Source organism: Corvus cornix, chromosome 24 (genome assembly GCF_000738735.6).
Source record: "Corvus cornix cornix isolate S_Up_H32 chromosome 24, ASM73873v5, whole genome shotgun sequence".
Taxonomy (NCBI): domain Eukaryota; kingdom Metazoa; phylum Chordata; class Aves; order Passeriformes; family Corvidae; genus Corvus; species Corvus cornix.
Window position 1 is genome coordinate 1264460 of NC_046353.1, and position 141950 is coordinate 1406409.

The 141950-nt window shown below is 48.5% G+C and overlaps 2 protein-coding genes and 2 long non-coding RNA genes across 30 annotated transcripts; 2 read left to right on the forward strand and 2 right to left on the reverse strand.

Annotated features, from left to right (window-relative positions):
* Positions 1–1987: 1987 nt before the first annotated feature.
* On the reverse strand, positions 1988–16701 carry TTC12 (tetratricopeptide repeat domain 12). Of its 12 annotated transcripts, none has more exons than XM_039565005.1 (22): positions 15304–16699; positions 14272–14724; positions 13669–13746; positions 13168–13289; positions 12618–12677; positions 12231–12302; positions 11825–11885; positions 11540–11728; positions 10938–11004; positions 10292–10380; positions 9523–9688; positions 8810–8902; positions 8583–8637; positions 7664–7789; positions 7188–7289; positions 6696–7013; positions 5792–5893; positions 5213–5312; positions 4058–4283; positions 3459–3515; positions 2657–2762; positions 1988–2538 (listed from the first exon to the last, which is right to left on the reverse strand). In XM_039565005.1, exons 1-22 carry the CDS (start codon positions 15365–15367, stop codon positions 2533–2535), a joined length of 2712 nt encoding a protein of 903 aa, XP_039420939.1. In that variant the 5' UTR covers positions 15368–16699; the 3' UTR covers positions 1988–2532. The 12 variants fall into 12 exon arrangements, with proteins under 12 accessions (XP_039420939.1, XP_039420947.1, XP_039420944.1 ...); XM_039565013.1 differs by having other exon boundaries at positions 1988–2762; positions 14272–14302; positions 14570–14724; positions 15304–16698; XM_039565010.1 differs by lacking the exon at positions 5213–5312 and having other exon boundaries at positions 1988–2762; positions 6696–6764; positions 6875–7013; positions 15304–16700.
* A 2358-nt stretch (positions 16702–19059) lies between these two features.
* Positions 19060–105138, reverse strand: NCAM1 (neural cell adhesion molecule 1). 16 transcript variants are annotated; one of them, XM_039564988.1, is made up of 23 exons: positions 105014–105138; positions 62814–62888; positions 62433–62651; positions 61625–61768; positions 60790–60927; positions 60269–60386; positions 59415–59584; positions 58461–58603; positions 54367–54396; positions 50416–50566; positions 49190–49374; positions 48774–48870; positions 47968–48138; positions 47191–47322; positions 46184–46198; positions 44840–44890; positions 39666–39668; positions 34785–34909; positions 33504–33684; positions 25138–25345; positions 24656–24772; positions 22909–23676; positions 19060–21807 (listed from the first exon to the last, which is right to left on the reverse strand). In XM_039564988.1, exons 1-23 carry the CDS (start codon positions 105066–105068, stop codon positions 21693–21695), a joined length of 3411 nt encoding a protein of 1136 aa, XP_039420922.1. In that variant the 5' UTR covers positions 105069–105138; the 3' UTR covers positions 19060–21692. The 16 variants fall into 16 exon arrangements, with proteins under 16 accessions (XP_039420922.1, XP_039420923.1, XP_039420924.1 ...); XM_039564989.1 differs by lacking the exon at positions 54367–54396; XM_039564990.1 differs by lacking the exon at positions 44840–44890 and having other exon boundaries at positions 105014–105137.
* Positions 105139–114902: 9764 nt separating this feature from the next.
* LOC109145218 lies at positions 114903–123891 on the forward strand. Its single transcript, XR_002046498.2, has 2 exons — positions 114903–115117; positions 123256–123891. It is a non-coding gene; the product is annotated as an uncharacterized LOC109145218 (long non-coding RNA).
* A 7130-nt stretch (positions 123892–131021) lies between these two features.
* Positions 131022–131792, forward strand: LOC109145217. The gene is made up of 2 exons (XR_002046497.1): positions 131022–131218; positions 131393–131792. It is a non-coding gene; the product is annotated as an uncharacterized LOC109145217 (long non-coding RNA).
* The last annotated feature ends 10158 nt before the right edge of the window (positions 131793–141950 follow it).

Consider the following 141950-nt stretch of genomic DNA (forward strand, 5'->3'; position numbering starts at 1 on the left):
CAGCTCCCTGAGGAGCCTCTGCTGCCTCCCAGCAATGGGCATTTGCTGCTTGCTCTGAGAGGCAGAGGATTGGGTTACTTTATAAGAGCTTAGGCCAGACACCAACCAATAACCTGACCCAGGAAAAAATCCCTGTGCCAATTGGAATCAATCGGTTTTTAACAAAAGAGCAGAGTGTGTTCAGGTGGATTTCCCATCCAAAAGGTGGAAAATGTGACTATGAAAACGAGAGGGTGCTTGTGCAGCCCTGGGGGAAGAGTTAAAAGAGTCCCTGGAGGGCTGGGTGAGGATGTGGAGGGGCTTGGGTGCACCCAGAGGAGGGGAACAGAGCTGGGGCAGGGCTGGAAGCGCCTCCTGCGAGGCTCAGGGCTCTGGGATTGTCCAGTTTGGAGAAAAGGAGGCTCAGGGACGACCTCCTGGCTCTCTGCAGCTTCCCCAGGAGGGCATGGAGATGTGGAAGAGATGGAAAAGGAGGTGCTGAGCTCTGCTCCTTGGGATCCAGGGACAGGACTGGCGGGAATGGCTCGCAGCTGCATCAGGGGAGGCTCACACTGGATGTTAGGAAGCATTTCTTCACCAAGAAGGGGGTAAAATCCTGGAAAGGCTTCTTGGAGAGGGGATTTTGTACAATGCCTTGAACAGCACACTTCGACTTCTGTTCAGCCCTGGACTGGGTGATGTTGTAGGTTCTTTTTAACTGAACTATTCTAGAATTCTGATTTTTTTTGCCAGTTTGTGCCAATAAAAACATCCACAGGGATCAGCCTGGATCCCAGGGAGGAATGAAAACCACAGTGAAACAAGCACAGAACTCAGACCTTCCTAAGAGCCCAAGAAGAGCCCTGAGGCTTCTTGGGCACAATCACAGCTACACCCCTTTTTTTTCAGCCATGAAGCCCCCAAATCCCTGTAAATATTCCCCTGAAGGCAGCGAGCAGCACCCAGCAGGGATCTCTCAGTGCCAGGCACACAAACACTGAGCCAAACCTGCAGACAGGCAGAGGGGACAGGAGAGAACATCCTGACACAGCCCTGGCTGTCCGAGGGCAGTACAAACCTGAGCAAAAGGCAGATAAGGCCCATAATGACAGCTGGGAACAGCAGGGACAGCCAGGGAGAGGCGATGGCTCCCGAGGGAAACAACAATAACCCATTCTCCAGGCTGAGAAAGGGGAGTCCAGCAGGGAACTCAGCAGTGAGGGGCTGGCAGATCCCATTTCCAGCACCAGCCGTGCCCCTCACCTCCCTGTGGGAGCCAAGGTCAGGGCACTGCAGCTTTTCCCACTCCCTGGGAAGGAAAATCCCTGGCACTTGTGCAGCTCCTGAACCCTCCACACAGGATTTGGTACAGGCAAATCTGGGCAGGCTGGAGCTCAGTGGCAGGATCTCAAAACCCCCCCAGATTATTAAATTGAGATTATCCACCTCATGCTTTGCACTGAGAGGGGAGAAAAACCCCGTCCCAAGTGCAAGAGAATCTCCTTCTTCCCCAGTGGGAAGCTGATGCAGCTGCTTTTGAAAAAGCGATGATGGAGAATTTGTCAGCCCCTGTTCTGAGGGGACAAAGATTCCCCACAGCACTGACACCCCCAGGTGCCAAGGAGGGCAGCTCAAGAGCCATTTTAAAGCCAAACATGACTGGCCTGTGCTTATTCTTCACAGAAATGTAACAAATTCTTCTGTTTCCCGTGTTCAAAACCAAGACAAGCAAAGAGCTACATTGTATTAGGCTGTCTGTGCTTTAATAAATGACATCAATTTGGTAAATGGCCATAAATGCAAGGTGTTATTTTAGCTGGTAGCTGAGATAATAAATGAACTTCTTCCTCTTGGTATTGTTTCACTGGCTTCTGTGGGGGACCAAAACCACTGCAAAAACCCACTGGAAAGTCAATGTGCTTTGAATTAATTTTATTAAAGAAAAGAAAACTCAAGAAGAAAGTCATATGAAGTGTAGCAATGGGGAACAAAGACACACAGACCTCCCTATAGCTCCGAAGAAGGTAATTTTATTGTAGCAAACCAAGGTTTTTATACTCTAAACTCAACAGAATTGAACCAAACCTTAACAGAACTTAACTGAAACCTAACTGAGAAAGGCACTCATTGGCTGCTGTCTCGGTTTGAGACAAGTTTAGGAGGAAACCTCCTCAAAGGAAGGTCTCCTCTAGGTGTCGGCACTCCCTCCCCCACCGAGACGGAAGGAATTTTCTTGGAGGAGAGTTCGAAAAGCTATTTATTTACCGAAACGCTATTTGTTTAACAAGCAGGGTGCCCGCAGGGCCCGGGGAAAAGATGAGTAACTGTTAAGGTGTGAAAGCTCCTCGCCGTGGCGAAAGCTGGCGCGTTCGGAGCGCTTTGCTGTAGCTGGGTCCGGGCCGGGGTCCGCGGGGTCCGAGATTGGTTCTCGGATCACAGCCAGGCCGAAGAGCTCCGAAAAGAACCACAGGTGCCAGAGGATTGCTGTGTGCAGTCCGGCAAACACCTCTTGCCTCAGCCAAAAGCAGGAAATGTGACTCTCCCTCTGCGCTGCTAAAGCTGAGCAATGCGGGGAGGTGAGCTCACACCGTGCCCAGGAATTCCCAGCTAAAGCTGCAGGACCCATTTCTGGGCATCAAGCAGACGATAGGGGAATACAGAACTGTCATAAAATCACCCCAGCACAGCTGCTGCCACTGCGGTGTCGTCGCTCACGAGTCCCTCTGCCCCACAGCCTCCTGCTCATGTGGTCCTCGCATCTCCCCGTGATGCCTTTTCCTGGTCTTAAAATCAAGAGGCATACACGGTTAGAAGGGGAAAAGGGGTTTTACCTTGGTATTTATTTTTAAGGATCCTTAGGTGTACACGTCCAGGTCATATGCACCGAAATGCATCCCACCGAGTCTATCTCTCTCTTTCCCTGTGTCTCTGTGTCTCTCCTTCCTCCCGCCCCAACATTGGGTATAACATTATAGGTGTTACTAATTAGCAGATCTATCAAAGATTCCCCAATGAGAGGCTCGAGTGAGCCCCCCTCCCCAAGGAACCTTCCCCTGGATGGTTCTATCTTGGTTTACAGAATGTGTTCTGGAGAGGACCTTGGGCTCTGGGGCACACTGATCCCTGGCTATGAAGCTTCTAAAATGTTGAGTCTCTTAGCTTGACAAGTCCAAGAATGTAGGCAAAAAGCACCGGGAATACAGAAGTTGTAAAAAAGGTATAACAGGGGTATAAAAGAAAAGGCAAAAATCTTCATGGCATCACCCAAGCACTCACTGCCTCACGCTCCCAACCAACTCCCAACCAGCTCTCAACCCACCACCCGATCTGCAGCTGAGCCCTTCCCAGAGTACCTTTTGGTGAACAGGATTGAACAATTTTAACACACTTAACAAAGGTAAAAAAGATTCTCATTCTTATCTCCTGCAATGAAGGGCACTTGTGGAAGGTTTCGGAGAGTTCAGCTGCTGTGCACGTACTTCATGGAGGAGTTCAGGATGGAGAAGCCATTGAGCTTCCTCAGCTGAGGAATGTGCCTGGAAAGACAACAGAGGGAACAGATGGTGAGTAAAAAGTAAAATTTTAAAGCTTTCACTGCTCTGCCCAAACTTCCAGGGGTGTTTAATGCTATGTTCAATAAATTCCTCTTCAAATAAAGTTTCTAGATAATACTACTACAGAGTTAATACAGATAATCTTAATATAGAATTTCTAGATTATTATTGCCCTCAGAAAGGCACATAGATAATATTCTTCAAATAGATGGCATTTCAGATTGATAAATCTAAGCAAAAAAGGTGTTTCCCTTTTATATTTCTGCTGCTATATGAATCTCAGGGCTGATACTTTCTCTACTGCTCATTTGGGATCTACAGACTTCTAACATCACTTCTGTTCTTCCAGCACAGGTAAATGCACTCCTTGAAAGGTGTGAGACAGATAATTGACACCCCAGGAGCCCTAAAGCAGGATCTGGGGACAGGATCACAAGAGGGAAGACTTACACTGCTTGGTTTTTCAGGGATTATCACCTAGTAACAAAAAAGGGAAGGAAAAAAAAGTGAGTTTTTGGCCCTACCTTGGCTCAGCCTTACAGAGCCTGCCCAGGGCAATGGCTGAGTTCTCCTGCACCGAGGTTCTCTGGGCATCACCCCCTGCCTGCCTCAGCAGCAGCAGCACCACGTTGGAATCCAGCAGGGAAGTCGCTGCCCCGGGAATGAGCAGGCACTGGCTGAGGCAGAAAGCTGCATTCCCCACAATCAGCTCATTCTCTGACTCCAGCAGCTTCAGCAGCACTTGGAACCCTGGCAGGAGGGGGAATCACTGTTAGATGCACTCAGAGCTGCTCCAGGTGTTCCCTGCTGTCTGCAGGGAGTGAGTTTGGTGCTGTTTTCCTAGAAAAGCTCAGGGAGCAAGGGAATTTCATGGCAATTGCAGCATTCAGGAGGCTGCCTCAGCTGCACTTGCCCAGATGTGTCTCTCACAAAGAACTGAACGTGCCACGTTGAATGCCTTAAACCAGAAATGCTGTTGTGGAAAGGACAGCTGGAAAAAGAAACATAAAAAAGGCTTTCTGTACATCCTGAGCTGCCAAAGCAGCTCAGCTCATCTGAGACCTGCCCCAAAGTACAGCAGAGTGCTTTGGCTCTGACACCTGAAAGCAGCAGCAACATCTCAGGCCAGAGATCCTGAAACACTTAGAGATCACTGAACACTGTCTAGAAAAAGCACAGCCATGGCTTTCTCATCTGTGAGGCTTCCTCTGGCAAACAGAGCTGACAAAATAAGAATCAGTGACTGCTCACAGGTTAATACCCAGAGTTTTGGTGGAGAGAATGAGAGTGAAGTGTTGCTGCTGATTTGAGGGAATGAAAGCTCAGTCTGCAGCTGACAGTGAGAGGAATCTGGGCTGCACAAAAGGGAGATGATGCTCTGAAAGGCTTTTAATGAGAGGAAATCCTTGGGGTTCAGGTTGAACTGCAGGCACTGACAGCTTCTTGACAGGTTCAGCCATTTAAATAAAATCTAAGCATTCTCTGTAGTTCTGTTAGCATTAATTGGGGCTGGGTTTTAAAGCAATCCAAGCAGTGTTGTACCACAGGAGCAGAGCAAACAGATCAGAAAAGCCCATCCCTCTGCCTCCAGCTCCACCTGGTTTTAATACCAGGCCAAATATCTCCATGGAGGAAACCATGAATAACCCCAAACCCTGGAAATCAGAAGTTTCACTTACTTTTATCCCATTTCACCAGCTCTTCCTGAGCTTGCCTGCTGCTCTTGGTGCAGATGGAAAGGGTCTTTATGGCATAGCTGGATGTGAGCTGCCCTGCAACCTGATGGGATTAAAGCCCAGAACAGTTTGGGTACCCTGGGGAGACTCAGGTATTCCTCATGCCTGAGCCCAAATATCAGATGAAAACCTTTACAAGGCATTTATCTCAAGGTGAACACAGGCTGAGAATCACATAAAACTCATTTAATTCCTGCCAGCAATGAACACACAAAATTCCCTGGATCTCTGCAGCCAAATCCCTTTCAAACCATCAACTCCCCTTGACAAGAGCCCAGTGCCACAGATTTTTTCTAGATTAACTTGATCTGCATAATCCACATCTGCTGGACACAGATATACAGCAAAAATTAAAATAAGAATTAAAAAATTTGTTTAAAAGGCTTAAAATGAACCCTGGGAGCGCTGTTACAAGGACAACACTGATGCACACACATCCTTCAGGGAAAGGAGAATAAACACAGGGGAATTTAGGTTTGCTCAAGGGACAATGCAGGCAGAAATAAAGAGAGTTTCATTTACTTTCAAGAATTTGAGCATTTTCTTCACCACTCCTCCTTTCACCACTTCTTCCACTGCTGAGGGAGACGCTGGCAGGGCACGGCTCAGCACTCCAGTGGCTCTCTAAATGAGGGAAAAAGGAGAGAGAACAAAAGGAAATGTTTATTGGTTCAGGCAGCTTAGTTGTTTTGTTTCTTGCAGAGTAAGACTGAAGTAATTAAAGTGCTAAAAGGAGAAATTCACAGAAATTAAGGGAATCCCAGAATTACAGAATCTAACAAAGAACATCTTTAGGATGTGGCTTTTTTATTGTTTCCTGGGGACTGAGCACAGCAGAGCTTCTGGAGACTCAGCACGGGGAGAGATGAGCCCAAACTGGCACCAGCACAACTCCCTGGGGGTTTATTCATTAAAAAATAAAATTACAAATTCCTGGTAGAGACCAGCCCAGCACTGCTGGCACGGAGTGAAGTGAAACACCTCAGAACAGCTCCTGAGAGCTCAGGGAAAGCACTCAGAGCCCACATCTGCTCCTGCCTGGAGAGAGCAGCTCTCCCTGCAGTCCCACCCTATTCCCAGGAGCACAGTTGTAATTCCCATACAAGAACTGCAAAGCTGCTGAACACCCCAATTGTTCTTGCTTTGCTTCTCCATTGATTTTTAGAGGGTTTTATGTTGAAAACCTGGCTAAGGATGAAACGGTTTGTAAGAGTTTCTATCAGCAGATTTCAAGAGAACAGTGAAAACCTCTTGCATCAAGCCATATAATGATGAATATAAAGCCATAAAATGATGACTATAAAAGCAGACTATTATTTCTTTATTGCTATTAGGAATGTTTCAGGCTTCAAAGCCTCCTGCACAGGGCAGAGGTTTGCTCTGAAGAGCTCAGGAAAGCCTAAACCAGCTTCTGTTGGTGACTTACTGTGACAATCCTTCCGTCCTGATGGCTGAGCAGAGCCAGGCACCTGCCACTGATGGGCACAGCAAAGTCCTGGAAAACACAGGGAGAACTCAGGTCCAGCTGGGGCTGGGAGGGTTGGAGCAGAAATGGGATCATGGACAAAAGAGTCCCCTGGAGATCAGGGGACACCAGTGAGTTACCAGCTCTGCACCGCCCCAGGGAACTTAGGGAATTCTTCCTTCTTGATGGAATGCTGAGTTTTGGATAATTTTGGAATGTGCCCAGCATCTCAGAACATGGCACAATTGGAGAGTGATTCCAAACAAAACTTTTATACCACTGTGGAAAGATAATTTACGTGGGTTTTTTCCCTTTAACTGTGTATATAGAGAAGGTGGTGGTAGAGGAGAAAGTTGTCATTTTTTTCACTTTTCAGCCTACTTAAATTGTGAACTACCCTTAAAAATAACCTGCAACACCATCATTTGTGTTTAACTCACAGAAGCTGCATACCTGGATGGTGTCATTGGATTCAAGCAGCAGGTTCATCATCAGGCCCAGCACTGCCAACACACACTGACTGTTCTCAGGGCTGCTGCCATCAGAGCACTCATCCTGTGTGCAGAGCAGGGCAGGGAAATCAGCTCCCAGGGCCAGCACTTCCTCAGCCTTCTCGGGGGAGAGAAGTCCTGGGAGAAGCAGAGCTAAGGACACCTTTGTGACACAAATTCCTGTGTCTGGTACCCAAAGCTGCCCACTCCAAACTTGTGATGTCTGGGCTGTTCCAAAGATCCCTTCCCACCCTCTGGACCCTTCAGTTTTTGAGGACTGGGTTCACACCACAGCCTCACCCTTTTAAGGGGCACAACTGAGGATGGGCTGCTCTGAGAGCTTCACCCAAAATCCCAAATGGAGTGAAAGGTCTCAGGGCTGTGAGGGGAGCAGACAAATGGGAGAGAGGGCTGGGAACACTCCCCAGGTTGCTTTACCAGGCAGGCCTGCCAGCACTCCCTGCTCCGAGCCAGCTGTGCCCGCACCTCAGCATCTGCACACAGGCTGCCCACCATGCCCACAGTGAGGGCTGTGCCCGCTGGGTTCACCTGCCTGAAGCGCCCCTGAAACACAGGGAGGGAAGGGAAAATTCACACCAAACCAGGAGGAAACAGCACATGTGTGTGCCAGCCCCTCTGGCAATGGGAAATGGGATTCCAGGGTCTCGCTGCTAAATCCCAGCTGCCCAAGGTTTGCAGGTTTCCCTCACTTCCAAAACGGATCTCCTGCTTTAAGAGCCCTGGGGAAAAGGGATGGATTTTGTGTTCCCTAGCCCCAGGCTGTGAACATTTCCTACAGTCACTCACTCAGGGCACAGAAGAGCTGCTGCAGCTGTAATTCCAGCAAGGAATGTTCAGAAAGAAGAGCAACAAACAGTGGAAGTTGTGTCATTATTGTCTTGCTGCTCATTTGGAGAAGTGGGAGTGTTTTACTTCCCAGCTCTGCCACTCTGCAGCAGAACCAACCTTCCTCCTTCCTCAGCACAGGTTTCTGTACCAACACATTTTAAATTTGCTGCTGGAATAAAGGATACCCAGGAAAGGGATTATTTACCTTGGGACCCAATGTCATCTCCTCACCCTGAGCCCTCAGATTAGAAGGAAAAAGTCACAGAAGCAGTTGCTGACAGGGGATTAAAGTCGCACCAAGAAGAGCACAACACAAAACTGAAGGTGAAACTATCAGTGGGGCTCTGCAACCAAGGCCAGAGTTTTTACTGAATATTAAATTAGGGATGTGTAGGACAAAATGTTGGAGAAAAAGAACATTGTCCTGACCATTTCTTGCACCTATAGAGCAGACACAGGATATGTTACACCAAAATAAACTGGAAACACAAAATCACATTATTCCTACCATCAACTCAGTGAGTAAAGCCCTGGAAAGCAGGACCTGATGCTCGGTTTGGAACCTGTGGAGGGATAAAAACCCAAAGTTTTAGGCAAAAAACACAGCTAAAGGCAAGACAAGAGCAACAAAAACATCAGTAACCTCACAGCAGAGGTGACCAACAGCCTGTCCCTGTTCCATTCAGTACAACTCAAAGCACAACTTTACAGAAATGAATGAGGAATTTAAATTACCTGTCGGCCACAATTAAGTCAGACAGGATGCTCATGGCACCATCAGCCTCTTCATCAGTGTTCCTGACAAATGCCATCAAAACCTGCAGCCATCTGCTGCACCAAAAATTGGTGTCAGCTTTGGTTTCATTACTAAAGATCAAAATTCTGTTTTTTCAGGTTGTTGGTATTTCAAGCCACAGTTAAATCTGCCTTTTTTAAGCACCCTCTGACATGTGGCTCATTCCTTTAACCTTTCCTCCCCAGGAAAAATGAACAATCTCTCCTGTTCATCCACGACTCCTCCAAAGCAGTAAATGGACATTTCTCCTCTGGTTAACTCTGGGAGGAAGCAGCAGGACAGTGGGATAAAGGTAAGGGAATGGTGTTTCTTCTCCCACTCAGTGAGTCATGGCAACACTAAATAACCACAAATCCCAATTATTAAATGAGGAGAGACCCTCAGCTGCAAACCAGGAGATTTTAAAGGCAGCAGGGTGAGCTCTGCCTGAGTGCTACACGTGTTTAAAGGAGGGCACTGAGCACCCTCCTACTTTGTTTCAGACATCAGAACTTCCTGCAGTTCTACCCCACACAGCCAACTCTCAGTTTTGCCAGGCCAGGCCTGTCCCAGGAAGGGGCAGAAGCCTCAGTGAAGTCTCCCCCTGGAGCTGGGGCAGGGAGTTCTGAGCACTGAGCTCAGCCTTCCAGGGCATTTTCCTGGCGTTGGTCACCTGCTCAGCTCCTGCCTGGCCAGCAGCCTCCTGCTGCTCTCGTTCTCTGAGCAGAGACAAATCAGTGCCAAGGTCTCCCTCTGGATCTCGTGTGTCCCAGAGGAAAGCAGCTCTGGCAGCTGGGCATTCACTTCAGGCTGGGCCAACAGGAGACGCTGATTTTCTTCTGGAAAAAGGAGAGAAAATCTCAGAGCAATGTCACACACTGGCATCCTCATTTTTAAATTTTTTTTTTTTTTCAGCAGTAATATTTTATTTGGCATCAGCTGAACCCCACAAGTCAACACAGGCACCAATATTCTGTATTTCCCCTTGTGGCACCTGCACCACTTTACCACCCACCCCAGCCCATTTCTCACCCACGTGGGTATTCCCTAAAAACAGAGGCAGGTATCTGCCCAAGCACTACTGATGGCTTAATTCTAAAAGAATTCAGCCTTCTCTTCTATGAAGCTCTGCTTTTTGCAGCTATAACTGCTTAAACCAGAAAATTGTACAAGTGGTATTATCCTAGGAGCAGCAATGATCACAGGGCATTTACTCTGCACCCCTTGGGTGGATTTGAAATGCTCACAGAGTGGAAATTTCATCCTGCCAAAGCTATGGCTGCATCCAACACCTCCTCTGACCTGTAAAACTCGGTTACAATCAGGTCTGGGTGGATCCAGGTGCTCTGGGAGAGGGGTGGCCATGCCAGCCCAGTCCCAGCCCCAGCAATGCCACATTAATTACACGTTAACAGGGATGAGTGGGCATTCCAGAGCTTTACCATTCCCAGCACAGGCAGCTTGCCACAGGAGGAGAAGGGAAACACACAGCTCCACCTCAGCAGGGCTCTTCCTCTCTGCACAGAAGGCCCTGAACGAGAACAGTCAGCTTGTGAACAGAGCAGAGGATGGACCAAACCAGTGAGAAACAGCCAAGGAATAAAAATTTCTGACTGCTTCATCCCTCAGGTGTGTTTGCAGGCACCACCCAAAATATGGATGAACCCTGAAGAGTCTCAGTGCTGCAGGTCCCAGGGATGCTCCTCTTCAGGCTGCGGTACAGAGCTGAACACCCAAATATTCACTGATGGCCAGAGCACCAGGGGGTGTAGCTGGAGCAACCAACTGCCTTCAGATGTTCTTTTATATTCAGGTTTTTTCTACCAACCTGTTCTCACCACAGAGATAGGATAACTGCCCAGAAAGAGCAGACACAACAGCAATTAATGAATTCTCCTCCCTGCATCTAAGGGAGCACTGTTTGTGTCAGAGTGAGGTACAAGTCCCTCCATTCAGACACTAAAATCTGGTATTACATTCTCCTCTGATCAGTTCATCTGCATTTCAAGAGGTGATTCTGTTTCTTGAAAACAATATTCCCATTTCCTCAGGCTGGAGCCCCCACTGTCCCCTCTGGAGAGCTCTTACCCTCTGACAGGCTCGTTCCCGAGGATACTGAAGCCATTGTTTGTCCTAAATAACGTCTGCCCGGTGCCTGGAAGAGGCAGAGATAAACAGCTCAGGTGTGTGATCCACACAGCCAGGCAGGCTCCTGCTCTTCCTGCACAGTGCTAAAAGAAAAGGTCACTGCACCAGCAACTTTGGGGAAAAACATCATTGAAAGAGGGGGCAAACTCCAGGAATGAAGAAGTAGCAGCAGCTTGGAAGCTGAAAATTGCTCTGATTCATGCCTGGCTTGAATGCCTGTTGGCTTCAAGTGTTTAGGAAGGCTGAAACACAAAAGTCGCTTTGTAACTCAATGGGCTTTAACAGAGAATTACAGATACTTCTGAACAAACGAGACCCAAATCCCCAAGAAGTCTCAACAGCTCAGCTACATCATCAGTGTAATTCTACAAAATGCTGTAAACACCTGAAATACCTACTGGCCACACTGAAACATCAAACATTGCCAGTTTGATGTTTTAAATACAGGAACAGTTCCTCTGCTCCTTTAAAAACTGCTCCCTTGCCCTCCTCTGCCTGGGTTACAACTCCCCAAATGAACAACTTCTGCATCAAATACTCACAATTGTTCAGAGCTTCTGCCAGAAGCCTGATGCCTGCTGTGTAGTAGAGGATATCCTGGCCAGGGGTGTTGATCCTCTGCAGCAATTCCTGGATGGATAAAGCAGCAGCATTCCCAGCCTGGACTTCCCTCGCTGCTCTCTCTTCATCTCTCACCCTCTTCTCCTCCAAGTTGGCCTCATTCACACAATCTGGGAAATCAGAAGGAAACCAAGCATGGCAGGGAAATGGTTTCTGTTCTGTTCCATCTTCATCAGTAAACAAGTGAAGAAATATCCACTGCTTACCTTTAAACAGGTTTTCCTTTTGGGGATCAATTTGCAGCATCTTCTCATAGCAGTGCCTGGACTTAAAGGGGAGAAGAAAAGGGCTCTCAATTTCAGATAAAAATAGGATGATGATATCCCAATCAGACCCCAAAAGTTTTTGGGGCCACAGTCCTTAATAAATGTGAAAAATAAAATGTATGGAGACACAGATGTCAAAGCTCTCCAAAAAGTCCAGTATTCTCAGTCCCTACACCTGCCTGCTGCTGCAAATTAAAAGGGAATTTTCCAGTAAAACCCAAGGAGCAAAAAATCAGAGTTCCAGTGAGAAAACAAAAAATGAGGCATAGCCTGAAACTTTCTTTCTCTCACCCACCAGAAGCAGAACAAAACATGGTCCTGTGGCCACAAAATTCAGCCAACTTACCTCACTGAAGTGCTGCAGTGCCAGGTGAGCTTTCCCCATTAGAAAATACGCTTTGAGACAGTTTTTATTGCACTGGGTTAAATAAGAAATTATTATTAGTTATGTGTTTAGAAAATGAATATTTTAATATTTTTTCCAGCCTTCTGACTAATAATTAGAGCTGCCCAAAGCAAAGATTAGGGTATTTATACCCTTTATTAGAGGTGTCTAAAGTTTTCATGCTGAATTATTGCCCCAGGGACCCAAGGAACACAGGCTTGGGGTGAGGGTGGAAAGCAGGGCTTCCAAAAGGTGATTATTTCCTGCTCATTTGTGTGTCAAAATTATGGATTTCTGTAAACAATGCTAATCTTAGAGGTCTTTCCCATTGGACAGTTTCGGAATTACCTTCAATGCCCACTCACAGTCACTGATGGCTTTTTCATACTCGTGGAGCTTCAGGTAGGCCTGAAATAAACCCCAAAATAGTCCAGGCAGGAGAATTAGAATCCTTCAAACAACTTCTGCCCACTGTTGTACAAACACTGGCTAATTAAGAAGAATAAAATTAGGCTGCTGATTGGCCATTGATTTTGCAGGGTAATTCCCATTCTGAACTTGTCTGCCATGTCCCTGGATTTTCTAATTTAGAACAAATTTAATAGAACTCCACACACACACAGGGCAAACAGAGAATGCAAAGCAAATATTTCGTTCTACAGTTTTAGAGGTGATCCCTGAAAAAGAATCACTAAAAAAAAAATACCAGTGTATTAAAATAGAACTGTGAATTGGAATGGTTGTTCTGGAGAAGCAGGGGTTCACCACATCCAGGAGGGAGGAGATGTGAGCTCAGGATGGAATAATCACTCTCACATAACAGAACAATGGGTCTGGGTTTTATCCTGGCACAGCACCACCAAAACCAGCCAGAAGTGGCTCCTTTGCTCCCACTGACCTGTGCCCTGTTTGTGTACAGCTCCTGCTTGTCCTTCAGCTTCTGCAGCCCCTCCGTGTACCTCCGGATGGCCAGGGCAAAGTCTCCTTCCCTGAAGGCTTCGTTGCCCTTCTCCTTCAGGGCTGCAGAGCAGCAGAATGCATTGAGAACAACAATTCCCCTTTAATTCCCCCAAACGGCGGCTGAGGGAACAGAGGCTGTGCTCTCCTGCTGGAAGAGCCACCAGAATTCCAGGCTGCCCATTATTTGCAAGGCTTTCAATGCAGCCATTCCTCTTTCAGAGGGAAAACCGAGCACTTCTCTCTGCCCAGCCCAGACTCCCTCCCTCCATCCCAAACCAGCACCACAGTGAGGAGAACACGGAGAAATGCAGGATGCAACAGCTCTGTCAAATCCCTAACCCTGCTCCAGTGCTGGGCTCACACAAGCAAAGGAGTGCCTCCCCCAGTCCCTGCCAGGTCCTTTTTGAAGGCACCAGCCTGAAGTGCTTTCAGCACTCACCATTTGCCAACTGCTCATTCTTCTTCCTTCGCTGGGCTCGTTCTTTTGCATCCTTTTCCAAAGCTGCCAGGAAGGCGCCTTCCAGCCGGGAGAGTCGGTGGCGTTTTAGGGAATCAAAAAAACCAAAAAAACCCCAAAAAACCAAACAACAACAACAAACAAACTTCATTTAAAAAGAGGAAAAAAACCAATTTCTAGGGCATTTCTGAGTCATTTCTTAATTAAAAAAAAAAAATACTAAGGGGCCATTACAGCAATCAAAGTGGAATGTGGTGACAAGCTGTCAGAGATAATGATGATGCCACCACTGAGGATCTGCACACCTGCCTTGCTGCAGCTCCTCTCCAGGGGCAAACAAACATGTTTGCTTTTAAATTCAGAATAAAAAGTGTTCAGGTGAGGAGCCAGAATAGAATAAGGCTCCTACCTGTGAAAAATACAACCGTGCTGGTAAGACCTTGAAAAACCTGATTGAATTTTGGTTAAAGCCACTGCAAAAGTCAGCTTGGACTTTGACAGGGGTGACATCAGGTCTTGCATGAACTCCATCCCTTCTAAAACTGGTTTTAGAGCTGTGGCAGACTAAGAGGAGCTCTGTCCTACCTGCATCCACTGCCTCTGCCCTCGCCATGTCCTGGAAAAAAGAAACAGCACAAATATTTTGGGAAAAGCCACAACAGCAAAGGAACCCTTGCACAAAGCTACAGGGAGCACCCAGGAATATCTGGGTACATCTGAAATATCCAGATTGACACACAGAAGGATCATCCATTTGACATTTAAACAAAGGATGGCAAGGATTTGATACATTTTGACATTCCTGGAAAGCTTCCATTTGTGCCTTTAACGAGGCAAGACCTGAACTGTGTCCAGCTTTAATTTCAGAGGGAAAAGCCCTTACAGAAGTGTTGATGACTGTTCTGTTCACTGTGGTCCTGCTCTCCTCCTCCTCCTCCTCCCTGCTGGCTCCTTCCTCTCGGAGCCTTTTCTCTGTCTCAGCAATGGCTTCTTCCTTGACAGCCGAGTCTGAGGAGTTCAGGCCTTGCAGCAAATTGGCTAAAAAGACACAGAAAAAAAAATTAGATATATATACACACACAGGACTTCAAGCATGAAAGGACCAGGAGTTCAGGTGGCACCCGCTTTGAAGGCACTGCTGACCAGGATGGCTTTTACCATAAAATTATAGAACCAAGGAATGGTTGGGGCTGGAAAAGACTTTAAAATGCACCCATTGCCATGGGCAGGGACACCTTCCACAGAGCAGGATGCTCCGAGCCCCGTCCAGCGTGGCCTTGGACACATTAAATGAACAGAAACATTTACAGAGTCCATTTCCTGTGACTTCCAGGAGCCACCTGCAGTTTCTGTCACCATAATCGAGATTTACAAAAGAAAGCGGCTCAGCATCCCCAATAAAACAAGAGACCTTCAGCACCCACAAAGCCTCCCCTCACCCGAGCTCACAGGGAAACCCTGAACAAACCGAACCAGAGCGGGGAGCAGCGGGAATTTTCCCCTTTCCCACGGATTTTCTGCCTTCCTTTCTCCCGCTCCTCCCTCTCCCTTCGCTCCCTCCCTGCGCTGTTCCCCCGCCGGAGCCGCCGCGGCCGCCGGGCCTCTCCGGACACTCACCGACTGCGTCCACGCGGCGCAAGAACCGCTGGAAATCCGCCTCGGTGTCCTCGTCGCGCAGCATGGCCGGGGGACAGCGGAGGGAACGAGGGGACACCGGGGGACACCGGGGGACACCGGGGGACACCGGGGGACAGTAGCGGACAGCGGGACCCGCCGCAGCCGGGCCTCGAACCCGTGGCGCCGTTGCCGGGGAGACGCGGCTGCCGCCGCAGCCGCGGGTGGGCGGGGAGATGTAAATGAGGGGGCGGGGTCACGCGGAGGGGGGCGGGTTATGCAAATGAGGGGGTTTATGCAAACGAGCCGGCAATTTGGCGGGAAACCGGCAGGCACCGCCCGCGCGCTCCCGGCACAAAATCCCGGGATTATCCCGGCTGGAAAAGAGCTCCGACACCACCGAGCCCACTCTGTGACCCACCCCCACCCTGTCCCCAGCCCAGAGCACTGAGCGCCACGTCCAGGCCTTCCCTGGACGCCTCCAGGGATGGGCACTGCAAACCTCCCTGGGCAGCCCCTGCCGAGGCCTGAGCGCCCTTTCCATGGGGAAATTCCTGCTGATGTCCGGCCTGAAGCTTGCCCTGATTTTTATACCAGACTCGGCTTATTTTTCTTTTAAGGCCTCCCTGAAACGCTGTGGCTTTCCCGATCTTTGGGAGGCGGCGGCGATGGAAGCTGTCGGCCGCTGCACGGAGCTGCGCTGCCAAGGGATTGCCATTCCCGGCACATCCTCATCCCGGGAACGGCACATTCCACACGGAGCGCACCCGGCAGCACGAGGGCAGCTCACCCTGGGGCTGCTGCCGGTGAGATGGGAACTCACACCGCAGCCACATCCATCTGCCTCCGCTTCCACATCCCGCCTCGTCACACGGGAGATGAAATCCTGAGTGCCAGAGAGGTGCTGAGCTCCACAGGCAGCCAGAACCCCCGTCCCTTCCACCCCCTTGGCTGCAGGAACAGCCAGGATATCCCTTTTCCCCCCTCATGCACCAAGCCCCAACGATTCCCTTCCCTCCTCTCACTGCCGTCAGCTCTGCCCACACCACCCTCCATCCCCAAGAGGGTTTTTCCCCTCTAATGAAGCTGTTCCCAGCCCAGTGCCCAGTTAAAAACACCCACGAGGCCACAGCTGGGGCACTGGGATGCTCAGGAATTTGGGTTTTATTTGTTATCCCACAAAACCTGGGGGATAAAGCCACACCGTGCAGCAAATGTGCAGAGGGCAGAGACACCTTTAGTCTCTGAATACTTCAAAAAGCACTTAAAATGATGCTCTGAAGCACGTGCACAATGTTCACGTGCTTATATCTGATTAAAAGGCCAGCTAATTTTAATTTCTAGAAGGGATGAGAGAAAGAAGCAGCACAAAAATGTCCCTCCGCCTCCCTCCAGCCCCCCAGCCCCGCTCAGACTTACCCCAAATTCAGCCCAGCCTGGGGTAAAGGAGCCACACTCAGCCAAGGTGATGCTGCCAGTCAGGTGCCATGGCCTTAACAGAGGGAGAAATGAGGGAAAATGAAAATTAAATGGAAATTAAAAGGTCTGAGGGTTGAGGAAACGGCTGCAGAAATATAAAGATCTAATAAAGGATTTGTCAGTGGTTTTGCCACCGAGCACAACCCCAGCTCCAGGGGCAGCAAAATCCCTTTCCACTTCTGTGGGAGGAGAAGGAAGAAGCCCTGAGCTCCTCCAGGTTAAAAGGGTGCAGCAGGAAACCGGGCAAAGGCAGGGCACGGGTTCCATCCAGCTGGCACGGTGGACAGTGACCGGGGCATTCAGGGAACCCTGACCCAGAAAGGGCAACCCCAGAGCCTCTCCTTCAACCCCAGCCAGGGACTTCGGGTCAATTGATGCCTCCCAGTTGAAAGCAGTTGGTGTTTTTTATATCAAATGGTCGGGTAGTGACTAAAAAAGCTCTTTTTCAGTGAAGTGGAATCTTCTGTGTGAAAATCAACTCTGTTTTGCCTGAATTTGTGAAGATAAGACAACCCTCCCCTCCCTGTAATCCCCAGAGTAAAAAAATTAAAGTTGCCCATTTGGACAATTTTTAGCTGAAATTTAGAAAAAAATATCAAGACTTTTAAATGAATTAATTGAATAAATTAATTACATTCAAACCTCAGTTATCAAGTTCAGGCACCCAATTCAGGCTGAGCAGAGGACACCTGTTAACCCAACGCTCCACTCACGCTTTCCACAGCCAGGCAACAGAAAAGTGCCTTTTTTGTGGGGAAAAAGCTCCTCAGTAGCTGTGAAACTGCATTTTTGTGTTTGTTATCTCCAGGAAATCAGCAAATAAGTATAGAGGGACAAAGAAATCAACTCTGAAGTGCTGTTAGTGACACTCAGTTGGGATGAGGCAGCAGGACCAGGTGCTGGCCCTGGCAGAGCAGCTAAAGAAGGGCAGACTGCAGGCATCAGCTTTTTTTTTTTTTTTTTTTTTTTTTTTTTTTTTTTTTTTGTAATTTTTATTTGAACACAGTATTCTGACAGAATGCAAAGTCAAAATCCTCAGTTAGTATCAGTATTTACACCAGTGAGAATGGGGATAAAGGTGGAGTCGATGTTTCACTCGGTAAAAAGATTTTTTGTTTTTTTCTTTTTTTAACAAGATAGAAGGCCCCCAAAAGTAGGGAATGCTGGGGAAGGATGGCCATGGAGGGGCTGAGAACAACTACCAAAACAGCCTGGTGGTGAAAAATGTGGGGTTTGAAGGCTCCATAGAAAAGTGTGAAAAGAAAACTCCACTCTGGAAGCTGACGGGCGGGATGCACTATTGTCACCTGTACGAATGGTGCAGCACGAGATGGCAGCGCTCCTGGTGACACTGGGGAGGGACACGGAGCAGCCAGGGCAGTGCCACGGGCCCCAGCAGTGCCACCAGCCCCGGGGATGGACACACGGAGCAGCCAGGGCAGTGCCACCAACGTGGGGCTGGTCCCTGCCCGTGGGGACCCATCAAAGCTGTGAGGCCACTGCTGGCTGGGAACGGGCTACTTGGACATGAAATTGAATTAAATTGAATGATTCCCCCTCGAGGGCGATGTAAACCCACCACAGGTGTGGGGAGGGGTCATGGGAGCACTGAAAGGAGCTGCTGGACACTGCTCAGGGTTCCCTCCTGGCTCGGAGTGGGGCTCACTCCATCGGCCCCAAACCAGAGCTTTGGGATGGAAGGGACCTTAAAGCCCAGCCAGTGCCACTCCCAAAGTGCCACTGGGTGCTAGGCTGGGCTCTGAGCTGGTCACCTTTTGGGACAAAAACGCCAATCCAGGTGGGGCAGCTCCACCAGTTCCCACCCGGCAGGTGCTGGTGGAGGTCCTGGGGCAGGTTTTTGGGAGGGGTGCTGTGTTTCCTTCCAAGCTGCCCAGCTCTGTGTGTTCCAGCACACACAGGTGACAAAAGCAGCCAGAACTCGGCACAGAAGGGACAAACTGTGCTCACCCACGGGGATGAAGGCACCAGCGCTGCCCCCGCACTGCCCAGCTGTGGCAGGGCCACGGCTGCTCTTCATGGATTCATTTCTTTGGGGAAAAAGAAAGGAATCCTTGGGACCATGAGCCCAACTTGCCCAGGGCTCCATGGACACTGCTGTGATGGTCATGCAAGGGCTGGACTTGACACCAGGCTTGGCAACGAGGCCCCATCCTGCCCCAAAAGCCGCCCAGGACGGGCGGGGAGCCTCTGCCTGCACCTCCATCGCCCTCCCCGTGCACCCCAGGAGCTGAGGAAAACAAAATGCAAGAAACCCCACACTTAGCAAATGACAAGACCATTGTTTTTCACAGCTGGAAATGGTGTGATGCCACTGGAACAGACTGCATATTCCCAAGGAATACATGGATACAGCCTCCACACCCCCCTCATCCTTCTGGGAACGCCAGAGTCAGCTCGGGTTGCTTTTCTCATTTAAAGGCTTCTGCTCTTTGTAAGAGTTGTTCTCTTTCTGTTTTTTTTTTAAATGATTTTAATTCCTGAATATTTATTTTTTTTGTTTCTCAAATCTGAACTAGCGCTACACCTTCCACATCCAAACTATGTTGAAGCTTTTATTATTTCAATACTATGACAAAAAACACGGTTCACACTAAAATAGTCACGCACCCACAGTGCACAAGCTTGCAGATCTAAAGTAGAATTTAAAAAAAAAAAAGAAAACAAAAGGGAAAATAAAAATAAAAATAAAATTTAAAAAAAAAGGGAAATAAAACCCAAAACCCCAACAGGAGGAACATCTCTATACAATGGGCTGGTCTCTCCCTACATTCCTCTGCCTTCCTTCTGCTCAAAGCTCCTTTTCACCCCCAAATCTCAGTGTTGCTCCACGATTCCTGATAATAAATCCAATTAATCAGCTCTCCCACCCCTAAATCTGTGTTTCTCCATGATTCCTGATGATAAATCCCATTGATCAGCTCCCCCCATCCATCATTTAACCCAGGGGCTGCCTCACCCCCTTCCCCAGCTCTGCAGGGTGCCAGGGGACATCCCTGGCACCGAGTTCCAGCCCCTGCTCCCGACTGCAGGAGTTGGGTCCTGCAGGGCACAGACCCAGCACACAGGAGGGGATGGGATGCACCAGGAGGGTCCCTTGGGAGGGACCTCCAAGGATCACCTGGTGGAGCTGCACCTGCAGGAAGGGAAGGGGCTGGAATCTGCCCAGCGCCTTTGGGCAAAAACATCTTTGCTTTTATTTTGGCTTTTTTTTTTTAGGGTCAGAGGGCATGGTATTTACTGAAAGTGGTATTTTCTGAAAACTGGTATTTACTGAAACTTGAATTTACTGAAATTGGAGTAGTTTTCTGAAATGGGGATTTTCTGAAATCGGTGTTAACTGAAATTGGGATTCTCTGAAACTTATGTTTTCTGCAACTGGAATTTTCTGCCACTGGAATTTTCTGCCATGATCAGGAGGGATTGATTTGGTCACACACCTGAGCCCAGACCAGCCCAAACTGTACAACCTCCCTTGTGCTCCTCAGAGCTCCGGGAGGGTTCCGTGAAGGAAAGGGGAGAATGTCCTAAAAAAGCAGAGATGGTATTTCTCTTATGCAGTCAGGCCCAGGTCCAGCAAGGGACTTCAAACTAAATTTAAGCACAGAAGGATTTTCTCCAGCAATTCCCTCACCCCAAGCAGAGCCTGGGGATTGCTGGCTAAAGCCCTTGACTGGTGGCAAGTGGTTTGAACACCCCCACCCCCCAAAAAAACCCCAAACCAAACCCCAGCATTGCTTTTCTTCTTACTCCAGTAAGAAATAATAATAATAATAATAACAATAATAATAATAATAACAATAATTAAGAAAAGAGAAAAGGGGAAACGACTACTGTAAACATCCACGGTTGAAAATGTCTCCCTTTGCAAAGCAAGCATGCTGCTACCCTAGTGTCTACAGGACTGGATTTACTGAAAAACCAAAAAAAAAAAAACCAAAAAAAACAAAAAGAAGAAAAAAAGGCAGCTATTTTACACATCCATTTCAACACAACAAAAGTTAAAAAAATATCTGTCAATTGTAAACACTGGAAAGAACCCAAGTTGGCAAAACAAAACAAAACCAAAAATTGAACGTAAAATTTAAAAAGAAATGTAGAGTCTGAATACTGCAAATTGAAATACATCCCCCGAAGCTGCAATTTTGGCATTCTTCCTAAAAAATAGATAATAATAAACCCCAAATAAAGGTCTAACGTGGCGAGCAGGATTCAGTCACAAAGAGCTCGAGACACTTTGCATACTGACCAGATACAAGGTGAACAGAAATTATAACTTATTTATGAGGCTTTACATATTTCAAACTCGACTGAAAAGTATAAAAATAAATTGTGGACTTTGTTCTTTAAGCACCAGCTGTGCCCAGCAGCACAGTGGTTCTCTCTGCTATACTAACAAAGGAAACAACAGGGTCTCTTTTCATTTTTTTTTTTGTCTTTTTTTGTGGTTTTTTTTTGTGTCTAGGACTACTTGATTTTGAGCTTCCCAGCCACACTGCAACCAGCATTGCAATTTTTGCTTGTTTGAATATACACAGGGCCAGCTGAGCCCTGATTTGGTGACGGGTTTAACCCTGTTTTTAACATGTTTTACTTTTTCAAAGCAAGTGCACAACAAATAGAACCTTTCTAGAAATCTCAAAAAAACCAAGAAACAAAAATCAAAAAAACCCAAAAAAAAAAAAAAAAAACCAAACCAAAAACAGAAGAAGAGAGAAAAAAAAAAAGGAAAAAAGAGACATTCCCTCCCTCCCCCCATTTATGCATTTTCTGGTTGGTTGGTTGTTTTTCTCTTTTAAAAAAAGGCAACAGACACTAGAGGAATGAGATGGGTGTGTGGGTTGTGATTTCAATGCTCGGGTGAAGGTTTCTGCCGTCCCCTCTGCCGGTGCTGATCATGCTTTGCTCTCGTTCTCATTTGTTTGTGTGGCTTCGTTGGGCACCGTCTTCACTTCTGCGGGAGGGCTCTTCCTGTCCTGCACGGCGCCTTTGTCCTCTGCGGGCATTTTCCTGGGGAGAGGCAGCAAAGGGCACAGTTTAGAGGCACGGAAACACCGCCTGGGCCGAGCTAGCCACAGCGAGAGAGCGTCTGTCTGGAAACAAATCGCCCTGAGAGAGCAAAACCAGCATTTCCTGAGGCAGGACTAAGGAACACCAAGCTCAGCTCCCCCACCCTGGGTCATTTAGTTCTAGATTAACCTTTCTTTTGGCTTCTCCTGCCCTGGGTTGGCTCAGGGCTGAGCTGCAGGAGTGCAAAAAGGAGCAGCAGGACAAACTCACACAGCTGCAGAAGGATTTGGCTTTGGCACCCGAACTCCCTGCTCACACAGCCTGACACCTGAGCAGCAATCCCCTTTTTTGTGCTCCTACAGGAAGCCAGTCCTGAATTCCCCAGGATGCTGCAGGAAGGGGAACATGGAAGATGGGAATTCTGCCACAGCCATTTTCACAAGTGGGAGGGAGGTGACCACCCTGAGAGGTGACAACTGCCAGCCCAGGCAGTCCAACATCTGCAGCACAGCTGGGACCCTCCCCCAGCCCCCAGGTGCTGTTTTCACTCTCCTGCCCAACTCAGGGTGCTCCCTGTCTCAGCCAGGCTCACACTGCCCCAGCCTCCTCCTGCCAGCTTGGGGACAACTCCAGAGGCTCCAACGCTGTCACCTTTCCACAGGGCACTGGTTGCTGCCCAGCCTGACACTGAGTGAGTCCTGAAGCTGCTCTGACCTGCCAGGACATGGGATTTGGGGGGTTGTGCTCATTGACCTGCAGGACCTCAGCACTCTGAGGAAAGCTCTTCCTTTTACACCAAACTGGACTACTTCTGATCTCTTCCATGAAAGAGTAACCCAGGACAGAAAAAGCTGCACCAGAGCCTAAAGAGCAACACGTTTCTGATAAATCCCCAGCTCCCCTTCCTCTGCCTCCCTGGCACAGCCTACTCCTGCTCTCCTCCTGGCACCTTCCAAGCCAAGCCCTGTGGGCTCTCGGGTGAGTTAGTTGGCTCAGGAAACAGTGAGATTAGTCAAGAGAACACCCAACAGAGGACACAGCACAGCACCAGGGCACGAGGGACACAGCACACAACCAACACAAGAGTAAAGGCGGCCGTACTCGGTGCTTGCGGGCGCGGCGGGGGCAGAGCTGTCTGCAGCGGCAGCAGCAGGCTCGGGGGCTTGCCCACCAGCCCCGCTGGCAGCAGGAGGAGTAGCAGTGCCAAGAGCTGCAAAAACATCCTTTGCAAGATCAATGTCTGGTGGCTTGAAGGTCCCTTCGTCCATTTTAAAGTCCTCGTTCTGCGAGGGGTTGGCGGCGCTGCCCGAGGCAGCCTCGCTCTTCACGTTGCTCGGGTTCTTGGGGGTCTCTGCTGGACTCTTCACTGTGCTGGGCTGCACAGGCTCCTTCTCGGGGCTCTTGGCCACCTCCTGCTTGGGCTCTGAGGGAGCTGGAGGGCTCGTGAGGTTGGCAGGGCTGGGGGCGGCCGGCTTGTTCCCGGCTTTGGCGGCGTCGGCCACCGCGGTGCTGGGGCTGAGCACGGCCTGCCCCGGCAGGACACTTGAAGACAAATTACTGGTGGCCGGAGCAGAGCTGGGGGTATCGCTGAGATCAACAAGAGGGGCCACTTTGGGGGTGGAGGAGGGCGGCGATGCCGCCGAGGCGGCGGCCGCGCCTTTGGCCGGGGTGGCCTGGCCGGGGGCCGTGGCGTTGGCGTCGGGAGTGGCCGTGGCCGGCGGGGCAATGCTGGAGGTCAGCGTGGTGGTCTCGCTGGTGGGGCTGTTCTGGGCAGTGGCAAAGGTTTCAGTGATAGTGTCAGAGTTAGTGGTGCCCGTGGTGACAGAAGGCAGCATGTCCTCCACGGTGGCCGCAGTGTCGGCGGGGTGCCTGCGAGGGGGACACGGGGACGAGAGAGAGAGAGAGAAAGAGAGAGAGAGAGAGACAATGAAGCCCCGAAACGACAGCAGGGAGAGGGGGCAGAGAGGGAGAGTGAGGACAGCACACACACGGGACATGGAGAGGGACTCAGGAGCAGAGACTTGCAGAGGTCAGACATGCAAAGGGAGCGAGGCTGGGATGGCTGAGGATAATCAGGAAGAGAGAAAAAGCCAAGAGGACATGACCTGCAGGAATGGCTTGCTCGTGTGCAGCGTATGGGCTGAGGCAAATGGGATCCTGTCAGCTTGCAGAGACTCTTCTCTCCTCACCTAAAACTTTCCTCTCAGCCTCTGCCCCTGACCTCCCCAGGCAGCTCTCCGCCAACTCCCTGAGCCTGCAGCCCTGTGCCACCTGTCACCAACACCACACGGCCCCAGCGTGGGCCCCTGAACCCAACCCCTCACCTTGTCCCGTCCTGCTGCTGCAGGTTTGTCTGAAGGCCTGCACAGCCCTCATCAAACCTCAACTCCTTTTCTCCCACGCACATTAATGCAGACTCAGGCCCCAGTTCAGCTCTCAATTCTCTCTCAGAATGCTCGGCCTTGCCGTGACTCCACATCCAGGGCCCAGCTCCTGGGGAGGATCTCTCCCCATGGGTTCAGGCTCTCACCCAGCACTGCTGGGACAGGGTTCACGCAGGGCTCGCTGCCAGCTGGGGCTGATTTTGCTCTGGATCCTTTGCAGTGACCCTGGACAGCGCTGGACCTCCACACTGGACAGGCTGGCAGAGGAAACACTGCTTCCTTCCCCTTTCCCTTCCAGTGCTGGAAACAGGAGTCACTGAAGCTTGAGAGGAGGCACTTCCTCACTGGCATGTGGAGATTTTACCTTTCTTCCTCTCTTCCTGCCCTAACTCGTGTTCCTGAGGGATTAGGGCAGCTGAGGGCAATGCAGTGACCCTGTGCTAGGGCTGGCTAAGGCCACATACTCTGGCTCTGTCAGCGGGGTGGTCTCGTTGGGCTCCGTGTGCTTCCCCCCATCGTGGTTGGGGGTCCTCTCCTCCTCCGTCCGCACCTCCACGATGGGCTCCTTGGACTCATCCTTCCTGTAATGAGGGAATGGCATGGGGAGGGATGGGCTCCTCCTGCAAAGACAGGCTGCAAACGTCCACAGTGAGAGACACACGCGGGGCTGAGCGGGGAGCGCTCCTTGGGGTCACTCCTCCTTCCCCAGCACACAACTCCGGGGTGATGTCCAGCACTGGGCTGTCCAGCACTGAGGCCACCTATTTGATGGCTACCAACAGGAATGAGACAAAAAACCAGAGGAACAACTCCAGAAACACCTTCCTGGAAGCACAAAGCAAAACCCCAGCACCCTCCCCACAGAGATGAGGGCCCACAGCTTCCTGAGGCAGCTCCTTGTCCGTGAGCTGAGCACAGAGGGAGGGATGTGAGGGGCAGTACTCACGAGAAGGCCGCTTTCCCCTCCTCCATGTCCTTGCCCTTGGCCCCCGGGCCGGATTTGCCGCACAGGTTGACGGCGATGCACATGAGCAGCCCACACTTGTTCAGGAAGTAGCAGGTGACATCCACGGCCACCAGCAGCGCCACGAAGACCACCACGAGGATGCCAATGATGGCAGCAGTGCCCAGGCCTGAGGCAGGGCTAGTGCTGGCTTCAGAGACCAAGGGAGAGAAGAGAGAAGGCGCTCGGGTTAAACGCTGGGGGTATCAGGGCTCAGATTTGGCTGCACTTTAGTTGCTTTTAGGAAGGCCACCCTCTCTCTAGCAGCCCTGTGCAGTAACCAGTGCTTTTTCCTACAGACCATTTCCCTGAAAGGATGGGCCTGATGGGGCTTTTCCCACCCCTGTTGGAATAAAGCCTGAAGAGCAAACTGCAGAATCCTCTCCTGCTGTGCACACCCCCAGCAGGGCTCCTGCTTCCCACCTCCTCCTCCTCCTCCTCAAGAGGAAGGGCCAGAGTGGCTCTGGCACTGCCAGTCTGGCCCAAGAACCAGTGGAAGCAAAGCCCAGACTCTGCAGCAGGATTTTTCCTGGTGGGATACAAAACACTGGGCGATGCTCAGTGCTGGTGAGCCCCTGAGGTGGTGAAACTGAGATAAAGCCCTCCCTGGAGCTCAGGTGAGACCCAGCTCTCCAGAACGTGTTCACAGCTCCCCAGCCTCTCACTACCACAGCCCCTGGAGCCCCAAACCCTTGGAATCTTTGCTTTGCAGAACCCCCCAGCAAAGCCCCTTTATCACCTCAGCCCCATTTATGCCGACTGTGACAGGTGAAAAGCCCTTCCCAGGGCTCCAGACAGAGCCACACCCTCTGCCACGCATCTTTTTGTTTAAAAACAGGAGGCAGAGCACCCTTACCCTGGGGCAGAGAGGTGGTGTTTCATTTTGTGACCCCGAGATGGATCAAGGAATGCAGATTCCAGCAGGGTAAGTAGGGAAAAGCCACTCTGAGGCACCTGACTGTCACTGGGATCACGAGTCCAGCCCCTGGCCAGCAGAACACTGTCCCACAGCCCGGTCCCTGCCAGCAAACTGCACAATTACATGAATTAATCACCCTCCAATGCCTGCAGGGAGTGAGGAGGGCACGGATCTTCCCTCTTTGAATGTGTTCAGGATCCTTGCGTGGATCATTCCATAACTGACGTGCTGGGTCACACTCCCCATCCGCATCCCCTCTCTGGGCAGGGGCTCCTTGGCAGGCTCCGAAAGGAGAGCCAAGGGCAGCATCCCAGGCAGGATCACAGGATCAGAATTCCCTGGGTGCCTCCAGAGCTGGAGGGAACTGGAATTTTCCCATTCTGGAAAATTCCACTCACACCAGAGCCCTGCTCTTTGCTTCCTCTCCCCTCCCAGCTTTTCCAGGAGCTGTCAGCCCTGTCAGCCCCCAGACTCCTGCTGGGACAGCCACAGACCCCTCTGTTGCCCCAAACACCCAAGGAGAGCCCTGAGCAGGTACCACCCTCCCCTCCAGACCCTGCCCTGCTCCTCTGCCCCAGGAGGAGGAGGATGGAGGTGGTGAGAACCAGGGCAAGCCTGCAGAGGAATGTCCCTGTTTTTGTGCTATTCTGGGATTTTACACCTCAGGCAACGGAACTGGGCCAAGGTAATTGTCTGCAATTTGGGTTTCTAGGCTGGTAAGGGAGCCCTGTAATTTGCAGGAACTTTCAAACCTTCCAAGGACTGGCAATAAAGAGAAATAATACAAAAATCCTCCACGACCCCATGAACTCGGGAGGCTCTTGGTGCTGCCTTTCTTTTTCCTTGTAAAGGAATTTTGCTGTTGCTATAAAATGCAGGAATCATAGTGGGGATTATTCTTTTCACAGACTGTCCCATCTGATTAAATGAAATTGATCTACAAATACTTTGAAGAACCATTCCCTCCATCCTGTAGCTGGATTTATGTTGTATTTAATGAAACTAATATTTAGACATCCCTTAAGGGTTTGCTGGGGCCTAAAACAATTCTGTGTACAAAGGAAATGGATAAATAAATGGGCTGTGGAACAGCAGCTGCTCACACTGTGTGTATGAAATAATGTAATAAAAAGATGTTGGACATTTCTGACCTGATCCAGAGCACATCCAACCCTTCCATTAATCCCCTTCTGCCACTCTCAGGACTAAGAGGAATAACATTTCCACCGGTTAAATAAGGAAACACAAACCATTAAAGAACTTCTGGAGTCCTTAATTCTAAAGAAGTGAAGAATTTATTAATTACAAATGATATTTTCCAATGGAAAATGAGCTTCCTGCAAGACTGGCTTTTCTAATCACCCTCATTTACAGCGCGCAGTAAAATCACCCATCAGTTTTACTCTTGGTACAGAAACTGCCCTGTCAGAGAGAGCTCAGCTGTGGCTTCCTAGTGGGGTCTCAGCTAGAGAATGTTCAGGCACAGAGACAAAAAGGGATGGAGAGAAGCAGGGGGGACTCCAGGCATTTCAAAGGTCCTACAGGATTTGGCAAAAGAAAGAAGAAGGAACAAAACAAATAAAAATCCATTTGGTGCACCCAGAAACAAAACCCAGGGGAGAAGCTCTTTGTTCTCAGTGGATGCCAGCAGCTTTCATTTGCACACATTTAAGTTTCCTTTGCACGAGGTTTTACAGAGCTGTTCCCTCACACACTCCCCAGCTCACGGTGGGGAAAAGGACCCTTCTGTCCCAGTGCCACCCGCTCTGCCAGCGACACAAACCCAGGTTTCACCATCTGGGCTTGTTCCCAGGAGCACACAGCAGCCTGGGGAGCTTTCCCTCAGGACAGGGCAATGGGGATTTCCCAAACTCCTGCTGGACTCTGACCTCAGAGCTCCTCCAAGCTCTGTTGTTTTCCCACGACTGACTCCCTTCCCAGGGATGAAAAAGGGAATATCAGGGTATCATGGAATGGTTTGGGGTGGAAGGGACCTTACAGCCCATCCAGTGCCACCCCTGCCAGGGCAGGGACACCTCCCACTGTCCCAGGCTGCTCCAAGCCCCAATGTCCAGCCTGGCCTTGGACACTGCCAGGGATCCAGGGGCAGCCACAGCTGCTCTGGGAATTCCATCCCAGCCCCTCCCCACCTTCACAGGGAAGAATTCCTTCCCAAGATCCCATCTAACCCTGCCCTCTGGCAGTTTGAAGCCATTCCCCCTGCCCTGTCCCTCCATCCTTTGTAAATAATCCCTCTCTGTTTTTCCTGTCAGCTCCTTCAGGTCCTGGAAGGGGCATTTAGGTCACCCCAAAGCTTCTCTTCTTCTTCTGAACACAAAGAGTGACAACAAAATCCTCTTTTCTGGAGTAAACCAACTCTGCCCCAGCTGCACCCCCCCTCCAGCAGCTCCAAGACGCAGGAGAACTTGTATTTAAAACCTTTTAGGTAAAACCTTCTGCTTATCCCCCAGAACCTTGGACGTGCAGACACCTGCAGCTGCTCCTGGTGGAGCAGGACATTCCCAAACATTCCTGTCCATGAAAGCAGCCAAACAATGCTCTGACCAACAACTCAGAGAACATGGAGGGACTTCAACAAACTGTGGGAATCCTGCAGACCCTGCAAGGCTCTGCAGCCCCTCACCCACACGTGGGAACTGCCCGTGCCCGTGGCATGAAAACCCCAGGGTTTGAGCATCTTCTGCTTCCAGGCCTGAATCTCTGCCTCCTCTCTGAGCTAACTTTTCTAAAAACTCTTTTTAAATTTTATTTTACTCACATCAAAGCCTGGGACCTTGAACATGGGATCCCCAAGGGTCTGACAGATCTCTGGTATCTGTGGTGTTACAAATCTGCACAAATTTGTGGTTAAAAAAACCCAGTTCTGCTCCTTATTTTCACAAACAGAAGGAAGCACTTCTTGAGTGTATTCCACGCTGCTGGGCTCCTGTTTGCTGGTGGGTATGGCATTAATGTCAGCCACATAAATGATGTCTCAGCTGCTTGTCAGGGCTCTGCCACAGAGAATCCTCCCCTGCCCTAAACCCCTCTCCTGGGGCAGAAGCACCTCCACAGGTGCTGCTCTCTCTCCACACCACGCTGTGCAAAGTTATAAAGGTAATTTTAATAACTGTGATTTTGGTGAGAAACATCTCAGCCTCAGGCACTGACCTCCCACTGTGGATAAGGGGAAATCCACAAAAAGCTGATCCCAGATCTACAGATGAACTCAATGAGTCCAGTTAGAGGGGAAATCACACCATTTTTTAGTGTTAGGATTATCTTGCTGCACTTCAGTAAACTGCAAAGCTCTAACAAAGTGTCTACACTCTACAACACTGGAAATGAAGGGTTCTTGTAAAAAAAAAAAAAGAAATCCACAGGTTTTTGTGTGTGACACCTGCACCAAGTTTTCATTTACAATTCAGACAGAAAAGTTCACAACTCATAAGGAACAAGATCTGAACAAACACAGCAGAGCATAAAAGGCAGAGTCAGACACGAGTGAGGGCAGGATTTGGTTTGTCCCTGGGAGAATTTTGTCAGGAAGATGAACCCCACCCAGCTGAGAGGGTTTGAGACCGTCTGGACAGACACTTCAACAAGGGAGAGACCCCAGATTTTAGGAGAGCATCAGAGGGGATGGATTTCCTATCACAAAGAATTCAGTGGGGTTGTTGTTGCTGGGTTGTTTTTTGTGGTTTTTTGGTGTGGGGTTTTTTTTTTGGGGGGGTGGGGAGTTCTGGTTGGTTTTTTTTAAGAACCAAAGAAAAAAAAATCATCTGAAGTTTGCTCAAGGAAATTCCCAGAATTTGCTAACAAAGATGGTTCTACTGCAGTTTAGACCATGGGTTAATCCTGTCACACGCACAGTTCACCAGAAATATTATTAAGGATCAGTAATAATAATTTTGCTGGTCAGGTAACTCGATCCAAGCTAAGATTTTCTGTTAGAACAGCAAGGAAAGGGATCTCTCTGTGATAACACAGCAGTGGAAAACCAGGGAATGTTAGAAAAGCATTGGAAATTTGTGTGTCCATGGGCTGTGTCTGCCCAGCTCCACTGTGGGCCAGGAGGAATCTGCACACGAGGGAGTGACAAGGACTCGACCACGAGAAGAAGGAAAAGCAGCAATGCCCCCAGTGTGATTCCCAGCAGATGTTTATAGTCAGAGCAGCACAGCAGGAAAACCTTCCAGACATTTGAATCCACATGCAAAAGCCCCCAGAGACATCTGGGCAATCAGCAGGATGGTCTCTGACAAATCTTCTCTTTCTTTTTACAGTCTGTGGGTTTGGGTTTGTGGATGGGGCCTCCTTTTGCACAAGATCAGCACCAGATGTGCAGAGAAATCAGTAAAAAGCAGGATCTTAAAGGCTTTCAGCATTGCACCTTCCTTTGATGAAAACAGCAAGCAAACAACACCAAAAAAAAAAAAAAATCTTTCTTTCCATCCGTTTAAAAGGGCAAATTCATTACAAGTAACAAAAAAAATGTTAAAGAGAAAAAACTTGGCTTAAACCTTTTTTCCTTGTTACAAAATACTGACTCTTTCAAATTAAACATTTTTTTTAAAGTGTTCTGTGTTTGTTTCTCTTTTTTTTTTTTTTTGTCTGAACTGACACGATCCTCTGAAGCAAAATTATCTCCTTTCACACCTTGCTGGGACCCAGGCCTTCCCAAGCAAATATTGCTTTATTTGACTTTTTTTTAAGTTTCTAACAGAGCAAAAGCAGAGTCACTGCAGAAAGAAGCAATGAGACAAAGGAGGACGATGCTGATGGACTTCCCAAGGTCGCTGCAGGTGCCAGACAGTGGTTCCCAGGAGGGGGGGATATGGTTGTTTTAAAAACAAATTTGGTGCATGTGGCAAGCGTGGATGTTTCCCGTGAGATCCAAGGTGACCATGGATGACAGACATAGGAAAGGAGTCAGGGGGAAAAGGGAGAGGGGAGGGAAAGAAAGGAAGAGAGGAAGAAAAAAAAGAAAGAAAGAGAGAGAGAGAGAGAGAGAAAGAGAGAGAAAAATAGATAAAAAAAATTAGGTCATAAATACAGAAAACATAAGAATCAAAGGTTTATTTAATCTCGTAAATTAAAATGGCTCAGGGTTCCAGGAGCAGCACGTTCACCACAAAAGGGTCAGAAGCTCAGCAAAGCCCAAAGCTGCAGAGCAGGGTCCAAGGCAGGGCAGGTGGGGTTTGCAAGCAAATGAGATTAAAAATGATGGCACAGAAGGGGCTCAGCGAGAAACACAGGGAAATGGGGGGCTGTGTGTGAGGGGACAACGCTGCCTTCACACAGGGAGAACAGGGAAACAAGAACAGCTTTGGTGCAGCAGAGAATGCACCTGCCTGTCCAAGCCCTTCCCCAAAGCTTGGATAACAGATCCACATCATCCTGAGGGAGCACCACGGTCTCAGGAACGCTCTGACTTTGCCATTCAGCCTCCCAGCTGCTTGGGAACTACTCCAATGCCAGGATGATTATTATTATTTCTGAAAATAACACCCTTATCCTTCCAGCCACCCTGAGGCCTCTGCACAGGTGAGGGGAACCAAGGACTCTACACAATAAATGCACATTTTACTGCAGGGAATCCCTGGTTATTGCTGTCAGGCACAGCACTGGCTCCAACCCCTGCACAGCTCATTTTGAGACAAAACCACAGAAATGCCACAAAACAACAAGGAAAGGAACACACAGAGCCTCTTCCTGCCACAGTTTGGCAGGAAAAAAAAAAACCTGTGGGGCTGCACAGCAGAGAAAAAACCAACCTGTCCCTGGAAATATTTTCCTCAGTGTTATCAGTGTGGGGATCAGGGAACACCTTGGAAGGCCAAAATGACAAAAACCCTGGAGAAAGAGTCACAAACCCAGCAGTGACCATGTCACTGCACACGGACACAGCACTTTCTGAGGAGCAGCTGAATTCCAGCTGCTGGGGCAACCCTGCATTCCCCAAAACTGCTTTTCCAAGGGCAACACTGGAGCAGCAGCCTCAGATCCCGGCTCCTCCTGTGCCTCACACCAAGCTAAGCAAGGAATAACTTCAGAGAGGCCAGGGAAGTTTCACCTGTGATAACCAACTGGGGTTTGCCCCATTTTTAGAGGGTTCCTGCACATGTTACAACTGGATTTAAAGGGCTCAGAGGGGGAGCAAGGATCAGAGCTGTTGGAAATGAGAATCACAGAGTGAGTTGCTTAATGAGTTACTGAGGGTGCTTCCACCCGGAACTACGCCCTGTTCAAGCACCCCTCAGTCTCTCCTTTGCCCCATCTCCCTCCTCCTCACTGCCAGTCCCACTTCTCCAGCCCAAAGTCACCCATTTCTGTGCTCAACAATGTGCTCTGCCTCGGCCAAGGGGGATTTCAGCATTGCCATGAGGTCTGAGCTGTTTCCTTCAGCCAGGGAACGGGCACAGGGGAGCAGGGCAGGGACTGAATTCTCAGGGAAAAACTGAAGGAAACTCTCTGGTTTCAAGGAAAAACATGAGACAGAATGAAATCAAGTAAACCCCCTCAGTATGGGCTGTCAGCACCAACCCTGGGGGTGCAGGGAGGACTTGACTCAGCATCCCTCTGTCTTTAACCACCACAACTTTAATTTATAGCTACTTCAGCAATCCCCTCCTCAGGTTCTGGTTGCTTTGTGTGGGTTCCCCCCTTCCCTTTTTTAAATGCCCACATGTAGAAAAGAAATCCTAACTGTCCTTTCAACAGGTTGTCACAAACTGCTCGATTCCAGTTTCTCAGCCAAGAATTCTGCTCGCTTTTCAAGCACACTAATAAGTACAGTCTGTCTTAAGAGCTTCCAGCAGCACCCTAAAGCTTTTGAGTTCTTTTTCCCTAATGCCCTCCCCAACATGAAAGTGTCGCTGTTTGAAAATTACTGTCATTTGGTAATTTGAATCGAAAAACGCTCCGAGAAAGATTTTCACTGCCTCCTCTTCCAACTGCCAGCAAACTCCTGGTGCCTTTATTCCACCAAAGATGGACAAACAAGCAGGAAGGGAGATCTGGGAGGGAAATCTGCCTTGTGAAAAGCACCACCCTGCAGAGCTGAAAGGTCTATTTGAGTTTAAAGCGGGAATTTCGCTTTCTGCTCTCAGGAAGCTTCTCCTACCTGCTGCTCTTCCCACCTGACACAACGAGCCAGCACCCCCTGGGAACAGCAAGGCAGGGATTTGCCAGGGAGCGCTCCCACCAACGCCGTACATGCCTGCCACAGGTATGTACACAGCCAGACCCCTCAGCTTTGGATGGGGGAACCAACCATGAGAGAATGGGCTTCAAGCAAGCGAGCTGTCAGGGTTACTGGGGCACATTAGGGGCGGCTCTGTGGCATTAATGGGCAGCAGAGTCCACGGGAGAGGCGGAGCAGCAGTACCTGGGATGACGGTGGGCTGGGCCGAGGTGCGGAAGGCGTAGTGGGCTGGCTTGGACTTGCCCTGCTGGTTCTCAGCGATCACGTACACCTCGTAGTCAGCGTTCCAGTCCAGAGACTTCAGCATCACGTGGTCGCTGCCCGACGGCAGCCGGATCTCCGGCTTCCACTCCGAGGAGTGCTTCTGCAGGGAGGGCACAGGGACGGCGTCAGGAGCAGCCCAGGGCTCGGCAGCAGCGTCACCCCACACAGACACCCCGAGGGTGGCACCCGAGGGGTGCCAGCGACGGGCCAGGCTCTGCCCAGCGTCACGGGCCAGGCTCTGCCCAGCGTCACGGGCCGTGAAGTAAAACACAGCAAGTTCTGCCTCAACAGGAGGCAGGGTTTCTTTCCATGGAACAGGCACCCAGGGAATGTTGCCCTCTCTGGAGACATCCCAAACCCACCTGCACGTGTCCAGCTTTGGCACGGGGCTGGGCTGGGTGACCTCCAGAGCTCCCTCCAACCCCAACTATTCTGGGATTCAGTGAAACCATCACAGGCTGCTGGCTCTGAGTGGAGAATGAGATGCCAAAGCAGCCTCTCTCCTGCTCAGAATCCTGTTTTCTTCCTCACTTCCTCCTCTCATCTTTGCCCCATCAGTAAACTTTTTTCAGAGGGCAAAAGCTGCAACTTCTGTTCCTCTCCCCCCTGCAGAAGTGCTCTTTCACATCTCAGCACGTCAAATTTAAACCATCTGAGTGACAGAGATTTCTTTCTTCAATTCACCCCCTCCAAGAGCCCAGTGAGCCCGGAGCAGCCTGGGCTGTGCCACTGATGCCTTTTCCTGGTCTTAAAATCAAGAGTCACACACGGTTAGAAGGGGAAAAGGGATTTTACCTTGGTATTTATTTTAAGGATCCTCAGGTGCACACATCCAGGTCATATGCACCGAGATGCATCCCGCCAAATGCCCACCCCAAAAGATTGGGTAGAACATTAGAGGTGTTACTAATTAGCAGATCTATCAAAGATTCCCCAATGAGAGGCTTGAGTGAGCCCCCCTCCCCAAGGAACCTTCCCCTGGATGGCTCTATCTTGGTTTACAGAATGTGTTCTGGAGAGGACCTTGGGCTCTGGGGCACACTGATCCCTGGCTACGAAGCTTCTAAAATGTTGAGTCTCTCAGCTTGACAAACAAGTCCAAGAATGTAGGGAAAAAGCACTGAGAATACAGAAGTTGTAAAAGGTATAACAGGGGTATAAAAGAAAAGGCAAAAATCTTCATGGCATCACCGCACTTACAGCTTTGTACTTGATCAGGTAGTGCCTGATGGGGGAGCCACCATCGTCCTGCTTGATGACGTTCACTTTGATGGAGTTTCCATCCTCTCCTATGTGCCCTTCCAGCTTGGGGGCGCTGGGTTCCCCTGCAACAACGGGGATTCAGCGTTATTTGTGTAAAAACAAAGTATTATCAAGGAAAAAGTACGCAGCAAAATCAGAAAAATGCTTCATTATCCTCGGTTCAGGGTACCAGCTGACCCACAGAGGACACCGTGTGTTTGGGGTACAAATATTTGCCACGCCCAAGGATTTCTTGCATTTGCACAACACCGAATCTCCGTTTTTGTGTGTGCTGGAATGGAGTCAAAGAGATCTCACCCTCCCCCAAGAACATCCCCAAGCAGTGACCAATTCCTCGCTGCCTCTGTTGCAAGAACTGCTGTGAAACACCTGGCAAACATCAAGAAGGGCTCTGTGGCTGCTCCTGTGGGCTGGGGATGTAAAGAGCATCACTGAAAAGGACCTTGTGCCTCTCACACAGACCCAGGTCTGCACTCTGAATTTGTTTAGGGGTTCTGGAGTTGCTGCACCAGAGACTCACTTAAATGAGGGTGAAAACACTGAGCAGAACCCCAGAGCACATCCTGTCACTCAGCCTGCACTGGTGGAACTCCAGTGGGTACTGGAGAGAGCTGGACCCCTTCACTCTTCTGGAATAACCATTTTTAGGAGAAAAAAAGCTATCATTTCCCAAACTGCACCCCTGCCATCAGCAGGAAATGGAAATGTCCCTTCCTTCTGTAGGGCACACTGATTTACAGCCCCATCCCTGCAACCCACAGCTCCCAAACTGCTTCTCCTACTCAATTCCTCCACACCACGGGAGGATCCCAATCCCACCTTGCACCTCTGCTAAAAATGCCAAGTACAGAAGGTCTGATTCCGTATTTACACCCCCTGGATTTGTGTCCAGCTACTCATGGGCAGCACAGGCATTCCTGAGTGGCCAGAGGAAGATGCATCCTCCAACATCCCTCAGAAGTTCATCTTCAGAAGGAATTTGAAGCCCTTTCCCCGCCCTCCTCCCTTTCAAAGGAGTATGAGCACAATTTTTTGGTGAAATACCAATGGGAAAACTGCGAGACCTGGGCTGAAAGTGTGATTTAAGATGCATTCCCTTTCCTTGCACTGTTCCAAGAAGGGAATCAATCACACTCCAGGAGAGTGGGACACACACATTTGTGTTTCACAACACAGCAGCTCCTCTGACGGATGTAGAGAGGCAACACTCCTTTTTTCCAGGTTATATTTTTGCTTTTCCAAATCCTTTCCTTGCCTTTATCCCCATCACAAGGCTCCCACACACCCCCTGGACATTCCAGATGTGGATTCCACCCTGGGACAGCTTTCTTAGTGTACACTGAACATAAAAAGGTGACACAGGGCTGGTTTAAGGCACAAATAAACAGGAAAGCTTCATCCTCAGCTGGCCATACTGAACATATCAGTTAAACAAGCAATTACATTTTTACCCTCAATCCCAAAAGACAAACAGCACCACAAGTCCCTGCTTTTGACTGTGGAGTTGACTGGAAGGAGCTATTCTGCACTAACTGTGTTGTGGTTAGGCACTGATAATTCACAGATCCCAGCAGCAAATGCCTGGTTCTGTCACTTTGTGCCCCACAGCAGCTCCCAGAACAGGCAGGGGCACTCCTGGCTGCTGCCCTGGGTGAACCCTGAGCCACCCGAGACCCCCTGAGCAGCAGTGCTGAATTCCTGCCATATTTGTGGCAGATGGACAGAACAAGACCAGCATCTCCTTGGTCCCCTCTAGCTCCGAGATAATTAGTAATGAGTACAGAGATTTTGAAGTGCTAAGGGAACACTGCACTTGCAGAATCTGACCTTTTATCCAACACAGGCTGGATTTTTTTTCCCAGTGATTGAGCACCAAGACTAATAGGAACACCCTTTGGAAAGATGCTTATTTTTGATTTTAAATGTCAGAGATGCTGCTGTACTTTAGACACAGCCATTCCCGTGATTAATTACTTGCTTTGCCGAAACTTTTCTTACCTTTTCTTCACTCTGAATTACCTAATTTCTAGCTCCTGATTCACTCCTTCCTCCCCCAATACTTTAAATTCATTTCTGCTTTGAGAAACACTTCTCTTCAAATAAAAGAATACTCCTAAGGGCTGAAAACCAACAGGTGGAGCAGTGCAAGCCCTGGTAAAGAACAGCTTTCTCTCCGTAAATACACGTTTATTTAATTTATCTCAAGCAGGTGGATGCAATCCAGACACAGGGCTGTAAAATTAAAACTGGGTTAGTGTGTCAAACAGAGGAGGAAGAAGTTTAGTGGGAAAAGTTTAGTCCAGCAGAATCAGCAACCCTATAATGAGTGAAAATGTGAGTAGCTGAAGAGAGAAGGTGGTCAGCAGCAGGTTAGAGAAGGGACTCATGCTCAGCCATGCATCCTCCCTGCAGCACGGGGCTGCAAAGCAAACCAGCATTACAGGGGTGCTTCATGCCAGGGCAGCTCCCGTTCACACACGGCAGAAATCAGCCTGTCCCACCCTCCTCAGAGCCTTTAAAACAGGGCAATCCTTTAAGGACCCCACATGATGCTGCTGCTGCTTGGCTGGCTGAGAGCCAGCAGCTCCACAGAGTCCAGATTTCCCCTGTATAATCCTCAAATATCTGATTAAAATCCTCTCTGCGCAGGAGGGGTGCAGGACCTTGTGCTCCCAGTGACAACGCCGAGGGACTCGGGCTGAGCCACGCTCAAACTTCACCCCCAGGACACTCAGCAAAGGACAAAAGGCCCCCAGCAGGTGCTTTACCTGTGGAGAAGCTCTGCCTTCCTTCCCAGCAGCCAGGTTTAACTCACAGGAAGGCAGCAGCCTTTGCTGGGAATCCAGGACAGCCCATCCCTGCAGTGTCCCTGCCAGGGCTCACAATCCAGGGGGAGCTCAGCCATCCCCTCCCTGGGCTCCAAATGAACTCAGGGTGAGTCTGATCAGTGAAATAAGGACTTTTCTCCAGGCTCCCAAAGCCTGAATGGCTTCCCAAACCTGCTGGTGAGAGGGGAGCTGAGGGCAGTGCTCTGAGCCACTACATTTCCAATTTATTTTTCATCCACTCCCTGCTAAGCCATTAGCACCAATCCTCTCCTGCTGCAGGGAAGCAGGAAATGTTTCCTGGTATCATCTCAACCCTTTGGTTTCTCTTCAGTGCTTCCTTGCCCTAACACTGGTCTGTTGGATTTCACAAGTTCTTGTTTTTATTACGTTTTTCAGAGGGTGCCACAAGCACCGGGCGTGGGTACAACCTGAGGTGGGGAGAGAAGAGAATATGAAAAATCTGCACTTTAAACTGAGCTTAAACCCTTGCCCAGCTGGCAGCAAGGAAAGGTCCTGCATCCTCCCTGCGCTCAGAGAGGAGAATTGGCAATTTTGGCAGCAGAGGAATGAGGAAAGGGCTGATTTCTGCAATCTTTGAGCACCACGTAAACAGGACTGGGAACAGACACCAGGGAGAGCCTCCACAAGGGGCAAAACCACCGAGAAAGAACAGGCTGGGGGTCGGGGGGCACACGAGGGAAGCAAACAGCAGCAGCAGAAATAAGAACAAAACCAGAACGTGCAGAAACGAGACAGCCACGTCTCCCATCCTCCTGGAATTCCACCAGAGGGAAGAGACCGGGGACAGGGTCCTTCTGTGCATGCAGTCATGTGGGAAGGTTACTGGTGTTAGTTTTGTTTTCCTGGCAAACCCCAGCCTAAATCCTTTCCTGGGGGTGGTTCCAGACAAAAAGGTGATTCCAGAACTCCTGGATTGTAAAAATCCAATTGCTGCCTGATTCTCACAGTTCCTTGTTTGGCTGGGGCAGCAGAAAAGCAGGAGCTTCCCTCCCTCCCTCCGCCGAGATTGTGCACAGAGTGAAGCTGTAAAAATCACAACGCTGCAGGAATTGTTCTTCACCACCCCACACTTTGCTGGAGACTGATCCCATCTCCAGGAAGTGCCAGGGTCAATCATTTGCTTCTTGATTTGATGAGGATCAGCAGCTCCTGCGAGCTGAGCTCAGGTTCAACTCTTGCCAGGCTCCCAGAGACTCCGTGGGAGGAACGAGGGGCTCTGGCAGGAAAAGTGCAGCAGCACCTCTGATGTGAACTGCGTGAGCTCTGGCTCCCAGCAGGAACTCTGTGTGTGCTATTCTACAGTATTTGTATGTAGCATTTTATATAGGGTATTTTATAATAGCATGTTATATAGAGTATTTTATAATACAGCTCTCATCCTAGCTATGCTTAAGTTTCACTCACAATAAAAAGAAGATTATTTCTTAAATCAAATTGTGACACGCTTCCCAATAACCAGATTTCATAAGGAATTCAGGATTATTTTGGAAGGCTATTAAACATGTACAGTGTGGATGTGTGCACATATCCCTCTGTAAATGTGTGTTTTATAGGGTCAAAATGCTGCTAAAGCAACAGGAGAGAGGGTGCTCCCAGGATCTGAGCCCTAACCTCCCGTCAAATTCGAGTCTGCGGTTGGTACCCTGAGAGGCAAAAGGATTTTGGCCTTTGGTGTTCATTCCAGAGGTTTTTTAGCACCATCCTAGGACAGTTCCTTGCAGGACTCTGAGAATGCAGAAGCAAATGACTGAGCCAAGTGATTTTTTGGGGTTTTTCTTCTGTTTTCCCTGCAAGTTTTTTCCAGCTCAGTGCAGCAGCCTGAAGTCGAGTTCTTCCCATGCAGACAGTGACGAGCAACTCCTCCAAAAAGGCTCGGTGGGAAAGGAATTTTTTTTTTGGAATTTGGAGATCCCGGAGGGGAATCCTCACCCCAAAAATCTAGGCAACCAATCAGAACAAAGTATTTTACCTTCTGTTCACCAGCGAGGACGACATCATCAGCACCATGCAAGCCACATGACAAATTCACATGATACGCACGCACATGAGTTTGGTTGAAAGGAAAGTGGAGGAGGTCACATGGAAAATACAAAAAAATTAAAAAACTGATGTAAACAATGGGCAAGGGAAAAAAATCCACAACAGAATTACAGAGTAAATAAAAATAGGAGCAAAATTAAATTAGCCAGCATATATCAGAAACACCGGGGGGGACAGTAAAACCGCCTGGAAAATAAGAATATTAAACCACAGCAAGCACTGAGTTATAGCCTTGTGTTAGGCACAGCTGCGTCACTGCTTAGTCATACAAAGAACAAAAGGAACTAAAATCACTGTAGTGTGTGCCAGGACTGCTGGAGGAATCCACAAAACTGCTGGGAAGAAAAAGGGAATATTGTTATTCTGGGGCAGCGGAGGCAAAAGGGTCAAAATCAGCCCAAAACGAGGACAAACCTTGGCACCCCACACTGGTGTGCCCTCCCTCTGCAGCACAAATGTGCTCCTAAACAACAACAACAACAACAACAACAACTGCAAAGGAGAAAATCCTGCTGAGGGTGACCATTGCCAAGGACAGATTTCCATCCAGGAGCTGCGGCTGGACTGGGGTCAGTGGGGGCCACCCAGCAGTGACACCGAGGGGTTGGGGTGTGCAGGGGGGCTCTGCCAGCCAGGACAGGGCAATCCATCACCAACAGGGCCCAAGGAAGGCAGCAGCTGCTGGGAGAGATGGAGGAGTGCAGGGAGAGTGGCAGGGAATGAGGAAAAATCAGCTGCCAGCTCGGAGCAGAGCACTGAGCCCAAGCTCTGCTCCCCTTCCCAAATCACTTCATAACTCGCATTTCTCATGCTCGTGCCTCTGTCTCATCCTAATGAGGCTACTCCACAGTGCTCTGGTAGTTCCCTGTTAATTTGATGTATAGAGAATTAAACCCTTAATCTTTTGGGTGCTTGTCTCTGACAAGATTAAGGACAGACCATTAGCGGGGAAAAAACTGATGGCACAGAATGTAAAATCCATTTGTTACAGCCAAGCTCTCAATCCATTCTCTTTGAACACAGGCTCACAGAACTCTGGGCACTGTGAAGGAGGGAGGTTTAAGAGTTACTGTGAGATTGCCTGCAAGGAAAATCAGTGTCTTCTGGTCTGGAAGAAACATCTCCCAAACCCCAGTAAGCTCAGCGTAACCTGAGATTTCAAAACAGACAAGAGAGGCTGCCTGAACTCATGAGAGGAAGCTTTAGGTAAAGACCAAGGGCAGAATTTGCAGCATAAATAGAATAAAATGGCTTGGATTGGAAAGAACCTTAAAGATTATCCAGTCCTGGGCAGGGGCACTTTCCACTATCCCAGGTTGCTCCAAGCCCCGTCCAACCTGAAAAAAAATCCCCGTTTTCAAGTGAGCTCAACCATTGCAAGGCAAAACAGATCCCAGAGTGGAGAGAGCTGCAAGGAAAACATCAAAACTGGTACAGAACTATTTACTGGAGCAACCTCAGAGGGTTAAATCCAAGCAGCCACATTCCCAAACCTCCTCCGTGCCTACAGACATCTCCCACACGCCACTGATCCCACCAAGCCCGAGCCCCAATAATGCAGTGAAGAAAACTCTGCAGCCTCATTAGGTTTCTGTCCCTGCCTCTGGTGCCACAGAGCAGCTCTCATTTCCTAATTGCTCCTGGTTTCATTCACTGAACTCCCGAGGTGAGGCAAGGGGAGAGCACAGATCACTCACAGCAGCAGCAGTAATTAAATGATGCAGAGCCAGAGGAGCAGCTGCCCCATGCCAGTGCCCTTCCTCTGCTGTTGAATTTCACATTTTCACAGGCTGCAGCACAACCCAGCATACCAATGTGGGCACTGTCTGCATAAATGCAGTGAATACACAAATAACAGCCCTGCTCCTGCTCAGAGCAGAGCCTGAACTTCAGTGCAGGTGAAAAGAGAAACTTTCACCCTCAAAAAGCCAACACCCCTCCTCCTCCTCCCCACACAGCCCCCACAGCAAAAAACTGTGGAAAATGTTTATCAGTAATTAGCTCTTAGGATCTTTTCTGGGCAAAGATTTTTTTTTTTTTTTTAAGGAACAAAATGTTCTGTAAAACATGAACCCAACGTTTTCCCTCCAAGGGAAGCTGTCTCCAGCCCACACATAAACAGCCAGGAGGAGTCTCTGCCTTCTAAGGAGTAAAGAATGATTAGCAGCCCCTGCCCTTTGTCCTCTCCAGCCCATCCTCCAAGTCCGACAGGAATTAAAAGGTCTCTTCAGCACCTGAGTGTGTCAGGGATTGGGGTTTGGCACTTTATAAATAAAAATTGCTGCACAAGGAACACGCTGGCTGTGGGCACTAGCAGACACAGGACATGTAAAGCCACATGTAAGACCATGAAACGTGCCAGTCATAAATGCAGCATTAATTATAATTAATTATAAATTCCTGTGACTGGCCATACTCTCCTCTCCCTCCATCCCAACCCCCAGAATCATCCCACACTTCATGCTTTTAGTGTTTTCCATTCAGAAGCAATGAACCATTTCTAACCCCCTTAGGTAAATACCTCAGTGACCTCTGATTCCCACAAACACACTCTTTATTATTGCAAATTCCAAACACACACATGCACCAGGTAAACTCAGATCTTCCTTAGATGTTTTTCTTCTTCTTCCTTGACCACCCAACCAACGAGTGAGTCTGAATCCAGTTCCCACCTCAGCCTGGGATTCCTTGGGAGGTCTGAGACCTCTTTTAAGGCAAGCAGGGCACTGGGGCTAAGCTGGGATCTCTCCTGCAGGATATTCTACCTCCTCATTTGCATCTTCTTCCAGCCTCCAATATCCCTAATTTTAATACCAACTGTATCTCCCTATATTCAAAGCAAACAGAGCGAGGCAGGGCAGCAAGGAAATTATTTCATCCACATCCCTTTTGCAAAGGCAGCTTTATCACTAAAATGGGAAACAGGAAAGGAAAACATTCGTTTTGGAAATGATAATCTGTGGGGGTTTTTTTCCCCTCTTTCTCTCCCTCTCTGTGCTTCTTCTCAATCTCTTATTCCCATTTTTCAGCCCGTGCTCGGCGGAATGAGGGGCGGAGGGGCAAGAGTGGCACCATGCTGGGCTCTCAACATGCTCACACAGCAAACTGCTGCTAACAGACACCAAACAATGCCACAGAGCCCTGGAATTCCCTGGATCCGGGGCTCCAGCAGCACAGGCAGCACTCCAGAGCAAGGGGAGCAGTCCCCAGCTACTCACTCGGTGCCGCTGAGCTCTGGGATGCGGCGGGAGGCTGGGTTGCTATGGAAACAGGAAGGATGGACAGGACACAGTCAAGGTGAGGCACTCCACGGGAATCAGGGGGAGAGGCAGGGCCAGGGGTGACAGGAGGGGAAGAGAGGAGGTTTAATGAGGAGGGAGGTGAGGGTGACACCGAGGCCGCGTGGCGGGCGGGTGTCACCCACAGAGGCTGCAGAAATCCTGCCCTGCTGCTGTTTGCCAAGTCAGGGACGGGGGTGCTGGCAGCCCCAGGGCCCTCCAGGGGACAGGGAAGGCAGCCTGCCCTGAGGCTTTCCTCATCCTGAAGCGTTCTGAAGCTCCAAATCCCCAGTTTTACCCCCCCTTTTGGCCCCAACCAGCCCATTAATGGACTATTTGGGATGCCTCCAGGAGCAATTCCTGAGGACCCCCCTCCTCCCTGCAGGACACCCAGGGAACAAAGAGAGAGGAGGAAAATTGGTCAAAGAACCCTTAAGGTGTGAGCACCTCAGGAAATAAATGAGTTTGGAGAGAAGCCTGCACTCCCCAGAGCACAGACTGTGCAAGCACTGACACCAGGATCTCCAGGGCACAAGGACAAGGAATGTCTTTGGTTCCACACGTCCTGGGAAGAACCCAGCAGGAGGGACAGGAGCTGGGAGGGATTTCTCTGTTAGTGCCCACAAAACCTTTAAAACCAAAAGAATCCTCACTGCTGTGCCTCCAACAGGCAGAGAACTGTGGGGACACGAGGAGGGTAAACCAGACCATGGGAAGCTGCAGAGCAGCCCCAGGGAGAGAGATCTGGGAGGAAAAACCTCCAGGGAAGCAGGAAAACAGCCAGGGGTGTTAGAAGTGCACCACACTCAGTGAAGAAATCATGCAGAGCACACAGGAGCAAACCCCTCCTGCCATACTCACTCTCTGCTGCACGGGAGGTGGGGGCAGCAGCACTGGCTAAAGAAAGAGAAATAAGGTGAGCAAAGGGAGGGGAATCCTGCAAAATGCTGCCAAAACCCAGGAAATGAGAAGATGTGGAATGTGGAGGTGATTTTAGTGTTGGTTTGCAGGCTTGGGGGTTTGTACACGAAGATGTTTCTGTACCAGCCCCACACACAGCACACACATGCTCAGGGCCAAAAACTCCCCCTGCTCCCCAGGCCTTTGTTTGGCTTCAGAGTCGTAAGGAAGACGAAACTAAGAAAAGCAGCAAATTGTTAAAATGAAAATAGAAAGCCAGGTCAACTCAGATGTTCTCTCAACCCCCAGAATTTTCATCTGTGCCAGGCTAATACATAATTATCACTAATTACCTCATGGAGAGGCCCTCTAAGATAGACAGAAACTGCTTTTACTTATTGAGGGAAATTAAATAAATCAAAATGACTTCAGACTTATCCCAGCAGGCATTAAAAACTGTGTCAGGTTTTACATTCAGACTGAAAGTTGAAATAATAGGGCAAGGAAAACGAGTGGCTTTGGTTAATCTGAGCTGTAAAATTCCTGAAACATCTTTGTGACCTTCAAATCACACTTGGGGGGGACACAAATTCTTCCTGCTTTTGACTCTGCCCACAAACAGGCGACTGGAATTCCAGCAGAGATGGAAAAAAAAGGGCATTTCCTCAGTCAGGATCCGAGATGGGCTCTGGGAAGGAGCAGAGAGAGAACTGGAGGACACAGTGCCCAGGATGATCCCAGCTGCAAAGCTTGGAAGAGCAGGATGGATTTGTAAATGAAAAATGGGTTAAAGGAGGAAGAACTGGAACTTACCCTGCAGCTGGGGAGCACAGAGTGCTTGACAGCCCATTGCCACATGAAAATTAAAAAAAAAAGCGAAAGACTCCAGTACAAAAGTGATGGAATGTTCTGCAAAACCACCTACCTGTCCCCAGGTGAGGGCCATGAGGCTGGGCAGACAGGTCTGGCGGTGGGGCTGAAACAGAGCTTTTCATGTTCTTTTTCCTCTCTTCTCAACTGGATTTTTCCCCTCTTCCTGCAGCACTGATGTGGATCCCCAGCCCTGCCCTCCCTGGGGGGCTGTTGGTTATCTCCAATTCAGAAGGGCCCCAACCCTCAGCCTCTAACCCTGACCACGATCAGCCTCAAGGAATTATTTCTCCTGGAATTAACAGGCTCCAAACAATTTCAGGCTGCACAAATATTCTGGAAATGCCTCCCAGGTGCCTCCCTAACTGCTGCAATTTGCAATCCTGCCTGTCCATCTGTCCATCCATCCTTCCCCTTCCTGCTCCACTAAATCCAAGCTTTTGTCCAGTGCAATCTTTTAAGGGGGAATGGCACAGGCATGATTCAAAATTGGGGTTAAAAATAAAAATACAAAGAAACCTCTCCTGTTTTTTACTTCAGGAATCTCAAAGAATGTGACAGCAGCTCCTTCGAGCTTGTCCTTGTAATCCTGGGAATAGCAGTAGCTCCCCACAAGGATGCATTGATAAATGGAATAATGCTCAGTGGGATGAAGAGGTTTCTTTAGCTCCACTGATCAGCTCTGATTGGAAAGGCACAAGGCTCTGGAGCCATCCCAGTGTTTCACTCCCAGTTACACAGATCCATCACATTTCTGACTCATTCTGCACTGGGGAGGGGGGAACATGTGGGGTTTTTTTAAATGTAGTATGAGATTTATTTATTTAATTACTCAATCTACACAAGTGCTGGAAGACTGGCCAGTGGTAAAAATTATTAGTGAGAAGAGGAAAAAAATTTGAATTTTTTTCTTCCATTTTGTGCATTCAAAATTGTGGAGATATTCAAAATTTTGAAGTTTTTGTCTGGCTCTGGTCTAAACCAGATCTGCAATTTAGCTGAATTGATTTCCCTGAATTATCTCAATATCATTAAAATTGAACAATTTTTAATGGACTCATAAATATGAAGCCTTCCACTACTCCACTCTGTAGTCAACAAGCTAACTATAATTATTTTTATTATTATTATTATTATTATTATTAGATAATCACTACATTAAATATTTCAGTTGCATGCTTTAGAGCACAGACAAAGAGTTAACCCTAATTCTGTTCTAAAACACAGCACAGTGACTACTCCAGAGTCAGTGTTGTTAGGAAATGGACACTACCAGTTACTGCAATCCTAAAGCCCCTGAGGGGAAAAAGGCACTAAATTAAAAGCTAAAAGTTCTGGGTGTTAGAGGAACACTCTAAAAACACAAAGAGAGAGTGAAAGAAATGCAGAGAGCACTTACGTGGGTGAGGGATGCCTGCAGTTTATCCACGGATGGGACACAGACCAAAAACAAAATAAAAAGAGATAGACACACACACAAAAAATAAACGTAGAGGATGTGAGGAGACAGAGAATATGGAGCTGGAAAATCCCAATCCCAGTGTGTCCTGCTCAGCAGTGATGGGCAGAAGGTGGCAAAGAGGAGCTCAGGGGGCTCCAGACATGCTCGGGGTGGGCTGGGAAGTGCCAGCCCCAGGTCCAGCGGGGGGGTCTGGAGAGAGAATTCTGGCAGAGCTACAGAGCAGCTACACAGGGCTGGGAAGGACAGGTGCAGGGCTGAATGCAGGGGCAATGGGAAAGAAGAGCCACGGGAGAACCACCTCTCCCTGCCTGCTTTGCTCACATCTCCCCTGCCCACTCCACTCTTTCGGTTTTTTCCTCTTTTCCGCCTTCCCACCTTGAAGAACTCCCTGGTTTTAGTTCCTTCCCCAACAGGAGGACAGTGCTGGGCACAGCAGAACATGGAAGAGGGCCGAGGCAGAGCAGAGAAGAGCCTGAGGAATCCATGGAATCCCCTCAAGTGCTGCATGGGCATCTCAAAGTAGGATGTGCAGAACAGAGAAACCCTCCCTCCCTTCTCTTTCCACAACCCAAGGCCAGTCCTGTGCTCAACACCTTAATCTGCAAAACAAACCAGCCTTGTGACAGTGCCATCACATTCTCTGTGACCAAAACCCTTCTCAGCTGCTTTTTCTCATTGAAATTCTCCTTTCCACAGTCCCTTCTCTTTGGCAACACCAAGGTTGAACTGGAAACACCAACCAGTGCAAAGAGAACAATTCCTCTGCCTCCTCCCTTCACAGAAGATTTTTTAATTATCAACAAAATCCACTACAACCCAAAACCACAGAGAAAACAGAGGGTGCAGCCAGGTCTGTGAGAGAGAAAAGGTGTGATCCATGCACGGCAGAGATTCCCTGGGGAGGTCCAGGAGAGAGAAGCAGAGGGGGGCTGGGCTGTACTTACGAACTGGTTGTGTCTTGAACTCGGCGGGCAGGCTGAGCTCCCCCACGCCCTTGCCATTGACTGCTGACAGCCTCACAGCATAGGTGGTCTCAGGCTTCAGCCCCGTGATGGTCACCATCCCCTCCACGTTGGCTGGGGCAGAAACAGGGGGGGGAAAAGGCAAAGAAAAGCTCAGGACTCAAAGAAGGAAAGAAACAAACTCTGTTTTCCCCATGCAGGGAGAAAAGAGACAAATAAACCTGACTCTAGCTGGGATCTCATCACTCCAGCGGGGACCTAAACCAAAAATTTCAGCTCTGCACAGGGTTGGTGGTGAAAAATCCAGCTGTGGAGTAGAACTCTCCTTTCCACAGTCCTCCTCAAATCAAAACTCTTTTGATTTATTTGACTCCAAGATGGATTTTATGCTGTGAGCACTGCTATAGATCGCTTCAACAAGACAAGTTTGCTGCTGGAATAGCAGGGTTTATTTTCCAAGAGGGACTAAAGGGTGACAGATGGGGGTTGAAAAGCCTCCTGTGGGAAGCAGCAAGTGAAAACTTTTATTCCAAGCACAGGGTTCGTCACCTTGCTCAGAGAGATCTGTGACAGAGCTCTCAGCACAGCCCAACTCTCATTTCCACTTGAAAATTCCAGGTGTCACTCCCAGCAAATGTTTAAAAACCTGTCTGGGGCCTCCAACCCGAACCCTCCACCCTCCCTGGCTTTTCCCTAAAGGAAAGTCACTTTTTTTTCAGTGCAGCTGGGTAAGGAACCAGCTTTTTCCGTCGTTCCTACCTTCCTTGGCATCGTAGAACCTGGAGTGCCACTCGACCTCGCCCAGGGCCCTCCACTCTGCCTTGTACCTGAGGATGGGCACCCCGCCCGTGGCCTCGGGCTCGTCGAACTCCACCTGGGCACTGCTGGAATAGGGCTCCACTCTGCCGATGGACGGGGACGAGGGGGTGTCTGGGGACAAGGGACAACAGCCAGTGAGACACAGGGAACTGGGAAGGGAGCTTCAGTGGCAGCTGGGAACACCAAACAGCCCCTGGCAGCACACAGCAGAGGAGAAGGGCAGGGCCGAGGCTCGGAGAGTGTTTAGGCAGCTTTTGACAATGTTAATTAGTGCACAGCTCTTCATTTTGTCTCGTCTCTAAGGGGCTGGAGACTCCCAGTCCCTTCTCCAAAACAAAACAAGCAGGGCAGTGCAGCAAAGGCATCCTGGGTGCCACTCTGTGCCCACAGCCCCCTTCCACAGGGCACTGCAAGGCAGAGCTCGACCACTCCCAATCGGCCTCTGTGGCAGCCCTGGAGCCCCTCCCAGGGGCTGGCACAGCTCTGAGGCTCAGGTCCTGCATTACAGCTGCCAGGAGGGCATTTTGCTGATTTGGGGTGCACAAATCAAAGATCACAGCTCTGACAAAGCGCTCTGGGAGCACAGAGAAGAACGAGCCCCTGAGATACAAGGGAACAGAGATGCTGAGCAGCTCCAACCCAACACGAGATCCATGAACAGCCTCTCCTGCTACCCCAGCAGCACAAACTAGCAAAGCAGGGCCACTCTGCCACCTGCTGACACATCCCCTGCCCTCCAGGCTCACCTGCCTGCACCAGGATGAACTCGGAGGACTCCTGCCCGATGCGGTTCACAGCAGTGCAGTTGTAGTTCCCAAAGTCATTCTCCGAGTCTGGGGTCACCTGTGCGGGGAAGGAAGGCTCAAGCTCTGATCACAAAACCCTTTTCCACTCTGCCAAGGCACCCTGCATTTAGCTGGGGAGAAGCTACAATAAAATCCAGGTGTTTGTGCTCCCAGGGCTGTCCATGGGGGAGAGAACTGCTGTGGGCAAAGATCAGAGGTGAGGAGGGGCTGTGTCTTCTTGTTACCTGATTTTCTTTATCTTCTATGACCTGATATTTCTCAGCGTTTATATGCTAGAAACTTCCACCAACAGGACAACATTTAATTCCTTCAGCATCAGTTATTGGATGGCACTGAGCCCTCCTGGCTTTCCTCACCTCCAGGTAACTTGCTGAGGGGGTGTTGTAGATCTTGATGTTGCTGTAGTTGGAGCTGGGAAGGAGCTGCCCGTCCCGGAACCAGGAGATGACAGCGCTGGGGTAGGCAAACACCTCACAGGTGATGTTCACTTGGTTTCCTTCCCAGGTGTACACGGCCACAGGGCCCTGGAGCTTGGGGGCATCTGAAAGACACATTTGGGAAAGCAATTGGAGCCAGCCAAGCTCCCAAAGCAGCCCAGGCAGCCTCACTGTGAGGAGGATCCCTTGGCTGGAGTCCACCTTAATGCGGGAAAGGGAACCTAATATAGGAATGGGAACTGTCCTCTCTTCCAGGGGGATGGGGAGTGTCTTTTGCTGAAGGGCAAAACCTGCTCAGCCCCAGAGCTGCTCCTGCGCAGCGTGGGAGGAGCGGGCAGCAGGATGGATCTGGGAAATTGTGCCAGGAAAGTTGTTCTAGGGGAGAATTTTGATTCCCACCAAATGGGACTGCAGCAGATCCATGGTGAGGTGCAAAGAGCATCCCAGCTGCAGACAGCTGGAGCAAACACCCTGCAACATCTCAGACAGCCTTTTACCAGACTGAGTTGCTTCCACGCCCTCACCCCCAGCACCACGCATATGCTGGGACACAGGGAAGGGACAGGGAATAAACCAGCTCCCTGTAAACCTCCTGTCCTGGGTTGCAGTGTATTCTATTCCCATCCTCATGAGCTGGTGAAATCAGGTGGGGCAGTGTTTCCTTGCCTCCTGCCCCCAGACTATCTTTCTGTTCATGGCCCATCATTGTCCTGCCTCATGACTCCCAGATAACTCCCTCCGGACTATCTTCTGTTAATGAGCCTAATCAACACTTGGCCTCATGACTCATTACCCCAGTGTGAGATGCTCCACCCAGAGGGAGGAACCAAGCATCCCATCGTGGATATAAGCTGAGACTCTGAACACCAGAGACAACCCTTCCACTGGATTTCCAGAGGACAGGAGCTACACAGCCACCACTGGACCTTCTGAGGAAGAGCAGCCCCTTTTTTCTACAGGATCACCGCTTCAGGAGGACTGCGGCCACCATTCTACCACACTGCTGACTAACAGGGTGTCAGGCTGTATCTTGACTCTGTCAATCTGAACCAGCGTTTTCTTTTAGTTTTTCTTTTTTCTTTATTTTCCCCATTAAATTGTTATTCTGACTTGGTGCACCTCCCCAGCCCGCCGTGCCTGCTTACACTGCACTTCCAGGTACATGGCCTGCGAGTCCTGGCCGATGGTGTTGCTGGCGGTGCACACGTACTCGCCCGCGTCCGTGTACTGGATCTCCTTGAGGGTCAGCGAGGACACGCGCGCGTGGCTGCGCACGATGATCCGCCCGTCCAGCGTCTGCACGAGAGGGGAACGCCGTCAGAGGCCGAGCCCCGAGCCCCCAAAGGGACAGCACGAACTCTACCTCACGCCAACCCTGCAGAACTGGGGGGATCGCCTCACCTGAGGCCAGGTGAGACCACGAGAGGCAATTCCAAGAGTTCCCTGTCACACAGGGCCCACTGCAGTGGCTCAAAGCACTCAGGAGAAGGGGAAAACATGAAAAGAAGGACCAAAGTATCAGCTGCTACTGCACATCTGAGGACAAAGTCGAGCTTCTCCCCAGAATGGGAACTGCAGAGATCCAGCTCTGGTTAAAAAGTTTTGCCAGCATGCAAAGAAAAAAACAAGGAAACCTCCCCAAGAGCTTCCAGTCAGAGAATCCAGCCCTTCCTGCTCTCTCAGCAATACTGGTTTTATCTCAGTGGCCCTGAAATGGGGTAAGGAAGAACAGATCCAGAGCTCAGAGCTGAATCAGGCAAAAAGGAAGCTCAGAACTTCCACCTGAACGTGGCACACGAAGAGAGGAAAGTGCAGTGAAAAGGGCGAGAAAACCCTGCCTCAAGAAAATTCCAGAACCATTTCCCACATGCAAGAGAGTGTGGGGATGCCACTGGCAGGGAGACAAGGAATGTAAAATCCAGGGGCATTGCCAGGGGACTGCAGCCACCCCACCCGCCCCAGGCTGGGTGTTTTCCTCTCCAGTTTGTCACCAAAGCCCCCCTGCTCCCTTAATCCATGAAAACACAAAGCCATGGACTCCTCTCTCCCTCCTGGTGCTTCTGCCTCAGCCTGGAAGCTCTGAAGCACCAACTCTCTCCTCTCATTTCTGATTCTGCAGCACAAGCACAAGGGAGTAAATTTGGCACCCTCGTGGCTGTGCCTGCTGCTGCATCCTGCCACTCTCCAGGAGCATCTGTTTTCTTGGAAGGTACAGGACAAGCGCTGATGAATGAGTAAAACCCTGAGCATTTCCAACAGCCAAGTGCATAGAAAACATCTCTGGTATCTCAGGTGTCAGACCTCTGGGCCTGAAACTTCTCTCTGTGCTGAGCTAAAGGTCTCAGGCCCTGAGACTGACAAAGTTTCTACAAATAAATGTCACTTGTCACCTCTGTTAGTTCCAGTATCAGTTCATGTGCACCAGGCCAATTTCAAATGCACAAAAATAGAATCTTTGATGACACATAAACAACCACAGGTATTTTTCTCCTCTCTTTTTCCCTGCTGCAATCCCTGGCCAATGCCATGAGCTACAAAATCCATCCCTTTCCTGCTGGGAACAGTTATTCCATGGACACATGGTGCTGTGGGCATCATCTCCTAGAGCCTTACATGAAAGCACTGTGGTATCACACAACCCAAACCTGCTTTCATCTCACTCCCCTGGCTGACTGCACTGCTCTCCTTTTGTCTGACTTGTGATTTCCCTCCAAACCCCAGCTCACTTCCAGCCGGATCCACGGATGCCAGGACTCCAGACCTGGGGGAGTATTCTCAATACTTGTCTCTGTCACCTCACCAGAAGAGTATAAGGGACAAAACACTGGTGTAGGATCACCACAGGTAATTCTAGAAAAGGCAATTTTACACCCAAATTCTCCTGCCTTTCTCCCTGCTCCCTCAAGATCCAACACAAAGGAGTGCCAGGAAATCATGGTCAATGCTGATTTCATGAGCAATGCAACTGATTCTGAAGATGAAGCTCTGTTTTTTAATGCAAAAAGGGACAAGGAAGGAAAAAGAGAGATCAGGAGAAAAACATCTACCCAAGAAAGCACACTACAAGTTTCCTCTATCCCCACTGCAGCCCATCAGATGCTCTGGCTGTTGGAGACAGGACAGGCAGGAACCTGTGAGCCAGATGCTGACATCTGTAACCCCTTTACTTAAATCTCCCTGATTCCAAGGATCTGGGCCAACAAAACGCTTCCTGTGCCGGGGAGACAAGCTCGGGGACACGGGCAGTAACCCATGGCACAGAACAGAGCAGGATGCTCTCTGTATTGCCAATTATTGCAATTCATCCTGAGGCACTGCAGGTATTTTTCCCCAAACTCTGGCCATGCCCTGGGGTGCAGCCACTGCGGGCACACCTGGCCCAGAGCTCAACAGCTCAGGGCTGAAGGGGCAGAGGACAGACCTTCACCTTCTGGAGCTTTCAGCCCTTTCCCAAACAAACATCCACGAATAATTCCACACACTCCTGTCTCCTCACGCCCTTCCCACATCCTCACAAACCCCCTGAAAATCCTGACCACAGGCAGGAATTCCACCGAAGGAAGATGAGGGGTCTGTCCTTGCTCTGTGCTTGCAGGGCAGTGTTTGATATTTGTATTTAACCTGCAGCCATTCCTCAGGCTGCACCAACTCCCAGTTACCAGAGGGGCATCACCGGTTTGGGCTGTGACTGAGGGAGCACAGAGATGCTGCCAGGACTGACTTCACCTCCTCACCCTAAATTCCTTTAGTGAAAGTGAAATACTTAATGCCAAACATTCCCTGACCTCCATGCTGCTGCTGGAATCCACTGCTAAAAGCCTCCAGGCAACTTTAAAGCAATTTTAGAGAGATATCCTGCACCCCTCACTGGGGTATTTTAAGATACAGAGGCAGTAAGAAATTTAGAGACAGCAAACTTAATAGTATTAGTGCTCAGATTAATCAAAAGCTGCAGAGAGAGAGCACAGAGAAAACACTGGGGGCAGGAAGGGGACAGCTATGACAGGAATTCATGTGAGTCCTGGAGAGATGCAACTACTCAAATTCCAAATTCTTCAATGCAAACTGCTCTGAATATCTGATGCCTCCACCTGCCACAATCCAACAGATTATTCTGAAGGAAGAATGGGCAGGATCTTCTGAGCCCCACATGAAACGCAGCTGGGTGGTGCTTAAGTTACAGCTTCACTTTGTTCAGTCTCTGGGATTTAAGACGGCTTAAAAATAATTTTAAAAATCAGAGCCTCCACAAAGTTCACCCTAAAAATACAAATCCAAGTCACCCAGGTCTGACAGCTCATTTTGTTCTCCACCTGACCCCTGTAATTTGCTTGGGAACTCTCCTTTTGGTCCACTTTGAAGCAAGAGTGCTACAAATCAGGTGCATTATTATTATTATTATTATTATTATTGTTATTATTATTATTAAAGCACAGCACTGAATGTGAAATAAAATCAACCCCCATTTGCAACCCCAGTCACTGCATTATCCCACCTCCCCCCTCGCTGACCCTTGCAGATCAAAGACAAATAAAAATAATTGAGCAATCCAGAGCATTTTCTGGAGAAATGCTCCTCGTGAAAGGTTTCTCTGCATTGACTTGGAAATGGAACATGATGCAGTTGTCCTTTAAAGAGAAGGTCAAACTGAAGGAGTGCCATGAGCAAATAGGTGAGTTGGCTGGAGCAGAGGAGGCTTTCTTGGGGAAAAATTACTTTCCCAAAATACAGGTTGGTGCTAATTCTTCCCTCTCTGAAAGAGAGGATGATTCACACTGGTAGCATAGAAGAAAATGGTGAAAGCAGCATTTTACATTTGCTTTTAATTTTAATCTCATTTTCTTTAATTTTTAAGTGACAAGCAGAGTTCCTCACTCCCAACACAGCTACTTTGCTCATCCAAAAAATGCATCACCACATGCCAAGCATTTTCTACCTCTAGAAGCTGTTTCTTTTACGTATTGGTATTTAACTGGATCAGATTAATGCTCATTTAGTTGGTTACTGCACTAGAGATTTGTTAATCCGTAATGCTTAGAAGAGAAACCAAAAACCAACAACCTAAGAAGTTTGCTAAAGGTCTGGTAATCTTATACCTCTTGTTTCTCGGGCCGGGTCCACGAAGCCTGGAGAGAACAGATATAGAACACAACAACAACAACAACAGAAAAAAAGCAATAAAAGTTTATCAAAGGTTGCTTTCAGGTACCAGTGTTTGCAGCACATTGAGCTGTGTGCACATGCAGGCTCCGAGCTGTGCATCTCCTGTGCGTGGGGGGGTCACACCTTCCCTCTCCCATCAATTTAGGTTGGCATTCACCATTTCACAGCCTCTGAATTGGTCTTTAAATGTCTAAACAAAGGCTGATGGCACCTAAAGACTGATTTATTACATATCAGTGACTGTTTCCTTTGTCACATCTCACCTTTTCTACACACCTGCTGCTGAGGAAGTAGCTCTGGCCACTGAACTGCAGACTACAGACCTGGTTTTCTCCAGGTCTGTTTGCCACCCCACACCGATTAATTAACACTGATTAATGTGCTCATCATGCATTTGGAGCCCTGTTTCCATGCAGGCTGTGCCAGGAGGAGCAGCAGCCCTGGAGCTGCAGAGCCCTGGCACAGTGGGACAGGACCCCCCCAGCTCCAGCTGCCCATGGTCAGGGATGGCAGCACTGGCCCTGGCTGGGCTGGGGACAGCCCCACAGCAGTGAAACATGCACAAACCTTGCATTAAAGCAAATATTTCCCACTCACAGAAAGCCACCAGCAGTGTGGACCGTGTTCACTGCACTTCACAAAGAGCCAAGCTGCTGCGCTCCATCTTCCCCCTCCAGAATTTCTATTTCAGGTATCTCCTGGTCTCTATTATTTCAATTGATCCCCTCCAGTTCAGGAGTCAAAAATCACCTGCTATCCTGAGAGCCAGCATGGCATCACTGGCTGTGAGGCACGGTGACATTGTGTGGATGTCACAAGCACACACGAGTGACAGGGATGGAGATGGAGGCTCAGGGAATGAGAATCAAAACCAGAGCATTGCTGCCACGGGGCTTCTAGTGAGCACTGTGAGACTGAAATACCAACAGATGGGACACACAGCCTCGTGTGGCAATGGCTCTGATGAAAGCAAATGGTTTGGTCGTGATGAGAAGCCTGAGGTGGAGCTACCAACCTCTGCAGGGGTTGGGGCACTCCCAAGACCTGGTCATTTCTAGGTGTGTATATCCTGCTGTGCACAAGGTGCTTGAAAGCTGAACAGGCAGCCCAATAACCCAGAATAATCCCTTTTTCAGTCCCAGTTATGTTCAGGGACCCGCCTTGTGAGTCCCCTTCCACTCCTGCTCACTGCTCTCTGTAGTGTCAGCACAGGGGGACACTTCTTATCCCTTGGTGTCAACCCAAAGGAAGACAAAGAAGGAAAAAAGCCCATTCCCAAATCCTCAGAGTTTGCTGTTTCTTTGCAATGGCCCCCAGGGGTGTGGGGAAAGAGGCAGAGCCACACTCCCCATCCCAGAGAATTCCACACTAACTCTTCCTCACCAAGACAGACCAGCTCTACCCAGCACCACGCAGGGAATGAGGGGGGAATCCAAAGCCTCGTGCACCTTCAGATTCCTAAATTATTAAAAACTCATCCATTTGCTTTAGCTGCCAACGACACAGAGCTGAGAGAGGCTGCTGGGCAGCAACAGCAACCCAGAAAATGAGAGGAAGGGTGGACTGGGCTGTTTCTAGGACAGCACAATGCAGTGATGGGATTCTCCTGTCAGAGGGGAGACAGACACCTGTAATTCATCCAAGCAATTCAGATCCATCCAGAAATCTGCATTCTCCTGCTTGAGGAACAGGGAGCCTTGTGGGGCAGCCCTGGGGGAAAGGCCCAGGGACAGCACACAGGTTAAACTGTGTTTGGGATGCAGGAGGGAGAAATCAGAGCTGAACCCTTCCTCTGTTCTTTGACTCCTTTGGTGAGAAGATGTTCCCTTTATTTTCTGCCCTCCAGAGAATGGTGACGAGGCTGGGAGAGCAGCTCCCAGCGAGATCCAGCTCTGGATAAAGGACCAAGGACCTGCAGAGCGTTTCCCTCCCATCCCCACAGGCTGAGCTCCACTGCTGGGTGACAAACCCAGGAATGTCCCCACAACTGCTCCATGGAAGGGTGGCAGAGCACTCAGAGACTGGGACATCCCAAACTCTGCTGGGAGACATGGCTGAACTAAACCTTGCTTTTGTGGGGGGGTTTGGGTAGGTTTTCCAGAACGTTCATGGGAGTTAAGGCATCTCTACCCCTCTAAAAATCTACACTGAAGGATGACTACAAGAGCAAACATGAGGCAAGAGAGAAGCATCCAAGTACCTGGATAACAGAAATATGCAAAAATAGGGCTTGGTAATTCTTAAAATAGCATTGTTTATCCTGCATCAAAGACCATTCATTTCCTTGTGCTGTCCCAGAGAAAGAAAGTGGAGAATAAACTGAATATATGCCTTTGTAACAGACTATTTAATGGAATTAAATATTCTAATAGAATTTTCTATAGAATATTTATATAGCTATTCTGACCTAAGGATTTGCTGGACATCTGAAACATTCACCTCAACTTAGAGCACAAGATAGAGAATGGGAAAAGTACAAGACAAACCAAAATAAAGTGCACACACACACACACACAGAGAATAATCCAGCCTAGAAAGTGCATGGGACGTGATAAAATAATGTTTGCCCTGAAGGTTTGAACCAGCACATGGACACATGGCAGTACCTCAAACCTTGCCCTCTCCCCCATCTGAAAGTTTCAGAGTATGAACATTTCCCTTACTATTGATCACCACCCTGAGAGCATCGAGCAGGATGTATGAGTCTCAAAAATCAGCAAAAATTAGTTAGCAGTTTTGCCACTGAGATCTCCATGGTTTAACTGGGCTGCAGAGGGGGGGCTCTTCTACCACTTGGTTTTGTTTTTACATTCTCCTCCCTGACCAAGCTCTGTCTGTGGCTGTGATCCAAACTCCAGAGCCAGCAGCACTGGAGCCCTTGGCACCTCCCAGGGCTCTCCTAACAGACACAAACCCACGAATAAATAACCTCAAATCCTGCCCAAACAGCCCCCAGTCAGGCTGCAGCTTCTGCAGGCACTGGAAACCTCTCCCTGAACATTGCAGGGATTCACAGCAGCCCTGGGATCCAAAAGATGCTAAGAAAGAACTGAAGCTGGAAAACTTTGGCACCCTGATTAATAAAGTTACACATGATCAACGTGGGGAGGGGCTGACGTCATGGGGGCAATTAAAAAAGCTCATTTAGGAGCTGCAGTGCAGGACAGCAGCTGTGGGGACAAGTGACAGTGGACACCTCTGTTGCTCCAAGACTTTCAGAGTGTCACCTGCTGCCTCCACACTGAGCCAGAACCTCTGGCATGGCCAAGGCAGCTGAGCCCTGAAGCATCCTGTTATTAGGAGATTATTAATTAGCACCAACTCCTCATTCCCACTTCTGTCTAGGCATTCTCTGGCTCCAAATTCTGCCTCCTGGTCACTTATGAAACGTCTCCAGTACAGCAGCACGTCCTAACCTCATCTAATCAAAGGAGCTGTCACCATCAACAACACGAGCACTCTTTTTTATGAAGAAAAAACTGCTAATTATTTTTGCCTTTTAAGAACAAAATGGTATTGATGGGATCAACAGAACAGGTGAGCACAAAAGGCAGCCAGGCTTTTGTGCTTCAGGGATGTGCAGTGTCAGAGGACAGCAGGGAGGAGGAACGAACAGGCTCATTTCGGTCCTCTGCATCCTGCAGAGGGAGCAGCCCTCACCTGCCACCTGCACAGCGCGGGCAGCTCTGGCATCAGGGTGCTCATTCCCACCTCCCAGAAGCCTCCTGCAACTGTAGGAACTCCTCTGAAGAGGGTTTAGGGTCTCCTCAATTTAATCCACCCCTGAGTGATACAGCAGGCATTACAAAGCATCTCCCCAGCTGCTGTAAGCCGAGGTGGCTCCTCACGGGAGGCCACGCGTGGCACTGCTCCGGGCGTGCTGTGACCCTTGGCCCTGCACCTGCTCCCCGGGCAGGGGGAGCAGCAGCATCTCCACGTGCATCCGCATGCAATTCCAGGCCAGGGACAGGCAGGGACGAGCTGTGCTGAGCCCACCAACCCCACAGGGCTTTGGGAAGGGTTGTACCTTCTCCTCGTTGCTGATGTTCCGCGTGGAGGTTCTCCAGGTGATGGAGGGGATGGGGTCCCCTGACGCCTCGCAGGTCAGCGTGATCTGATCCTCCAGCTCCATGGCTGTCTTGTTCTCCACGTAGGTGATTTTGGGTTTGGCTGAGGAGGAGAAGAAAAAGGAACCTTCGCTCAGGTGGGGCTCAGGATGAAGCTGGTCTGTCACCAGCAGAGTTTGAAACAAGCAGCACTGGGGAGAACTGGGACAAGTTCACTGCAGCTGGGGAAGGAGCAGAGTGACATTAAAGAGGGCACCTCCTTGCAGAAGTAAAACACCTAACAAACCTCTTCTGCTCATTCTCACAGCTGAGGCTCCTAAGAGAGGACCCATTTAAGAGTGTACAAATGCTCAGCCCTCAGGATTACCAGCTCACTCTTCCACCTCCCTGCCCACTTTCCCTGCCCCAAATTAGCCTCTTGCTAAGCAGCTTTGTCCGGTGGCTGCACGCAAGGCAGGGAGAATTCCATATTCCTTAACACTTCCAGATTCCTGGGATGCAGGAAAGCTGCTGATTCAGTGCTACAAGCCTGAGGTCACTCACACAGTGGTGGGGTGAACCTCACCTCCCTGTCCAGGTTGTAGCAAGCCCCACTCAAGTGCTAAAGCCCTTTTAACAGCAGCTTTGGTGGATCAGGATTCAGCCTGGAAGGTATTTCCAGCAGCCTGGGAGTCTGATCCCAGCAGCCCTGCCCGTGTTTGAGCAGAGGGAAGCAGAGAGGAGCTGGGCTGAGTTTCCCACGCACACACACACGGTGGCAGAGGTGCACAGGCAGAGCAGCAGCTCGGGATCAGCCCCAGCAGGCGTTAACTGGGATCAGCCCCAGCAGGCGTTAACTGGGATCAGCAGGTTACTCCCAGCTCACACTGGTGTGACCAGCGCTGGGCTGCTGGGGGTGCTCAGGGCCTGTTTACCAAAGACTTTGAGGTGGATGGTGGCGTCGGCCTCGCCAGCCTTGTTCTCAGCGATGCAGATGTACTCGGCCTCGTCGCTCTTGTCCACCTTCTGGATGACCAGCTCGGAGCCATCGTAGTTGAAGCTGTATTTGTCCTCATCCTCCACCTCCTCCACGGGCTCTCCATCCCTGGGGGGCACAGAAGCAGTCCAAGGCTGGCTTAGGCTCGTTCACACAATTATTGCACTGCAGCTCCTCGTGCTGAGAGGGACCAGCACCTTCTCCCTTCCCCACGGGCTCCAGAGCTCAGCTTGTGGCCTGTTCCCAACTCCTCCTGCCTCAGGGCTCCTGGCAGCTGAACCCCTCAGCCCCTGACACACCACAGAGCTGTAACCCCACCGAGGGTGGCTTCTTGCATACCGAGGCACCATTCCAAGCTGCCATCAGCTTTTCCACATCAATTTGTGCTCATAACCTGCACCAAAGGCTATGGAACTCCAAGAACAGTGTCCCTGCAGTGTGAGTCACTGCCTGACAGGGAAACGCAGGAAGCTGGGAGGGGACACAGCTGACCTGGCTGAAGGATGGGGAGCACTGAAGGAATTCCTTGTTTTGCTCTGCTTTATTAAACTGTTTTTACCTCAACCACCAGGATTTCTACCCTCTGATTCTCCTCCCCACCCCACCCCCCTGGGTGGGCTCTGTGCTCCCTGCCTAACCCACAGCAGAAGGTGACTTCAGCCCATCATGAGGCCATTCTTGTGAGAAAAATCAACTCATATCCCAGTTAGAACATTCCCTGCCCTCCAGCCCAGCTTTCCAGGCCTGGGGAATCATCCACACCCCAGCAGGACACTGCACACAGCTTCTTACTTTGTCCACGTCACGGTGGGCTCAGGAAAGCCGTCGGCATCACAGGCCAGGGTGACAGACTGGCTGAGGTTGGCAGTGGCATTCATGGTGCTCTGCCTGGCACGCACGGAGGGAGGGACTGCAAGAGAGGAAAGCCAGGGCTGAGTTGGAAGGGACAGAAGGTGTGAGCGAGAGGGAGGCTCCCTGTCCATCTCTGAAGCCACCAGTCACCCAAACCCTGTCACCACCACCTGCAGGCTTTGATCCATGGGTTTGAGGCACGAGCTCTCCAAAACCATCAGCACAGGGGAGAAAGGTCAAAAAACCTCAGTGTGGTGGCCAAAACCCCTCGTGAGTGCCACCAAGCTCAGTTCCTCACTCTTAAGCTTCAGGTTTCTTGACATGTTTTTTTCCTGTAAACACCTGAATTTTCCTGGTAAACACTCACTGGATTCCATGGACATTTTTATTGGACACAGCAGAGGAGGAGGATGCTGTGAATCTGAGGCTGCAGCCCCTGCTCTGAGCCCTGAGCCCCTCACCATTCACGATGACCTGGATGTCTTTGAAGTTGATCTCCCCACGGGCCAGGATCCTCCCCTCACACCTGTAGGTGCCCTCATCTGTCTTCTTGATGCCCCGGATCTGCAGGTAGTTGTTGGACAGGACGATGAACCGCACTGCAAAAGACAAAAGGAAAGGAAGCTCACTCCAGGTTCTCCTCTCTTCGCCCCTTCTGGGCTTGGTGGAATAAAATCTCTCTCCCCACCATTAACTGGAGATGCTGCTGTAGCTGGAGCTGCTTCTGCCAAGGAAGAAACATCTGTGCAGAGCAGCCAACTGCTCTGGTGCTGTGCAGTGGGAGTGCTCTGAGAGATGAACAGATAAATGTTCACACAGACACGTTTACATCTGGCAATGAGCAGTTTGGGACTTAGCCCTCCTGCCCAAGAGCTCCAACCTCACTACCTGTGTGCCAGGGGTGGGGAACCTGCTCAGCTGCAGTCAGGGCCTCCCTTGGGAAGAGAGGGAAAAGTTCTTGCAAGGAGCTTTCAGCCCCTTTTCCTCAGGAAAGCTGAAGGGTGTCACAACATTCAGCTTTTCTGTCTGATGGCACTTCTTTGATCTATTTTGGTTCTTTTCCAGCATTCCCTGGCTGATTCCAGTGCCAAAGCCTGATGGCCATTTCTGTGGGAACATGACTGCCCTGCCATTGCCAAACCACAGCACCTGGAAGAATTAAATTCACATCCCATGGCCTCGTGTCAGGCACAAACTGCTTCTCCTGTCCCTTGTGACCACCAGCATTTTGCGTGTGAGCCCTGATGGGAGATGGGAGACGTTTGACCCTGGAACGGACAAGAACCAAGACCTTACCATCCTTTTTTAGGATGACATCCCTGCCTTTGTGCTTCCAGATGATGGTGGGGGGCAGTGAGCTGACCACGTCACACACAATCACAGCATCGTCCCCTTCCTTGAATTCCTGAGGGGTGGGAGCGTTCTTGAACATCAGCTTTTCTGGAAGCAAGGGAAGGAGAGGGTCACTGCAGCTTTCTCAGCACACCTGGAGCTGTGCTCCTGCCTCCAGCCTGAGGGAAGCACAGAAACCCCCAAACCCCCAGAAATCTCCTTGTTCCCAGGGGAGGATAAAGGTCTGAGTGAGTGCACTGCCCACAGCACCCCCATTTCCAGGCCTGTGCCCACAGATCACCACTCTGAATAACCCCCACTGCAAAATGTGAGCTTGGCACTGCTCGGCCTCCCTGCAGGGAGGGAGGAGCTGCTCCCAGGGCTCTGCTGGACAAGCTGAGGGCTCATTACAAACCCTCTGAATGCGTGGGCGACTCTACTCCACACTAGAGGTGTCTGTCACCCACAACAGCTCCTCTCTCTGTTTCTCCTGCCAGAAGCACCAGAACCCTCTCCTTCCAGCCCTTGCTCTGCTGTCTTTCAGAAGGATTTAAGCCGTGGAGGTGCTGGAGAAGCCCTGACCATCCCACTCATCCTGACTCCCACTTACCCCTCCACACCAAGAAAGGAGAAGGCTGCATCTTCTTAACACCCCTTTCCCTCCACCCTCCCTCCTTCCCCTTCAAACCTTTTCCTAGGAAGGTGAAACAGTTTCCTCCCTAATGCTGCTTCATAAACGTGCAAGAAAAAAGCCTGGGAGGCGCTGCCTTACGGAAAATCTTGACGTTGACGGTGGCCTCGGAGTCGCCCTCCTCCAGGCTGCTGACCACACACTTGTAGATGCCGGCGTCGTCGATGTTGGCGTTGTAGATGGTGAGGGTGGAGGAGAAGTCATCGTTGCGCACCACCGAGATGCGCTGCTGGTTCGGGGTCAGCCTCTCCCCGTTCGGGGAGAACCACGAGATGTCCTTGAACTTGGCCTCCCCTGCCACTGGGGGTGAGAAAAGAGCACAATGAGCCAGCCCAGCTCTGCACTGCTCACAAACCCCGCTGCTGAAGGGCTCTAACCCACCCCAGGCGGCAAACACCATCACAGCCCGGTGTACTTTCATTTTTAACTCATTAAATCCAGGTGCCCTCAGCCACCACACACCTTGACATAAGAAGAACTTGGATTCTCCAACGCTGATCTCCCCCTGGCTTGGAACAATGTCCACTTGGAGAGAGGCTGGGAAGGGAATGAGCACAGTTAGACAGGAGCAGTGATCTCCAGCAAAAAAGCTTTGCCAACCTTAAAATCCCCACAGATCCTTTATTACAGTCCAGTATGATGCCTATTTTCTGATCTGAATTGCTGGTTTGAAACAAGAGAGGAAGGTTTGAAACACGGGAGGAAGAACAGCACCCCTGCCCTCCCCATTCCCATTTACCATCAGCCCTTCCCAGTGCACATCCACGCAGGCCCAGTGCCCTTTTCCCCCAGCAACATCCCTGCCTCCTTCTTCGCTGCATAAATTATGACCCATTAGGCAGAAAATGTAATTGGATTCTGGCTCTCCTCCAGCTATAGCTTAATTCCAGGCAGATCTGTGGCCTAACAAGCCCGGGTCAAGTTGAATTTGAGGATGCCAAAATAGGTTTTCTTTGGAAAACACCCTCTGTGTTTTCATGTAGTGCATGAAAATCTGCAAATCTCTCTCCCACAGCAGCTAATTTTACCTCCAGACCACAGAGGCATTATTTCAGCTGCCAAGCACACCTGGGGTTTTAAGAAACATGCACTGCTTCAGGAATGAAAACCTGGCTGTGTGTGCCAATGGCAGCATTCCTTAAAGTGCTGGGGAAACACATGGATTGGGGGATAGGCACTAAGTATGGAGCTCCCACAGCTGAAGGAGCACTGCCTGCCCTCATTAGGAAAGGGCAGGAATATCAGGATTTTCTGAGCACATTCTTTAGCCAACAGCCACCCTGACACAGCATTTCCCTCCAGAAAGAAACTGGAAGCAATAATCGGAGCCAGGATAATCCCAGCACAAGGTCCCTGCACTTTTCTGGTTTCCCTCTCTGGAGTTCAGCAGGTTGTACTGATAAATGCTGGTATTCCAGCCCAAAACACTGGGATACAGCCCCAAACACCAAGAACCCAGCCAAGACTCAATCTGAAACAGAGCTTAGGAGCTGAGTGCTCCAGTTTGGGCCACGGTCACATGGAGGGCTGCACGTCCTGCAGGGATTTCAGAAAAGGACATTAAAGTACCCCTGGACCTCCTGAGTAACGGGAAGGAGCTTGGAAAACCAGCCCAGGGAAGGGCTTTTAGAGCAGCCAGCAGGCTGCTTGCTGCTCAGCTCTGGGGTGCTGCTGAAATGGCTCGGAGCTAATTGAGATCTAACAGAAATTCATCCCCGTTTTTCCCCCACACTCCACTCTGTAAATGCAGCCCTGGCTCTCTCCTGCACTCAGGAGAGTTTGCTGCCTGCTGCGAAGGCAGTGGCACAGGCTGGGGTTGTTAATGCCTTTCATTCCATCCTCAGGTGATTTCTGTTCCAGCCAGAATGGAGAAGAAAGGCTCTGTGGAAAGCACTGAACTCTCCATCACCCCGAATTCAGCATCTGGGCTCTACCTTACATCTTTTTTTAGGCCTGTCTGTGCCACATCAGCTGCACAGAACAGGAGGAAATCACACAGCCAGGGAATATCTCACTGCAAATACAGCCAGAAGGGCCAACTGGAGATCAGAGCCCAGGCAGCAACAGCCAGCTCGCAGATTTTCCTGTATTTATTTCCAAGGCCTCAGCTCCTTCTGTGCATTGAAACGCTGGGTGGATTTTCAGAGAATGAAACCTGGCAACCACCCCTGGGACACAGGAAGGCAAAACTTCTTGGAGTTTTAGAAAGGAGAGAAGGAAGGACATCCCTGGTTCTGCCTCATTCAGTCAGTGCTCCCTCTGCTCCCCAGCTGCAAAATTATCATTAAATCCCATAATTAGTGGAATAAAGAACAGCATTTCTGCAAAGGTTGTGCAGAGGGGCAGCGATTCCTTCACTGTACCTCAGCACAGTCCTTTCCCAGTGTGAGGGAGGCACAGGAGGAACCTCCTGGCATTGATCCTAACTCCAGAAAGGCACTTTTCAAACCCAGGAATCGCCACGAGACAGAACTGTGGCCTCCAGGATTAACAAATCCACTTCACAGCACCCTGCTGCTTGCTCAGCCCAGAACAGGATGCTCAGGTGCCCTGAGGTTGATCTCAAGAGCCAATTCCCTCCCTTTGCCACTGGGACTGGGAGGTCCCAGAGCTCACCCGTGCACTGCCACACCCAGGGGAGTTATTACAGACACAGAACTCTGAGAAATCCCAACATTTCTGTTCTGCCAGAGACGCCGAGCAGCGAAATTCTACCGGGCTTTTTTTCCCAGTCTTCTGCTGGTGGTTCTGTGGAGGATTTTGGACAAGCTATGGGGTTGCCCAGCCCGGAGTTTTGTTCTCTGGGTGTTTGCAAACACTTTTAAGGCTTTGTCCTACAGATCCCTGGAGATTAAATCGGGCACCAAAGAGCCCAGCTGTGTTTGTCCAGCAGCTTCAGCCACAGAAACTGCAGGTAACTTCTGGAATTCAGCTGCCAGGAGAAGGAAGCATCCCTCTGAATGACTCTGAATGAGTCACTTCCAGCTCATCTGTCCTTATTTTACACCGGGGAGAGCTCAGCCCTGGTTTCTGAGGCAGCCTCCAGCAGCACAACGATTTGCTGCCATCTCACCTGGACCAACGGGGCCGGCAGAACAATGGGCCGTGCCTGGATTCACACAAACAATCGCTCCCCACTCGCTCAGCTCTATTGCTCAGGCTGTGATCAGCCTAACAAAGCCAGCACTGCTGATTTTAATCACTATTTAATCGTTATTTTTGCTTCGCAGTTCAGGGAAATGGGGACTATTTTTTCCACTCTTCATTTAATAGACACTGTGAGCACATTTGTATTCTGCTTCCAACTTCAAGCAATAAAGGCCTTTTTAGCATCACATAATAACTGCATTAAAAGGCCTCTTCATAATCACACAATAACACTTTTTATAGCTCTGCCCTCCTCCATATCTTTTATCTGGTTACAAAGTTCCCCAACCCCCAAAAAATGCTGAATAATTCCCCATTGATTGAAAAAAAAAAAACCAAAAGCAAAAAACCCAACAAATTTGCTAATGCAACTTCCTGTTCATCTGTAGTTCAATATAATTAGTTTTGCATCTCAACAAAAGAAATGAGCTCAAATTAAGCTGTGATTTTGGTAATAGGCAGGGAGGCTGTGTCCCTGCTGGGCTGAGGCTGAGGTTAGGGCAGGAGGCTGTACCTGGGCAGTAAATAAAGTGCCAGGGGCACCACAGAAAAGTGGGGTAATTGATGGTATTGGGTTTGTGCCTGCCCAAATTCCAAAGCAGACGCTCCAGAAACAGGAATATTGATGCTCGCCCTGCTCTGGAAGGTGTGTCTGGCTCCACAAAAGCAATGTCTTGGAACACTGAATACACTCAGTTACAGATTTCCCATGAGGTTCTATTCCCTCAGATAAATGGGAGTCCATCCCCTCACATCCTTTCCTTCCCACAAAACCATTGCTGCTTTACAGCCCCCATCACTTCACCACTGACCCCAAAAGGTCCCCATTTGAGCCTCGGAAGTAAATAAGGATCCCAGTCCTTTTGGCCTCACCTCAGTCCAGCACTGGGGTCATTCCAGACTCGGATCCCCAGTGATGCATCCACACTGCAGCTCCTGGGTTGTTACCTCTGGAGCCCCATCAAGGGCTAAACTCAGTTCTAAGGGCTCTTCCTGCCAGACTCCACTCTCACCATGACCCCAGGCAGGGAACCTGGATGGGGTTTGCCTTGGCAGGTGTCTCCAGGGGCAGGAATGCCTGTGCTCCTGTCACGGGTAACCCAGGTAACGATGCACTGCCACAACACGTGAGCGAAGCCCAGAGAAAATGCAACATCAAAAAGCCATCAAGAATATTTGGGCAAATAAAGCACAGCATGGACGGATTCAGCTGTGACTGAACCCTCGGTTCCCTTCCCACAGGCTGCACCTTTGATTTCCTTCATTTCTAGCAACGATTCACCAATTAAAATAATTCCAGAAATAAAAACCATCAGGAAAGAAATATCTCCTGGATCTCATGGCCACAGCCCGTGGAGTAAGGGCGGGATTTGTAAAGCTTGTGAGCGAAGCAGATTATGGTGAAAGCCCTCAGGATTTAGTACACAACAAAGGCTTAACAAGACAAAGACAAGGCTCCTGTACACGGTCACTTTATTAAAAATACGCTGACTGCTCAGGAGGAGGAGGCAGCAGCTGGGATTGATCCCAGCTGGGCTGCAGATCCAATTCCTCCCCCGTCGCCATGGCAACCACTCCCTAAATCTGCCAGGAATTGGAGGAGGGGATTGCTGATTTCTTTGGGGAATATCAGATCGTGGAGATGCGGGGAGGGAGCAGCAGCTCAGCACGGTGCCACAACAGAACACGGGAGAAAGATGTGACCCAAGCCACCTTTAGGGGAGGAGCATCCCGAAATAAACACACCAAACCCCAGCTGGTGGCCCTGGATGTGAGGGATGCTCCTCACCCTGCTCCTAAACACCCCATGATGTGCCAGCAGGCACAGAGGGAGCATCCCCTGCCCTGCCCTGCAGCATCCCAGCCCCAGTTCCAAACCCACAGGGGTTTGGGGAAGGACTCAGCTCTGGCACAGCATCCCAGAGCCAGGGGAGCTCTGGTCCTGGCAGAGCTCTGGCTCCGACTCCAGCCACCCTTCTGTCTGTTCTGCCCACAGCTGGAGGATGTGGTACCCCCAGAGCAGGTCCAAGGTGGATTTGGGGGATGAGAATCCCCATTTCCAGTAGGAGCTGGTGGATGCTGGGGCTGGGAGCAGGGTAATTCACTCACTGCTGTAAGGAAACCAGATGCTGCTCACTTTTAGACCAAACAGAATTCAAATTATTCTATAAAGCAGCACAACCTGGGCAGTGAGGAACCTGCCTGCCCTGGGGGTCTCACCCAACACACCCTCCAAGGGACAGGGGGGCTCTCGCAGCCCAAATCCAACTCCACCCATCCATCTCTGCCCTCCTGCAGATGCCTGTGGACTATTTCACACTGCACCATGCCAGGGAAAGATGTGCTTGGCTATACAGCTGAAATCAGGGGCCCAGGCAGCTGTGGCACCACGAAAACACAGCCAGGGAATTCAGAGAGCTTTCTCCTCTGCTTCGTTTCAGTCAGAATTATTCTGCTTCTGAACAAAGTGACATGTCCAAGCTGATGCAGGGAATCTGTGCAGGGAAAAGGGAATAATTCCTATTATGTCCACGTTGTGACCCCATCCTTTCTACGTACAAGATCTGCTCACAAGCGCTTTTAATTTTTAAATGACCACAAGGCACACAAAAAAATGACACTGTTAACACCTCTTCCTACAGAAATTTATGAATCGCAGTAAAACTTCTCAGACTTCTCTGTAGTTTTACATGGAACACAATTATATGCCTCTTTTGATGACAGTCTTGATAAAAGCTTTTTATTGCTATGGATCATAAAACTAATAGTCCTATTTACCACAGCAAATATTTTCATTTACCTGAGGCAGGGCAAGCCAGGATGCTTTATGGAGCCATTAAATCAGAGTATGGACAATTTTAATTAAAAACCAAGCAAGTTACAATCTTCTGCCGGAAGAGAAATTTTGGTGGGTGACACTGAATTGTGGGAAGAGCCCGGAGAAGATGAGAAAAACAGGATTTGTAAAAGCTCAGGATTCAAGCCTAATCTTGCTGCAGCCAGTTTGTCTTGGCAGTGTGCTGAGCAGCACAAACTGCATCCTTCAGGGGAACACAGAATTACTGCACTTGTAAGGCAGGAGTAGCTACAACCCCGAGGCTCCAGGGAGCTCCCTGGAATTCCTCAAAGGAAGCAATCCCTACTGCCTGCAAGCTCCATTTCCCCCACAGCCCATCAGTCAGCCCTAGGAGCGTTTCTAGCCTGAGATTTGAGCTTGAAGTGTTGAAAAGAATTCTTCCCCAGCCTTTTTTATGTGGTGATTTAGTTCGGGGGAGGTGTTTTTAGCAATGGTTAAAGCTGAACCAGCTGCAAAGCCTGAAATTCAGTATTTGTTCCACAGAAATTATTAACTCCAGTGTAACATTCCCTGCAGTTACCAGATTCACTCGAGGAAGGCACATTCCAGGTCCAGCTCATTCATTCCATCCCATATTGCAGAATAATTTCTCCCTTTGCCTATCACAGGTTCATACTGGAACTCTCAGGAGGAAAATAAATCCCTTTCTTCTGTTTCAGTTAAAAGGAAGAGGAGAGAAAACACTTCCAGGGATGGGGCAGCCACAGCTTCTCGTGGCAGCCTGTGCCAGGTCCTCCCCACACTCCCAGGGAAGGATTTATTCCCAATATCCCATCCAACCCTGCCCTCTGGCAGTGGGAAAACACCAAATACTCCACCTGCATTTCAGAGACTTACAGCATATCATGAACCGTGGCTCACAAACGTGCTTTGGAGAGACTGCTACAGATTTTAGTAGTTTAAATCCATATCTGGAACCATCTTCTGCCAAGTGTGAAGTGTCAGAAATCAATACTTTATTTAATGTGTCAATTAATCTTTCATATGTGGTGGGACCTGGGATTTCTGTGGTAGCTGAGTATCACTGCATAGTTTAGACTGAGCTGAAAATCACAGGCTTAGCCTGACTCCTCTGTAAGGAACAGGAATTACCAATGCTGCCTCACAACCTAAGATTAAACAGCCTCATTTTAACTTGCTACATTAGATGAAGAAGAAATGTCATTAATAAATTAATTAACACTAAAAACATGGGAAGGCTGCTTCACTAAATAAAGCCACACGGGAAGAGCAGAAGGCACCACAAGGAGGCAAAAGAACAAGAGCACATGTCAGTATTTATAATTTTTATCGGTTTTTAGACAAGCCTTCGGTGATGATGAAGAAAACCATCTCAGTCCATGGCCAAAGCACTGCCACAGGGCAGACTGTGAAGATGTTTCTGGGAATTTGGGGGCTTGCTAAAAACATCAGTGCCTCTGGAAATACCACTGTAATTTGTGGGTAACATTTCAAGTGCGTTAACTGCAAAACCTTTTGCAACCACCACACTGACAGAACCTCCAGAGTATCATCAGGACTATTAGAACCATTAATAGCCTCCACTGAATAAAAACCCAAATATTAACATAATGAAAACAGAAGGCAAAAGTCTGGGAAGAATAACATGCTAATACACTGCCCTATTTGCTCAGCAAGAGAGGAACCAAAAATCCCTTCAGGCAAGAGAGAATTGAGCTTGTTTACTGCTCTCTGCTGCTCACCACTGTTTTAACTCTCTGACTGGCAGGATAAAGCCAAGGTAAAGGCAATAAACCAGAGCCCCTCCTCACTCAGCCACTCCAAGGCATAGAACAGGAACAGTTTACACAAACCCAAATTCAGACATCATCTACAGCTCCAGAAGCTCAAAAATGGGTGATGCCAGGGAAGAAACAAAAAGAATCTGAACCCAGCCAGGGTATCCAAAGGCCTTAAGCATCAGCTGTGACTGACAGGATAAACACTCCCCAAATTGCCAGGAGCCAAGAAAACGTTTCATCCACTGTCCTCTGGGAAGTCTCCAGGAAACCCAGGGAGAATTCAGCCCCGCAAACACAAGACATTTAATCACTGCAACTCATAAGTTATGCAAGGCAGACAAAGAACATTTCAGCTGAGCGTTTGTGCTCCAAAATCAAGAGAACTGTCAAAGAGTTCAGCCCTGAATCTCTCTTGGCCTCTACAAGCAAGACACTCTTTGCAATAACTTACTCCAACACTTGCAAGAATTTACTCCAAGAAAACCTCCAGTGCACTCCAAACACAGCTGGATTTTCACACCTCTCCTTAGGCAGTAAAATACAAGATGTAGGGACAATTGAATGAAAGAGAACCAGACTCCTGCTGCTGCTGCTGGCTGCTTCCCGTGACACTGCTTTTGGAACAGATCTCTGAAAAAACCCCAATAACGTGAAGAAGGCACACACAGAGATTCATCTTCTCCACACAGATCCAAACACACAGGGCACAAATACGCCTCAGAGCTGGTTCCTTTATTCCTTCAGTGCCATATTCTGATTTCCATCTCCTCGGTGCATTGGTCTCTCTGGGTTTGACCGAAGTCAGAGCAGTGGCCTCAGGCACCACGTGCTCAGCATGTTTAATTTATGCTGCACACAGAAAATACCCATCAAGAGGAACCCTCCAGGAGGAAAATACCGGGTGCAGGCTGTAAATTCGGAGAACACAGCCTAAGCCACAGCTCATCACTGCCATGACCAAGAGGCTGCCTTGTATTAAATCCATAAAGGCTTTTAATCTGTGCTAAAACCACTGCGACTCCACCAAACTTAATGACCAAAATGTAAGCACAAATCTATAACCCCAGGGAAGCAAAACCAGCCTGGGCAAGCCACACACATCAATCCAGCACTCTGCTCTTCTCTCAGCTTTGCACTCTGCTGCACACCCATTTTTTCCGTCTTCTCCAGAACTTCTCCTCACAGGAGGGAGCTATCAGAACACTTTGATCCAACTGCTGTCAGAAAAAGCTTGAAATCAGTGGCACTACAATTAAACAGAAAGAGCTGAACACTAGAATGGTAACCATGACTTTTGGAATACTGGGGCATAAATTAAGGGTCCAAGGCAGGATTTCTCTAAAGAAGTTTTTCTCTCTCAGGCTCCATGAAAAACCTCAACCCCCAGACCCTCATTTAGATGTACAAATGGCCCAATACTGAGCACTAACACCTCATGTCTGGAGATTCTTGGTGCCTGCTCTGCACCCTCGGATCCCAGACCTTTTATTGAGATGTGCTCCCTAAATAGGCACTGTCACTGGGGATTACCCAGCCTGGAACTGCAGCTAAGCCTTTTAGGGGAGGGGCTGCTTTGTCTGCAGTGTAAAGAGCATTTTGCACCAGGCCCCTGCTCGGTGCCACCTCCAGGGCAGGGATGAGCCAGGGGCAATACCTGGATGCAACCACGGGCAGGAGCAGCTTTGGAAATAGAAGCAGGCAAGGTTAATCCCTGGGATAATGAATATCCAGGGACAGACTCCACCTGACCCCTATTTGCTAATGGCTGGGAGTGCTCTGTGAGGCCTGAGGATTTATGTCTTCTACAGCTGCCTTGTGTACATGAATTTCCTTAATTCTACACATGGATTTCCTGAATTCTGGCAAGAACAACACTGCCAGGCACAGGGTGGGATTGCTGGGGGGTCCTGCAGGGCCAGGGGTTGGACTTGGTGATCTTTCTGAGTCCCTTCCAATTCAGGATATTCTGGGATAACTTCTGCAAGTCCCAAAATCTCGAGATGATTTTAAACTCTGATGTGTTTGACCACTGTTAACAACAGGGCTCTGGTGCAGTCAGGTTTACCCCCTTTTCCTGCTACTTACAATGTTTTTATTGCAATTATAATGTAGGAACTACACACTGAAAGGGAGCAGGAGGGGAAAGAGATGCTCAGTGATCTGTGAGGGCAAAGACCTTTAAACCACCTGAGTCCTCCTGCTGGATTCCTCTGCTCCCACACTCCCTGCTCCTCTCCAGGGTGTGAAGGGACAGCACAAGAAGAGCAGCACCGCTCTGGAATACAGAACAACAGCCACGAAAGGCAGCAGGAGTGAGAGAAATGTCCTCTGAGAGTAGCAGCAGGATGAAAACGCCCTCGAAATGACAAAACCCAAACGCAGACACAGAGCAGAGATCGATGCAGAGGCTGTGCTGAAAGGACAAACCCAAGTGTCACTGCACGGCCATGCCTGAAAATAGCACAACTCCTGCACCACTGAAACCCTCCTGGAATCACCATCTTTAATTGCTCTTTACTTTAAACCATCCCCAGGGAGCAGTGAGATGCACAACTGTCTCAATGTCCCAGATACAGTATCCTGCTTTTATCTCCACCTCCGCCAGCCAATATTTGTTTTTCCATCCCAAGTCCCAGCCCCACATTTCCCAACCGAAGAACCAGGAACACGAGGGAAAATTAACACGTGGCAAACTCCACCCATCATTTCAGGCTGAAGAAAGGAATTTGATCAGTACAAAACTTAATTTGGGACAATACAACATCGCCCATCAACAAATGTGTGGACAGGCAGCATGAAACCAGCCATGGCAGAAGGTTCTGGATGTGCTGAAGAGCATGGATAAAACGGGAACACCTTCTTCCCAACAACTGCCATTAAATAATAAACAATAAATAGGAAATTTCCAATAAATTAAATACATTCCTCAATATCTACAGCCCTTTGGTTATTTGCAAGGTCCTTTTCTCACCATCTCCCAAAAAACAGAGTTCAGGATGTCACCTTTTCCCTGAGAAAACTTGGCTATAAAACCGCTGCCTTATCAACAAAGACCAGGAAAAAAATCCTGCACAAATCAAAAACTGAGTTTATTTGACTGAATGAACAGTAAAAGGTAAATGCAGGTTTTCTGGGTTACAATACACAGAACACTGGTGGAAACTGGGGCAAGTAAGGCCAGGAAGAACAAAGAACAGATCTAGGCTGCAGGAGAAAATCTTGAGAGAATGAGCAATGTCCCTGACATTCTTTAGTGGCAATAAAAGTGGAGAACTGAACATTCCTTATAGAAAAGGAAAGGAAAACATGTCTTCAGACATCCTCCCTTCATCCCCTGCCCACCAAGCACATGAAATAATCCTTTGTAAAGTCCATGAAAACTGGGATTCCTGCCAGTTTCCTGAATTACACGTGGAGGGGTTTTTATTCCCCTCCTAAACCATATATTTTAAGGTCAGAAAGCACCACTCTGCTTATCTGCTCCTTCAAAGGATCCAGGAAGGAATGAAGGCAAAACCTGCCAGGAATGGCTTCGTTCAGCCCCAATATTCATTGTGGATAATCTGGATTCTGATACGTCAGGACAGCCAAGAAATTGCCTTTATTTCAGTCAAATTAAACCAAATTTCCTTGTGCCTACAAGTCAGGCACTCACAATATATGATTCCAACCCTGCCCTCTTTCATTCAAATTAAGATCTCCAAAAATCCAAGCACAAACTCGAGCCATCCATTACCCACCCAGCACCAGGAATCATCACTGCACCCAAGGACAGGCGCATTTTCCACTCCAATTCAGAAAGGGCTCGGACTCAGTCACACAACACAAGGTTAATGGCCATGGAAGGGCAAAAAGGACTTTATGGTCCCATTTTCCAGGATGCCCTATGAGGAAGAAAGAACTGACATCAAAGCCAGTTTAGCAAATGGAAAAGCAATATTAATTTTCTCCCATTAAAAGCAACAGGTTTGAGATGGCCACTTCCATCAGAATGCCTGGAAGACATCAAGGTCCACAAACTTCCAGCTCAACCACCTCCCATCCATGAGTTGGTTCCACTCAAATAATCCCAGTTATAGTATGGGTTTTGTGTCACAAATCCAGAAAAACTGACACGTTTTTCACCCCTCCGCTCTGTGACTTTCACAGGAAAGCAACGCAAAGCACAGCTTCAAACTCTTCCTAAAAATATCTCGTGATCTACTGCCTTAAATTACACCACATCATTTCTGAACTTCTCTAGAGGTGACAACAGTTCCAGGGAAGCAGAACTCCCCCGTGATCTGCTCGGGTATCTCAGGGTGCATCAGGAATTTCACGTGGAGAACCAGGCTGGAGCCTGTGCTGGGAGATGCTGCCCAAAGCCCCCTCTCTGCTGGGGGGGGATTTGGGGTATCTGTGCAGGGCCAGGAGCTGGATTTTACTGATCCTTGCTCAGGATATTCTGAGGTTCTGGGAAGATGCAGAAAAGGAGCAGGGGAAGGAGGCAGCAGCCACCTCCCAGCCCTCCACTTTTCCGTACTTTCTCTCCCTACGTTTTTTACCAGGAACAGATGGGGCCCCTGCCCCGTGCCCGCTCGAGTTCCCCCCACAGCTGCCCAGCTCTGACACTGCTATTTCTGCATCTCTGGGAGAGATTTCTCCTGCCACTAACAACTGCTTGCTCTGCTGGAATGAAGACCACAGTGAGGCTGGGAAGCTCTGTCCAAGCGTGGAGGGGTTTATTTTGAGCCACACTGTATTCCTGGATCCCACAATGAAATCCCATGAACGTGGCCCCTCCCCAGGAGAAAAAAGCAGCTTGGGCAGGCTGCAAGAAGCACGAACACAATGCAGACCAGAGAGGTAAAATAATCAGCATTCCTTATCCCAGAGCCATTGGATGGGAAAGAAAACCTTGTCCACTCATCCTAAATTGCTTCTGTTCTGCTTGGGTCAGTCCAAAATGAAAACCCAAACCAGGAGTTTCCAAAGCAGGAGGCAGAGCTGGCACTAACAGCAAATCCTCTCTAAATAATGGCCTCATTTGGGGCATGGTGATCCCAAAAGCGCCACAGCAGATTCCTGTGGAACACTGGAAACAAATCTGCATTTGCAATCTCAGGTAAAAAAGGGAGGAAACCCAACCCAGCCCAGCCCAGATGCAATTCAGCACCACCTTCCCCGCTGGATCTGCCCCTTCACTCTTTTTGCTGGGATCAGAAATGTAGGAGAGGCCCTTGCTCCACTCTCCAGATCCCACTCAGAGAGTTCCAGCATTTCTTTGTACCACCCCGCAACCCACCAAAATGCCTTCTAATTTCCTGACAGCAAAATTACCCCAGTTCTTCCAAACAAATAAGACTTGGTCACTAACTCGTCATTACCAAGTGGTGGTTTTGGGTTTGAAGCCTTTTCTTTCCTGTACCCACACGGAGAGCATTCAAAAAAAGCATCCCTGGCAGTGTCCAAGGCCAAGCTGGATGGGGCTTGGAGCACCCTGGGATAGGGGATGGTGTCCCTGCCCATGGCAGAGGTGACACTGGATGGGATTTAGGGTCCCTTCCAGCCCAAACCATTCATCAATTCCATGATTTTCACCCCAGATTCGCAGACTGCCAGCTCCCAGTTGTACAGGCCTTCAAATGGAATGTACAAATGGAACAGGAAATCCCTTTCCCAGCCCTCTTAGGGTTATTTTCCACTTCTCACTCAGCAGCAGGGTCTCCAGCGTTCCTGCAGATGCCACACACTGAAAGATATCCCCAAGAATGAAGGCCCTGCCATGGGAACAGATGCACTGGCTCCTCTGACACCCTGCTCAGGGGTAGGAGCTGCCTTTCCAACAATGGCCTGGTGCTCCAGACTCTAATCCGGGATCCCCGTGGACAGCTGCCAGCTCGGATTTCCACACAGACATGTCCAGCACAGCCCGGTGAGGAGCAAAGGAGGAGCTGGATAATACCTGACCCACTTGCACGGCAGAGGCTGTGCCTGGCAGCTGCTGGGAGGTGGGCACAGCCCAGCCCTGGCAGCAGGATGCCCAATTCCCAGATAAAGAATGGAGCTGGATCCCAGGAACAAGCCCTGCTGGATGTTTTCCATACACACAAATCACTAACCCAAACCCTTGGAGGCTGCTCACGCTGCCCCAACACTACTTCAGGTGTACAGCAAAGCTTTGCTGCAGCCTCTGGAAATCACCTGGATCCCCCAGAAAAATCAGGAATATGGAGCAGGAGGTGCAGTTATGTTCTGAGAGTTTACAGATCTGTGCTGCTTCATTTTCACTCCACATCTCCCCGCTATGAACTACAAGTGGCCCAAATTCAAAGTGGTTCATGAAGTCCAGTCTCTTTCTTTTGAAATTATCCATCAAATCATTAATCTTTTTAATCTTCCCTCATTTATGGTCTGTGTTCTTTCATCTCTAAGGAGAAAAGGTAGTGCAGAGAAATCTGTTAGGCTCAAAATAATTCCACGTAACAACCCCAACCACCAGCAAAGCAGAGCGTAGGAATGAGTGAAGGGAATTCTCACAAAGGAGGTAAAACCAGGACAAAGGAGGTAAACCCAGGAAATTTAGCTGGAAATGACACAAAACCTTCACAGAATCTTCTGTGCCACCTTGTACAGCTAAGATAACACCAAATGATTTATTCAGCTGTGTGTGGGGCAGACAGCGAGTGCAAAGTGCAGCCCCAGCAGTGCCTGATCCGCTCGCTCCCAGTGTCCTTCCCTCCCCGGGGCACAACAAAGGCAGTAAAACAGCTCAATTCCAGCCTGGATTGAAGCAGGGACTCAGGTAACCGAGTAATCTGCCCCAGGAAGAGGAGCAAAGCGCTCTCATTGGGATGTTAATGAATGCAGCATCATTAACACTAAATGGCTGCAGAGTTAAACACACAATCTTTGAACCCAGCCAAGCAAGTTAATGGTTGCATCAAACAACGAGGTCAGCCCTTCCACTGCCCCAGTTATTAAAATGGGAATTCTTGTTGTTATAGGATGGCATTAAAAGGAATTTACTGGCGCTTTTATGTTTTACATTCACTCGTGCAGTGCTACAGTTATTCCAAGTATTTGGCACGCCGGGTTTACAGCCACAAAGGGCGTTTTGTTTCTGCTGGAGTGAAGGACAAGACAGACAAGGACAGATAAAAATAAGAGGAAGAAAAGGAGACAGAGGATGACAGAGCAATGCAACTGCAGTGCCACATCCAAAGGAGCACCACACTGAAAGCTGGAGTGGAAAAACTTCTTAAAACAAAGGCAAGCGCTTCAGACCACGCTAAGCAGAAGAATTTCACTGCCAAGGGTAATTCCAGCACTTTTCCGTGAGTTTGTGCTGCATGCCAAGCATAATAAACAGGAACAAGCCGGAGAGACATTTTCAGGCAGCCCCCTGTGCTGCCTCTGTCCTGACCCACCACGTTTCACCAAGATTCTGCAAAAAACCTGCATTTTCATCTTTTCTTTTAGAGCTGATCTGGCGAAAGGCAGGATAAAATATCAGCAAAGCAATGTCACACTCAGGGCTGGAAGCTGCATCCAACATAAACTCGAGCATGATTAAAGGAAAGGAATAAATTCCTTTTTCCCCATTCCAGTTTTGGCCTTTTTTCCAGGCAGCACGTTTCTTCTTGTGCAAGTCCCTGTCCTGAGCTGGATTTATCCTTCCTGCAACAAAACAGCTCCCGGGAGAGGCACCTATGGAGTGCCTCAAACCCAGACTGATCAGTGCAGACCAATTAACCAAGGCTTTAATGGAATCCTCTATCACATTCTCACTGGGGACTGGTAGCAGCCTGGCCTTCCTCCTCCTCCACCTGCCACGGAAAAGGCAGATCCCACAGAAGGAAAGAAACAGGGAAAAAAAGGAAACTCCAAACGCCACTGGGCAGCCCTGACAGCCTCACTCTCCCCTTACAACAACACAGAATAAAATATTTCGAGTGAGAAAGATTCCTGGGCTTTCCACAGCAACAACAATTTTGGGAGCAACGCTGTGAGGGGAGGAGGTGGCAGCAGGGGTGGAAGAAGCCCCATATTGTGTGATACCCTACAAACTTCCTGCCAAATCCACCTAGGAAATCAGATTTTTCTGCAAGAAGCCCAACAGGATCCAATATGTGTTTTAGTTAACAAGTCTTACAGAAGAAGCCAAATCTTGTGCTATACTTGGTGCTTTTGGGCACCATCTGCATTGCAGGGTTTCTTCTGTGCTTAAACAGCATCCTTACAAAAAATAATGGGGTTTTGTAGGGTTTTTTTCAGTACAAGGAAAGAATTCCATGGCCCCCTTGATTTAAACAACATTCTCTATGAAACGCCCTGAAAATACCTGTTATTTTATCAAAAAATCTCTGGCTGCAAAGTGAAAAATCTGAACGTGCTCTGTTTAACTCCACCATAAATTCCACCAGGATCTGTCCAAAATTACTGCAAAGAGCCAGGGACAGCAGGTGCACCTCAAAAATGCTCAGGGGAAGGATGGAGCTGTGGGGACAGCAAGCTGCACATCCCTTGTCTGGGTGGATGAAGGTCTAAACCAGCTCTGGGCTCCTGAGTATCTCTGCCATGGTAACAGGAATGGTTTAGGGAATGGAGCTGGGACAAACAGCCTGAATTTTGGAATGAAAAATGATTATTTCCTAAGAATGCTGAGCAGCAAGTTGTGACAGACTGTCCCCAAGTCTCGCCACTCCATGCCCTCCACCAGCACCTAAGAAAATCTAAAAGAAATCGATGCACTGGTTAATTAAAATAAATAAATCTGTGCCCTTTCTTCTCTGGATGAAAAGCCAGGGGAAAAAACTGCAAGAGGCAAAGCAAAGCCACCCAGCCCAGGGACTGCAGCACTGGGAGCTGTGTGACACCAGCCCAGCCCTCACCCAGCCAGCGGGATGTCTGCAGAACTGAAGCACCCACGGGAGGCACAGAAAACATTCTCCCCTCGAAAAAAAAAAGGAAAAACAAAAAGGAAAAAAAAAAGGGGGGGGGGAGAAGAAAAAAAAAGGGGGGAAAAAGGGGAAAAAAAAACAAAAAAAGCCAGGCTGGCTGTAAATGAGAGCACTCAGGCACTCAGGTCACTGCAGTAAATCACAGCCCTTAATTTCATGTGAAAGGAGGGAATGTTAGACGACCACAGGACCCTCAAAGAGGCCTTTGTTAGGAGGGAGCCCTGTGCATAAATACATTTCAGAAGCCTGGAGAAAGGAGGCTTAGAAAGGAAAATGCCGCTGGATTTTTTGGCCTTATTTTATCACCTTTCAGAGGATAAAGAGGCTGAAAATCAAGAAGAGCTACAAGTGACAATTAACCTATTAGCACACACGAGGAACCATTTCATCTGCACCATTTCAGCAGCAAAGAGCTCCTCCAAAGGGCTCTGCTGCACCTTTGAAGCCACAAGAACTTGGGAGGAGCAGAAAAAAGCAGGAATCAGGAGTTACCCTGTCCTCATCATTCCTGCAGATCCCACCATCACCAGTGCCATGGATCAACAGCTAAAATACATCACCCCACCTGATAAATGAGGAGTCAAAGGCTCCATCCCACACTTCTGGAGCATCTTCTCCTGCTGGTTATTGTCTCCTCTCATCCCCAGATATTTTATAGTGGATTTTACAGCACTGCAGATCCTGCCTTGGTGAAACTACGGTGGAAATTCCCATGGGAATGTCAGTGGTAAACTGGGGAATGCCACCCAAAATCCTCACCAGTGACTCCTGCATCTCCTGACACTTCATCCTGAGCTTCCCATCACTTCATTGACAGCTCCCTGGAAGGTCAGATGTGAGCAGGAGCTGATCCAAGCTGGAATTTCCCCAAGATCCGAGCCCCGTTCTCCAAGAACCACTGAAATAGCCTTGAAAAAAGCTTTTGGAGCACAACAATCCCAAAGCCAGGGGCTTTAGGTGGGAGCTGAGAGAAATTATTTCAAACCCCACAGCCAAGTGACACATCAGGAATAAGTGGAGAGAGCATTAAAATAAAAGCTGGACATTTACAGCCAATTAATGGATGAAATTGAGGGGGGAAACAATCTCCTGCAGAAGGAGGATGCTGCAAGTGCTGTCAATAATTCTGCCCAAACTAGCAACGTGCTGTATCCCCTGCATGACTCCAAGGTGGATTTGCATCTTAAATTCTGCGTTTTTTCCCTAAAAATGCATGAGGATGGGAAAATTTCTCAGCAGAAATGAGTTCCCCTGTTCCCTGACACAACAGGCTGAGGCTGTAATTAAAGAGCTTGGGGATGGATGCAGCACTTTTCCCAAACTGAATCCCAGAGTAATCACAGCCTCCCGGGAGCATCCTGCCCTGTGGTGTGGGACAAACGGGATGGTTCTCAGCACATGGTGTGACTGGGCATTAAATCATCTGGGAATAAAGTGGCTGAGCTTGTATTCCATGGACTCTGTGCTTCTTCCCATGCTGCAAATGTGTGGAACCCATAATGGATCAAATCCCCCCCCAAATTCAGCACCAGGAAGTCCTGGGCCTGTGTAATATGTGGGAATAAGCACAATAAACCCTTGGGAAGGGCAAGGACTAAACCCAAGCATTGCCTTACTGACTTAGCTAAACACAGTGGACAAACCATTAAACAAATTGGAGCCTCAAAACTAATAAACACCTGCCCTCAATCCATGACAACAAGGCAGAAGTCTCCATGCAAATAGCAGCCAGCTCCTGCAAACAAGAACTGGAACCATTCCAGAGCCAAAACTGGGCTTTCAGTACGAAGCAAAATTTGGAGCTCAGCTGAGAAGAGGCCTGGACCGAGTTTAGCACGCAACTAAAGCACTGCTAATTTATTGTGCAGGAAATGCAGAACTCCTGCTCCTTGCAGGACAAATGGATGGCTGGACAGAAGAGGGAGCAGCAATGAGGACCAGGCAGACAGGAGGAAACACAAGTCCATAGGGAATGGATTATACATGGCTTAAACGGCCTAATCCACTTTGCTTTCAACAGGTCCCACATAAACAAGGCTCCAATGCATGTTAAATACAAGCCCCATGAAATTCTAATGAAAAGCAATATGCAGTTACAGAAACTAATCTGCTAAATGGAATCATTTCATAAGTGGCAAATTCTGCGAGGCAAGAGCAGTCATGAAATAACCTTATCTAATAACCAATATCTGAGAACAGCGTGAAGATTGGGTTTAGGGGACAGCAGCATGGAACAGGATGTTTTTCTAGCCTGAATTACTGAAGTTATGAAGCTGTTCTGAACTCTGCCCCTGATATTCTGCTTTACCTCGAGCAAAACACTGACCATCCTTGTGTTCCTCCTGTGATGCTTTAGCTCGACTTGTTATTTTAATATTTCCTTCAGGTCGGTGACAAGCTCAATAGGGCACCAGTCCTGCCAGGCACTGGAGATTACTGTCATCCAAATCATTGCAATTATGAACAGGAACAGGAGCCATACCCCAGTGCCACGAGGAATCCTGTCCCCAGCTCCAAGCACGTCCCCATCCACTGCCATTGCCTTGATTGTGGAGATGAACACACAGAAACCAAACCTCGCTGCGCTTCTGACAGCTCATCAATGGAAATCACATTTCCCTGCATCACAGTCACCAGGCATCTATAAATCCCTATTTTAAGGCCTGTGGGCCAGCACTATTAAAACCCAACAGATGCAAGAATAGATTTTGCCACAAGGTAAAACAGGATTAGGAAAAAACCCCTCAGTCTTTCTTTTCAGGGCTCAGCTACTTCCTTTGATGGGATCCAGTCTCGGTGCAAAGCAGCAGCACATAAACAGCATTTGTTGTCTGCAGAGCTTCCTTCCACACACATTTCACTCCTTACCCCTTGAAAAGGGATAAAAACCCCACAAACTGCTTTTCAAGGCAGCTGAGCTTTGGTTTGGTCTGATAAAGGGACGTGAGGCCGTGGGCGGAACAGTTCCGTGGATAAGAACATGGAAATGGAGTAGAACAGATTACCAGGGACCTCTGGCACGGGTTAACCCCAGCTGGCAGCCCAGCCCCACGCAGCCACGTGCTCATTTGGGTTTATCAAACATTATCTATGGACAGGCAGCTGATGCGATAATCTCTGTGTGCCTTATCAACTTTGGGGAGTACCCAGCAGAGTACTGACCAGCCCACCTTGTGCACAGCTAAATGTACTGATTAGAACCTAATAAATTAACTAATCAATCAGATACCCACAATTGAGCCCTGCCAACACCAAACCAGCTCATTTTTCCTACTTTCACTGAATGGATCCAGCCCTCACAGCCTCTGAACTGTCCGTTTTTCCTGGGTATAATGAGAATTATGCAGTACAAAATACACATTAAGTTCAGACCCTATCTGGCTTTCTTTAATCACCTCATGCAGATCAATCAGTAATAAAAATACCACAAAGCAAGTTCAGATGCTGTTTGTTGAAAATGATCGTGTGTTCTACAAAAATACTTGGCTACAAATACCAAGAGTCTTTCCCCAGAGGAAATGAGAGGTTTGCTTCATAGTTAGAGACACTTTGGTATTCTGAAATCTGTCCTCACAAGGAAGGGGAAGACACATTGTTCCCTGCCTCAATATCCACCCATAAATTGAAATGCCACCACAAAACCCATTCACATATGCAGCAAACCAAGCAGAAATATTACAGGGATGAGAGAGAGAGATGAGGGGGAAAAAAAAAAAAAAAAAAAAAGATAAATTAGATTAGTCTTTTGTTCACTGTGTCACATCAGATTCTCTTGAAACAACTTGAAAAATGAATGTGTCAGGAAATTGGGGCTGCTTATCAACTCTGCAAACTGAAACACCAAAGCAACCAGACAAACTGTGTATTTCCCCCCTCTAATGTGCAAGATAATTGCCATAAATCATATGTTTCATTCCTTAATTATTTTGAAAAGGGAACAGATGATAAAGAATGAAACACCAGGAAAAAATGAGCTGCAATAAAAATGAAGAGGGAAGGGAAAACGCTGTGCAGACGTGATCCTACAGGGGCACTGCTGATAGAATTGGATTCTCTGATCATTGATTAAAAATCAATGCACCTTCCCCCAGCTCACGTGTCCTACCACAAACATTTTCTATCTGGGTCTGGAGCTGCTGAAACCTAGAGCAACTTTGGGCTGCTTTCAGGCCGTTTTTTATAATTTTTGCCTCCAAAGGTAGATCATATCATATAGCTGTGTTTGTTTTCCACTGAGCCTCATTCAAGAATTCATTTCAGAAAGGAGATTTCTCACAGAGAAATGTCACAGTCAAGGCATCCAGCACAGCCACTGACTCCCAAAATACAATTCCAAGGGGTTTTTTGCAACACCAAAGCACTGAATATACATTCTACTCTTTAAAAATGTTATGCAGCTCTTGGGAGCAGCAAAAAAAAAAGGGAGAGGCAATATGATTGATAACCCAGGGAGAGGAAAACAAGGAAAATTCAAACTGAAATACGTTTTGGGACAAGAAGTGATACAATTTATTTATTTTCTATATTGTCTCTGTAGGGAAATTCTGCCCATGAATAGGTCTCTTGTTCATTCTGGGGCATCACAAGGCATAAAGTGCAGCCAAATCCTGCACCAAGCTCTGGGAGCTTCCACTGGAGACGAACAACAAGGAGATGGGGTTTGTCTTTGTGTGACCCTGCCACCTTCATTAGAGTCAGAGCCACTAATTACGATCCATGAGCTCCACGCCCACGAGCACTCACAGGGTTCCTTTCCAAGCAGATGTGCAAAGAATCCACAACGTTTTGTTCAGCAAGGATTAAGAACAGGAGAAACTGCAGGCAGGCTTGGTACGAGTGACTTGAGAATTCCAGTTCCTCCAGAAATAACCCAACCTGCACTTCCCAAAGCCTGGCAGGGAGTGACAGGTCCCAGTGACAACACCATCAGTGGCAGCACCCCTTCAGTGTCTCTGCCTGTGACACGCTGAATTAACAATAAAATCTCATTATAGAAGAAAGAAATACCTTTGGCATGATGCTAAATTAGGTTAAGAGCAAAGAAACCAACTGGAAATTCAAGTGGCGTGGTAAGAAAGATGTTTTAAATACAGCACAAACCCTGTGAGTCTTCCACACAGGGCACTATTTATAGCAATTAAAAATCAATCAGAAACCCAAACACTGGAATTACTGCCCTGAGAACAGGCACATTCTGTTCCCTGCACAGGGCCCTGCCTTCCTTCAGAGCTCAATGCTTGTTTTGTTTGCACAATTATCATTTTAAACCACAATTTGCACGTTTGTCCCTGGAAGACTTTGGACATCCAAGGAAGAAGCTCTGTGGCCTCCCCACACCTTGGGAGCAAGGAATTCCTTCCAGGATTGTGCTGTCCCAGCTCCCTCCCTTAAAGGCTGCACACAGAACAGGGAAAGCTGTTCCCAGTGACACCAGCTTGCCTGATGGCTCAGAAATGGGTCTTGATCAGGGAAAAATGGGTAAAATCAGCTGTTTCTCCAATTACAGGAATCCTGGAAGCCAACTGTGATCCCAAAATGCTGCAGTGGTCCTTCCCAAAACCCCAAGGCTACTGGGAGGGGTATCCCCATTCCCAGGGACTCACCGGCCTCCCCATTCCATTCAGATATTCCAATTCCTGTCAGTTATTTCAGGGTGTGTTCCCAACCCCCTCAACCACACCGCTTCAGAAAAAGATATACAAGGACAAGCTGTCCCACTCATGGAAAATTCTAGCAACACCACGTTGTTGGGGAAAAAAATATTCAATAAAATCCCAGCACCACCAAAATCCTCCCCACAACCAAGGATTCACAGGGATTTAAGGTGCTCACATCCAAAGGGAACAGCCTTGTGTGCCTGGTTTGGAGAAGTCTTAAACCAAGGACATTAAGTCAGGATTGTCTGCAGGAGATGATAATTTAAATTAACTTTAAAAAAAAAAAATAAAAATCAAGCAGCTGCTGCCAAGGGAAGTCTTGGCTCCAAGTTTTTCTGGAAGTGCTCTGTGGGCAGGCAGTGAAAGGCTCCTATACAGCAGTGCTGGCATCCCATTATTTCCGGTTCTCCCGCCTTTGGCTGCATGGGATGGTTTTCCTTGCACAAGGAACCCCAGTGCTGTAAAAGGGCATCTGTGCTGAGCAGTGGTTTAATGTTCATTTTACATCATCTGTGCACATTTTTTAAAAATTACACTTTTTAGTTAAGCTTCTGGGTTGCAAGTCAGGCAGGAATTTGGTCACGGAGTTCAGGTTCCCCAGGGAGAAGGGTTTTTACTGGGGTGCTGTGGCTTCCCAGAGGACCCACTGAAATCCAGATCCTGTAAAACAAACGTTTTGTCCAATTTTGGCCAGTTTATGGGGTAATCACATCTCCAGAGTGTTCTCCAGAAGCACCTGAAGGTGAAGAACTCAATACAGAGATGGCAATAACTTCTCTGAGCAACAGAGAATAACACACAACAGAGAGAAAATGTTCTAAAAAGGGTTAATAGGGTTATAAAAAGTGTTAATAGCTGTGTCCAACAGGATATCCAAGGACACAGAGACAATGGATTTAATGCACATTTTATTCAGCATCAGTCTTTGCAGGTGGATGCTCTAAGGTGCAGCCCAGGGTGATGCTTTCACTACGATAAACTCAGGACATGCTCTGCAAGATGCTCCCAGCTGGAATTTTGTTTTTAAGAGCAGAAAATCCAGCATGGGTAGAACTGTCCCTGCTGGAATATCCCATTTGATCAACCAAGACAAGACACCTGGAGCCAGCAGCAGCTCTGGATGCAGACAAAGCCCCTGGATGCCAGAGCTCGTGAGGGACAGAGGGTGAGATGTGACAAACCCAGGGGAGTGCTCTGTACCCCACTGCAGCAGCACAGGCTGGGCCAGCAGGGCATTCCCCACCTCTAGGAACTGCTGCTGCCAGAGGACGCTCAGCACCTCCCAGCAGCAGCTCCTGGAACGCTCCCTGGGGATGCTCAGGAAAGCTCATTCCGGGCTGAAACTGCACTAAGATATTTGGAGTTTCTGATCTTGTCACTGCTAAATAAAGGACTGCTCTTGTGAGCACATCAGTCAGGTACACAGACATCTCCTGCAGAAAATAATCACTCCCAGGCTTCGTGTCTTCCACACTGAGACCACCCAGTGAGGCTTGCAAGGGTTTTTTTATAAAAACAGTTACTCACTGTTCATCATTTTCCTTGACTAATGCTTTTCACATCACCTTCTGCACCTCAGTAATGCTCAGCGTGTTGAGTTCCAACACATCAGCACCAGCCAGGTCTGTTCTCCCCAGAGCTGTCACTGTTAGATTCATTCCATTCCTTTACTCAGGCCAGTCCAAGTGACATTCCAGCAAATAAAATCATCCTGAACATGACTCAAGTTAAACCAAAATACTCAGGCAAGCACACAACATGCACATAAGCACTAAAAACCATTTCTGACACTGGGCAGCATTGAAATTTCCTTTAAACAACTGGATTAGCTGCTGGATTTGGCTGGACTGGATGCTCAGCACAGCTAATAATACCTTACATGGGGCAGAGCAGCCAAAGCTGATCTCTGATTGTCGTGTCCATTATTCCCCTGGATCTGGACACTCACTGACACATCCATGAGCTGAGAAGCAGAATAGGAACAACTTCCAGGCTACTCTTCCCCAAGGGTTTCAAAAATATGTGAATGAAATCACTCAGAGCTCATAATAAATGTATTGTGCCTTCTAGGAAAAGAATAATGTTAATAAATAAAACCAGTCAAGGCTGTGGCAAGACAAAAGGGTTAAGGGTGAGTTAGAGGAGCCCCAGTAGCCCCCGCAAGGGACCCGCTGAGATCCACCTGCTCCTGTTTCAGGTTTAAGCACAATTCCACTTTGAGATACCTAAAATAATGCCAGGTTCAATGCAGGAACAGCCAAAACCACGACCTTGAACCAAACCTGCCCCTGACATCTGGGGACAGATGTGCCTGGTGAATTCACACACACTTCATGCAATGAGAGGAAAAAACGATTTGGTGCCTAAGTCAGTATGGCCAGGGAATCCAAACTGCAGGTGGAATCTGTCTGTGTGACAGAAAAAGATAAAAATCAAAGCTTGCTAATTGAATATTTGAAGGAAAAGATTAAAATGTTCTGTTATAAATTTTTCTTTACAGAAAGCAGAGCTGTAGGCACAGTTCTGCCTTCAACCCTGCAGCTGCACAGATAAAAATACCCACAGTAACCCAAGATAATTTCAACTCTGGAGTAGCATCTACGTAATTCATGTCCAATCAACTCCTTGCTAAAATCAGCCCTGACTCACGAATGACGGGGGATTTCAATTTTAAGAAACATTTGCTTCTCCTGTGGGAAAAACACAAAGTGCTGTTTGCTCATCCTTGTTCAAAACTCGGCTTCAAGCATCACACAATAAAGTGGAAGCTTTAGATCACTAATACATAAATAATTAATTATGTATTTGGATGGGGTTTTTCTCCCCTTTCTTGTATCTACTGAAGAAAAAGCCAAGCCCAAAGGACAATTCCCACAGAAGCCAAGAATTCTGCCCAAGCAGAGAGCTCCAAACAGCACAAGCCAGCAATTGTCTGTGGAGGGAACAATGGATCTTTCTACTGGATGAGCTCATTAAAAAATACACTCAGGAGGCCTGGCTGGGACTCAGAGCTCACATGCAAGGTGATTTTTGTTATCAGCCAGCACCTCCTGGGACATCCTCACCCCTCGCTTCATCACAACAGAGATAATGAGCTGCAATTACAGCAAGACACAATTCAAAATAAATAAATAAATGCATAAATTGGTTCATGACAGGGTGAATACAGTGAGTGACCTGCAGGTTTTGGTCAGAATATTTGAGTAAAATCATCTTCTGTCAGAGGCTGTTGAATTTACTAAAGCCTCACACCAGGCACTCTTCTTTTCCTGGTCATTACACCAGTGTTTTGCATCACTTGAATTCCCCTTTTCATCACCTGCTCTATTTCCCCTACTCTCCCTCAAATTGCTGCAAACTGGGAAAAACAAAACCCGCAAAGTTTGATAACAGATGGCACCAGAAATGTGGGATCTCCTACATGCCTGGAAGCAGGAATTCAGTCACTTCTGTCATTTAGTGAACAGCAACAAAAACCCTCAGAGAAGGTGACTCACTGGGATCCTGACACAGAATTATGGGGAAAATATAAATAAGAATGAATCTCTAAGCTTCAATTACCCACAGTTTTGGGGTGGATGAGGCAAATAATGGAGCTTTTAGGAAGAAAAGAGAAAGAAACGTCTTTTAATGTTATTTTACACCCAGCCCTAACCCAAACCACTGGGATGGTGCTTCTGTCACCCCATTATCCCATCCCCATCCCTCCCAATTCCTTCCTCTTGCTTATAAACACATGGATTCACCACCTCTGCTTTTCTTGCTGTTTTTAAAGCACCTCATTTTGCAAAAATTCAAATTTCCTGCATAGAGACACCTCCTTCACTGCACAAATCAGGAGGGAATTACCCAAACTTTCTGGGTGTCCACTTCAAAGAATACCCCAGGAAAACGTGGGCACATTCTCCAAAAAAAACCAGACAGAAATACATAAATTTTATCTGTGCACAACAACTTTTCCTGCAATCTCCCAGCTCTCTCCATCTATGCCAGAAGTTTTCTCCCCCTTAATTACACTTTGCTCTGAATTAAGCTGGATTTTCCCCTCTTCAATGAGGACAATTTCCCCCTTCATCCTCATTTATTTGCCAGCATTCAAATTCTGCTGCTTTCCAAGTGCATCCCTGCTAAAATCCTGACGTTCCAGTGATGGCATTTGTGAGCAATTTCCTGCCAGAGATTTACATCTTGTGTTCCCCCTCACGTCTTCCCCACTCCCATACCCCTGAAACAAAGGAAACAGCAAGGAGAAGCAGTTTGGAGCTGGAACAGTGATCCCATTGTCCTCCCAAGACATCAAAGTCCACGATGCAGCTGCTCCTAATGGGCACCAGAACAAGGAACACGGGGGCTCATGCCTGGCTTTGATTAATTGGCAGTGGCACCACGATTTAGAACAGGATTTTGTGATTCTGCAGCAGGAACCTGTCACGGATCAGGCAGGGCTCATGCAGGACCTGCTCATTTTCATGGGGAATGACTGCAGTGGCATCTCCCCTTTTCTGCCTCTTCCAACCAGCACAGGAAGAAATGTAGGGATGAAATTCAAAGATAATGGGAGCTGCTATGATGGGAAACAAAGGCAGAGCTACAGAGATTAAAGTTAGCACTCAGACGGTGAAAATATACTATAAATGAGACTGATCGATACAAGTGGTTGATATAAAAAATGGGAATGCACTGGTAATGCATGGATGTGATTTTCCTACTTATCTATAGTCAACGTTCATCCTATGCTTTCTTTTTTTAGATAGAAGGAAAACCAAATAAACATTCACTGGAGTTGTAACCAAAGCTGTAAATGGAAATTTCCCAGTCAAGCACGTTTCTGATGGGATCCCCCAGGCCCAGGAATCAGGAGGTCCTTGGTGCCACCTCCCCCAGGACTAGATGACCTTGTGAGCAGGGATTCACTCCTCGGGGTGCTCTGAGGGACATTTAATGTCATCTGTACATTTACTGTAATCCTGGACACTGAATAAAGTGCTTCCCATCACCTCACACAGCAGCTCCAACCGCAGGTCCCCTGCCAGCAGCCTGGGCCAGGTGTCCCCAGGGAATTCAGGGGATTTAGGTTAAGCACCCATCTGTCTGATTCCACACCCTACACTGCCTTCTCCAGGCTTTTTATTCTGCAAGGGGAAAAGCTCCAACTCCAGTCACAAACACTTGCTGCTGTTTCTGTACAATCTGATTCAGGAACCTCTGCAGCGTCTGATCACGGCCTGGACACCACAGGGCACACACCCAGAGGGCATTTAACTGCCAAAAGCAGCAAAATCCTAATTCCCAAGTGCTCTTAGCTGCATTCCAGTCCTGGCAAACCCAGAGCGCCTTTCTTATCTTTGCAGGGTGACAACACCCTGGTTTGAAACTCACCAAAGGCAAAACCCTCCCACCAAAACAAAGAAACAAGTTCATGACTTGCTCTCTTGAGAAAAGCTACAACAAACCCAAACTACAACACAGACTGTCACTGTTGCAAAGGGCACCTTCACCGCTCACTGATTCCAGGGCCATTTATTCACCTGTTCGGCTTTTAAATTAGATGTTCTTAGCCTTAACATCTCCTCTTTCTTCACCAGATCGTTATATCCAGTAGAGAGGTTTTCTACATTAAAAAACGCAATCTGTAGGATGAGAATCCAACAGAACTCGCAGAGCTCATTGTACTTCTCAACCATATTTTATTCCCTTTTCTTCAATCCATTTACCATGTCCAGGGTGGATGGTTTGGGGACTTTTTATCCATCTCAACAGCCGGAGTGGGAACACGACACAAGTTCCCTTCCAACAACAAGGAATGACTTCACTCTTGTTTTCCTAAGCATGCAAAAAAACCAAGGGGGGAAGGCCATATGCAAAGCCTGCTCCCAGAATCCTTTCCCTTGCAAATTCACAAGCAGAGTGTTTTCCATCTGTTTGCAAAGAATGTCAGATAATAAATTACTATTCCACCTTCTGTGCTGGAAAACAGAACAGAAAACAGTGCCTGGAGTCCCCACCCACCCTGTCCCCCCTGCCCAGCTCTGTCAGCAGCCCTGATTGATTCTCCACCAGCACAAATCCAACAGCCCCGGCCACGCTCCAGTAAATCCCCCCTTTTTGGGCCAATTTACAATCAGATCTGTGAGGTGTCCAAGGGACAGCAGGCACCCGTCCCCATCCAGCCCTGGGGACAGCCAGGCTGCTCCCAAGCACTGCACGTGACAAATTCATTAATAATCCATTTATCCCGGAATGTCAAAACTTCAGTACACAGCAAACAAGAGAAAAATGTTCTGAAAAAGAAGAAAAAAAGTGGCAGTGGGAAAAAGTCAGGAAATAATGGATTTCGGAATTAATAATATATTACATCCCAGAATTAAATGGAATATATATAAATCAAGGAGTTAGGAAACAAGGGCATTAGGAATTAATTCAAAGCCAGGACACATCACCTAATGCTTCCTCACCAAGGGTTAAATTCATAAATTTGTGTAAAAATTAATGATGTCAAAAGGAAAAAAAAATAGATTTAGAAAAAAGCACCCCTGTCAATGTCACAGGAAGGAGTCCCATAGACTGCAGTGAGCTGTGCCTGAGAAACATCACTAATTATGTACTGGAGGCCAAACTAACAATTGAATCCGCAGTTTGAGAGGGGAGAAGGGAAAAACAACAAGCAGACAGAGAATATCAGCACATCAATCACGGCTTTGTGGTGCTTAAAACACAAATGGCTGAAGGCAGATCTCCAACTACACCAAACTGGATTTGAGGTCCCTCCCTGCGTCGCTGCAGTGCCTTGGTTGCTGAATCCTGCAAACGGCTCCACGCAGGTTTTGGATAGGGGAAACACAAATTCCCTGGGGAAACGTGCAGAGCCGCAGAAATCCCACACACAGCCCCAGAAAGTGCAGCTGAAGGAACCATCAACATCTACAATATGCTGAATTCTGGGAGTCACTGCTGTACTTTGTATTTATCTGAGGCTCCTGAAAGGCTTCATCCCTCCAACCACAGGCCAGGCAGAAAACAGCTATTTCCAGCAGCACAAGGGAGGCTGATTTCCTTGGAAAGCCACGTACTTCCCAATCCCTTGAAAGGAAGGCGAGGGAACAGCCAGGCTTTGCTTCCTGGAGGGAGGGAAGGAGAGCTGCACACTCTCTGTAGGAACAGCTTCACTCGTGAGGCACCAGATTAAAACACCCACGAGTGCTGAAGTCAAGCGAGGCCAAACTGCAGCCCTGCTCAGCTCCCCCCTGGCTGGAAGGGAAAGGAGATTAGAGGAGGAAAACAAGGTAGAACCAAGCCTTATTCCAAGTTTATCCCCATGGAGCATCCTAAATCTCAAGTCCAACATCTCCTGGCCCACGTGAGATTTGTGATGCCTTCAAGGGCAGCATCTGGTGGCACAGGGAATGCAGGGGAAAGCCAGAAGAGATGGAATTATGGATTCCTGGGATAACTCTCTGCTCTTCCACCCTCATCAGCAGGACACAGAGGGCCCTTGGGGGAATCTGGGTACCAAATTTACCAAAAGAACTTCCATGGCCATTTCTGCCCCTGGAGCTGGGATAAAACACACCCAGGGCCCTCCAGCACCACGACACTGAAATCATTTTGGTGCTAACCAGAACTAGGACTGTGTGACTGCAACCCACCAGGAATACTCTTATCAGAAAGGTAAGAATTTATCTTTGTGCTGGATTCCGTGATGGTTTGAGACACAATTATGGCAAACCCAGCTGCCTGCACCAACACTGGCCCAGCCTCTTTCTGCAACAACAGAGGATGTTCACTAAGAAAAAGCAGGTATTTATTTAGAGATGTCTTCCCAGTGCTAAATATTTAAAATATATGCTCATGATTGGCCTACCCCATCCAAAACTCCTCTGCAAAAGCAGGAGGTCATGAAGAAAACTGTCTATGCATCCACCAGACAAACAGGTAAGTACTGAGCGTCCTCATCACCTCCTTTATGGTTTCTGTTCAAAAAATAAAAATCTCCCACTGCATTTGATGTCTTTTATCAACAGCACAATAAATCAGTGCCATCTAGTGGAGTCCAAAATGTTAACCTGGACCACAGCTTCCAAATCTTACCTGTCTTGAATGTACAACCTCTCAAAGAACCTTCCCTGCAGTGCAGGCAGCTGATCCATCAAATACAAGAGTTTAAAACACTGTACTTCAGTCCCCCTCACCTTCCAGAAACCTGCAGGACCAACACCTGGAGCCCAAAACACACCTCCAGCATCAGCAGGAACTCACCTTTAGAGCTCCTGAATGTGCAGCCAACAGCTCTGCACTTACATGGAATATGGGCCAAAAATCAACGAAAATGTTCAGTACCAAGGAAAAAAAAATCCTGTGCTGATTTACAGTGATTGTTCCAGCAGTTTAGGAACTAATAATGCATGAGGATGGTTAACAGTGGTACCATCACATTTCATTAAAAACACCCCAATTAGCACGGTGGGATTCTGTATTTCTCTGTTTCAGCCCCTCTACAAGGGCACCAAGATCATTCAACTGCTCTAGGAAAGTAAAATTTGTCCAAACAAAACAGGAGCACACACCACAAGTTAAATCAAAGTCTCCTCCATTGTGGTGGTGAAATTCCAGGCTTTTAGATAAGCACAAAACATGATTAGTTCCCTTTCCATTGTTAAAATACCATTTCTGGGTTTATGGGATTATAAGGAGTGCTCACACACCATTATTAAAAAAACCCCAAAAATATGAGCTATGAGTGAATTAATTGGCAACAGAATTGACCAACAAGATCAACAAGATGTGGTCCAGCTGCTGCAAGATCCCACCCCAAAGTTACAAAGGGAGATTAATTCCTGTTAAGGCTTCCACATATCCAAGGAGAGAATTACACATCCTGTCTGTAGCAAAAATCACTTTTTCCTTCCCAAATGCTGCTTCTGTGGGCTCCCATTTAGCAACACCCATGAATTTTACAGTTATGCCCAACTGCTCCAGTGAAGAATCCTGGTTCCCCTTCACAACGCTCCCACTTAGCTCCAACGTGGGACTCTTTTTAAATTGCCAGCAAACATGGAAATGCAGATACTCTGAAAGGTTTCTGGATCTGACGCAATGCCAGGCAGGGATATTTTTAGTTCTAATCCATTTAAAGTGCTAAATTCCAAGGGAATCAGCAGCATTGCTTTCACTCACCACTCCAACTAAATTCCTCTGGTCCCACTACTCACTGCAATCTTCAAGGAAAAGGAGATAAGAGAACCATTCACCTGATAAGAAAATACCTTTATCTTTTGCTTTTTTAATGCTTGGAGGTATTTCTGCATGTGCCACTAAATAATAAATCACACACAATGAATCTTTTGGACACAGAGGACACTGCAGGAATGCATCAATAATGCAGGGCCTGAACGCACAAAATGAGTGAGTGTGGGATTTGCTATTTTTATCTTGAGGCTGCTTTGGATGGACCAATTTAGGTTGATGAAAAACAACTCCTGGGAATACACAGAAGCCTTGGAATAAGGCACTGATCACTCTCCAGACCTGCCAGAGCGACTGCAGCTACAAACCAGAGCCTGAAATTCAGGGCTGAACACAACAAAAATGGTCCACAATGGGGTTGTGCTTTCATTCAAATCGAGATCCAGTCTCAAAAAACAAGACTTCTTCATACAAAAATAGCTTCTTTTAACCAAAATAATGGGGATTTCAATAGGACTTTCATCTGCAGGTAACTGGCACGTTCAGCCTTAGTTACTTGTTAATCCCCAAAGAAAAAACAGAGACAGGTTATCAGAAACTTAAGTACACCCATTAAAAAGCAAAAAGAAAGCTTTAATTTATTGGTATTAGATAGCAGTAACAGAGATTGTCCTAAAGGACAGCCTTTAGAGTTCTCTCATCTCCCACAAGTCATTACTTTCACATTAAAATGATGCAAAACCCACAAGCTTGTGTATAAAACACTTACTACTACTATTGTTTTATGAGCAAACACCAACAACTGCCATTGATAAAAGCAGAAATAGCTGAAGTGTGTTTGCCCAGAACACAGAAAAACCCAAGGCAAACACACTCCAGGGACTGCTCCAGCAGCTTCTGCTCCAAGTGCACCTTTCTACCTCGAATATTCAAGGACTCCTTGTAAAAGAATGGAAAAAGCTGCTCCAGAAAATGTGTGTTTTAAAAAAGAGCCCAATTCAAAGGGTTTGAAGCGCAAGTTTTCTTCTGGAAGAGAGACTGAGGGAAAAAATATCCCAGGACTGGGTTTGTTCAATGCTTTGCTGATGATGCTGAGATTTGCTGCAAAGCAAAGGAGATTTTTGTTCTTACAACAGAACCTAAGTGTGAAATAGCACAAATGTTGACAGATTGGTTTAAATCCTCCCAGTGCTCCCCTTCAGCAGAGCTGAGAGCATCCAGCAAGGAAAAGAGCACTGTTTTTATGAATTTGCTGTGTTTTCCCCTACCCACCCACAGCAAGTCATTAATGAGCAGCAGGTCACATTAATTGCAGTGTGAGCAGCAAGGCAGGGCCTGGGTGGGAAAAAAAAACCCAAAACATTTCCTCTTTCAGTGAAATCCCTGTTCTTTCAGCAGGTGTAAGAAAGATCAGCACAAGTCATTTATTTCAAAATAAATGGCCACTCTGCACATTTCCACTGATCTTTACTCAAGTAGCCACTTGGAACTTTCCCAGGGCCAGGTGATCCCTCAGTACCTGTGAGCAGGTGAGACAAATTCCTGCCTGGATATTCCCTGGGACTGTGCCTGACGTGGATAAAAGCAGGATTTACCTCCTCGTGCCCGATACTGTGTGCAAACAAACTGCACACCAGCATGACCACGAAAAACACACTTCTGTTTGGCCAGGAATAAAAGCATCCAACAGAAATACCCATTTCTAGACATGAATAACTTTTATTCTATTAAGCACAAATATTTCCCAGTATTTCCTGCTCTGGAGCTAATATTCATGCTAGCCTGAAGTGGGAAATTAAAACCACAAACAATCACTGCAGCACTATGTTCTTTTTGTCCACAAAGCACAAACTACTCCAAGTTTGCTTGTATTTCATGAAATACTCATTTTACAGAGAAATGGAGAAAAATTAGAGAGTGAAATGGCCAAAGCCCATCCCCAAATAAAATAAAATGGCAAAGCTAGAAGTGAATCAGTATGAAATTAAATCTCTGGTGCTGTAGCTCTTCTTACAGTGAGTTCTCTGCAGCAGAACAAAAGTTGCTCCAGATTGTCTACAACAAATAAATTTACACAGTTTATTCCCTTCATGCATCCCAGCTTCCCTCCTCCATTCCCAACAAAGCCCAGCCACCAGGGAGTAGGGAATAAACGCTGAGGGCCTTCCCATTGCATCCCAGAGATCATGAAGAGATTAAACTGCAGGAGGATTTAGGGAGTGTGCAGTAATTCCGTGTGTCTGCTCCCAGCCCCAAAAGCACGTTAGACTTCTGGGGATTATCTGCTGCAAACACAACCAAAACACGGCTCCAGTTCTCTGTTACTTTGATTCCTGCAGGCTCATAATAATTCAATAAGTTCCTTGGCCAAGCAGCTGTTGATTGTATTTTGCTAAAATGCCGTGCACAAGCGTCTGATGACGTTCTCTCATTCTTAACATACTGAAAAATGCGAAATTAAGTCCTAAAATATTATAATTAGCCAATAATGAGTGGGCATTTTGCTCACTAGATCCTGAGCTGCACAGACGCTGTTAAGCACATTAACAAATTTAAAAGAAGGTTTAAAAATGGTTATTTTAAGGCTTTCAGAGCACACCCAGGTGGGCACTAAGGGCTTCATCATAACAGTGCCACAGCTTGCACACAATTAATATTAATGAGATAAAAACAATATGAAGGCAGTTGTTATTACAGGGAAATAGCCACATTGGTTGTATTTAGTACTCGCTGCTACACTTAACCTCTAAATACTGCAAGTGCAAGGAGCTTTATATGAAATTATGAGGGAAATAAATGGGAATTGTCTGGCAGGGATGGTGTCGGGGTTTCTTTCTGACCGCAGTGACACAGGCAAAGCTCTGCTACCTCATGAAAATCCACCCATTCCTACCCCAAAACATCCACACATAAACCCAACAGTTTGCACTAAAATACAGCAAAACTAACATTTAGCAGAAGAATGCTCTCCCCATCTCGTTGCCTTAACAGCATCACCAAATTACAAAAATTCCTCATGTTCGCTACAAAAAGACCCTGAAAATACCATTTTGAACACAGAGAGCAACAATAAACACAGAAAAAATCACTGCAGTGATTCGTTTCCACAAAGACCTTTCCAAGTTAAACCCAGCCCAGCCTGAACATCATCACTCAAGGCTGTTGTGGCTTTTTTAGCTCCTAGGACACCTGTTTGGAAACTGCTGCTTTACATAACCTCATTCCCAAAATTCACACCAAGAGGGAACTCTCTGCCAGTTTTCTAGCAAAACAAAATAATCAAGTGTAAGAAAATATGCCCGAAGAGTTAATAAAGCAAGGAAAAGCAGGAGGAAAGAGACACCAAGGACTTCAGCAAACAGCTCAATAATATTGATTAAACACAACCATAGGATAACATCTTTGGGTTTGGGGAGCACAGTGGTATTGGTTGTCTGAAATGCAGCTTTTCCTTCCAACAAAAGGTTTTCTTCAGCAGAACCAGTGTCACTACAGGGATGGATCAGTTTTCACCTGTAGTCACAACAAGACCTGTTGGTTACTCACAACCACAATTTGCAGCCCAATTCTCCTACTCATTGTGCCAAAATAAAATTCCCACTATGCTGTACTACTATATATGTATGTAAATAAATAAATAAATAAATAAATATATTTTATCTGTACATCTTCTCCTTCAGAACACCAACCCATCACCCATTGAAACATCTTCACTGCTCACTAAAATCCATGTTTCAATATCTGTGTGGTTTTGGGACCTGTACAAAGAAAAGGATCCAAAATCTCCCCTTTTCTGGATTTTTCTGTACAGACACAGCTCATTAACACCTCGCCCCACACTGCCCCAAAGCAGCAGCTGAAGTTACATAAAACCTCATCACCAGAGGAATGCGGTGGCCTGGGAAATCCTGTTATTCCCAAACACACACAACCTGAAATCTCCCCAACCTTTACCCCGTCCCCGTGTTTCCCAAAGGCATCGAGACCTAGAGCGTGGCCTGCTGTGATCCCAAAAGGCAAAACCACGGAACAATATTTTATTTGGAACCCCAATTGCCCGACCAGCCACAGATATCTGCAGCTTTCATTGTGAATATTCGGCATCGCGGTGCTCGGAGCCCACGAGCAGCGGAGCGGGGCTGTCCTTCCCCAAACCCTGCCCGGATTCTGCTGCTCTCAGCCCTGCCACTTGAATGGAATAAAAACCCTTTTGAGCACGACAATCGCAGCCCCCCCTCCTCCCTTCGGGCACACTCTGGGACTCCTCAGTGCCGGCACAATGCAAATAAGGCAGAGTTCCTTTGAAAGGGTGATTAATATGCAAAGACAGGCTGCTCTTTAGCGGGCTCTGAAGAACCACCGCCGAGCATCCCCGAACTCCGAGGTCCCCTCAATTACTGCCCGTGTTTATTTTAAACATCAGATTATGCAATAATGCCACGCATTAAAGCCCAATTTGCCAATATTGTGCAAACACCACCGAACTGGCTGCTCCTCCTTTGTAGCACGGTGAAACACAGCCTTGAATATCCCACATATGAAGGCGCTGAAAAAAAATGGGATTAAAATTGCTGAAAGCTTAATGCACATCAATCTTCGTGGTAAAAAGAACGGCACTTGGAACTCACTGCAAAGAACTGTGCTTTTAAAATACACGTTTAGGGGTTTTTTTCATAAAACAAGAACATTTACAATCCTACAGTTTGATTTCAGGGACAATTAACTAAATTCTGCAGGAAAATATTGCAGCTCTTTTGACAACTTAAGAATTTTTTTATAGAGTTGCTTTTGGGACAAGAGATATTAAACATCTGGAAAAGCCCATTCAATTTTGGAGGCAACAATTTTCTATTTCCATTGTCTAAAATCTTTATCACTTTATTTCATCACTTATCACCTACTCAACTCCACAGCTCAGCCAAGTCTCTCCTCTGGAAAGGACCTTGAATTTCAAGCACTGATTCACACCAAACTCTGCCCAAAATGTAACCTGAATATGTCACCTGACTCATTTCTTCCTCCAACCCTCTATTTCACACAATTCCCCATTTCTTTACACAGATTTACACACTCCCATTCAAGTCTTTGGAGTTATATTTCACGTTAATCAGTGTGGTAAATTATAATTAACCATAAACCCGTAACAAATCATTAACATTCTTGTTTATCTTAAAGATTCGAGGGTGATAAATATGATTAATATAAACAAAGAAAGGTAAATTAAATATTCAAATAAGCTTCTATTCTATTTTTATAAGAGTAGAGGTAGGAAAATCACAGAACAATTGAGATTGGAAGGGGCATCTCGAGATTATCCAGTCCAGGAGGGGAAGGCAGCTGCAGGAGGTCACCAGGCATCTGGCTAGGTGGCTTCTGAAGGCTCCATGGATGGAGAATCCACAATCTCTCCACTCAACCTGTTCCAGGATTCATCCAACAAAAAAAGTAGGGATTTTGGTGTGCTTTCATATGTTCAGACAGGATTCGCTGTATTCCGCTTTGTTCTGCCCCTGGGCAATCACTGGGGTGATTCTGGTTGCCATCACTCCTTCCCAGCAAGAATTCATCCACGCTCACATCCCCTCGAGGCTTCACTTTCCAGTCTCAGCTTCTTCTCACACCAAAGATGCTCCAGTCCCTCTTCCAGACTCTCTCCAGTAAATCCACAGATTTTTTGGCACTGGGGAGTCCAGAATTAGACCCTGCACTCCAAACGTGGCCTCAGCAGTGAGGAGCAGGTGGATTTTCAGAAAATTACCCTGACTTGCCTGATTTTAATAACAAATTGTGGAAAGTACCTACCCTGATTTACCCAATGGCTGTAACAGTCTTAAAACTCAGCTATGAAGAAAACATAAATATTTTATTCAAGACATGATGAGACTGACAATTCTGGAACAATTAGAACAATCAAAAGTTTCTTTAAATGGATTCTGTCCTGGCTGACAACGCCCTGCTGAAGTGATGGATATTTAACTCAAATCAAATGGCTCCCCATTCTGAGAAATCGACCATTTCAATGGATTTCCCAAATATTTTCCACATTATTCTACCAAAGCTGTACTGAACCAGCCAACTCCCAGTTTTCCCAACAACCCCTGCATCTGTCCTGTCACAAGATCTGGGATGTAAATAGAGGATGGATCAACCCTGCCACGTTTCCCATTACTGCCTGCAGCCTAAACTTAACGTCCTTGCATCAGATTTACAGATATAGGGCTGCATCCCTGCCAGGGCCCAGTGCAGCAGGAATGGCTGCAGGAGCGGCGCCTGCCACTCCCTGGCCTTTGTCCCCTCTGTGACCTGGTTTTCAGCCTGAATTTACCTGGGGACAGTCAGGGTCTCACAGACCTTTGGTCTCTCCATCACCTGGCAGGGCAGGAGCACAGAACCCACAGTGAGCAATTACAGAGCTGAAAATCTCCCACATTCCCAAACCCCAGCTCTATTTCTGAGCATGCAGAGGGAAGTTGAGACATTAATCTTCAGGCACAAGCATCTTTTTTTTTTTTTTTTTTTTTGTTCAAACCCAACATGGCTCCCTGACTTCTGCTGCAAACACCAGATCTCCGTCCTAATTATTATTCACTTTTAAGGATTTGGATAACTCCCCCAGCTCTTAAGCACGGCTCTGTGTGACTACACCCCACAGCTGCTGCTGCTTCTTCAGAGGAATCTTACAGCTATTTGCACTTGCTTTGCAGGATAAACCTCCCATTGTGTGCTGTTCCCCAAAAATCAGCTTTTCCGGCAGCTGCCTGGAGATCTGGAGCTCTCAGGACTAAGGCTGTTGATGTTCCACATTTGTCCAAGTCAGAATTTAGCTGAAGCACCTCCAGTACATAAATTCTTGTGTTAAAAGCAACCTCAGAAGCCAAAGCTGTAACATGGTCCAAAAAATGCTCTGAGGAAGCTTTCAGGTGGCTTTGGGTATTTTCAAATACGTCAGCACCTCCCCTGTACACCCCAACGTGCTCTGGCACAAGGTTTTTCATGGAATCCCAGGATCACTGAGGTTGGAAAAGCCCTCCAAGGACATTGAGTCGAAGCTGTGACCAATCCCCACCTTGCCCAGTAATTCCTTGTTCACCTCATCGATGGGGAATCCAAACCTCCCAGGGCAGCCCCTGCCGACATTTAACCCTTTCCATGAAGAAATTCCTCCTGAAATTGCTTTTTGTGGAACCAGAGAATCACTAAGGTTGGGAAAGGCCTTGAGGACCATCAAGTCTCATTGTCAACCCTGCACCACCACCGTGTTCACCACCGAACCCTGTCCTGAAGTGCCACAGTCACACATTTCTGGCCTCTTCCAGGGATGGTGACTCCATCCCTTATCTGTCATTTATCCTTGGAAGGTCTGGCAGGTGCAGGCATCACTTATGGACAGGGATTATCCGCCTTCCCATCGATACAGTGGAAACTACTGGATTTTAAGCCATACATCTACTTTAATGTGAAATTTATCCCTGATTTTTATCCATTTTTCTCCATTCCATCTACACCGCAAACCAAAAACCACAGAAAAACCTCCCTCCAACGGCAGGAGCAGGCGCTGCCATTTGGCTCTCACGGTCACTTCAAAAGGCATCGTTCCTAATGAGCAGCTGCATTTCCCCACCAGGAACTGCGGGGCCATAATGGCCCTGCTGCCAAGCCCTCCTCATTTCCATCCCTGTGCACAGCCAGCCCTTTGCTCCATGCTAATGTGTTTTCCTAAACAAAAGGAGCCACAGCCAGCTGACCTTCAAATTTGCTTCTGTGATTTGGATGGCTCAAAGTCTATTTGCCTGGTGGCTCTTTTTTTTTTTTTTTTTGGGAGCGTTGGGATGGAAAGCGACACATTAATTCCCAAAAACCATGCGCAGAGGAACCATCCAGGAGAGAGGAGCTGCTGGGAGCCGTAGTTCCCTGCACAGACACACCCTCAGCCGAGTTACTCCCATTCTCCCTGTTTATAAACAGCAAGGAAAACACCACAATTCTGTTTCCTTGTGGTTTTCAACCTTTGATATTTACAAGTGAGTCGCTTTGCTTGTTTCACATCACATTTCACATCCCTGGGAAAGGACAGGATTGGGAGATAAACAAAGACATCATCTTTTCACTGCACCTGAAAAACACTGCCATGGTGGTATCAGATACTTGAAGCTTTCTCATAATTCCCTGCATCAAAGCCACGACACAATTCCAAAGGAAACAGCTTCTCCCAGGCTGCTTACAGAGACATCTGGGCAAGTTCATAATGCCCACCTTAAGTTGGAATCACACTGCAATACACTGCAAAACCGATGCTTCCAAAACCACACCAGAAACCCACCGAAAAACCATTTTTTATATCACCAGGTGTGTTAAATAATGAGAAAAACCACAGGATGGCCTTTAAAATGAGGAAATAAACTGTGCTTTGTCTCCTCCCCGAGCTACCCCTCTGTTCCTCAAAGACTGATGGCAGCAGATGCAGGATCCCCTCCTCCTCCTCCTCCCCCAGCAATTGGTTCTGCTTCCCTGGCAGCCCGTGGAGGAAATCCATGGCATCACCCTCCCACCCCCAAACAAACAGGAAAACCCATAAAAAACCCCCCATGGTATTCTCTATCCACGAGAAACCATCACTTGTACCCGACGGCAGAGCAGTCTATCCTTAAAATATATTTCTGGAGACGAGCCAAGAAAAGTGAAGGCACTTTCAGCCTGGAGAGCAGCCACAATCTTTAACACTTAAAAACTGGGGATTCATTAAGTTACTATTATATTAAATGTTCTTAAAACAACCCCCGACAAAACCCACATGCAAAAGACCCAACAACAAAAAAAACCAACCCTAGAGTCAAGTCGGGAATTCTCAAGTTCAAGTGTCAAGGGGATAAAGTTGATACAAAATACTCTCTATTCTTTAGGAAACCATAGTTCTCAGGATGCACATGAAAGGAGAGGAGCCATCTGCTCTGTCTATAAATCAGCTTCTGAATTATCAGAGAATGTTTTCATTTTACAGCAGACTAAATAAATCAGCACTATCACAGGCCAGGGGGATAGACACAAAATGTGGAATTATTCTAAAAGACGTGGTTTGGTTGTGAACCTACCCCACAACTGTGCTCAGACAACAGCTTCCTCAGGGATTCCTCACTAATAAATACCTCTCTCTTGCCTCCTCTTATATTTAAGCTTAAGGTTTCCTTAGCAGCACGATCATAAAATAAATATAATAAAATAAATTAAAATAAATAAAACACCCTCTTGCACTGACATCTCCACAGCCTCCAAAGCAAAATCCCTTCTCCCCCATCACAGACTGGTGAGCTCAGCTGGGAAAAAAAAGACGGTACGAGACCAGAGCATCCTTTAGGGTGGAAAGCAGAGCTTGATGTGCTTGGTGCTGTTTTCACCATAAACACTGCTGCTGCTTTGTTCTAGCTTTTTAATATTTTATTTGGTTTTTGTGTTCTCCATTTTATGCTGATTTAACAGTTCCAGCTGTGCAGCTCCCTAGGCAGTCTCCATATTCATAATTATTATTATTGGATAAACATGTATTTGAGTCAGGCAACAGATGATATGCAGATAATTTTTCTTTTGCTTACTCCCATTTATTTCCCCTGGAAAAAAAAAAAAACAAAAACCAACCAAACCGCTTTATTGTGCCCTCCCACAGCTGAGAAAGGCTGTGTGAATGTGTCAGGGAGGCGATGGCTGTGCAATCGCAGGGAGCAGTCTGGCATCTCAGCACGGGTGAGAGCAGGAATGTGCAGAGACAGGGATGGGAGGGTGTGGCCGGGCCAGATGCAGATCTGGATACCGGGAAGAGCTGCTGGGAACGGGAGCACAACCCCTCCGTTATTACACGGACCCTCTAATAAGCACGGGTTATTTTTTTTAAATAAAGAGAGGCTAAACAGCAGCTCTTTGCCGCGGGAGAGCCGGGTACGGTTCAGGGTGGGTGCTGTGCTGATGTTAAACAGGTGGCTCAGATTTGGCAGCAGCCCTGGGGACACTGGTGGCACTGGTCCACCGCGACAGCGATTGTCACCACGAGAGCTGAGAGAGCCCCAGCAGCGGTAATTGCTTAAGCAGATAAAAATCCTCAGCGTGGGGAGGGGTGGTGGGTATGGAGCAAGGGGAGAGGAGAGGCTGGGCAGGGATGGAACACGGCAAGGACACACCAACACCTCCGGGGATCGCGGGGACCGGGCACAGCACCGGGAGCCACACACGAAATGCGGAGCCGAGAGGGGCTGCCAGCCGAACGCGGTGACAACTGCGAGGGGGCGATGGCACAGGCAGCCCGGGCGGTGCTTCAGGCCGGGATGCTCCCGAGGGACGGGGGAACAAGGGATGAGGAGCTGGCGGACAGGACAGCGAGCAAACACCGGCGGAGCGCAGCGCGGCTCGGGGAGCGCTCCCCGGGGAGCGCCGGCACGGACAGCGTCGGAGAGGGGGGAGGGAGGGAGGGAGGGATGAATGAATGGATGGACGGACGGATGGATGGACGGATGGACGGACAGCACAGGGGTGCAGCCCGGAGGAGGGATGCTGGCCGGGGCGGGGCCGGCACAGGTGTGGCCGCTCCATCCTGCCGCTCCCGAACACGGGCGGTGGCGACCCGGGCGGCCACCGGCGGCTACCGAGCGGCCACGGCGGCACCGCTCGCGCCCGGGTCCGCTCCACAACGGCAGCGCCCCGCGCCCCTCCTTTTTTTTTTTTTTTTCCCCCCCCCTCCCTCTCCTCCTTCTTCTTTTATTATTCCAGCCGCTCTACGGCGATCGCATCCCTCGCTCCCTCCCTGCCCGCGTCCGTGCCCCGCTCGCGGAGGGCGGGGGGCATCCTCGCTGCGCGCACCGAGCCCGCCGCCACACCGCCAGCGCGGCCGCCGCCCCCGGCGCACGCAGCATCCCCTCCGCGCCCATTGTCTGCGCTCCCCGCGCACCGACCCGCACGGCCCGCGGGTCCCCGGGGCAGCCCGGCCGCCTCCCCCCCCGCCAGCCCCCCGCGGCCCCGCCGTCCCCTCCGGCTGCGGCGACGCCGCGCGGCCCCGCGGACCCCCCGCACCCCCAGAGCCCCGCGCAGCCCGGGGTCCGCCCGACCCCATTGTTCGCGGCGCGCCCCCGCCCCTGCCGCCCTCCCGCCGTACCTGCGGCTCGCAGCAGGACGAAGGCGCAGGGCAGCACGGCGAGCAGCAGCAGCATCGCACCGGCGGGCCGGCGAGCCGCTCGCCGGGGCTGCGGGCGCGGGGACGGGCGCGGAGAGCCGTGCCCGGGGTGGCCGCTCCGCTGCGCTCGCTGCGCCCGGCGCGTCCCGGCGCCGCCGCGCTGACTGACAGCGGCCGCAGCGCGCAGCGATCCCTGCGCGCCGAGCGCGCCCGCCGATCCTTCCGCCGCGCCGACAAGTAGTGCCGCGCCCGCTGCGCGCCCGGCGGGAGGCACGAGAAAGAAAACGTACTTGTTTAGGCAATAAATAAACGATTAAGTAAAAACCCCAAATAGTTACTATTTTTTATTATTATCACCGTCATAATTAATAGTTATTATGGGATTAGAAAATAAAATATTCTAATGTGTATAATATGTATTCTAATTTGTATGTAAATATGTGTATGTGATATGTATTAAATGCGATAGAAAATGTGTATATATTATGTATTATATATATGTGTATATGTTATGTATTATATATGTGTGTATATTATGTATTATATATATGTGTATATATTACGTATTATATATGTGTATATATTATGTATTATATATGTGTGTATATATTACGTATTACATATGTGTGTATATTATGTATTATATATATGTATATATTATGTATTATATATGTGTATATATTACGTATTATATATATGTGTATATATTATGTATTATATATATGTATATATTATGTATGTGTATATATTACGTATTATATATGTATATATATATGTATTATATGTATAAAAAGATGTATGTAGCTTGTATCAATGATAGTATATTACTAATAACATAATAGTAATTATACTAATGTTAACGCTTATTAATTCTTATAGTGCATAATTAATATAGCAACATCCAATATATGAATTACATATTGTATCATAGAGTGTAATGATATAGTATAAAAATAGTATATATTACATGTGTGCTATATTATATTATATTATATTATATTATGTTATATATATGATATATCATCTATCTTATATATTTATATATGCTATAGATATGCATATATTTATATATGTGTAATATATATGCGCCATATATTACATATAGCACATACGTAATAATTATATATATAATACGTAATACAATAAATAGACAAAAATAATACAAAAAAATACAATAAATATATCTATTATTTATATTATATTTATATAGTATAAGGTAAATATACTCCGTAGTATAGTAGAATATAATAAAATATGTCTTTATACCATATTATAGTATAACGATTATAGTATATGTACAATAATATCCGTATATAACATATACTTAGAAAATAATTATATACAATAGTATCTGATAAAATAGTAGTGACATTAAAATATATCAGCTGTTATGGTGTATATGATGCTAATTATTAGATCCTAATAATTATCAGAGTGTTAATGATGATGATGATGATGGAATAATAATGAAATAATTATTATTGACAGGAAAATCACAGAATGTCCTGAGCTGGGAGGGACCCACAGGGATCATTGAAGTCCAGCTCCTCACATCCCTCATTACCTGGGCCCTGTTTTTGCCTCCTTTAGGATCTGTGCTCTGAAGGGGAGAAGGGGAGGTGTCCCTGTACCCCTGTAAAAATGACCTTTATAACATCCAGGATAAGAGATTGTGGCAGTGCACAGCTGTTGTGGACACACCTTTTATAAACTGAGAGGTTTCCATGAAATCCCAGGCCACAGAAATCAACAAAAGAGTAAAATACTTGCAAAGCAGGAGTATTCCTCTGTGGTAAACAATAGTCTTGGAGAGAACATTAAATCAATTAAGGCAGCTCTTTTTCCCTGCAAGCTGACATCCCCAAAAATTGGAACAGAAGGATACGTGAAGAAAGAATATTGCACACAACAAATACCATCAATTATTTTGAACTGTGGGGGAGCAGTTGTTTGTGTTGGAGATATCAGCAGATCTTTATTCCTATTAAACAATATTATAGCCCATGACGTGGGAGTTTTAACTCCCAGGGTGAAAAGAGGGAAGGACTCACACGGAATTCAGCAGAGGAAAAATCACCCCAAGCCCCCTCCAGCTCAGGGATGGGGCAGAATTAAGGGGGATCTGGAGACATCATTTCTCCTGTAGCAGAATTCCAGGAATAGGGGCTTTTCTCTTAAAAATACTTGACAGAGCAAAGACACCAATTGTCTAGTCTGAATTTAAGCCTCCAAGTAATTTAAAAACAAAATCATGGATTTTATGATGAAAATCCAATGGAGACGAGTCCCAGGCATATCCAAATCGAATGAGGTGCTCCAAGTACATTACCTGACACATTTCCCCTTTTTTTGGCCATTAACAGAGGTTTATGGGCTGTGCCTGTGCATTTCTTTTTGTTAATCTATAAAATGAAAAGGGGAAAAAATCCCATCGATCAATAACTGAACTGCAAGTTTCAGTTACTGACTTCACGGGGTACTTGGCACAAAAGGGAACAGGAAATTTGAAGTTTTCTGCCACATTTAAAAGCAGCAGCAGTGGAATCTGTCAAATTAATTCCACTTCTGCTATGCAAATATAATAAAAATGAATTTTAACTATGCAGGCTTTTCATAAATATGAGACCCAGATCTATGAGCCACGAAGCAGAGTTATCCCTTACTTGTAGGCTCTGCAAAATGGGCATAGTTAGGGAATGCACCTCAGAAGTCCCCCTGGTCAGAGGGGGATTGTTCTGTGCACTGCAGATGTTTATGATGATGGATAACAACACTATGCAAAATGACCTCAAATCAATATTCTTCACAGCCAGGCAATAAAACCAGAGACAGGCCCTTGAAACATCCCTCTCTTTGTCACAGATTATTTTTAAAAGTCTTAATATAGAAGAAAAGTAAGAGTATCTCCCTTTCCTTCTTTAGACAACACGGCTCACAAAGATATTAATGTGGTCTGGTGATGTCATAAACCATAGGAATGAGGGTGAAGTCATCAGAATTGGAGGGGTAAAATTACTGCCCAGAAATTCAGAATCCGGGCCCTCAAAACCTCTGGGTTTTATGTCCGTACCAACCTTGATCCTGCTTTTCTCCCAGAGTTCTGCTTCCCACAAACAGGGGATGGTTCCATGCCCAGAGCTGTGAAAATATGGATGTGGCAGCTGTTAGTCATGGAAATATCCAGGGAAAGGGACTTCATGGAGATGCTCTGTCAGTCTGACTCACAGCTCACATGTCACCCCTGATGGCATTCCTGGAAGTCACCTGCCAGTTATGGGAATAAAGGAAATCTTCCATCTTTGAAGTTGAAATGTTAAATTCAATGTGCACGCTTCTGTGTGTAAAACCATTACACATGTCCAGTGTGCAGTAAATGTCTCATTTTAATATTTTTAACCTACCCAGTCAACCCTGATGCTTCAATTCAGAGGAGAAAAGGACAGAGCAGAGTCATAGAAATTAAGAGGGGTGTAGGGAGTCCATTGGGATTAACTGACTGTTCTCTTCCACTCTTCCCACAGTGTCACTGGTTTTTCTTTTAATTTAAAACACTAAAGGTATTTAAAGCACCTCCATCACCCAGTGCCTCTAAATAAGAGACATCAGCATCACTACTACCTGGCTATTTTAAAAGAACAGCTGTTCTAGTTGCTGCTTTTATTTATAATAACATTAATTCCAAGCCTCACCATCACATCATGTGCATTAATGCAAGTGTAAAACCAGTATGTGCAAAATGAGCATAGAGGAGACTCAAACAAGAGGGTGTCTCATGGTAGCAAGAAATAAATGATTGTTTTAATTGAAAAACTCCATCCCTCAGTCTGCTTTGATTTAAAAAAGTATAAATATGCCTGGCAGGAATGTTCAAGCACATGTGGAAGTTATGAGGAACCACATTCTCTGCACATGGAGCTGCACTGCCAGACCCAAACTCGGCAGATTTATTTCACAGAATTGGCTCTAAAGCATCAATGACCAGTGGACTCACTTAGAAACTTAATGAGGGCTCCCCCATCCCCCAAAAGTAAGGAATTATCCCCAAAAAAGGGCAAAAAAAGAGTGATTTACAACTTTTCCCCCCTCTCTTTCCTTACCACAGGGAGCTCCTTGCCAGGCAAAGCCCCAAAAGATGAATCCACTGAAGCAGAACTGTGCTTTAAACTTTCCTCTTGCTGAGAGGCCACTAAACAGGATTATGCTGATTGCCTACAAGGCAGGCAGGTAGACAGTCATTCCAAGAGAAGAAGGAATCATTCCATTTTTAAATCAGCCCAGAGCAGAGCTGAATGTTTCCCCAACATTTTTTGGTTGTGACTGGATTTCAGGCACAGAAGAATAAAACTTGTAACAGAATCTCACTCTGTGATTCTGTGTTATGTCAGCCTCACATTTCTCTAAAAATATTGTGGAGAGGATAAAAATACGAGTAAAGGAGTGTTTCTATTTTTACATGATGGTCTTAAGATGGTGCTGAAATGCAGTGAGAAAGAAAAAGATCCTGGAAAATTCTTGCTGTTGAGGCAAAAATCATTTTTTCTGGAACGGAATACATCCTCTGCTTTATTACCAAAGCCTGCATGGAGGCTCTGGGATTTACAATATCCAGGTTGTTTGGAGGCAGCTTCCCAGGCACATCTTGACATCAAAATTCAGCCATGAAACCTTTGGGCACCACGTTTGGAATTTAATCTTTGCCATCACCAGTCTGGGGGCCCGAATTCACTCGTGAGCATCACCCAGAGACCCCAATGCAGCTTCTGCCCCTCCCATCCTGATTTTCAGAGCTCAGTCTTGTGGATCTTTCCTTGATTTTTAGAGTCAGTTTTTAGTGCTGCTGTTCTTGGGCCCCAATCCAAATTAAGGTGATATTAAATGATCCCCTGAGCACAAGATGCTGCTCCATAGGCACGTACTTCATTTAAAGCATTCAACAATAATAGATGTGGTCGTTTTTATCTACAGATATGGGTTAGGAGGTCTTAGGTTGGCAGGAACGCCACTCAAGCCATCCAGATGGGATCAGGAGAACATCTTTAGTGTGGCTTTAGCTCTCTTCACACAAGTTTCATCTCTGATGAGGAATTGTTGGGCGACAAATAACTGGTTCTGCGCTGGCAGGAGCGGTGCCAGATGATGCAAGATGATGCATTTCTCTGGCAGATGTCTGCCATCTGCACAGCTGCTCCAGCCTCTCTTGGAGAAGGGCTCTGCTCATTATGGAAGGGGAAAAAAAACAACAAAAAAACCCTTGATATCACTCAGGATCCTCTTTGAAGAGATTTTGATCCCAGTCAGGTAGGACAATCAGGGACAGACACCGCGTTCGGCAATCAGAGGTGTCCCTGGGGCCTATAACTTGTCTTGATCAGTCTCCTGAAGACAAACACATCATTACCCCTAAAGAGAGCTCAGGTTGTGCAGCTTTCCCTGCACTCCAGCAGCAGCCCTGGCAAGCCACTGGAATTCAGCACATTCCCTTATAACTTCATATTTCTCATTTAACAAACCCTGGTTTCCCCAAGTCCTTATTTGTTTGTAAACCCAAACTCAGTGCATTTGAACAGCGCAGTCCTTGCTCTGACACAGCCAAAATAGGCAAAACAAAGTCACCTTAGCTGAACACATTTAGGAATTTGATTTAGTGATGTGTCTTGTGCTTCCTGGGAACCTGTGGCTGGAAGGAAGCTGAAAACTGAGCCTCAGCTTAAACCGTGCAGCAAAAGGCCAATCCTCAAAGCAGTAGGATGGAAATAGATGCAAGAACAATAAAATATTCCCTCCCCTCTCCCTCATGCCCTTCTCCAAAAGCTCCATTACAGAAGTGTGAGTAATTAAAACCTAAGCTGTGATTTGCTCTTCCAAGTGTATTTACAAAGCCTCTGGAACTGTGGGCTCTTGCCCTTTTTTTTGGCCATGTAAAGGTTTATTTCTTGTTATTCCAGTTCCAGATTAGAAGGGATGAAAATATTTTCCTCTTCAAATCTAAGCTTTTCTGCAAAGATCTTTTCTTGAATGAAAGTCATTGCCCTTCCCCAGCCCACACTCCCTTTGTATTTCCCATTTTTTTTTGAAGCCTAAACCAGCCCCTTGGGCATCCTAACATTCATCACTGTATCAGAGCAAATGACTCATGATTCCAGGGGTAATCAATATCCACAATGCACTTCTTTCCCAGCACTGCTGGGAGTCAGATGCAGCCATAGAACCACGCCGTTAAACACAGCCCTTTGTGCCAGGGTTAAGTTTGAGATCAGCATTCACTTTATAAACAAACACCTCTCAAAGCTGTTGCACTGGCCAAGGAGATCACTGACAATATTTCAAATTTCTATCTTATGTGTCTGACCAAGCTTCACTTGTGAAATAATGCCACTACAGAAGAGGCTTCTGACTCTGCACTGACAGGATTCTGTCCTAGGCTTAGGCTGGTATTTCCTATTTTTGCTACCAAGATCAAAATATGCAGCAGAGGGAGCAAAACTGTTTATTTGTAGGACTTTTTAAAATGCATGTGGAACGTGCATATTCCTCTAGGACACTTGTTGAACACTTAAACTGCATTTTTAAACTCCATGAACTCCTTTTGTACTGGGGGCTCCCCTTCCTCTCACTCCTTTTGAAGCTCTGTGTAATGTCTATGAAGTTGTTTATGCCACTGAAGATGGAAACTTGAAAACCAAAACAAAACAAAAGGGGAGAGGCCCCAAATCCTCTCTAAAGTGAGAAGTATCTTATAAATCAGAGTTAGTTTTATACTGGTTTGCTTTTGGCCAAGGGTTTGTTGGCTTGTCCAGCTTGAAGACTTAAATCCACCCAAAACATGGCTGTTTTGCCCTCAGTGAAGCCTTGGCTCTGTTGCTGGCAGGACAGGGATGCTGCTGCCTCCTGAGCCAGCCTGTCCCTGTCCCCCTCAGCCTCCCCACCCACCCTCACCCCTCGTTACTGGCTCAGAGCTGAGGGCTACCGAGCCACAGAGGGGCACCTTCATCTGCCTGGGGCTGTGGCGTTAGGCAAAGGCTCAGCAGCCCAGGGCAGGGATGGAACATTCTTTCCCTGAGCTGTAGACAGCGATCCTGACCACTCCAAAACCAGGAGGGATTTAAATCCTGCGTGACTCACTCCCTTCTCCTCTGCAGGAACAGCTGCAGCACCAGTGACTCCAGGGAATCTCTTCCCTGGCAGAGATGCTCCATCCAAACTGGTGGGGCCGCAGGAGCAGGGCAGGGATTGTCCCTCTGTGCTGGGGTGGCACCTCCAGAGCTCCTTCCACTCTCCCTATAAGAAAAGACATTTCTTCCCTAAAATTCTTTCTATGATGTAATCAAAAAATATTTCAGAATTGGGAAATCTACACGACAAAGAAAATGCTGCTTAATCCCAGCCTCATCTTCTGCCCATTGCCCCCATTTATGATTTAACAGCATGGAAAAGGCTGCAAAATAATTTATCGTGGCATAAAGGATGTGTGGTCTCACTGCTGCCACAATGTAATCTTCCAAATTGTGCTCTCCATATAAATCACAGAACAAACGGAGCAAATAAAAGGAAAATACAATAGCAGAGGATTCTGTTTCACGTTTCTGTGCTTGTTTCCAGTTCATTTAAGGGATACACAGGGTTAGGTGCGATGAGCTGACATTGGGCACCTTTCTAGAACTCAGGGAGAATCACATTTATGATCAGCCAGATGACAGCATTGTTACCTGAGACTATTGGGGGTTTTTTCCTCACTCTTTTCTGACTTCATGATGAAAAAAGTAATTTTCAGCAATAATTTCTGGAATTTTCCCCTGGATTTTTAGTCTGAAATATGGCTCATGAGAATTTAAGCTAAAAGTACAACTCACCAGATTTTCTTCTGTAGCCCCAGGGGTTGGGATTTTTTGCATAACGATCTCTTGTACAGCAAGACCTGGTTTCTACTTTCTTAGCTGAGGAGTAATTTTGTATTTCTGGCCTTCTTGGAGTAAAATCCCAGCTGGAAATTGGTACTTCCCCATGAATAGAGGCATCATTTTCCCTGCTGTCCCCCTCCATCCCCAGCACCACAAAGAGCCCTTGTCCGGGCAGAGCTGGACGTAAACAATCCCAGATGAGGGCTCCAACACATCCCTCTCTGGAATACTGATCCTTGAGCAAAGATGTCACTCGAAATCAAAGCTGTTTTTATAAAAGGAAAGGGGGAAAACCCTTAAAGGTGTCGTGTGTGTGTTTGGGGTGGCTTGGGAGGGCACTGCTGGCTCCCAGCACCACCACGGAGAGTGTTCAAGGCACTGCCCACGAGCAAACTGAGGCAGGCACAGGGTAATTACCTGGCTTGGGCCTCTGCCAAGGGAATTGTATCAACACCACTCTTGTCATGTACAACATTACGGGCACTTTAATGCTGTTAATTTATGGTGGTGGCTCAGGAAGGCAAGAACACGGGGTTTGTGCTCCAGCAGGGTGCCAGCAGGGCCACATATGGAGGCAAAAGATGGCAGTGCCATCACTACCAAAAGCTTTGCAGCCTGAGAAAGGTTCCCTCCTTCTGCTGCGAGCCTCAGCCTGTGAGAATCCACAGCTCCAAACCCTCTGCTGCCAGCGGCAGGAGAGAATTCCCACTTTATTCTGTAAAAACTGGTGACTTTATTATTCCCCCTGGTTCGTGGGAGGCAGGAGGTTGCTGTGTGGGCTCCCTGTCCCACCACAGGATAAATCCCCCCCAGCAAACTGGTGACACTCAGCTCAGTCCCCAGCACAGCCCCTGGAGCCCCTGGCATTTGCTCCCGCGCTCTGCCCGTTCTGCAAAGGAACACAGGGCGGGACGCAGGGGGAATAGCAATGGCAGAGCTGCTGGAACTGGCTGTTCCAGCCTGCAGCACAGCATTCCAAGCCCTCAGCACAGGGATGTGAGGCTGGGAGCAAAATCCAGCTCTGTTCTGTGCTGGGGAAGGTGCTCCCTTCTCAGCCACACGGAAATACAGGATACTCCAGGCCAGCCTCCTGTGCCAGCACTACCTGATCGCTGCAGGTGAGGCATGGAAAAAACCACCTCTATTTCAAACTCTGGCATTTCCAAACCGTGCTGGGCTGCTCCAGGGTGCTCATGGAACATGGTTTTGCTGTGAATTCACACAAACTCGGTGCAGTTGGTTCTCAGTTCGGACTGGCAGCCTTAAGCCTCCTCAGAAAGAACCATTTTCATGGTCTCCTCACCATAATAATCATCATTCACTTTTATTTTACAGGTGGAAAAAACGGGGCTGGGGAGCCCAGGCAGTCGGATTTCAGAGGCTGAACAGCCCTGCTGAGCTCTGGTGCTCACTAATCCATCACCTGCTGCCTTCTGCTGTGACCTTCTGCAGTTCTTCACAGTGCCCCAGCCTGTGAAATGTTCCCAGACTAATTAGCCAAAGTGTTTAATAAAGAACGGGGCTATTGCTGGTAATTTAGCATCTCATTTCTGATGTACGGCGTCACTGTGTGTATTCCTGAAATCAGCCATTTATTCAGGCAACACATTTTCTGGCATTGGGAAGATAATGGCTCCCAATTTTCCTTGGTTTAACCTCCTGCAAATCTGTAAGACTTTCTGGAAGAATAATTTCCATTCGAACATTCCCTGACTGAGTTGTCTTATTTTCCAGAGAAACCAATAAAAAACAATGAAAAAACCCCCCAGAATGGAATTAAAAATGAAAGGTTTCGCTCTCTCAGCAGAAAGTGACAGAGGCCAACTTGGAAAAGTCCAGGATTTGATACAAGCAAGCTGCATCCTGGCAGTAAAACCCAATTCCAAACAGTTGCCTGAGCCAGAGCTTTGCTGTGTTATTATGGGGGTGCTCAGAGCAGAAAATTTGTCAGATTTACCACAGACATACAAAAAGTTACTGAAAGCAGCTGCAGCCAAGGTTTCTGCTGTTCCAGCATCCACAACTAAGTTGGGATGGGACAAGCTGGGGAAATCTTAGGGCTGCATTGAATGTGGGGGTAGCTCAAAGGTTTTTGGGGCAAACAAAAAATTCCCACTGCCTTGGTGGAGCTCTGGGCTCCACTGAAGCTGCCAGGATGCTCTGCTGCTGCTGGAATCTTCTCATGAAGGTACTGAAACAATTTCCCATCCTTCTTCCTTGCTGCAGAGCCCTTTTTAGGAGCCATAGTTTGCCCTTTTTATTCTGATTTTTGCTGATTTATGCCGTGGCACGTCTGTGAATCCCCAGACTGCTGCTTTCCCGGGGAGAATAGCTGGAAGCCGTTTGGAATAATCAGGATTCACCCTCTCCCAGTGAACCCACACCTGAATGGGCTGGTCAGGGGTGGAGGGCTCAGGGGTTGGGTCTGTGCATTTGGCATTTGGAACCCAGTGGCAGGAAGGGCAATGGCAAAAGCAGCCAAGCAGCAGCCTGAAAATGAAAGGAAAGATGTTTGTGAGCTACAAACGCTTCACGGGTTAAGGGATTCTCCTGGCTGAGGCAGAGGAAAGAGTCACTGCCGAGATGCTGAGCCACGTTCCGCTGCTCTGCAGCCGTTCCCGTTGTTATTCCCGTTGTTATTCCCGTTGTTATTCCCAGCTCCACTCCTTGCCCGGAGCGCGCTGGTGGCTGCAGAGGGAGCAGGGATTGCTTTTGCAGGCTGGAGCTCCAGCCACGGCTTTGATCAGTAATTGAGGAGCCCTTTCTTCCCCGACCCTGATTTAGTGCCCCTCCCCTGGGGGAGGAAGGTTCTTCTGGCTCTGCCAGACCCCTGCAACCATCCTAAACCCTCCGGATTGTTCCAGCCTCAGCTGGTGCATGGTTTGAAGTGCTTGGAGGTGAATATGGGCAGGAAAACACATCCCCTTCATCATTTACTCACTGGCTCCGCGCTGTGCTTTGAGATTTCAGCTCTCGCCTTGGGCCGGGACGGGGCAGCTTCGGGAATTGTAATCCCTGAGCAAACACTGCCAAGGTGCTCCTGGAGGAAGGGATGGAGCTCGGGACGGGGCAGCCCCAGCCAGGTGTCACTGGAGCCACCCCACAGCAGCCTGGCACGGGGGTCACAGCTTTGTTTCAGTGTTTGCCAGCCCTGGGGGCTTCTGGAGTTCTGAGGATCGGCTGTGCCAGGCTTTGGCTTCCTGGAGAGCCACAGCACCATCTCCTGCCTGCTGCTCCTCTGAGCTGCCCACCTCCCCGTGCTCCACTGCCCAAGCTGTGCTGCACAAACCCATTTTCAGAGCTCCCGACAGCATCCCTGGCGTTTCCCCGGGAATTGAGTGATCCACTGTACCGCAGCTCTGCTCTGACAAACTCAAATTCCCCTCAGCACAGGCTCATCCGTCAGGGAATGGACTCTGAGACGTGTGGGATAATGGGGTCCTAAATTGAGGGAAAGAGGGTGGTCTGATGAAGGCCGTTTGTATTTTGCCCTGGAAATTCATTATTTCCAAAGTCTCCTGGCAGGGAAGAGCAGTTCTGATTGGCACCATCAAGGTGGAATCCAGTTTCCTGCAGGGACACAGGATTTGGGCTCACCCATCAGCTTTCCTGGGACATTCCTGCAGTCCTGGTCCTACTGTGCTGCTGGTATTTGTCCCAAGAGGAGCTCAAAAGAAAGAAGAAAACTGGGACTTTACATTTACAGCCTATCTATGGCCCATTGTGTCCTTGTTGTTATCTGTGAGGGAAAAAAATCCATTAAAATTTGGAGGTGGGAGATAAATAAATGCAATTATACTTCTGGATATCAGCAGCAAACTCCTGACAAAGTTCCAATGTTGTTTTGGTGCTGGGGATTAGCTGATAGTGTTAAAAAACAAGGCTGAAATAAAGAAACCTTTAACTGACAAAACACAGATTTTCCCTTCCTGCTGCTACCAAATGTGCAGGAGGAAAGGGTGTAAACTATGATTAGGAGGCAGAATATTCGGCTCAGAGCAGGTGTGACGTTTACCAAAGACACAGATGAAAGTTGGAGGGTTCGGGTGTGAGTGGTGATTATGTCCTAGTCAGTAATTACAGCCTTTGTGTCTGACAAAACACTGAAATTCCACTAAATCCTGAGCTTTAACCTGGACTGGGCCAGATTTCCCATCCTGCTCATCATCTGGAAGCACCTGCAGAGTAGGAAAAAAAAGATCTTCTCTTGAGGAAAACCCCCAGCACCACCTGGGCTCGGAGTTCTCGCAGAAGAGAGGCTTTCTTCCCCCTCTGTTTTTATAATGTTTGCGTTTCAGTTGTGGTTTCTTTTGATGAGTTCATTTGCCTTTGTGTGGTTTGTCTGATTGCGAGGCATTCCTCCACTGAAAGAACATAAATATTTACAGAGCACCCTACATCAGAAATGTCTTTTGTAGCGAGATCCCATCGCTTACAGCCTGCAAGGAAAACTTACAATTAACTGTGACGGGTTGCTGGCATTTGCATCCAGGAGACAAATCCAATTTGCTGGGTTTGATAGCACCAGGATTGGAGGTTTTCTCAGGAAAACATGGAGCATTGTTAAAAGGCAATTTTGGCCTAAATTCCCAGTTGAACATGTTGTGATCAGGCAGTGAGAGGATATAAAAGTGAGCTCTGTAAAAACGTCCCGGCTTTGATTTGGTTCCAAAGCGTGGCAGCTGATGGGACAAAGGGAACACCTGCAAGAGCCCATCCCTGGGAAATCCACACACTTCTGAGGGAGCTTCAAAGCCTGCTGGCTCCAATTCCTGCTCCTCCTGCCACAATATCACCACTGGGGTGTGGTGACAGCGTCTCCATCCTTGCTCAGCCCCTCCAAAGCAAAGCCCAGCTTACACCACGAGGTTTTCACAAGTCCAAATCTTTCAGGGACAGGGATGCAGGACTCTCTTAACGCCTCTGTCTCTCCAAATATCTTTTCCCATGTCTCCATTCCATCTTATTGTCACAGGAAATTTTGGGTTTGGTGAAAATCTCCAGGGAGGTTTGGAGTGCCCATCCCTGGAGGTGTCCGAGGAAGGCCTGGACGTGGCACTCAGTGCTCTGGGCTGGGGACAAGGTGGGGATTTGGCACACCTTGGACTTGATGGTCTCAGAGGGCATTTCCAACCTCAGTGATCCTGTGATTCCTTGGAAAAGTGATGGTTTAACCCACCAGGGATGAAGGCTGGAGAGCAGTGAGGTGCTCCCCAGCACAGGCCTTGCTGTTGCCATGGTGATGTGGCACTGGTCTCAGCTAAAGTTCAGCTCAGCTGGGCTAAATCCGGCTTTTCTTTGTTCAGGTTGGGATGCACTGGTGACAGAGCCTGTGGCATCTGCTCGGTGTGGGCTGGCTGTTTCACAGGGAGTGACAGGAAGGACACCCATGGCTGGAGACAGCAGCACTTCCAGGGCATCCTCCCCCTCTCCAGGGTGATCCCGTAGTTCCTGTACCTGTAATTCATTAATTTAGGGGTATTCAAGAGCACATTCTGGTAATTCCATTGTTTCTTTTGTTTGGCCAAGCAGGGAAATTCCAGCAGCATCTTTCCTCACCGTTCCAGGGCTCTGCCGTATTTCTGTTGCTGGCTGTGACTTCGCCGTGGGCAGTGCTGGTGATGCTCTGAAACCATGCAATCACTTCAATTGGAGCAGACCCCATAAATCATCGAGTTCTCCCAGCACTGCCAATGTCCCCAGGAGCCACATCCGCATCCTTTTAAGCCCCTCCAGGGATGGGGACCCCGCAGTGCCCTGGGCAGGCTGCTGACTCCAGCACCTATTGGAACAGCGTCCTCAGCTCTACTGAGCACATTGCCTGCCCCTTTCCTGAGATCTTTCTCCTCAGGGAGTGCTGTGGATGAGAGGTTTCCCTGCAGGCTCCCCGAGCTGTTGGATTGTGCAGAGCACAAGGATCTGACACAGATGCGGCAGGGAGGTGAAGTTAAACTTCCCCCATGTGGAGATAAACCTGTGTGCACATGGAACAGTGAGCCAAGGTTCCCCTCCAGGGATGAAATAAAACCATTTTGTGCCTCTGGTTTCTGGCTAACAGACAGCACCACTTCCCACTGCTCTCTGGATCATGAAATTCCTGATTTCCATGGGCAGAGCTGCCCTTGCAGAGGTGGTCATGGCACAGCTCTCCCGCTGATCCGTGACTCCCTGGGAGCAGAATTCCTCCTTCCCACAGTCCCTGACCACTGAACTGGAGTGGAAGGGTGGCTGGGGCTGGATTTCTTCCCTGCTTGTGGCCTGGCAGTCCTGCAGGGGCTGGTGGTGGCTGTCGGGGTAACCCAGCACACAGAGTTGCACAATAAACGGAGGAGAGATGAAAATATTGACAGGAAACGAGACAGGATCCATTATCATGGAATCATGGGATGGGCTGGATTGGAAAGGACCTTAAAGCCCATCCAGTTCCACCTCCTGCCATGCACAGGGACACCTTCCACTGTCCCAGGCTGCTCCAAACCCCATCCAACCTGGCCTTGGACACTGCCAGGGATCCAGGGACAGCCACAGCTTCTCTGGGAAATCCATTCCAGGGCCTCCCCACCCTCACGAGGAAAGATTTCTCCCTAATATCTCACATTGTTAAAACCATCTAATTACTGAATTGAAGAGTATTGACTCCCACAATTGAGCGTTTAAGGGCCAAATCTCAAAATGCTTTAAAATGACAGCCAAGCATTGCCTGGTCTCGCTTCCAGGCCCGATCCCAGTGGGACACAGGACACTCTGCTCCGTGTCACATGCATCAGTGTCACCAGTGGCAGCAGCAGAGGCTCTGTCAGTCACTGATATCGCCCTGCTCTGTTAGCTCTCTGCATTCCTTGGTGCCTTCTGCTTCCAAACATAATTTCCTTGCCTTGGCTGCAGCCTGTGGTTCCTGGCACTCTGTTCTCTGGTGCCTTCTGGCCCTGCATGTGTCTAAATCAGCCCAAATCCCCTCCTGGCCCTGCTGCTGGGGGTGCAGGAAGCCTTTTTTGCACAAGGTGCTGCCCTTCCAAATAAAAAATCCTGCTCAGAACCCAGCAAGAGGTGCAGGGAGCCTGTCAGCTCCTTCCTCCCCAGAGTTCAAACGTGGGCTAAAGGAGTGCAGGGCCTTTCCAGCACCCATCAGGCTGAATTACAGTGACACAGTGATGCATCCTCCTGCTGGGAACAGGGCTTGTTTTCCTCCCTCCCTCCCTCCCGTCAGCACTCTGCACATTTCAGCCCCTTTTCACTCTGTCTCCTTCAGACAGTGCCCTGCACGTCCTGTCTGCCAGCTCAGGTTTAAATGCTCTGCAGGCCTCCTTTGCCCCAGGACAAGGGACGGTGAGTGGGACAAGGGGTCACAAAATTCTCAGTGCTGGAGTCAAGCAGGAAGCTTGGAAAAGGCTTGGGGAAAAGAGACAATTTTCTCCTTGCTGTCCACCCACCTGGCCCAGCAGGGCAAAGAGGATCCGATATCGTGTGGGTGAGGAATGCACGGCCATGAAAACAAACATGGTCTGGTGATTAAAGCCCACACTGGAGGGATCTGCAGAGAGCAGGGGGGACAGCGGGGACAGGGCTCTGGGAAGGGAAGTGGGAGCTGGCTCCTGTTCCTGGCCACTGCTCCGCTGTGTGACCTGGAGCAAATCCCATCTCCTTTCTGTGCCTTTTCTCTCCGGGTGTCAAGTGGGACGCTGGCCCTGCCCGCGTTCCCAGGCAGGCAGAAAGGCAGGCTCAGCGCTCTTTCCCACGTCACAGCCCCCTGGCAGCCGGGGGGAGGCAGGGCCTGTTACTGGGACACGGGGACAGCCCCTGTCCCGGGCTCTGGGCAGAAACAGGACAGAGGCTCAGAGGAGCTGGATGCTTTTCCAGAGGCAGCTGGCAGAGCTGGAATGGGAGTGCTGGCCCAAAGCATCGCCACCCAGGCTCCCGGAGCATCGGGGGCAGCGTCACCGCTGCCAGCTCTGCTTTTGTGCTGTCACCTGCTCATTGCCCACCCCAGAGGTATCAAAGAAGCAGCAGAAGCTCTCAGAACACCCTGATGTCCTCACAGAATGCCTTTAAAAAGCTTTTGGGAGCACCAGCAAAGTGTTTTTGCCACAACAATCTCCGAGCTCTGAAGCTCCTCTTCCCTGCCACATCTGAGCTGCTTTCCTGGCGTGCTGGGAAAACACACCTGCGGTGCAGCACGCTTCCCCTGGAGCTGCAGGTGTTCTCAGGGGCTCTCAGGGCAGTGGCAGCTCATGCTGAAGTGTCTCTGTGTCTCAGGGAGCGTCTGTCAGGGATGGGGATCAGAGCCAGCCCTGGGGAGCGCTGCGGCCACGGCGACAGCAGCACAAAACACGAACCCTGACAAGCAGCAGTGGGGGGATGAAAAGCTCCTGTATTTTGGAGCAGGAAAACTGGCAGGGCTTGGGGGGAAAGCACAGGTACTGATGTGGGGATGCAGCTGCAAAGGGAGCAGAGCTGTTTACACACACTCCTGGTGGGATGGGAGGGCTGCCGCCCGAGCTGCAGCAGCCACGGGGGAGTGGAAGGTGGCTGAGAGTGAGGAAAATGCTGCTGGGGAGAAACCACTGCTGCTCTGAAGAACCAAAGGAATGCAGTTCTCTGTTTGCAAGAAAGAAATGAACACATAAATAACCAGCAGAGCTGTGTAGGACGCAGAGGAATGGGTGTATCCCACCTGTGCCCCCTCAGAGAGCAACTCTGGACAACATTCCCAAAGCTGTAGGTGCCATACTGGGCATTGTTGAGCTGGGAGAGGCTCAGCAGTGCCAAGCCTTGCAGCAAACACCTGAGAAAGCAGCAGGAAGATCCATGGAGAAGATGGAGAGGTGGGAGTGCTCAGCCTTGTGGTGGTGACCCACTTAATCCTCCGCACCTTAAACGGTTCAAATATTTGACAAATGACTCCCCCCACACCTTTTGGGCTTGGGCTGTTTTTCATCTCCACACAGAGATGCTGATTTGATAAAGGTTTGTTTTCCTGGGTCTGGCAGAGAGTTTCCGTGGAAAATAGCCCAGGCTGCCTTCTGCAAGCTGAGATGGGCACAAGGAATTCAACCCCAGGACAGTCTGGGGCAGTTCTGAGCGACAGAGAGGAGCCTTCCACTGGAAATGCTTTTTCTGGGCCCAAATCCTTGCTCTGCACCCAGACACCCATCTCCTGGCTGGCAGTGATATCCCATTTTCTGCCAAGGAGTACAGAGCATCCCTCTTCCCCTCCTGCCTGAGGAAGCAGCAGGGAGATCCATCTTGTCTTCTCCTTAGCTGTGTTTTATAGCATCAGTACCCACCTCTCCATGGCTGTATTTTAATTGCCTCTCCCCCCTCATGATAAATGCAAAGCTCACAGAACCCATTCAGGGAGGAAAAAAACCAAAGGACTGGCAATAAACCCAGCGTTTTCTAATGTATTCTTCCTCACAGAGACTCCTGGCCTCCAAGAACCCATCTCTGAGTGCAGGGAGGATCTGAAAGCATTCAGATCATGCACACCTTATCAGTTCGGGAAGCAATAAATAATAATAGCAACAATAATTTGCAATTACTTCCCAATGTAATTTAGTTTTTTAAAGGAGAGCTCCAAGTACCCTTCCTTTTTCCTGAAGAGGCTGTGACCCGGGCCCAGCGGGACTGGAGGGATTTAATTGTGGCACTGAGTAATTTCTGTGATGTGGAGCACGAGGAGCTGAAGTGGAGCAGGCTGGCAGAGCGAGCAGCACATCGTCTCAGGACCTCTGCTGACATTCAGCTCTTGTGAGAATAATTGTGGGACAAGAAGGTGACTTTTTACCTTTTCAGCTCTCACCTTCACTGGTTTGAAGCTCCATCCTGCAGGTTCCTACCCAGGTAGGGGCCAGCAGTAAAATTGCCTATTTCCTGCCTTTTGAGAAGGAGCAAAGAGGGTGCTTTATTACCTGACATTTGCTGGGAGTTTGGGGGAGGATGTGGCCTCTCCCGTCCTTTGTTTTTCACTCTCCTATTCAGCAGAGGAAGCAGAATTGGCCTCTGAGGCATTAAAACCCAAGAGATTTGATATCTAGGGCTGCAATTGCACCAAAAGCCACTGCTTGAATTAAATTTGGGGGTTGGTTTCTGCACTGAGCCAGAAATGAGGAAGACCCCTCCTTTTAGGGGATTAGATGGAGGTCTCTGACAGGACCTCCTGATTTAAGACCATTGACCTTCTCTTACTTCTCAACGTGGCTGCAGCAGAGACCAATCAATTCAGTTTTTCTATGAACCAGCTTTGCATGTCTCTTTGATTGCATTCTTCTATTAAAATACAGAATTCCAACAAGATAAAATGAAACACTTTTTTTTTTTTTTTTACAGATGCCAAACTAAGGTTTCCATGCAGCCAAATCCCAGCCCAGGGAAGATTGGGAATGTCTGGAGTAGAGAGTTTAAATATCAGTGCAAACACTTCCTAGATATTTTCTAAATATCTGAAATACAAAAACCATCCTTGACTGCTCTGAATTTCCTCCCTCTCTCAGAAATGAACACATTTTGCCTGGTGAATATTGCACTGGCTCGGTTTTGTGAAGGACACACATTTCCCCCAGGTGAACACGAGGAACTGCTCTGCGTGAAACAGAGCAAACTCCCCCCTCCCTTTTTCAATTGGAGAAGTTCCTCCTCCGCTGGCGGCTCAGAACCGGGTCCCTGCTGAAGGATTGGGTGTGCTTGAAGTTTGACAGATTCACCTGTGCCTGCATTTTTCAGTCCTGAGGAGAAGTTGGACGAACTGCAGAGCGAATAATTCTTCCTGCCTTCAGAGCCTCGTGAAAGCTCCCAGCTGCCATCAGACATTATTCCCTGGGGAACACCAGGATCCCGTCCATGGGTGACTTCAGGTTTTTTTTTTGTGTTCATGATAGAAAGGTGGGAGGGCAGCAGAGAAACTGGGCTGCCAAAAACAGGGGAGGGAAGAGACACAAAGAATAAATTCTACATCTTTCGTGTGAATACTGAACCCTTTCTTTAGCGGCATCACGGATCTTGGCAGGTTAACAGCTTGGTAAATGTCATATATAGATTGATAGATGATTGCAGTTCATTCTCTGCACTCTGCTGACCCACAGCAGCTGAAACTTCAAGGCAGCTGTTCCTGATGAGCCTTGCTCCCCTCTCTGCTCCCTCCACATCCTCATCACACACTTTGACTTCTTGCTCTTCCCAGGATTCTCCTTTCCTTGCTTTGTGGCCCAGTTTGTAGCACTATTTTTAAGAGCAAACCCTGCTCCACTCCCACGTTGGGATGGATTAAGACCTTGTAATTGCTGCTGCTTTAACTCCTCGTTAAGGAGCTGCCCAGAGCCGTTTAATCAAGGCAGCAGCAGCTGCCTGGCTTCAGGAAGGCTCCGGTGGTGACAACAAGCAGTGGCAGCTGGGGACACATCCCTGCTACCTGGGGGCCTCTCAGGGCCCAGCAGACGTGAAAGCAACGCTGCTCCCCATGGAACTCCTGTCCCAGGGGAGCCTGAGATGGTGCCGGGGTTTCTCCTGCGCTTCACTCCCAGCACGGAGCTCTCCCGGTGAGCAGAGCCCTGCCAGCATCACTCCGTGTGCTCCCCCAGGCTCTGTCAGGACACAGCAGACTCCACAGAGGAGGGATTTGGCCACAAACACTCCCTCGGATTTTCCTGGGGAAAAAAAAAAAAACAAAATTAAAAAGTTCTCATTCTAAATCTGCGGCTCGGAGAGATTTGGAACCCTCCCACTTCTCACTTCTCACTTCTGCAGAGCTCCTCCTGCACTCTGTGCTGCCAGGGCGGGAAGGGGCTGTGCAAAGTCCCCCAAACTCCTGCATGGAGAGCCCTCAGCAGCACCCCCAGCCCCTCACGGTGCTGTCCCCTCTGTGCCAGCTGCTGCCAGCCCTGCTGCCCCACTGCCCCAGCCAGCCTCCCTTCTCCTGGCGTTCATTCCCAGAAACTGGGAATTGCCAAGCTGCCCATGGGCTTTGTGCGTGGAAGGAGCACGCAGCAGGATCTGAAGGGGTTGGCACAACAGCAGTGGCGGTGCTGCGCAAACACTGAGGCAGCACAGGAGTCTCTGTGGGACACAATTCCTTCCTCAGTGATTCCTGAATCAATCTCCAGGGCAGGGAATGGGAGAAGAGAGAGCTCACCCCTTTCCCCAGTGATTCCTACTTTCTCCATCCCTTGCTCGATCCTTCCCCTGCAAGGACTTTCTGGCAGCTGCAGCCAGGATTTGTAACTTTAATTTTTGCTGGTTGCTGCTGCGCAATGTCTGTCTCCAAAGCAACCCTCAATGTCTGTGTGGCTCCAGATCCAGGTCTCTTGGCCAGCAATGCAGAGAGTCCCAGAAAACTCTGTTACATTCCTCCTGGAAGGGCACAGGGAAGGAGTTCCAAAGTCTAAGCTGTGGATGGAAATGTTGCTTTCACACAATATGCAAATGAGCCGTGGAACTCCTCACAGAGTCTCCAGAATATGGCAAATTTGGCAAGGGAGCTGAGACAATCCCACATTTTGAGGTATTTAGTGTCCTGTTTAAAAACAGTGTCTGACTTCCACAGCTCTGAGCAGACGCCTCATGCAGCATCTGTTATCTCGCATCCCTCCAAAATGAGGATTCTTGTCCCTTTCCTTGGGCAGAGGTCACGGGCTGGGCTGGCTTCAGAGGGTCTTGGTCTGAGACCACCACCCCACCTTCCCCTTAAACGAAAATCTACTTCATTTGCTTTCAAGAATGTTTAAATCATGTTATTTTTTGGAGGAAAAAGCAAGGTAAGGACGCCCTGGAAAGCTCCATCAGGTGGATGAGACACCCAAAACTTCACATCAGGTTTTGCCAGTAACAAACCTGTCAAAGCACTGAAAATGGCTCAGTAATTGAGACTGCAGTGGAGGAGTTTTAAGAAGGGATAAATGCATTTGGAACGATGGGATCTCAATTTTAAGATTTTGGAGTGGGATTTCTGTAATTGGACAATTTGCAGGTGGAGTTATTTTTACTCCCTAAAATGAAAAGCGCTGTTTACTCTTCTCCTGGCCTGCGTCCCTGCCTGCTCTCACTTGCTGAGGCCCAGCTCACATCAGCTCACATCGGCAGCTCCCTGCAAAGGCAGAGCAGATTTTCGGTGTCTGAGCACATTTGGGTGAGTGGAGAGGCAGCAGGGAGCATCTCCTTGATGGAGCTGCTCAGCACAGCCAGCGCTCAGGGGCACAGGAGACTTGGAGCCAGCGACACCCAGACAGGGGCTGGGGCCAGGGGAATCCTCCTGGAGGCCTCTCAGATGGACTTTGCTGCTCCTGAGGCCAGGGATGGGAGAGCTGGGGCCAGCACCATGTGCAAACAGCCAGGTATGCTCAGCTCTGAGGGATTTTTCTGCACTGACTCATTTTATATTGAGTTGAAACTAAATTGAGCCGGCCACGCTTCAGCATGTGCCTGTTGGAATGGCAAATCCACAGGGAGAGCAGCTCTTTCCAGGCTGGTTCTTGGGTAAAAACAGCAAACATCAGGAGAAGTTGGACCACAGCAACAATTCTGGTCAAATCCTTCCTCATTGAGCAAAACTCCAATCAAACCTGTGGTGCAATTCCTCCTAAGATGCTGTTACAGATTCCCCCTGGAAGGAAACCCGTCTGAGCTGCAAGGATTGGTTGGATTATGAGCAGCCTGACTTTGAAGCAGCCCTCAGTCTTCCTGGTTTGGAAGGATGGGGATCTCAATATTCACTAATTAAACTATTCGTTTTAATTAGATACCACCACCAAAGAAGCATTCCAGATGCAAAGGGGATGATCTCTTTTTCTCTCATTCTTCCTTTCTTTCTTTTCTTCCCTTATTTCTTTTTCTGCTTGGCGAAATGTTTAAATGCCTTGTCAACACAGAAGAAACACGGGGGAAAAAAGTGACTTGATGAAAGATTAAGGAAAATGGGGAAAATTAACAAAGCTTGATAGGCAGGCAATTAAAATCGAAGTGAAGGATCGTTAGTATTCATTACCAGAAAACACGAGCAGGGAGGATTGTGCAGCTGCTGGAAATCCCCAGGATCTGACTGGGGAGAAGTCATCCCAAAAACCCACTTGCTCTTTTGGCTGGTGAAGTTTCCCCTGGCAGTTAAGTGGATTAGCTGCTTTTTGTTGCCTCTTCACCCTTCAAGCCTTATCTGGGCTAAAGAGTGTGTGAAAGGCCTTTGAAATGAGGTTCTTGTCAGGGCTTTCAGGGAGGTGAAATGTTTAATAACTCCCAGCCACAGTGACAGGGGCTGACTGCATCCAGTCCAGCCAGGGACAGGCAGCACCTCTGGAACAGGAGAGAGGCAGGGAACAAGGAGGGGAACGTGGGATTCACGGCTCTCATGGTCCCAGTTCTTACGAAAGAAATGAAAGGAAGAGGAGGAGGATATAGAAGGTGAGAAGGGTGAAGCCTGCAATCATTTCAGGCTTAAAGGCAGACAAGATTCCGACAATCTGAGAGAAATCTGAGGGAAAAGGGAACCAGGAGTGGCTTGGGACGTAATTCCTGCAGCAGGAACACTCCAAGCCACCCGCAGGTCCCAGAGGAGAGTCAGACTGCTGTGTCCAGGAGCAGCTCCCACATCCGAGGAGATCCCACAGTGTTAACCCCCCTCAACTGCAGCAGGGGATGGGAACAGCAATTGCAAACAAGACACCTTGAACATGAGCTTAAAAGTGCCTAAAAACCCCTGTCAGGATATCCTGAAACATGTTGAAAGCACGGCAAAGTTGTTTTCATGCAACATCTTCCAAGGTACCATAAATCAGAAGACTGGGAGGGTTTGAACCATTTCTTTCTGAGGGAAGAAGTCAAATCTGATCTGTTCCTTGAGGAAAAATGAAGCGCATTAACTGATCCTTTGGGGGTCCTGTAGGTTACTGAAAGTCACTGGATGAAGACAGAGGGATTTATAATTTTTTTTAATAGTTGTGGGTGTGAGGAGAACAGGAATTTCCACCTGGTGTCACCTCCATTCCTAGGACACCACCACCAGTTTTTCTGGCACCCAATTAACTTCAGCAAACTTGTTAATCAGCAAACAAGTGATAATCACCTACAACAGAGTGCTTGAACACACAGACAGGGATGTGGGCAGAAAAGAAGCCAGAAAGCTTTGGGAAGCCTTTCCTGCCCTGAACTTGTGGCCCCACGACTCTGCTGCCGGGAGATAAAAAATCCAAAATCCTGCCTTCTGCCGCAAGGGAAAAACCCCAAAACATTGCAGGAGCTGCCCACTTGCAGTCTGGGCAGTCAGGACCTTCCTGACAGTGCTGTCAGTCCCAGCCTGACCCCTCTGGGCCTCAGCTTTCCCTGCCTTTAATTGTGGAGTCTTCCAGCCCAGGCATTGATTTGCTTCTGGGGAGCTTCAGGCTCTGCTTTCATGTTGGTAATCTGTGATCTGACAGATTAGGGGGATTATTTAGGGCTGGAGCCCCAATTAACGATGCTACTGAGGGGCAGAGCAGAGAGGAAAACTACCCCTGGCTTTTCATCTCCCTGTTGTAAACACAAACTCCGCTCTAGGAGGGATCTTTGGCTGGACCAAGCCCTGGAGCTGATGGCACTTGGGCTGCAGGCATAGGATGAAAGGCTCTGGGAAAGGGGCAGGTTTAAGTCCCACAGATAATCTGCATTATTCCTGCTCCCCACTGATGCTGCTGGTCGTGTTCACCCCTCTCCTTTCCCAGGAACTCTCTTGGAAGACTCACCTTTTATATAACTTATCTGCCAGGAGGGTTATGATAAATGGCAGGACACAAACACAGCTTTTCCAGGTTGGGTTTGGGGCTTTTTGTTGTTTTTTTTTTTTTTGCCTTCTAGCAATTCAGGAGTGAGAGTGGAAGCAAGGCCGAGCTGCAGCTGCCGGGTAACCTCGCAGTGGCATTGCTGTCCCTGCCCTCCCTGCAGCCCCAGGTGCTCCAGGTGCCTCACGCTCCCAGTTAATGCCTTCCCTGTCTGGATGAAGCAGTGCTTTGAGGCTGGGGCCAGACAAATTGGTCTCTGGGGAGGACAGGGATGTGTGGCAGCACTGGTTTGCATCATCCAAGCAGCAGCATCCAAACAGCCAGGCCACCCCATTCCCACAGCAGCGGGGCTTGGGGAGAGGAGGCTGAGCCTGGGGACAGGGATCCACCTGGGACTGTGCATCATTAAGCCACAACTGGGGCTTTTCTCTGTGTATTTTGGGATTTAAAACCTCTTCCATTTCGAATCAGGTCAGGCTAAGATGACTCTGAGCACGCTGCAGCCCAAGCAGAGAGTTCAGGCAAGAGGGGAAGGTGTTTGCATCACTGAAAACCTTTTAAAATTGCAAAGCTGCCTAAAAGATTCCTTAAATACTCGAAGAGCAGCATTAAAGCAAATACCCTTGCCCCTGCTGGCTTTGGTGCCTGCCTGGGGGTGGGATCAGTGTCCCAGGGTCAGGGCTCCTGCAGTCTGGCATTCCCTGCCCCCAGACCCATGGAAAATACATTCCTGGAGAAAGACGCAAGGGGTCCAGTCATAACCAGGTGCTCAGAAGCAGCACCGTCCGATTTTAACCCCCCCAGTATCTTGGTTAGGAAGAAATATCAGATTTCATTTTGTACAATCACGACCAAGTATGAGGATTGTGCCTGAAGCTCCCCTGTGGAACGTGAGAAAGGATCGCCCTGAGTTTGCCCCTGGTGTGCCAATGCTGAAGGTCCTGGCCCTTGTAGGTGTGATGGACTGGGCTGTGTGTCTCTTCTGAAAATTGAGGCTGATGCTGACCTGCCACAAGAACATTCTGAGCTCTGTCCAGGTTAGTTCTGCTCCTTAATTGCCAAGGTGAGAGTTTAATGAACAGAGGGAAGGTGCAGGATTCCCACTTTGTTCAGTGTTTGTTGCCTTCCCCAGTTGCTCTCCAGGCTCTTTGGATATGGAAGGAACCCCCCAGCAGATCCACAAGCTGTGAAAACCCGAACTCCTTCCTTGTGCCACCCCTCCCACCTGCCAGAACCCACAGCTCTGAGCTCTGCTAAACAACATCAGTTTCCTCCTCCTTTTGCTTCCTGTGACAATCCACACGCCTGCCTTGCTGGATTATCACCAGGACGTGCAACCCAAATCCTTCCTGCTCCACAGATGGAGAGGGAAGCCTGCAGCCAGGAGAGGGGTAGGGATGGCTCAGCTCCCCACGGTTGCTGGGGCTCTTTATTTGCACCGAGGCTGCAGAGTTGGTGCCTTCCCTGCTCCATGTCCAGAATATTAATCCAGCTCCCATTCCCTGGGCCCAGGGGAGAGCTCCCTGACAAGGTAACCTGTGCCTTTGTCCCTTTGATAAATGAGGCACCGTGTTCAGAGCATCTTCTTGATATCTCTTTCCTGGCCTAAGGCAACCAACACGTTCCTTTTTTAATATCTGGGCTGAACTCTGCGGGTTGAACAGCCCCGATCAGAACATTTCCCTGTTCATCACTCAGCTTTTGCTCCATCTGGGAATGCCACCCATGCCCTGCTGTCTGTGCTGGCTCATATTGGTCGCTTTATCACGAGTGACAGCCCTGGGGATGAAGGGGAAGAATTCAGAGGTTCTGGACAAAGGTTTGAGCCCGGTGGTTCCCAGCTCGTGGTTCATATATTGGGATAACCAAGGTTTCAGTTTTAGCTTCCTCCCCTGCTCAGTGCTTCTGATTCCCTGTCCAAAAGTGGGAGAGAAATGCTCCTAATAATTCTCAAGCACAGAGCCAAGGCAGAATTCAGGTTACCTGAGCATCCTCAGGGATATCCCAAGTGAGGATTGTGGTGGTCCCCTCTACATCCTCTGCACTCGAGTGCTTTTAACCCCCTGAGCATCTGTCACAAGCACCTGTTCTGCCCTTTCCTGAGCTCAGCTTTGGAAGGAACGCTGTTGGAATTGCTTGGCCATGTGCTGCTGCTGGGATGGCTGGAGAGCTCAGTGAAACCAGGAGCCACTCGCACACAACAAAACCCCTCTTTATCCCCAGAGGGATCTGTGCCAGCTCATCCTCCCAGTGCCAGGAACTCCACGTGATTCACCAGCAATTTCTGCAAAACAAAGCCGGGACCCAATTCCTGCCTGCAAATCAGGGACTGGGAAACTTCCCACAAATCCTTCAAGTCTTCTCAAGGGCTTGTCCTCAGATGTGAGGGCTGTGTTCCCTCGGGATGGGATCTGCTCTCTCCACCCCAAGGAAATGTCCAACATCACCGGTGAGATCTCCGGATCCAGGCTGCTCCCATGGGAAACACAGGATGTGTGGAGCTGCTCCTTGCAGGCACTTTGATTCCTGGCTGCTCCTGAAATCAGCTGCCTGAGGTCTGGGCTGACTCAGCTCCGTGATTCATTTTTCATTGATGAATTGGGAGAGCTGCTAAAAACCAGAAACTTGGCAGCAGCGAGGCAAAAGAAATATCCCTTAGAATGAAAAAGTGAGAATGGAGGTGAGTGGGGAGTGAGGTATAAGACAGAATCTTTCTCTTGCCATCGCAGGTGCTGTTTATTCCCAAGTTTTCCCTGCAGTTGGACTGGATGGAAAGGGAGGCACACGTCCTGGCAGGGCTGGTGTGGCAGAGCAGTCTCTACGGGTGCGCTCAGCCACCTGTGAAATTGGGAACATTGGAGCTCCTCCCTCTGGGGCTCCCTGCCTCTCCCTGGGCTGGCGGGGATGCTGAGGTGGGAAATGCTTCTTCCCAGAGCCCGCTGATCGAATCCATGTGAAATCTCCACCTGACAATGAGGCTCAGATGCCTGAGCCAGGGCACAGCTCCCCAGGGAGTTGCTGCTCTGGAAGTTTAACTCTTGGAAGAAGTGTTTGCTCTTTTAGTGTTCTTCTTTCTTTTCCTCTTTCAAACACCCTGAATAAAACAAAAATCTGTGTATGAAGTGCTGATGGCAGATGTGACACCATCCCTACAATCCCTATCTCAGTTGTCACCCTTTACTTTTAACGCTTCTGTCTCCGCCTAATCCTTCTCATTGCAGCCCTGTCTCCAGTGCTTTTTTCCCTGGAGATTCCATAATGTTGTGTTCAGCCGAGGAAAACGGGGTGAATTTCCAGCTGACACAGGTTGGATGAGCTGCAGCGCTGTCAGCAGGGCTGGGATGATTTACTCTGACCAAACACGAGCAGCTACAATAACTCACAGCTCTGTGCTGCTGGAGGCTTCTGCACCCACTGCTTTTGTCAGCCTGGGAATGTGCTCCCAGCTCATCACGCCTTGGTTCCATTCCTGGCAGCCTCCTGTGCCAAGGAGATAGGGAAAGGTGATGCCCACTGCCCTGGAAGCTGATCCTGGTGTGAGACACACTGGAGATTCATCCCTGGGGCAGGACATTTGGGGATCAGGCTGAGGTCTTTATATAAACAACATTTCCATGCAGTGCTGGAGGGAAAAATCCTCTTTTTCCCAATTTCAAGCCTTGCCCATGGCAAAGGTGTCATTCAAACCTCTAAGAGGGAGCTGTAGGTCTCAGAAAGGGGGGGCTCAGATCCTCAATCTCATTTTTTTGAGCTTGAGACACAGCTTTTCCAAGCCAAGCCTCGTCTCCTTGCCAAGCCGTCTGTTAAATATTGCGGAAATGTTCGGAGCAAACAACATATTTATCCTTTCAGAGCAAATGATGGGTTTGTTTCCAAGCAAGCCCCCGTTCTGCCGTGATTTATTCCTGCAGCCTGCACCTCTCATTCCCTTTTAAAAAACTTATTGAGTGCAGGTGATGTATTTTTGACATGATTGATTTTGACCTGCTTGGGCCTGAGCTGAATGAATCAACACTGGCAATTCCTGTGCCTGTGCCTGAGGAACAGCCCAGTGGATCAGGGCATCCTTCTTCCAACTGAAATGTTACAGCAATGGCCCTTGTTTTCCAGCTGAAGAATCATCTCCATCACACCAAACTGCACCTGGGAAATGGTAGGAATCTCACAGAGCAAACCAGGGGTGGTTTATATCCTTTGGATTCAGCTTTCACCTGTTCTAAGGGACTTCAGGCTGAAAAAGAAATGTAGGTGGGTTCAAACCAGCAGCTTGTGAAATATTTCCCATTAATATTTCCCATTAGTATTTCCACCTGAGCTTTCTGGTGAGAAATCCTCTTGTCTTGCAACACCTTCCCCTTCACATTTCAGCCCACAGAGGCTCAATTAAACAACTGCACTCACTGTTGCTTCCCTGAGCTCAGATCCTCGGGGCTTGTGTTTCCTGGCAAGCTGCACCTTGGGAATGCCGAGTGCCCAGGTGTGCCTGGGACACCGTCAGTGCTGTTTGCCTGGGTTTTATGTTTATCCCACAATTAAAAACAGAGGGTTCCCAAAAATGAGGGGGTTTGCAGGAGAACAGCTCCTGGAGCCAGCCACTGGAGGGAGCTGCTGGAAGGAGGCTGGGCTTGGGCAATTTAAACCAGTCAAAATTTGATTTAAAACGCCTCGGAGTCACAGCGGCTCCTGCCTGCAAACAGAGATGAGGAGGGATGGAAATACCCAAGTCATGAGCACGTAGAGAGGGAGGGCTCCAGCCACCGTCCTCCAGACCTGCTGAGCCTTTCACATCCATCGAAAATCTGAAATATTGTGACAGAATGTGTGCAAACACCCTGGTGTGGGGGTGAAGCCAAGGCTGGAGGGAATCCCCACACTGGGAAGAGTAATAAACACCTGCCCAGCATCCCCCGAGCCTTCTCTTTCCAGGCTCAGCCCCCTCAGCCTCTCCTCACACAGGGGATGCTCCAGTCCCTCACCTCCCACTGCCCCAGGTGGCTCCAAACCCCCTCCAGCCTGGCCTTGGGCAGTTCCAGGGATGGGGCAGCCACATCCTTACTGGGAATGAAAGAGTGGCCCAAGGTGTTTGTGTTTCACTCTGGGGGAAGGCAGCCTCAGCAGGGCTCCTGCATTTCGTGCTCTGCTGTTTCCCAGTCAGTGTGTTTTGTATTTCTGGGAAGTTTCCTCATTCCCACTCCAGCCTGGTCAGATGAATTCTGCAGAGGGTGAGAGATGTTAAAATGTAAATGCAGGTCAAAAGCTTAAATGCTGCTGTAACCTCTCCTCACTCCTGTGCTGCCCTGAAACCGACCCAGCCCTGGCTTTTATTTTGTAAAACCAACCCCCAGCTTTGCAGAGGTTTCAAAGGCAACCCTCTTTTGGCCTCTCCTGTATCCACTGGTAGCAGATGGAAATTCCTCTTCTCTCCCTCTCCTGGAGCTGAGCCCCTGCAGGGATTCAATATCTTTTAACACCCTCCATAAATAAAATGAGCTTCCAGGAGAACAAAGCAGCCGGGTGGGGTGCAGGACATGGGCCCAGCTGGGCAGCCTGGGCAGCTCTGGGGACCGGGGGGGTGGCACAGGGACAGCTGGCCCAGGGAGGGCTGCCCAGCCTGGATGTCACACCAGGGACATTTGCCTCAATTCATTACCAGGGGAGGGGCTGCCCCCTCATCTGGCTCCTTCCTGGGTCGGTTTATGAGCTCTCATAGCTGATCTTACCTAATTGAATTATCTCCTAATGAGGTCTGTGCTCTGTATGGGCGTTAGGGAAAGAGGGACTGGAGAGCCTGAGGAGAGGAGAGGAGAGGAGAGGAGAGGAGAGGAGAGGAGAGGAGAGGAGAGGAGAGGAGAGGAGAGGAGAGGAGAGGAGAGGAGAGGAGAGGAGAGGAGAGGAGAGGAGAGGAGAGGAGAGGAGAGGAGAGGAGAGGAGAGAGAGGAGAGGAGAGGAGAGGAGAGGAGAGGAGAGGAGAGGAGAGGAGAGGAGAGGAGAGAGAGGAGAGGAGAGGAGAGGAGAGGAGAGGATTCAATGGGCTGTTCAATGTTCAGGGTTTTTCCACACATGCCAAGCACTGGATGTCACCAACATCCCCCTCTGTCACCCAGACTAATCCACTTGTCCAGGACGTGCCCCGGAGCACTGCTGTGATCCCCTGGGAAATGGAGCCAGAGGGAAGGAAGGAAGGTCCTGCCAACACCAGAGAACTTCCCCATCACAATCATCTGTTGGGCTGGGTGTTCACGGGCAGATGAAAGAGCAGAGCAGTGCTGAAGGGGAGATGAAAATGGGAATCAGCTGGGAATGGAGCACAAGGCTATGTTTAGCCTTGCCAGGCACGGAAAAATATTTATTTCCAGCCTCAGGGATAGAATGGGAGCACGTAATTAAAGAGCATCAGTGATGAAGGCCACGCTTTTGATGCCTTTCTGACCCCAGGGAGCAGCTGCAGCGGCCCAGGAGCAGAGCTGGGGACACTGGTCCTGCCTCAAGCAGCACCAGCGTCACCACTCAGGATTTTTGGGGACTTTGTGTGCAGCCACAGTGCTGGCAGGATCCCAGGTCGGGGCTGGAGGGATGAGGCTGGTGGTGGATGTTCATCCAAGCCAGGCCTTTGGATAAATCTCTCCTGGTTTTCCGTAGGTGTGGGGATGCGTTTGGGCTTGCGCTGCTGGGAGGTGACAGAACAGAGCGTGGCAGCTCGTGACAGGGGGACAGGAGGAGCAGGGAGAGGCGATAAAAAAAAGCCATGTGGGAACAGGAGCTGCAGGAGTGTCGGGCTGGGAGAACAGTGCCAGCCCCAATCCCGGCCATAACCAGGAGCTGACAGCAAAGGCCGTGCCTGTGGCAGGCTGCATTCCGTGGGAAGGGGGCTCGGAGCTGCTCTCTCCCCAAATCCCCGCCGCTGTGCCCGCAGCCTCCTTCCCCAGCCGCTCCCTGCCCGTGTCACAGCCGGGCTGGGGGCTGCTCATGAGGCTGGGCTGCTGGATCGACCCCGGGCCGGGTGTTTGTCCCTCTCTGGGGCTGCTGTGCCCAGGGATGGCTGTGCCGGAGGGGGCTGCGGGGAGCAGGGCCAGCACAGGAGCTGCGGCACCGCTGGATCGGCTGTTCTGGCTCCGGAGCTCCTCGGCACCGGCCCCTGTTTGCTCCTCTTGTCTCAAGGCAGGAATTGCCGGCGCTTTGCTGAATGCGCTGGAAATCCCTTTTCTCCCAGTGCTGGGGCTGGAAAATCTCCTTGAGCTTCCTCTGTTGCGCTGCTGCTGAAGCATCCCCGAAACGCTGCTGGAAAAATCCCAACAGTGCCCATTTCTCTCCTTCCCCTCCGTCCTGGAGCTTTTCCAGGAGGTTCTGCCTGAGGTCTGAGCAGCTCCAGCAGCACCGGGGGCCGGATCCACCAATTTCCAGCCCCTCTCTCAGACTTCCCGGCAGGATTTTAAGGGAATTAAAGCAGGGTTTGCAGCAGGAGCTGTCTGAAGAGCCTCCAGCTCGTCAGGCTGGTGGTTTGCGTAATTCCTGCTGCATGTGCAGCAGGAATGTCCTCCTGGGAATCCCGTGGCTTTAATGAAGGTTCTCCCACCCCTTCACCTGCAGATCCCTTGCTCAGATTGCACCCAAAGTGTGGCACAGCTGGACCGGGGTCACCTGGGGAACTCAATCCAGCAGGAACTGAAATACAGGATGAATTTTCTGCACCTTTGGGTACTTTTGGCTTATCGAGTCCTTTGGTAGCGTAAAAAAACCCATGTCATGAACAGAAAAATGGGCAGAGAATGCCAAAAAGCTCTCCTGTAATGAAAACTCCGGTGGAATCCTCCATCCTGAAAGCCATCCCTGCCAGTCTGTGCCAGTTTCGGGGGGAAAACAAGTTATTCCTATTGGATCAGCACATTCGTCCTTAAAATGCTGGATTTCCAAATTTCCTGCTTGAAGACTTGGATGGGAAGCAACTCACAGGAGGTGCCAGCCTGGTTTTTGTGTGCTCCATGTGCGCTCCTGGTGACCTATAAATAATTAATAATAATAAATCTGCATATGCAGAGCTGCAGACAGAGCTGCTCTCATGCCTGTGCCCACACAAAGAGTTGGGCAGAGGCTTTTAGGGTAAAAATAACTCCATTTTCTGCCTTACCTGGGTCATAAAATTATAGCACAGACTTTTATCAGATTTACAGCCCCAAAACTTTAACTGCAGGTGCAGGTTTTGGGCAAAAAGAGGAGTTGCTGTGCCCTGTTCACCAGAGGGATGAAGAGAAAAGGGTGTTTGTCTCTTTTCCCCCTCTCCAAGCTGCCTCTGCCTCTCATTCCCACATTATTTTCCCCCATCCCAAACTGCACCATCAGGAAAATTTGTCCCAATAAATGATACATTGTGTGCAACCTCAGTTTTGGGCCTTCCAAGTAATGGCAGAGTGGGACTCAACAAAAACCCGAGTTTTCAATGCCTTGTACATTCATTTTTTTTTTAACAAGGGGTTTTATTTCCCATTACAAACGGTGCATTCATGCATTGACAGAAGTCATGCCTGGATTCCCTGCACTCAGGAATCCACATGGATTTATGATTTACTCCTTTTTTCCCTCATGCAACTCTGCCTTTCTCCAAGCAGTTTCCAGATCGTGCCCCTACACCAGGATAAAATAAAAAGTTGATTAATTATGAGAGATCTCTCACAATTAACACTACAGGGAGAGAGTAATTTTTGATTTCCAAAGGGCACATCTATTTCAGAATTTGAAAGCCATCACACATCCAAGGGACCTCCTGAGAGAGAGCAAAATTCACCGTCCAGGATTTTTAATTCCCCTTGAATTTAGTGGCTCCAGGAAAGCACAAGGGGCTCACTCAGCTCATGAGAGAATAGGAATTTTGGTGTGGAGAACTTTCTAGAAACAGGTCACCAGCACCCTTATTTGATATATTTGGGGTTTTTTGCCCAGGATCCCCTATCACCGTGTGGCTGCTCAAGCTTCACTGGCATTTTCACTGTGTGCCCTCCTGTTTGTGGGTTTCTGTTCCATTTCCCCTCCTCTCCTGGTCGTAAAATGCCCTTTGGAGAGTTCTGTTAGTGTTCAACTCCATTTATTCCTCCAATTGACAAACCAGGCAGGAAAACTTCCACTTCATGGTCCAGCACAAGCTCCGTGTAAATTGTACTGCCTTGAGAGAGTTCTTTTTAAGGAAAGATATTTTATTTCATATTTTAATTGACCAGGAGGGGTTTAAAGTTTGCTGCATTTAAATCTCACCTTCCACGGATTTAATCTTCTGTTAAACTCCTATTTTTGTCCAGCCTTGGCACATTTTTGAGGGCGATTTCTCATTTCCCAGTAAATATGGAGCAGAATTTCCTCCCTCCACACTTCCCTGACCTCTGTGGCAATTAAACACCAAATATTTGGGAACAACTCGCATTCCAGGCCTCCCATTTGGATCTGCACAGAGAGTCCACTCTGAATCCAGCCCTGCCAGGAACCAGAGCTGCCAACTGCAATTTTCTGGCTGGGGGCAAGCGGGCAGCTTTCAGGCATATGTTAAATTCAATTTGAAAATGAGCATTATTGGTCCCAAAATCAACAGGGGGAGGCAGAGCAGGCCCTGCTCCCTCTGCTCCATGGGGTTTGAGGGAAGGGGGGAATGCTCCAGCATGGGGCCGTTTAGCAGAATAACATCCACACTCCAGATTTTTGAAGGCATTTGTAACTACAATGGCCCAGATCTATATCTTAGAAAAGCCCAAATCAGCTCAATTGCACCGAGCCAGAGCAGGCAGAAAGCATGGCCCAGCTCCAAAAATATCAGCAGAGCTGCAAGCGTTGACACCAAGCAAGGATCTGGCCATATGTGGATCTGCAGGAATATTTTGACTTTCTGTTTTCCCTGCAAAACATTGGCTAATTGGCACCGTTTGTGTTCCAAAGGCAGCTGAAATCGGAGCTGTGTTTGTGTGTCCCTGTGCAGGGAGGGATGAGGAGCCTCACGGATGGCATCTTTGGGAAGGGGCAGCAGCAGATTCCCTTTCCAAGTTCTTGTCCTTGACTCCCAGCCCATTTCCTTCCAGACCTTCCATTTTGTCTGGCTATTTGTTGTTTTTTGGGTTTTTTTTCCTTTCATTTAGAGGAAAGGAAAACAGGGATTCTTAAAGAAGCGAGGTGGGAGAAACTGAGCCCGATCCCATTCTCTGCCCCCCAGGCTGCTGGGAGAGAGGAGGTTCAGAAAAAATGGGAGTAAAACTGAGCCTGGAAAGAAGGGAAGGTGTTTTAAGATGCAGTTTTATTTCCTCTGATTGGATTGGCCATAAATTAAATTAATTTTCCCCAAGTGGAGCCCCTCTTGCCCCTGACAGCAACTGGGGAGGGATCTCCTCCAGGCAGGGTCAACCCACCCCAGATGGGCAAATACTGAGTTTGGGTTTGTTGGTGTGGAGCCTGAGATGAATCCCCACAGGAACCCAGCTATTTATCGAGCAAAAAAAACCCTCTCCCCTCAGGAGGCCCCGCTGCAGAACCAATATTTGATTTTAATTTGGTGTGTACAGGCACTTGCAGAACAAACAGGGCTGCTGACGTTGTTACCTGGGCTCCTGGAGATGCTCCATCAGATACGCTGCTCTCCTCAGCCTGCCCTGCCCACAACGAGCTCATACAAAACTTTTGGGAAGAGAATCAGACCTTTTCTCACTAATTCCAGTGATGCCACAGCTCTGGGAGCTGCCCAGTGCTCCCAGTTCCTCCTGGTTGTTGCTCACGCTGCCAGTTTACACCCAAACCTGTGTTTTCCCCCATCCCTGGTGTCTCAAAGGCTCTTTGGGGTTAAAAACCCCCAAATTTTCAGCAGAGGCAGCTGCTCTAGAGCCAGAGGTTGAGATCCCTTCAGCCCTGGGACTCTGCCTTCACACATCCCACAGCTGGAAGCACAGGGTGGCTGCAGTGGTTCCACCAGGGACTAAAATTCCCTGAGGAGTAGCAGATGAGGCTTTTGGGGGGATGGTCACCATGGTACCTCCTGGAAAACATATAAATAAATCCTCCCCCCTGCCCTCAGCTGGCAATTTTCCCTACCCCAGTAACACTGGGGCTGGGCCCAGCACACAATTTCCCCATAAAACTCTTTTTTTTCACATTGACCTCATCTCCATCCCTCACAGATGGGTTCAGCATCCAAAGCCATCCACTACCTGCACGTCGTTCTCCTCAATACTGCAGCAAGGGAGCATTTTTGTTCTGCTTGCTTCCTGTGGATTGCTCGCTGGAAGGGAGCTGCAGACCCTCTGGAATGTTTTATTATGCAGAGTCAATACTAAAGCTTCACAGGTTGCATTAAAATATTCATTTTCAAAAAGCCTTTTCAAGCAGAAGCTTTGAACAGTGCAGAATTTGGCCTCTGTGAATGGCCAGGATCCAGGATAACGTTACTCCTAAGATTTCCATCTGAGTTCTTCCACAGCTTCTTCACTCTGAACAACCCTTTCTTGCCCTTGTGGGGATCAGGAGCTCGGGTTGGGTGCAGCTTTTCCATTTCTTCTCCAGACCCCACTTGCAGTTTCTCATTGCATCTGTAGCTGACAAGGCAGATGTCTTCAAAGACAGAGAGGTCACCAGAGGAAAATTCCAGCTGTGTCCTGCTGGACTCGGTGTCTTCACTCTGTCATCCCCGTTTCCCTCCCTGCTCCCTCAGGGAAAGGAATCCAATTCTGTTTGCTTTGATCAGACAAATGTTTCTCCCCCAGCTGCTCCATTAGGAGCCTGTTTAGAGCCCTAATTAAGGGTTCTGCCACTTAAATCAAGTCCAACACCATGCAGAGAGCTGAGTAATGGGACCCAGCTCCCCACAGCAGTTTTGTTATTTTCTGCATAAAGGGAAATAAATGACATTTGTGCAAGTCCCCAGTCTGCTGGGTTTTCCAGCAGTGGCCTCCAATGAAAATTTCTCTTCCAGAAAATAAGAGGGAGTGAGACACATTGAAATGAGACCCTTGAAAGAGGGAAATCCTCATTTACAGCCAGAAAATGTGACCTGGGAAAAATCCTGTCTGCTCCCTAAAATCCCCAAAGCCTCAACACCATCTGTATCCCAGACCCTCCTTTGGCTGCTCCTGCTGCAGGGATGCTGCCATGAGGGAGGTGGATTTTTCCAGCTGAATTCGTCACCATTTCCCTTCTCCTTTCTGTAGCCTGGGAGGAATTACCTGCACTTGGCTTTTACCTGTCTGGAAAGCAGCAGGTTTTTTCAGTGTTTTCATTCTTTAGGGTAAACACTTTTGCTGCTCCACCTGTGGCTGCTGCTGTTTATGTTGTGGTGTGATGTGCTGATCTCCAGTGGCTGTTATTCCCTGATTTCCCTGCACTCCCTCACGTGAGGAAGAGCCAGTAAATCTCATTTCACTGGGGTGTATTAATGATGAATTCACACCCAAGCCTCTTTACAGGCCCTGCCTTTAGTTGTTGTGTTTACACCTCCAAAAAAGGAACAGTTTTGCTCTTGCGCAAGAATAATGTTGTTTCCAAAGGATGATAGAGCTCCATAGGGTAAATGTAAGAGTTCTTAGGGGCAATATTTGTGCATTCCCACCTGCAGCTCAGCTTCTGCAGAGAAAGGGGCTCAAACACAGCCACAGGGGAAGTCAGGTGCTGCTGTCCCGCCTGCTGGGCTCTACAGAGGTGACCCCATTTCTTCAGATGAAACCCCAGCTCCACCTTCTAATTCCTCTCCTTTCTGTGGGAGAAAGGCCTCAGAACACAGCCATCCTGTGGGACACGTTGCCAGGAACCTCACCTGTCCAGGTGAGCCCAGCCTTGCCCCGACCTACAACAGACCCTGCAAGAAGCAGCCGAGCCCCGGCTTCTGGCAGCGTTCTGCTCCCAGGCAGGAACAGCTTGCCAGGAGTATTTTGAAACGCCTGTTGGTGGAGAGGTTAAACCCAAATGTTCCTCACATCCTCTCAGCCGGTAATAAATTGTGCTGCTCCTCCAAATGCTCAGTCTGTCTGGGGCTGAAGTGTGAACGGTGCCACCCAAAGGCAGCCTGACCCCTCCGGGTGCCAAAACACAGCGATTCCCCTCCTGAGATGTGCTTATAACTTGACAGCACCGAGGAAAACATTCTTCCCCTTTCAGAGAAGACTTTCACAAGCTGCTCCAAGTTATTTTTTGCTCACTGTGCCACCCAGGAGCTCCATGGAAGTGGAGCAGGGGAAGCCTCTCCCTGCGAAAACACACACTGGAAAGAATTTGCCGCGCTCCCTCCTCTCTCTTTGGCAGCACAATTTGCTTGTTCCTCCCTCATGGGGTGGC

Excerpts from the sequence above, each read along its gene's own strand:
- TTC12 (XM_039565004.1), bottom strand. The coding sequence starts at position 15,367 with ATGCTGCGCGACGAGGACACCGAGGCGGATTTCCAGCGGTTCTTGCGC. Across the intron at positions 5,894-6,695 it reads AGGACGGAAGGATTGTCACA|AGAGCCACTGGAGTGCTGAG; the intron begins GTAAGTCACCAA and ends TCCCTCATTTAG. Across the intron at positions 2,763-3,458 it reads ATCCTGAACTCCTCCATGAA|ACCAGGAAAAGGCATCACGG; the intron begins GTACGTGCACAG and ends CTTGATTTTAAG.
- NCAM1 (XM_039564988.1), bottom strand. The coding sequence starts at position 105,068 with ATGCTGCTGCTGCTCGCCGTGCTGCCCTGCGCCTTCGTCCTGCTGCGA. Across the intron at positions 62,889-105,013 it reads CGTCCTGCTGCGAGCCGCAG|CCTCTCTCCAAGTGGACATT; the intron begins GTACGGCGGGAG and ends TTCCCTTCCCAG. Across the intron at positions 62,652-62,813 it reads CAAGTTCTTCTTATGTCAAG|TGGCAGGGGAGGCCAAGTTC; the intron begins GTGTGTGGTGGC and ends TCTCACCCCCAG.